This window comes from Jaculus jaculus, chromosome 1, assembly GCF_020740685.1.
Source record: "Jaculus jaculus isolate mJacJac1 chromosome 1, mJacJac1.mat.Y.cur, whole genome shotgun sequence".
NCBI lineage: Eukaryota > Metazoa > Chordata > Mammalia > Rodentia > Dipodidae > Jaculus > Jaculus jaculus.
The window spans coordinates 48221134-48365312 of NC_059102.1; the positions used below are offsets into that span (position 1 = coordinate 48221134).

A 144179-nucleotide genomic window follows, 5' to 3' on the forward strand; every position below is an offset into this window, starting at 1 on the left:
TTGAGTTTTAAACCTGGTGGCATATTGATCAGAAATAAGTGCTTTTTACCTCCCCATGTGTTTTAATCTTCTATTAAATTCAGATTATCCAGTTAAGAGTATTGAATCTTTCATGGATTTATTTATCACATGAAGTTCAGAGAAATGAACTAATGCCAGCACCGTGACTGGGCATATCAAGGCATGAAGTCAATGAAATGATTCCATGTTGTCCAGTTTTCATCCTGCCTTAAGCATGTGCTTCACCTCTGTAATTGGATCTTCTAACTTATTTCACTTTGGTGACACTTAAAGGTACTGGGTTGGGGGCTGGAGAGATGGCTTAGCTATTAAGCTTCTTGTCTGCAAAGCCTAAGGACCCAAGTTTAATTCCTCAGTACCTATGTAAGCCAGATGCATAAGGTGGGGCATGCACCTGGAGTTTGTTTACATTGGCTAGAGGCCCTGGTGTGCCCATTGTCTCTCACCTGCCCCCTCACAAATAAATAGATTTTTAAAAAGGTCCACAGGAGTAAAGGACCAAACTTAAAAAAGAAAAAAAAAAAGTAATGGGTCTGTGGGGCTAAGCCTGCCAGCTCGGGTTCAGTTCCCCAGCCACCCACATAAAGCCTGATGGAAAATGGAAAATGTGCACATATCTGGAGTTCAGTTTGCAGTGGCAAGAGATTTTGCTCCTATACATGTATGTATGTACGCATATACATACATACACATATACACACATGTGCAAGTTTTTTATTTTAAATACAGTACTGTGTCTAGAACCAGTCTTCCCACTAAGTAACTGCATGCCTTGAGACTGGCTGCCCTTTTTGGCTTGCTTGTTTATGGCTGGGTCTTGGTATGTTGCCCAGGCTGCCCTCAAACTCGTAGATAAGCAGTCCTCTTACCTCTTCTTCCTGAGTAACTGGGACTGTAGGTGTACACTACTGTGCTGGGCTAGTTGCCTTCTTTGAGCCATGGTTTCTCCTCTGTAAAGCTGCACCTTTCTTAGAGGGCAGGCCAGTGGTAATGCAAAGAGATCAGCACGGTGCCTCGTATATGCCCCAAGGTTAACTTTCATAGTATTAATGTCATTACTTGTCCATACTTAATACCTTGCTGACACAACTTGGCCTATCTTTTTAGGGTTTTTAAAAAATATTTAATTTACTTATTTAAGAGATAGAGAATGGGCACGCAAGAGAGCCACCAGCCACTGTAAACGAACTCTAGATGCATGCGCCTCCTTGTGCATCAGGCTTACGTGGGTCCTGGAGAATCAAACTGGGATTCTTTGGCTTTGCAGGCAAACGCCTTAACAGCTAAGCCATCTCTTCAGCCCCTTTTTAGGGTTTTAACCACCTTTTATTAACTGTAATACAAACATTACAAAAATATAAACACTTACTGGTCTCTCACATTTTAAGTTTTTAAATACAGCAAATTTATCAGATCATGAAGCAAGGTGGTCAAATTCCCATAGCCCAGTCACGGTGGGAAGCGGAATCCTTCCCCCCAAATGGCATTGTGACAGGAGAAATGGGCAAGCAGTAATACAGGCAAAGAAGCTCGGCAGCTTTAGGGGGAGAGGGCTGCCCCAGAGGCAGGCTCCACAGTACGGGAGTGGACAGCTAGCCAGACCTCTGACCTCTTCCCCGATTGAATATATTTACTGATTTAGAAAAATAATAAAGGGCACTGGGGTTGTGCCTCAGCTGGTAGACTGCTTGCCTCACTAGCATGCAGGAAGCCCACCCTGGGTTTGCTTCCCAGGGCCGCATAAACTGGTGGCACACGCCAATCATCCCAACACTCGAGGTGGAGGCAGGGCGATTGGAAGTTTAAGGCCATCTTCAGTTATATAGCAAGTTTGAGACCAGCCTGGGATACCTGAGACCCTGTCAAAGAAAAAAAAAAAAAAGACTAATCTCCCTCATTCCCCCCCCAAAAAAAAATGACTGAAAGACAGCATGGTTAAGTAGCCACATTATTAGCACCGAAGGACAAATAGTGTTACCAGTCTCAATTAGGGATGGGCCACTGGACGCAGATCCACCATGTGCTGGGGCTGCCCTGCTACTGAGGCCTAAGGAGCAGGGCATGGGACCCATTTCCCAGGGCTTAACTTCCTTGAGAGACTCCATGCTTCTCGCACACAGAAGCTTCTCTGGCCACTGTTACTATGTGGGATGTACATTTCCACAAAAATTTGGGACGTAGGAGGGAGCTAAACAGAAGGTCCCAGGTTAACTGAAGGCAAATTCACTCACCTTTCTAGTAAGGGACTGAGGGACCTACAGTGTCTCCTGTACAATGTGCAGAATAGAAAGCTTTACCTGGCCCTTTAACAAGCATGTCCTGTGTCCAAAGTTCCCCCTGTCAGTGACAAAAATTAGGCTTTTGACTTCGCCCAATCAGAGACACATATTGGGCCCTAAAGAGGCCAGGTGGGCAAATCCCTGGCAAGGTTTAAGTTGGTACTGACACTAAGTTTGATGGCCTACTGACTCCCAAAGACCAATGTGAAATGAGGAGAGCCAGTGGCAAGCTCTATTACAGACTGGGATGCATTGGCTCCCCACTTTCTTAACTTCAAAGATGGATCTGTCGGGTTCCTCCGAGCAGCGAGTTTTGCAGGCATCACTTGCTCCTAAGACAGTTAAAGCAGTAAATAGACCCCAAGTACTGATTTTTGGCTGAGTCTGGGCATGGAAAGATCCTGATCAACTTTGGAAAAGGGAGGAGGATGGCCCCTCTGTAGAAACAGGTGGCAAGCAGGGGTCGCTAACAGCAGGGCTCATAAAGCCAGGGGCTTCATGAGGAACCAGCAGGGACAATACCACCAAGCCACCCTAGACTTTGGTCACAGGTCATACTCCAAGCACTAGGACAAGTCTGACTAAACTGGGGGGGCACAGGCTTTTCGGGGGGGGGATGTGGCAATTCAAAGGAGAGCAGAAAAGGTTCTTCAAATTCCATCAGCTGTGAGCCTCATTGGTTAGTCTGAAAAGTATGGCTGGACTAAAGGCTCTTAGGAAAGGGGCGTCTCCTACAACACTGGGATGGGGGTGAACCCCAAGGTCTGGCCCTGCACCTGCAACTGAGCTCCCATGTACCTTCAGAAGCTGGTGTTCCCCACTAGCACCTGGTGTTCTCTTCCTGTTACCTGTGGCAGGAGCCCCCACAGTTACCAGAAAATGATGCCAGGAAGGAAATGTCAGCCCCAGGCTTTAAGCCGTCTCTATCATCCCTTGGCACATTAGAGACAGATTAAAAGGCTCATCTAGCAGTGCATGGTGAATTCCAGGTTGGTCTGGACTGGAGTGAGACTCTTGAAAAAAAAAAAAGGCTCAACTGTATGATGTTTCTCTGAAGTTGAATGACTTCCCCTCCCACCCACCCACCCACCCCAACTGTCTTGGTAGGTTATCCCAGGAAACCTTTCTCTTTGGGAGACACAAATACATGTTTTCAACCCAAATAGGGCTCAGATGGCAGGCTTGTGTGCATGTACCAATACCAGCTCAGTGAACGAATGAGTTTATTGGGGTTACTTACAGACTATGAAGAAGGGGTTGTTACTAGGAGCATGGGGCCCCCAAAACAGCCACTTCGATGGGGCTACCTGTGTGAAAATTGCTCCTCCCTCAGCCACAGAGTGAAGGCTTACAGAGGATGGGGACAAGACCGCAGAGCAGCCACACCACCAAGAAGTCTAGTCCATCCTGAATGATGACTTCCCCGTGGCCACTTCACGGAGCTGCTGTGGCTGTACAGGAGCATGGAGACCACAAAGGAGCCACCTCAGTGGAGCTCATTGTTCCTTCATCTTGTGCCCTCTACATATTCATCTCTCCCCGAGGTCACCTTGCGCATTGCAAACAGCTGGCCCAGGGGCCACCGGAGATCTCAGGTAGGGGTCTGATGACCCTCCCCAAACCCTTCTCTGGTGAGTTGTCCTAGTTGCTTTTGATAAAAGTTGACAATAGTCTCTGCTTTTAATGCAGGGGAATTTTGCCACACAACACAGGGTCTCACACAAGCCCAGGCTGACCGGGAACTTTGTAGCCCAAGCTGGCCTAGAATTCACAGGGATACTCCTGCCTCAGCCTCCTCAGTGCTGGGATTAAAGATGTGTACCACCTTGCTTGGCCTTAGGTGACTTTTGATATGTTTGTCATGCCATGCAATTCTGGTGCCTTCATAGAGATTACACACTCAATGTTTGAGTCAGTTCAATATCACCTTTTCTATTTCCATCCTAGCTCGTGTTATTTAGAGCCAGGGTGGGGGCTGGAGAGATGGCTTAGCGATTAAGGCACTTGCCTATGAAGCCTAAGGACCCATATTCTACTCTCCAGATCCCATGTTAGCCAGATGCACAAAGGTTGCACATGCACACTAGGTGGCACAAGCATCTGGAGTTTGATTGCAGTGGCTAAGGCTCTGACACACCAATTCTCTCTCTCCCTCTCTCTAAAATTACCAAAAAAAAAAAAAAAAGCTGGATCCAGGCATGGTGGTGCACGCCTTTAATCCCAGCACTGGGTGGCAGAGATAGGAGGATTGCCATGAGTTCAAGGCCACCCTGAGACTCCATAGTGAATTCCAGGTCAGCCTGGGCCAGAGTGAGACCCTACCTTGAAAAACCAAAATAATAAATAAATAAATAAATAAATAAAAAGCTGGGGTGTGATACTCATATTCTGTTGTGCATGAGGCAATGCCTCCTATGTTCCCTCCAGTCCCAACCACAGCAAGAATCTTGGTTGTGCTCTGGAAGGAGAATCCACATGGGGCACAGGTAGAGTGAGCCAAGCAGGCAAGATCCATGCTAGGTGAGAAAGCAAAAGTGGAAAGTAAGTACACCCTCCAGAGTGAGAGTGGACTGAGCCCTGGGTCACAGGAGGCTGTCTACCACCTGGATTTATAACCTTGGGTCTGCCATCTTTGCTCCTCTTGCCCACTGGGGCCATCAGGGGTGTTTCCTAGAACAGCTGTCCTTACCCCCATTTCAGTTTGCAGAAATGAGTATAAAGGTATCAGTGCCCATAAAGCTGAGTAGTTTCCTAGTAAAGGGCAATGGTACCTTGCAAGCAAGGGATCCACAGTAGCCCAGAGCCATTGTTCTCTGAGCCATGGCCTTCCTCCAACCTCCCTCTTATTGGTCAGCTTGGCTGCCCCAGCTGGAGCCCACTGATGTAACTTCCTGTGTTCTCAACCTCTCTGTTTTAACAACTGTATGGACCATAATCACCATTATTTAGCGTGTGTATTTATGAGTTAATGCAATGAGAATAACTTGAGATTTGACTGTAAAAATAACAGTAGCATATAATTGGCAGGGATTTTGTACCACAATTGTGTTATTTGTAGATACATGTTACAGCTTCCTTTAGGATAAGGAAAATAAGTAGGGTTTGGGGATATGGCACAGTAGTTAAAAACTTAATATTTTGATGTATTTGCAAGCAGAGAGAGATAGAGAGAAGACAAAGAGAATGGGTGCACCAGGGCCTCCAGCTACTGCCAACGAACTTCAGATGTATGCACCACTTTGTGCATCTTACTTTACAAACTGGGGCATTGAACTCAGGTCATTAGGCTTTGCAGGCAAGTGCCGTAACTGCTGATCCCATTCTTTCACTCTATCCCAGGTAATTTGGAACTCACTCTGTATCCCCAGACTGGCCTTAAACTCACTATCTCACTATGACCCACCTTAAGCCTCTTGAGTTCTGGGATTAAAGGCATGAAATCACCATGTCCAGCTTAGAACAGTTTTTTTTTTTTTTTTTTTAAAGAAAATTGGAGGACTGGAGAGATGGCTCAGCAGTTACAGCACTTGCCTGCAAAGTCTTAAGGGTTTGAGCACTCCAGTACCCATTTAACGCCAGATATACAAGGTGGCGCATGTGTCTGGGGTTCATTTACAGTGTCAAAAGGCCCTGGCTTGCACATTCTCCCTATCTGCCTCTTTCTCTATCTTACGTGAATAAATAAATGTTTTTTTAAAAAATAAAGAAAACTGGTAACTGGGCATGTGGCACATACCTTTAATTCCAGCACTCACACTCAGGAGCCCAAGGAAGGAGGATCACTGTGAGTTTGAGGCCAGCCTGAAAAGAAAATTGGGTAATGTGAAGTTATAATTTTCTTTCTTACCCTCTCTTAAAATCAGAATATTGAATGGAATTCCAATTATCTGAGAATATGACTTTCTTGGCTAAAACTCTACCACTAACTATGTGCCTCAAATAAAGCTGTCAGCTCCTCCATCTTGAGCTAACAAGTCTTCATAGGCGTTCCTGATTGTATTGGTTGTGGGTCTGGTTATTACAGACGAGGCTCCCTAATGTCAGATAAAGCTCCATGTGTGTTCAGGGAAAATTTCGAAGTGCTCATGAAATCATATTCAAAAGGACTTGAACTCTGAAATACCATTTCCTAACTGAGCAGACTGAAGGGTGACAAGCATATATACTAGACATGGAAATGAAGTCAAAGGAAAAAGAAATTATTTAACAGTGTGAATCTTTGTAACATTGATGTAAATGTTATACTTTATGTCCAATATTAGTGTTGTGACTCAAATGCTGATGGGAGAGTAGCCTGTGATTGTCAAATATTTAGAGTTGTAAACCTGCTTGGAAAATACTTGTTTTGAGACAGGTCTTACTTTAGCCCCAGGCTCACCTGGAGCTCACTGTTTTGCTCAGGCTGGCATTGAACCTAAGGAGGACCAACCTCAGCCTCCCGTGTGCTGGGATTAAAGGCATGTGGTACCACTCCTGGCTGAGAATTATTTTTATAGCCTGTGAACTTTGAAGTAAGTTCCAGGGAATGTTGGTGCTGTGTGTGGAATGTATCAAGAACACAGGTTTGTAAATCACAACAGCTTAATTTTTTTTTTTTTTTTTTGAGATAGTGTCACTGTGTAGCCTTCACTGTCTTGGAACTTCATATTTTCCTGCCTCAGTTTCCCCAGTACTTCAACCTCCAGCCTGACAACTCAGTTTCCAAACAAAAGCCAAAACAAAATAGTAACTGATGTACACATTTGGAATTGAGAAACTGAGAAGTAGTGTTCTGAAGATGCATAGGTCGCAGGAATTTCAATGATCAAGACACTCAAATAGGGCTTTACCTCCAGTAACACAGAGCCTGTTGGCAAGCATGTCTAGGCCATAGTCATACACTTAGACAGCTACCTAACTGGGATTCTTTTGGCAGCAACCAACTGTAAATAATCTAGAGAATAAATTTATTGGAAGGATATGGGAGTAAGGACCTAAGATCAAAGGGAAGCCAAAGAACCAGACTTTATAAACTTAATGACAGAAGGGTTTATTTTTAGCAGATTGCCTGAGGCTTGCTTTATTCCTTCACTGGATTACATAAACTCTTCAAATTGCCCATTCAAGAAAGAAGGAAGCTGGGAGAACTAACACTTTGGGTTAAATACTTTGAGATTAGGTATGGGGATTTACTGAAAGTTGAGACTCAATACAAAAGGAGAGTGGTAATTCATACCAGAGAAGTTGTATTATGAGGAAGAATCTCTCTCTCTCTCTCTTTCTCTCTCTCTCTCTGACATACACACACACACACACACACACACACACACACCCCACATACCACACACACGGGAAATGGCTAGCTGATCACATGAAACAGCCTTGGATTCTTGCTAAATGAAAGGCATTATGAAGAAAGGGCATGTAGGGTGTATGAGCAATATGGGGTTGATGGAGACACACTTGTAGGAACTGCCAGGTGGGATTCCATTAAGTTCTTATGCTTGGAGAGCTACCCACCATGTCCAACTTTGTCTAGGTGGAGGATTATTTATATGCAAGACAAGGAGAGAGAGTTGGGAGTATGGGCACACCAGGGTCTTTTACAGCTGCAAACAAACTCCAGATGCATACACCACTTTTTTTTTTTTTAGCTTTACTTGGGTGCTGGGGAATTGAACCTGGGATCAGCCGACATTGCAAGCAAGTGCCTTTAGCTTAGCCAATGAGTTATCTCCCCAGTCCAACTTTTAAAATTTTATTTATTTATTTATTTTCAATTCAGGGTCTCACTATAGCCCAGGCTGACCTGGAACTCATTCTGTAGCACCAGGCTGGCCTCAAACTCATAGCAATCCTTCTATCTGAGCGTCCTGAGTACTGGGACTAAAGGCGTGTGCACCATGCCCAACTTTAAAAAATATATATATTTATTTACGTGAGCAGGGAAAGAAAGACAGTATGAGCACACCAGGGTCCTTTCCCACTGCAAATGAACTCCAGTGGCATGACACTTTGTGCATCTGGCTTTATGTGGGTACTGGGAATTGATCCTGGGCCAGCAGGCTTTGCAAATAAGTGCCTTTAGCTGCTGACTCATATCTCCAGCCCCAGCCCAGCTTTTTAATTTGTAGTTAAAAATGTCTGTACCAGGTAATGGATATAAGAAAACCGTGGATAAGAGAATATAATGCTGCTTTTTATTTTGTTGAGATAAGCCCTTCCCTGTGGCAAGCAAGGTGCTGACTATGCCTGTTCCTCCAAGGTTTAGTTGTACTGGACCTGAGCTCAGTGTTGTCTGGTTTAGTCCAGCCTCTACCCAGGCACCTGCCTTTTGATCTTGTTTGTTTTGAGCTGAGAAAGGGCTTGGGTTGCAGCTTCGGTTGTTTGTGGTTCTCTTTTGTTTTCAGTTGGAAGAAAGTTGTGTAATCCTGTCACCTTGAGGACACACAAGACACTTAGTCCCTCTCCAGTGCTCTTGTCAAAATCCCAGGGAAGAGAATCATAGACCAGCAGTTTGCTTTCCTAGGTGGCATGTTTCCAGACCCCACCTGACCCAGTGGTGCACTGTTGTCTGAGTCTCGGCTGAATTCTCATCCCTCAAGGTCTGTCCATATAGGGCAGGCCCGTACCTCTTGTGCTGTGTCCACACCTAGAAGTCCACTCCCAATATTCTGTACTCTCAAGGCAAGGCCATGTTTATAGCTGAAAGGCTTATTTTTCTAAAAGGATTCATGAAGAATTTTCAAATCCACTGTTAATCCACTCCTAAAAAAAGTATTAGCTGGGCTGGAGAGATGGCTTAGTTGTTAAAAGACCCAGGTTTGATCCCCCAGTACCCACTTCAAATCGGATGCACAAGGTGGCACATGCATCTGTAGTTCCTTTGCAGGGGCTAGAGGCCTTGGCACACCCATTCTATCTCAAATGAATAAATAAAAATACTTTAAAAGAGAGATTGAGAATAAGATCTGTTCCCTTGAGAACAAAGGAGTATTAGATGTAGCTTCATCTCAGGTCCCATCCTGGAGAGGGACACTCTGGACAAAGGCCCCCAGGCTGCCCAGTCACCTCTGAAAAAGTAAGTACGGGGCCAAGACCACGAGTCATTACAACTAAAGTACAGGTCTGGAAATGACACAGGGAAGAACACTTGGGGTTTAATCAAGATCCTCAGCAGCACACAAGGTCAAAGGCCCCCAACAATCATGTGAGCACTGACACACAAGAGAATCACCTCTTTTTTTTTTTTTTTAAAGAAATTTATTAAAATAAGGACAAGCATTAGCTGGACACTGAAATAGTTTTTCACACTAAGTGTGGTACTAGAGCAAAAGAGCAGTTTAAACTGTTTTTAAAAATCATACACTATATTAGGTAAGGCACTACAAACCTGTCACGTTTTCAATAAATATGATTTTTTTTAAAGGCAGTAGTGAGTTCCACTGGTTAGATGAGGACAGGCACTGTACTGGTAAAAGACAAACCTTGCTGTGGCCCTTGTATAAGACTTACTCTCAAAGATCTTTTTTAAAAAACTGACAGGTAAAAAAACAAAATCACAGTTTTCTCTTTCCAGTTTGGGTCTCTTCCAGAGAGATCTGTTTAAAAAGTGCTTTTTCTTCATATATTCCTTAGTGACAATGAATCATGCATAAAGTATAAAAGATTACCTCTCAGGAAACAAGGCCATCAGATGTCTCAGAAGAGTCTGGAAATTTGTGTGTTTCGATTGTGGTGACATCATCAGAGCTTGGAAAACCCTGGACCTTCTAGTACCCAAGGAGGCTTTTTTAGCACCTCTGATCAAGGAGTGTTAAGCAGCCCAGAGGAATCACAGTGGCTCCTGTGTTGTCTGGTGTAGACAGGGAACCAGCTCGGGCATCTAGTAGTCTGGGCATTCATTCCACACCAGCGGCACTTACTAATACCAATCGTGTGTTTGTCACCATGCTAAGCACTCCTCAAAGCATGCGTTCTCCAGTAGGGCGAAATTTGGATTTCTGTAGTGATTACCGATATTAGTGCCTCATTAGTCTGATGTGCCAACCACTTTTGGCTACAGCTGCTACAGTCAAGTAAGGCCACCTCTTTAGGACACAGTGGCCACAGCAAAGAGGGAAGGGCAGTTTTCCATACACAGCCAGATGGTTTCATCCATTTCATCCCTCAGTAGACATCCTTTGAGTCAAAGTACTCCACATTATTAAAAGTCACCATCAAACTGGAGTTACTAGTCATAGAAGGCCACTAAACATTCTCTGGTTCTCTGCCTATGAGGCTAATTTCATGGCAGAAGTAAGTTGCATAGATCACTAAGATTTCACATTTTCACACATTTGGTTCCTTCAGGCACATCTTCAACACCTAGCATTGTGTGCGGTCAGGCTGTGGGTGGTCACAAGGTAAAAGATTAGCAAGAATCTTGTGAGCCACTTCAGTCAGGGTGGTGATTTTCTTTTGTTTTGGCAGCTGAATAGAAGGGACTGTTCATCTGATATATCACTACTGGTATGTGACATTAGGATTACAATTTGGCAAAATTAAGATGGGAAGTATACTTCCAGTTGTTTTTTAAACATTTTTAGGTGTTTTTTTTTTTTTTTTTTTTTTTGAGGTAGGGTCTGTAGCCCAGGCTGACTTGGACCTCACAGAGCCCCTCTTACCTCAGCTTCTAGAGTTCTGGGCTTAAAGGTGTGCACTGCTCCACCCAGCATGCTTCAATTTCTGACAAGTCAAGTAGACCTATAGTCAATATTTTAAGGAATCTGGGTTGCAAAAAGTCAATTAGATCTATATACTCAACGTTGTAAGGAATCTGGGTTGTAACTGCTCAGATGAATCAGAGCACACAGCTGGTTTCATTCTGGAATGTATGACATTGCTTTCACCTGCTAAGATTCAGTCTCCAGTTTGACATCAATATATATATATACATATATAATAAAGTTGTCTTTAAATTGTAAGCACAATTTGTACCTCATTACAAAAACATCACCTTCAAAATCAGTCACTGAGAAGCAATTGGACACAAAGCATCTAATCACAAAAACAGGAAAGGCCGTCAAAGAGCACTTCAGAAAGAAGCAAGCCAGGAGGCTTCAGTTGATCTTCTCCAGGGACCTGTAGTAATCTGTTAGCACCTTCCATGCTTTCGGGGCCATGAAGCCATCTGGGGGATTCTCTCCTTCCCGGGCAAGCTTCCTCATGCGAGTTCCTGAGATGAAGTCGAAATCGTTGTGCCTGTTACAGTGTACGCAACAGAGGATTCAGTGTAGGTCAGTAACATCCGCCTTAAAGATTCCTACACTTAGCTTATGGGTTTTAGACACATACATTTTCTTTCCGTAAAATGCTGCACATTTGAAAAGGTGTAGTTCTCTAAGTCTTCAGCAACTTGTAGAAGAAAAAGGAAGTAATGGCAGCTATCTCTCCAATATTTCCTGCACACTGACTTTGTCATGCACATGTGTATGCTGTGCATGTGCACATGTGTGAGCATGTGTGCCCACATGAGTAGGCCAGAGAAAAACTTTTGGGGTGTTGATCCTTGCCACAAGCTTCCAAGCTTTCAGAAATTCTCCTGTTTTTGTCTCCTGTCTCACCAGGTACTACGATGACAGAAGCCCACTGTGGCTTCTAGATTTTTATAGGGGGTTGGCAGATCAAACTCGAGAACCCGAACTTGTATGGCCATCCACTAAGCCATCTCCCGAACAGGAAGTGTCCTGAGACCAGAGACTGTGTATTATGTCTCTGCTTACTTCTGTGAGCTCTCCAGGTGGGAATAAGTGCACCATTAATATTCACTTAGTCTTTCTGCATTATGTCCTAAAGGTCCTAGGTGTTTAGTGTATGCTCAAAGGATATATATATATATATTAAAGGAACAATATTTTGATGTTGTTTCTGAGACATAGTCTCTGGTAGCTCAGGCTGCCTTCAAACTTACTATATAACCAAGGATGACCTTGAATTCCTGATATGCCTGCCTCCACCTCCCAAGTGCTAGGATTATAGGAATGTGCCGCTACGTCCAGATCAAGAGCAATTTGTGTGTGGTGCTAGAGATCTAATCCAGGTCTGTGCACACCCTAGGCAAGTATTCTACTAATAATGCCCAAACCAGAGAGAAATGCAAATAGAACATCTAGCCAGAAATGGTGGTGCACGCCTTTAATCCCAGCACTTGGGAGTAAGAGGTAGAATGGTTCAAGGCCACCGTGAGACTACATAGTGAATTACAGATCAGCCTGGGCTACAGTGAAGCCCTGCCATGAAAAACCAAAATAAGGGCTGGAGAGATGGCTTAGCGGTTAAGCGCTTGCCTGTGAAGCCTAAGGACCCCGGTTCGAGGCTCGGTTCCCCAGGTCCCACGTTAGCCAGATGCACAAGGGGGCGCACGCGTCTGGAGTTCGTTTGCAGTGGCTGGAAGCCCTGGCGCACCCATTCTCTCTCTCTCCCTCTATCTTTCTCTCTGTGCCTCTCGCTCTCAAATAAAATAAATAAAAAATTTAAAAATTTTTTAAAAAACAAAATAAATAAATAAATGCATCAACCACACCCAAAGGACTGTGCTACAACCTTGAGTTTATCAAGAGAGTCGATCCAACTTGGGATAATGTGGACTAGCGATTTCTCCAAGGGGTTTGCCTTGTCATGCCAATTCTCACAATGCCAACTAACTTTTCCTCCAGAAGCCTACCTTGCTGGATCATAGAAGTCCATGGCCTTTTTGGTTTTATTGTAAGCAGCCACTCGGAATGGAATGATTTCCACAGAGGTGAGGCCAGGGGCCATGCTCAAGACCTTGCCCCCATGGGTGGGTTCATACAGGTCCTTCTTGGTGTCAGGGTGGGGCATTCCTGCAGGATCCCTGCCCACAATGTAGAAATTGGCCCCGGCTATCATCCGGCACCTGCAATGCCACTGCACCTGGAAACAGTACAGAGGGAGCACGACAGTCCAGGGACAAGTCCAGGGTCCCAGTGGAGAATCCTTTCCCCTGCTCCGAAGTCACTCAGTGAGGCAGGTCTACTAAAAGGTGCAAGAAAGCCCATCAATCCTAAGACTCACTTCCTTTACAAGCTAGGCTACCCCGGTTAAGAGGGGAGCTTTAAAGACGTGAATAGTAGGCATTCTCCTCTTACAACCAGGGGTTGCATTTCTTTACCTCTTGAAATGAGGCTGCAGACCCAGAACATTCAGATCTTACTGTGGATTTTATCTTCCAGCCCCTCCCTCTTAGTGTAAATCGAAATGTAAAGGAAGTTATATATTCTACCATGTCATTTTCTGACCTAAATGAGCTAATTACCTTTCATATGTAAATGCCGATTCCAGTTTAGCACAACGCTTGTCTTCTTTAAAGTTCAGATGAACATAAGAGATGGAGAAGAGAGCTATAGAAAGGTGTGGAACTTGGATATGGTTGAAAAGAATTCATTCATTAACTTCACATTGGGCAACTGGGAAGATAGCTCAGCAGTTAAAGGTACTTGCTGAGTTTAGTTCCCAAGCTACCCACATAAAGCCAGTCACAGCACAGAGTGGCACAAGCATCTGGCATTCATTTGCAGTGGCAAGAGACTCTGAGTGGGGGGCGGGGTGCAAAGACAGCAGGGAGGGAGAGAGAGAAATAATTTTTTAAAAACTCAGTCTTTAATCCCAACACTCAGGAGGCTGAGTGTCATAAATTCAAGGACAGCCTGACCTGCAGAATGAATTCCAGGTCAGCCTGGATGAGAGTGAGAACCTGCTCCAAAAAAGAAAATAAATACACCGGGCATGGTGGTGCATGCCTTTAATCCCAGCACTTGGGAGGCAGAGGTAGGAGGATTGCCGAGAGTTCGAGGCCTCCCCGAGACTACATAGTTAATTCCAGGTCAGCCTGGACCAGAATGAGACTCTACCTCAAAAAAAAAAAAAAAAAAAAAAAAAAGAAATAAAAATAATAAATTAAAAACCCAGTTTGGGCATTGAGATGGGTTGAGACCCTTCCAATTCACTGCACTGCTGATACAGTGGGACAAAGAAAATATCTTATAGGTTCACTGTGCTATGATGAAAGGAAGATATCACCTTTTAAAGGTAACTTCTTCTGGGTTGGAGAGATGGCTTAACTGTTAAAGGAACTTGCCTGCAAAGCCAAAGGACCCAGGTTCAATCCCCCAGTACCCATGTAAAGCCAGATGCACAAGCTGGTGCATACGTCACACGTGTCTGGAGCTCATGCCTATTTTTTCTCCTCTCTCCCTCTCTGTTTCTCAAGTAAGTAAATAAAATAATTAAAAACAATTTTAAAAATTATTTAATAAAAGACAACTTCTCCCTTCTAAGACGCTTTGGGGGCATGATAAATCGTATGAAGTAATCGGGATAAATGCAATGGCACATTAGGTTAGATACATTTGCCCGGTAGCTCAGGTGAGCGTTGCAGCCATTGCACTCACAAGCTGTCTGTACACAAACAAGATGGAAACATCGTTACACTTGAAAAAGAGAAACCAGAAGATTTTAGAGTCTGCTGATGAAGAAGAAAGGGGGCTGGAGGGATGGCTTAGCGGTTAAGGTGCTTGTCTTCAAGGCCAGAGGACCCAGGTACAATTCCCCAGGACCCTTGTAGGCCAGATGCAGAGTGGTACATGCATCTGGAGTTCATTTGCAGTGGCTGAAAGCCTTGGAGCACCTATCTTTACCTTCTCTCTCTCTCTCTCAAGTAAATAAAATAGTTAGTTTTTAAAAAAGAAGAAAGGATCAATCCCAACAGCCATTTACTCTTCTGAGTAAAATCTGAGCCTCTACTCACGTACCTCTGTGGGGCCAGCATATAACATGGGAGATGGAAAGATGGCCACGATGGTTGACTTGGGATCTAAGACCCCTTCCTCCAGTACAGCTGCATGCTGTTTCATCCGCCAGTCCAGAGGCACGTCGTCATCCTTGGTCCAGCCGCCCAGAGGGTGTAGGAGGAGGACTGGGTGCTTGTAGCCCCTCTCCAGGAGCCTGCGGCGGGTGTCCTGCATCAGCAGAGCATGGCCATTGTGGACAGGATTGCGCAGCTGGAATGCAAACACTGCATCTGGGAGAGAAAAGCCAAGGTCAAAGAAAAGTGCAGTGTTGCTCGTCCACAAGCAGAGACTGAAGAGCTGGAGCTAAGGGTATCACTCAGTGACGTCCCTAAGTCCACTTGCTTTGAATTACTGCCTGGAGAATATGCCTGGGCCTTTGGGCAGGGGGTACTCGAACACCACCAACCCATGCCAGATTGCTCGGATAGGATGGGATGCAGAGGCAAGAGACCACAAAGGATGAAATCCGGGGCTTTGAACGCCATTCCTGTGACCCCAGGCAGGTCATCACTCAGAGGTTCTCTTGCACCTGCTGCACGTTTCCTTCCCCAAGAGGATGGACAGCCACGAGAAATGTTTCTTGGGGCTTGTGTGTGTTGGCAACAAACTATAAGTGAACAACTTCTCCTTCGCTTTAAACTACGAAATCTTCAAAATGGCTCTGCTTAGGAATGGACTGGTAAAGGCCTTAATTTTTTTCCATGTTTTTATTTTTTAAGCTTTTGCTTTTAATTTTTTTGCTTGTTTGTTTTTTGACGTAGGGTCTTGCTCTAGCCCAGGCTGACCTGGAATTCACTATGGAGTCTCCTGGTGGCCTTGAACCCACAGCAATCCTGCTACCTCTGCCTCCCAAGTGCTAGGATTAAAGGCATGTGCCACCACATCTGGCTGTTTCTAATTTTTATTTGTGTGAAAGTGACATAGAAAGACAGATTGGCATGGGCATGCCAGGGCCACTTGCTGCTATAAATGAAATCAGACACATGCTACTTTTGTGCATTTGGCTTTATGTGGATACTGGGGAATTGAACCCAGGTCAGCAGGCTTTGTAAGCAAGCATCTTTAGCCACTGTGTCATCTCCCCAATCCCTCCCATAGTGTTGAAATATAATTGATATATATCCTTTCTAAAATACCTAAAGCCTCAACTCTATGAAAATCAGTGATGATCCCATCATTAGCCCCCTCCTCTCTCTCTTGGTTTTTCAAAGTAGGGCCTTGCTTTAGCCCAGGCTGACCTAGAATTCACTATGTAGTCTCAGACTGGCCTCAAACTCACAGTGATCCTTCTACCTCTGCCTTTCAAGTGCTGGGATTAAAGACATGCACTGCCCTGTCCAGCCCTTTCCTCATTCTCAAAGTGTATATGGTGAAAAATGAAGGCTGGAGAGATGGCTCAGAGGTTAAGGCACTTGCCTGCCAAGTCTAAGGACCCAAGTTCAATTCCCCAGTATCCATGTAAAGCCGGATGCACAAAGTGGCCCATGTGTCGGGAGTTCATTTGCAGTGCCTAGAGATCCTAGTGTGCCTATTCTCTCTCCCTCCCTTCCTCTCTCTCTTTCAAATGATTAAATAAATAAAATATAAAAAGACATAGAGTGAAAAATGAAAATTACTTCCCTCTTGTTTCAATGTGATCCCCAAGAGGTCACAGGCATTTTGGTGTCATTTAAGGTCTTTAGTGCTTCTTTGGACACAATAGGTTAAGGATTTTAAAACTGTCTTGTTTTCCAGAATAGGATCATACTACATGTACTGTTCTGAAATTTTCTTCTGCACTTAATGGATATATTTTAGAAAGTTCTTTTGTGTCCATGCATATTTTAAACTGCTATACAATGTTTCAGTATGTGAAAGTAGTGCAGAGGTAGATATTTATTTGAGAGTCAGAGAGATGGGGAAAGGGGAAGAGAGAGAGAGAAAGAGAGAGAGAGAGAGAGAGAGAGAGAGAGAGAGAGAGAGAGGGAGAGAACGGGCATGACAGAGCCACTTGCCTCTGCAAACAAACTCCAGATGCATGCACCACTTTGTGTATCTGGCTGGATGTGGGTACTAGGGAATCAAACCTAGACTTTACAAGCAAGCATCTTTAGCTGCAGCCCCTACACAGACTTAGACTGTCTATACTACATTCACACTAACAGATGCTTTCATCTAAAACCCATGCTGACTCAGCTGGGCATGGTAATGCATGCTTATAACCCCAGCGCTTGGGAGGTGAAGGCAAAAGGACCAGCAGTTCAAAGACAGACCCTGACTCAAACAAAAGCAAAAGCAGCTGATTGCCGATATCCTTGATCCTGTGACCAGCGAGGGGGAAGGAGTGCTCACAGACACAATGGGGCCAGCTTCATACCAGCGTTCATTTCTTTACACTTCTGCTTGAGCTCCAGAGGCGTCAGGCGGTACTGGTCCAGCCCATCATCCCACCTTATTCTCTCCAGCACCTGAAGGTCTCCACCAACCAGCCAATCCCCACTTTCCATCACCATCTAGAAAATTATTAAAATTATTAAGAAATAATTATTAACATTATTAAAGTTACTAATGCATAACATTGATTTCTATTTTTTAAAATATTTATTTCTTTGAGAGAATGAGAGAGAGAATGGGCACATCAGGACTTCCTGCTGCTGCAAATGTACTCCAGGTGTATGTGCCACATTGTGTATCTGGCTTTAAACATGGGCACTGGAGAATTGAGCCTAGGCCAATCTACACTGGCAGGGTTTGTAAGCAAGTGCCTCTAACCACTGAACAATCTCCCCAGCCTACTCAGTTTTTATCCAGGAGAAACAAAAAGGTCTTGAAGAGAGATCTGCACACCCATGTTCACAGTGACTATTCACAACAGCTATGAAGTGGAAGTAACCCAAACGTTCACCAGAGACGGAATGGAAACACAAGATGCCCAACACGTGTTCATGCATGCACCCCTCTCATACAGACTAGAAAGCCCTTCAGCCTTTACCAGAAAAGAAATCTTGTCAAATGTTTCAACATCGACAAATCCTGAGGACATGAAAAGTGAGTTAAATCAGTCACAAAAGAGCAAATACTCTATGATTCCACTTCTATAAGGACAAAATGGACACCTGAAATGTTCCATGGAAGGCGGAGGCAATAGTGAATGCGAGGAAGCTGACTCATTTAGACATCAGCCATCACCCATGCTCACGTAGCAGCCCTAAGTGGAATCCACACACACACACCCCAGATGTCAAAGTGGAAGAGGGACTAGCTGGGAAGAAGAGTGGGGGGAGAAGGAGAAATGAGAAGGTAATAGGAGGTGATTCTAACCAAAATACATTACATATGTGTATAAAAATTGCCAATAAAGAGGAACACCTATGGGGAACCTAACACGTAATAGCAATTTGTTTAAAATTGATAGTAAGCATCAGTAGTACTGATTAGGAAGTTAGATGAAGCTTGGAGCGAGAAGTGAGGAGGGATTTGAGGAGAGGTGTGGTGGTTTGATTCAGGTGTCCCCATAAACTTAGGTGTTCTGAATGCTAGGACCCCAGCTGGTGGCAGTTTGGGAATTGGAGCCTCCTGGATACAGTGTATTGTTGGGGGTGGGTTTATGGGTGTTATAGCCAGCTTCCCCTTGCCAGTGTTTGGCACACTCTCCTGCTGCTATTGCCCACATGTCTGCTCATGCCATTGTTTTCCCCTGCCATCACGGAACTTCCCCTTGTGTCTGTAAGCCAAAATAAACCCTTTCCTCCCCTAAGCTGCTTTTGGTCAGGCTTTTTGGGCAACAAGGGGATAGTAGACAGGCAAGTATAAGGACAGAATATAGGATAAAAGGGTCGGTGGGGGAGGGGCTGGGGCAAGGGAGGGAGAGGACAAGGAGATACACAAAACTAAAAATGGCATGAATCAGTATCATAGAAACCTTCCTCTTGTTTAGCCAATTAAAAGATGCAAATGGGTCGGGCGTGGTGGCACACGCCTTTGATCCCAGCACTCGGGAGCAGAGGTAGGAGAACTGCCATGAGTTCAAGGCTAGCCTGACTACATAGTTAATTCTAGGTCAGCCTGGGCCAGAGCAAGACCCTACCTCAAAAAACAAACAAACAAACAAACAAACAAAGATACAAATGGCTAATACACACCTAAGGAAATGTTCAGCATCATTAACCATCAGGGAAATGCAAATTAAAACAACTATGAGATTCCATCTTATTCCAGTCAAGGTGGCAATCATTAAAAAATAAAACAACACCTGGAGGTGGTGGCACACGCCTTTAATCCCAGCACTCAGGAGGCAGAGGTAGGAGGATCACTGTGCATTTGAGGCCACCCTGAGACTACATAGTGAATTCCAGGTCAGCCTGGGCTAGAGTGAGACCCTACCTCAAAAAAACATAAAAAACAAACAAACAACAATAAATGTAGGTGAGGTTGTGGGGAAAGAGAAACCCTCATTTACTGTTGCTGGGCATGCAAACTTGTACTACCACTATGGAAATCAATATGGAGATTCCTGAAAAAGATAAAAATAGAACTACCAACAGACCCAGTTATCCCCCTACTGGGCATTTATCCTGAATGCTCCCTGCTTCACTGCAGAGATATTTGCTCAACCATGTTTATAGCTGCTCAATTCATAATAACTAAGAGCTGGAATCAACCCAGGAGCCCCTCACTGGACACATGGACGATGAAGACATGTTTCATTTATGCAGTGGAACTCTACTCAGCTCTAAGAGAACAAGGATACAGTGAAATTTGTAGGATAAGAGACGGACTTGGAACAGATCATACTCGGCGAACACCCAGAGCACAGAAAGCCCAGCGCCGCATGGCTTCACTCATCTGTGCTTCCTAACCTGGAACAGCTTGAGTAGTTGGCATAGCTGAGCGGCACCTTTAGGCCCAAACAATAGAGATGGAAAGGTTAGGGGAGGAGGGGAAGGTGAGGTTGGGGGTACTTAGTGAGGTAACCCAGGCCCAGAAAGACAAATGTCATGTGTTTTCTCTGATATGTGGGTCCTAGCTACAAATGATTGGACTTCTATGTGAGTAGGAGTAAAACTCAGTAGCAGAGGCCAGTAAGCTAGAAAGGGGATATAAAGGGAATAGAAAGGGAAGGAGGGGGGACTTAATAGGATGGTATTGTATATATGTAAGTAGAAGAACAGATTAATGGGGGTGGAAAGCTTAAATGAGGTCAGAGGAAGAGATTGAGTAAAGGAAAGGTGGAGGGAGGGCTAATCAAAATCTAAGAGGATATAAATAAGTCTCATGGAAACCTACCTTTTGGATGATGACACACCCAGAAGCCACAGATTGTTACTAGAAAATTTTCAGTGCCAGGGATGGGATAATTTCTAGTGAATTGTTGGACAGGGAGTTCCCTGATATCCCCCCAGTCATTGCCATTGCCGAGGCCCTTAGTTTCCCACCAGGAATAGATGGTAAAGCCCTATTACTGAAGACTGCACATACTTGGGCAGTGAGGTCACTGAGAAATCCTGCTGGTGCTGAGCTGAAAACCTCCTCCATGTAGACCAGCTCACAGAAAGCTGGAAAAAGCTATGCTGCATGCAATTCAATGGGAGAAAGAGAAATCACCAGTGGAGATACTCAATAGTGGACACTGCAAGCCTTAAATTTGGCCATCCAGTCCAAATGAGACAATGGGTGCAAGAGTGGCATTTCTGTTATGGGAGAAACCAACTGCTCTCAAATTGGACTGGAGGCCTACTCCATGGGAGGGACTACATCCCTGATACTGAAAACCTACAACAGGGGTAGTCATGAACCCTAGAAGTATAATGTCTGCTGGTGTCTGGCTAAATGTATATACTATGCTCACCAAAAACTGCCCATTGAGCCTTTCTCTTAGTGTTCATACCCATATATTAATGCTACTCTCACTTTTGGTTAGAGAAGCTTCCCTTTTCAGATGGCAATGACCTTGGGATGACTCACAATGCACCATGGTGCTGAGAAGAAGTGACAGAGGAGTGCTCAGCACTGCAATATCTCTATCACACCTTCCAAAGCTCAGGGTCCATTGCAGAAGAGGTGGTGGAAAGAATGTAAGAGCCAAAGGAAGGGTAGGACTCCTTACAACACGCTCCTCCAGACACAAAATGGCCTGGATGTCCATGACCTCACAGTGCCTGACACTACCTACACAAGGCCATCATAATAGGAGGAAAAGATCATGACATCAAAATAAAAGAGAGACTGATTGAGAGGGGGAGGGGATACGACGGAGAATGGAGTTTCAAAGGGGAAAGTGGGGGGAGGGAGGGAATTGCCATGGGATATTGTTCACAATCATGGAAGTTGTCAATAGAAAAAGTCAACAACAGTAAACAAGCAGTGGATCCTGCAAGCAAAAAGAGCGACCATGTGGGCAACACACTCACAGCAGAGCGACAAGGGCACATAGGTTAGGGGAGTGATCGGCTGCTCTCTGGTCGGCCTCACTGCCACTCAGCGGGAGGGAATTCGTCCCTCGTGCTGAGACAAGTCAGTAGCCTATGTTTTGGAAGGTCCTAAACCATAGAGAAAAATTTCCACTGCGCTCTGACCAAAGGCACCACTAGCTATGGACTAAGTAGGAGGTGTAATCACAGTTGAAACTATTCGGGGACATTTTATATTCAAACCATTCGAACAGGTCACTCTGGCTGAAGAACAGGGATGAGTAAAGCAAGGGGGCGGGCAGGGAGAAAATGTGAAATCTCCTGACCCAAAGGTAAATAAATCTGAGTAATGCCTGAAAGGAAGAATGATCAGAACTTGGCATTTGAACCAAACCAAAAAAAAAAAAAAAAAAAAAGGGAAGAATGAAGCAAGAATGGCATGTAGGTTTTGGTCACAGGCCACTGTGTGAATACTGGAGCTGCCAGGGAGGCAGGAAGCACAGGAGGAAGCTTCTGGGAGGGGCTGGCTTGAGTTTCAGGCACTTGCAAGATATATCCAAATGGAGCCCCAAATAATTATCTAACCAAGAGTTACAGTACATTCAAAACACGGGCAGCTTTAAAACTCCCAGGGACCAGCCTGAGCCCACACCAATGAAGCCAGAGTCTATGAGGGCTGGGTCTATTCTGGGTTATCTGAGCCAAGGACTTGCTGTGTAACTCATGCTGCCTTAAATGTGGGGTCTGTGTGCCTCAGCCTTCCCAGTGCTGGGATCTCGGGTGTGGGACACGGTGCCTGGCATAGTTGGTTATGTTTTGAAGTTTCCCAAGTGATTCTGTTCATCTGGTTGACCATCTGGTTCTCAAGTGCGGCCAAAGGTTATTATAAAATTTCTCATTCCTGTCCTTCCAGAGGAAGACATACTTTGTTCTCTCGATTTCTACATCTGTAAAATGGGAGTCATGACTTTTATCCACCTCACATGAGAAAAAATTACTGCTTGGTAAAACAGGGAAAGTCATGGATAAAAGGCAGTGAGGTCCCTTCAAGCATTATTTTCATAAGCTTTCCCTATTCCTCCTAGACTTCATCTGAGACCATGTGACATGTTCCATATTCAGTGACCCAGAGATTTCTGGAATGGAGGGTTAAGAGTGCCCATAGGAGCTATGGAACACAGAGAGAGACCATTTCCTTGACAACTGACCCTTTTCTGAAAGTATCATTTACAGGGCTGCATGGAAATGCAAGAAGTCCCATCTTACTTTGGGGAATAAGAACTTTTGGAAGATTTCATCTTCTAAAAACTACATTAGAGTATTAGTGTGTTTCCGGGTGTTAAAAATACAATGAAGAGCTCTTTTTTCCCAGTAAAACTCAGGTGCTGTGTGCTTGCTAAATGCACCTTTAGTAATCCAAGGTTAATATGTATGTAGTGACTGGCTTTCTTTCTAGTTATTCATGCCCCATTTCTGACCACTGGTTCCTCTAATGACTCCTCTCATAACATAGCAGTGCACAGTCACCAGTCCTGCTGTCAAGTCACAATTTCACAGGCACACCACCACTCTCCCTGGCTCCTGAGAAACGCTGCCAGTAAGTGCTGACATACACTGCAACGCAAGAGGTGCAGAAACAAGTCACAAAAGTTCCTTTAAAAGCTTCCTAAGGAGGGCTGGAGAGATTGCTTATCAGTTAAGGAGCTTCTCTATGAAGCCCAAGTTATGAGGACCCAAGTTTGATTCCCCAGGACCCACGTAAGCCAGATGCATATGGTGGCACATGCATCTGGAGTTTATTTGCAGTGGCTGGAGGCCCTGGAGTGCCCATTCTCTCTCTCTCTCTCTCTCTCTCTGCCTCTTTGCCTCTCTCTCACTCAAATTATACACACACACACACACACACACACACACACACACACATATATATATTTTAAAGCTTCCTAAGGAGCAGGGTATGGTGGCACATGCCTTTAATCCCAGCACTCAGGAGGCAGAGGTAGGAGGATCACCATGAGTTTGAGGCCACTCTGAGAATATACAGTGAATTCCAAGTTAGCCTGGGCTAGAGTGAGATCCTGTCTTGAAAGATAGAACCAAACCAAACAAAAACCTTCCTAAGGTAATTTTAGTTTCTATCTTCTTAGAGCAAGTCGTGTAGATGTGGGTGTAAATGTGGACAACAGGATGTCAAACCCAAAGCACAGAGATATGTATGGCAAGAGATAATGAGCCGTTATTCACTGGGTCACTAAACAAAGATAATATTAGAAGCCTGAATGATTACAATCAGAAAAGAAATGTTCAGAGATAAAACCGAAGGCCAGAACACAATATTCCTATAGCAGCTTTGAGTCAGATCCAGCAGTCTCAGGACTGTCAGCTTATGGGAGATGCTGGATGATTTTGACCTGTCTGTGTGCTAAGACTAGAGATGTTTCTCTATCTAGAGCAATGATAGCTGTGTCTGATAAATGGAAGAGCTTTCCTTCCCAATGACCTCATCTTCAGATTTAGAAGGCACCAAAGGGCACCACTACCACTGTGAAAAGGTCCTTCCTATCTTGGAACATTTCACAATTGAAAAAAAACCCACATATTTTCTGCATGTTTCTGGGGCTACAAGAGATGTTGGCCTCTTCATTTTGTCAAGGGAAATGGAGGCCCAGGAAGCCAGTGCGCCTGGCCCATGACAAGGTTCTTGAGAACCTCTGCTGGTTGCTCTCAGCGGTGCCTGTGAACTTGCTGAAAGTTACACCTGCAGGGGAATTTCAGAAATTCTTTTCTCTTCAATTCAATTCATCTCTCTTCATTTCTTCCCTCCTATCTTTATCTTGAATTAAAAATGGTTTTCGCAGGCTGGAGAGATGGCTTAGTGGTTAACGTGCTTGCCTATGAAGCCAAAGGACCCTCAGGTTCGATTCCCAAGTACCCATGTAAGCCAGAGATACACAAGGGGGCGCATGCATCTGGAATTTGTTTGCAGTGGTTAGAGGCCCTAGCATGCCCATTCTCCCTCTGTCTCTTCTCTCTCTCTGCTTGCAAATAAAATTTAAAAAAGAATGTTTTTGCATTCAATTTTACATAGTTTCTTTATGGAAAATGAACCACATCCACTGAATCCTTAACATTCACTTGATCTCTCTTTGTCACCAAGAGCACTAGAAGCTTCCAAGGAATCTGTTTTGCCTGAGGGAGGACAGCTCATAAGTCATAAGTCAGATGAAGCCACCTTGCAATCTTGAAAATATCCATCCATAAAAACACAGCATCTTCCTCTGATGGGGGAACACATCTACTAAGTGTGCTCAATTTTGTTCATGTTTTGAAAGATGCCACGGTCCCTCCCACTGGCCACAAAGCATGGACTCTGAGTTCTCTTTCCAGTGGCTGCTGAGTAATTCTGTGTGTACCATTGTTGTGCATGTTCAAGATGAACAGAGCTTCAAACTCCAGTTGTGGTCTGGTGCATAGCTGCAAGCTATGATTTTGGTCTTCTACTAGTGATGCCTGACTAAATTATCAGCCTGGTCCTGTTTAGCTGAGTGTACATCCATCACAGGATCAGAGGACTTAAGAGACCAAGACAGCTTTTTTAAACAGAAAGACATCTCTCTCTCCCACTCTTCCTTTCCCTCCTTCCCTCTTCTTCCTTTTGTACTTGAGACAAGATCTCATGTAGTCCACACTAGCCTTAAATTCACCATGCAGCTGAGGCTAGCTTCCAGTTCTCTTGTCCCCACTTCCTAAGTGTTGGGGTAATAGGCATGTCTCATTATCCTGGTTTCAAAAAGACACTTATTTACCCACCTCCCCTCTTATTTATTTTTTTGAGGTAGAGTCTCATTTTAGCCCAGGCTGACCTGGAACTTACTCTGTTGTCCCAGATTGGCCTGGAACTCACTGAGATCCTCCTACCTCTGCCTCTCCCATGCTGGGATTAATGGTGTGGGCTACCATACTTGGCTCTATCTACCTCTTTTTAAAAACACCTTCAGGGACAGGGGTGATGGATCAGTCAGCAAAGAGTTGAGTAGGGTCCCCAGAACCCATGTAAATGCCAGATGTGATGCCAAGAATCCCTCCCCCACACACACACCAGGACGTGAAAACAGGAAATCCTTAGGGTAGCTTCACTAAGAGACCTCATCTTAATAAAGAAGAGGGAGAGGGAATGGAGGTGCTACCTTTAGTTGACCTCTGGCTGCTACATGCACCCACACATGTACACACACACACCCCTCACACAGATTGAGCCTCACAAAGCAAAGCTTGTAAGACTTTCCCAAATTAAGTCTTCATCAAGAAAGCCCTTCTAAAAGAGTTGCAACTTACTTTGATATGAGGGTGTTTTGCATTTGCTGTGCCCCACACACGGGAACAACGCTCCTCCTTCCTATGCTCGTAGAATTCGGGGTCTCGTAGTATAGCCACCCTCCGGCCGCCGTACATCAGGGCAAACTCGCTGCACCCTTCCAACCGCATTTTATCATCCGCAGAGACCGGCAGTACGATGGGCACGCTCATGTTGATGACCCCATCTATGGAGAAAGCCACACGAAGCTGAGGACCAGAGCCCAGGGGCGGCGTCCTGCAAGGAGGACTCCAGGGCTTTCTTGCCCCTCCCACAGTCCTTTCGGGGGCTCCGAGCCCCGAATCCCAGCATGGTTGTCACTGCTGCCACAGTTTCTCTAAGACCCTGATGGGAAATCTTTGAGGCATCCACGTAGAGAGGAGGCGAGCCTCTGGAAGCAACCTAGCTCAGAGGCAGGGTGGAAGGGTCTCTTCCTTGCCATTCTTTAAAACTTGCCTCAATGCAGTATGAAGCTCAAAGCCTTTAAAGTATACTATTTAAGGAACTTTCTGGCAAAGCCTGCAGGCCAAGGTCTGACTCCACAGTACCCACATAAAGTGGCACATGGGCATGGAGCTAGCAGCAGCGGGAGGCCCTGGTGCACCCCCAACCCCCACCTCCTCCTGCCCTGTCCTTTTCTCTCCATCTCAGCCCCACCCCCATCTCAAATAAATAAAAACATATTTTAAAAAAATCTAAGCAAAATAAAGGTTGGCCAAACAAAAACCTCCACTTTTTCTTGGAAATGAATCTTATATCCACACTGGACATTAGCAATATGTAGTACTGAAAAAAAAAAGAAGAAGGGGGAATTAAACAATTCATATCAATCAATGTGACATCAGACAAGTAGCTCTCCTAATATTTACTCTGGTCCAGGCATAGTATTTATAGCCGTTACCTTCTCCTTGCTGGGACTAAACACCTGACCAGAAGCAGCTTATAGAGGGACAGGGTTTATTTCTGCTTACAGTTTCAAGGGGAAGTTTCATCACGGTTTGGGAAATGGCAAGAGCAGACAGCATCTCAGCAGGCAGGAGGCAGTAGGAGCCAGAGTTAGCTAGCACTGGCAAGTGGGGCTGGATGCCCAGTGACACAGCTCCTCCAGCAAGTCTCTACCCCCTCACGGGCTCCACTAGGTGGGGATCAAGTAAGGAGGCTTAATCACAAACACGTGAGGCTATGGGGGGCATTTTATATTCAAACCACCACAGCATGGCCTTTCAGTTGTTTTGAGGAGACTAGTAGACTGGTAATCTCACTCATCTGGGATTCAGTCTTACTAGTTCGGCCACAATTGTGAACCATCACTCACAAAACATGAAGAAGTTAAAAAAAAATTATACAAAGTCATATACTAAAGCTCATAGACTTTGCTTAGAGAAAAGCCAGCCCCTCTCACCCATGCTGAGTTGCTTACTTTAAAAGGAATTTAAATAGGGCTGGGGAGATGACTCAGAGGTTAAGGAGTTTGCTTGCAAAAGCTGATGGCCTGGGTTCAATTCCCCAGTATCCACGTAGTGCCAGATGCACAAAGTGGCACGTGCATGGATTTTGCAGAGACAGGAGGCCCTGGTGCACCCATTCTTTCCCTCACTCTCTTTCTCCTCTCTCTCTCCCTCCCTCCCTCCTACCCCCTCTCTTCTTGCAAATAAATGAATAAAAACATCTTTAAGAAAAATCTTAAATAAGCTGGGTGCTCTGATTCTTCTGTAACACAGCATATCAGATCATATGTGATGTTCTGTTCAGAAAAACTACATCTTCCGCCTCATAAAATGTCAACACCTTGACCACAAAATTAAAGACAAAAAAGTTATTAAAAATAGCAACAGAGGAGCTGAAGCGATGGCTTAGTGGTTAAGGCACTTGCCTGAGAAGCAAAGGACCCAGGTTCGCTTCCCCAGGACTCAGGTAAGCCAGATGCACAAAGTGGCTGTGGTGGTTTGATTCAGGTGTCCCCCATAAATTTAGGTGTTCTGAATGCTAGGTTCACCAGCTAATGGCAATTGGAAATTAATGCCTCCTGGAGGCAGTGTATTATTGGAAGCAGGCTTATGGGTATTATGTCAGTGTCCCCTTGGCAGTGTTTGGCACACTCTCCTGTTGCTATTGTCCACCTTATGTTGGTCAGGTAGTGGTGTCCAATCTCTTTGCTCATGCCATCATTTTCCCTGCCATCATGGAGTGTCCCCCTGAAACCTGTAAGCCAAAATAAACTCTTTATCCTCCCCACAAGCTGCTCTTGGTTGGGTGATTTCTACCAGCAACGTGAACCTGACTGCAACAGTAATGTTGGTGCTGAGAGTGCCATTGCTGTTGGACACCTGACTGTGTGGCTTTGGCCTTTTGGAGCTGATTTTCATGAGGAATGTGAAAGGATTTGAAACACTGGCCTAAGAGACACCTTGCAGGGCTAAAAGTGCAGCTTGATGGATTATTCTGGTCAGAGTTGCAAGACCTGAATGCTGTAAGAACTATGGACTGTGAGGTTTGACTTATGAGGGTGAAAAGCAGCTTTGTCTGGACTGGGCTAGAAGCAGTTTGTATGAGAGGCTTATTGTTATGGTTGTGTCTTGAGAAGTTGTGCAGGGTTGCATTGAGTAGAAATGAACTGGTGTGAGCAGAGGAATATGGCACAGAAATGAAATCTTTGGGCCAAAAGTACTGGTCATTCAGGGACAACTGAGAGATTACAATCTTTGAGACTGGGCCAGCTGACCTGCACTGGTGTAACAGTAAGAATGTAGACTCTTTTGAAGGTTCTGAGTGCTCAAGAAGTGTCCTGTTCTTCAAAATCTGCTTTGTTCCCCCCTGAACTAACAAATTGGCATCCTACCTAGTATTGTGGAGTATAAGAAATGCAGGAAAGAGAAGGTCATTGAGTTTGCAGTGTGGTCTTGTGTTTTGAAAATGGCCATGGGCAATGTGTAGCAGGTTCAGTGGATGCCTGCATGAAGAACCGATGGCCCCAAAAGGATGATCTGTGGGTTGCAATGGAGACCGAGTGGAGATGTTGGGACCATGAGATGGGTGCTAAGGAAAGCTGCTGGCCCTGGATGAAGTTTTCTAGGACTGTGAGTAGCCTAGCTGGAGGGGCAGAATTGGAACTCCAGAGACTTGTTGCTGGTTAGAATTATTGGACTTTAAGATTTGTCACTGGCTAGAGTTGTTGGACTTGGAGCTACAGAGTCTGATGTTTGCCCTGCTTTTTTTTGTTTCTTTTTTTTTTTTTTTTTTTTTTTTTTTGAGTTAGGGTTTCACTCTGGCTCAGGTTATCCTGGAATTAACTAGGTAGTCTCAGGGTGGCCTCGAATTCATGGCAATTCTCCTATCTCTGCCTCCTGAGTGCTGAGATTAAAGGCGTGCACCAGCCACCATGCCTGGCTACACTGGTTGTTTTAAGTCTTATATTGGTTGAATATTTCTTTGCTATGTCCAATGCCATCATTTGCAATGTGAGTGTTTATTCTGTGTCATTATGGGTTTGTTGGGGGGGATTTTTTTGGTATTGTGGCTCAGTTAAAAGACCTTGGATTATGGGGATGTTTGAACATCATTAGGATTGATTAAAACCTATGGGGACTTTTAAAGTTGGACTGATTGCATTGCATTTTATATCATGGATGGTTATCAGTTTATGGGGGTCAGGGGTGGAATGTGGTGGTTTGATTCAGGTGTCTCCCACAAACATAGGTGTTCTGGATGCTAGGTTCCCCAGCTGATGTATCTATGTGTAGAGCAGAGTGGGGCTGGGGAGATGGCTTAGTGGTTAAGGCACTTGCCTTCAAAGCCGAAGGACCCATGTTCGACTCTCCAGACCCCAGTAAGCCAGACATACAAAGGTCATTAAGTGGTACAAGTGTCTGGAGTTTGATTGCAGTGGCTGAGGCCCTGGCATGCCAATTCTCCCACCTCTCTCTCTCTCTCATGTGTGTGCATGCACTCTCACTAAAAAGTAAAATAGAAAGTAGAGTGGCTGCAGAAACAGCTCAGTAGGTAAAGTATGCTTCCTATTGTTTCTGTTTCTCTGGAGAATTCTGATAATATAGAAACTGAAAATACAGAACACAGAAGGGCCCCTCAAGGTGAGAACAAGCCATATCAAGTGTCCCAGTCTCCAGGGCTTTGTTATATTAAAGACCAGGTTAGTCCCTGGCAGAACCAATGGTGGAATTTTGAAAAGTGTCCTCATATAAGTTGGGCTATTTTGTGTGTGTGTGTGTGTGTGTGTGTGTGTGTGTGTGTGTGTGTGTACAACCACAGTGACACAGCAACACTGCCGGACAGGTGTCAGAATAAGCAACTCACCAGCCAGACCTTCCAAAGGAGTCCGCCCATGTAATGCCACTTGACCCCACGTGCCTGCAAGTGCTACTCCACGTGCAAACAACCAAGTCTACTGTGGTTTTGCTGGCATCTTTCTCCCTTTTTTAAAATTTCTTTTTTTTTTTTTTGCTTTGTTTGAGATAGGGTTTCACTGTAGCCCAGGCTGAATTCAATATGTAGTCTCAGGGCGGCCTCAAACCCAGTAATCCTCCTACCTCTGCCTCCCCAGTGCTAGGATTAAAGGCGTGGCCACCACGCCCGGCATCTGTGTGTCATGTTCATGCTGGTATGTATTCATGTTCATCTGTATGTGGGTGCAAGTGTGTGGAGAGACTAGAGGTCAACAATGGATGTCTTCCTCAGCAGCTCTCCACCATGTTTTTTTGTTTGTTGTTGTTTGTTTGTTTGCTCTTGTTGTTGCTGTTGTTTGTTGAGGTAGGGTCTTGCTCTAGCCCAAACTGACTTGGAATTGATTATGTAGTGTCAGTCTGGCCTCTGATTCACAGTGATGCCTCCTGAGTGCTGGGATTAAAGATGTGCACCAGTACATGGGTGCTGGAATCCAAACTCGGGTCCTCATGCTTGGGAAGCTAGCCCTTTACCTACCTAGCCTTTTCTGCAGTCACTCTACCTTTTATTTTACTTTTTAGTGAGAGTGCATGCACACACAAGAGAGAGAGAGAGAGAGAGAGAGAGAGAGAGAGAATTGGCATGCCAGGGCCTCAGCCACTGAAATCAAACTCCAGACACTTGCACCACTTAATGGGCATGTGAGACCTTGTGTTTGCCTCACTTTTGTATGTTTGGCTTACTGGGATCTGGAGAGTTGAACATGGGTCCTTTGGCTTTGTAGGCAAGTGCCTTAACCATTAAGCCATCTCCCCAGCCCCACTCTACTTTTTAAAAACATAAATGTATCCACCTACCATCCTCCATGACTTTAAAGGTTTCTGGGTCGGGCATTGTGGCACATGTTTTTGATCCTAATGCCTGCAGTCTGAGCAAGGAGGATCACCATGAGTTTGAGGCCAGCCTAGGCTAGAGTAAGACCCTGTTTCACAAAATCACAACAAAGCCAGGCATGGTGGCACACGCCTTTAATCCCAGCACTCAGGAGACAGGGGTAGGTTGATCACTGTGAGTTCAAGGTCAGCCTGAGACTACATAGTGAATTCCAGGTCAGCCTGGGCTAGAGTAAGACCCTACCTCAAATCAAAACTAAAAAAAAAAAAATTTAAAACACCCCAAAATAAAAAATAAAAGTTTTTGGCTTTTCCCATCCTGTGCTTCAACTGTGTTAGGGATTTCCATATTTTTATTATAGATAATCTCATTTTGGGAGAGGATTTGATTTTTTAAAAATATTTTTATTTATTTATTTGCAAGCAGAGAAAGAATATGAATGAATGATTGAATAAGAATGGATACATCAGGGCTTCTTGCCACTGCAGAGAACTCCAGGTACATGTACCACTTTGTGCATCTGGCTTTATGTGTAGACTTGGGAAATTGAACCCAGGCCATCAGGCTTCACAAACAACTGCCTTTAACTGCTGAGACATCTTTCCAGCCCAGTATTTTGACTGTATTTTTTTTTCTCAAGGTAGGGTCTCACTCTAGTCCAGGCTGGCCTGGAATTCACTATGTGGTCTCAGGCTGGCCTCAAACTCACAACAATCTTGTGACTTCTACCTCCCAAGTACTGGGATTAAAGGCGTGCTCCATGATGCCTAGCATCAGTATTTTGATTTTTAACCATGGAAAGTTCAAGATAATTTCTTGTCTAATTGAATACTTTTTCTTCTGCTTTAAGTAATTTTCAAGCTTTTTGTTTTAGCCTTGTATATCTGCTTATTGTGTGCACAGACTGTGCCTATGCAAAAACTAAACAAACCTTGATTATTTTACTAAGTTTTTTAAAAATAACTTTTAATCTCTTTATATATATATTCGGTTTTTCAAGGTAGGGTCTCACTCCAGCCCAGGCTGACCTGGAATTCACTATGTCGTTTCAGGGTTGCCTCAAACTCATGGTGATCCCCCTACCTCTGCCTCCCCAGTGCTGGGATTAAAGACGTGTGCCACCATGTCCAGCTTATTTTATTTATTTTTATTTAATTATTTGAGAGAGGAAAAGAGCAAAAGGGAGCAAGAGAGAGAGAGAGAATGAAAATGGGCATGCCAGGGCTTCCAGCCACTGCAAGTGAACTCCAGATACGTGTGCTATCTTGTGCATCTGGCTTATATGGGTTCTGGTGAATCAAACTAAGGTTCTTTGGCTTTGTAGGTAAGCACCTTAACCACTAAGCCATCTCCCCAGCCCTTTTATTTATTTGAGAGAGAGACAGAGGCAGGGAGGGAGGGAGGGAGGGAAGGAGGGAGGGAGGGGGGAAGAATAGGTGCACCAGAGCCTTCAGCCACTGTAAACGAACTTCAGACGCATGCACCACCTGTGCATCTGGTGTACATGGGTCCTAGGGAATCGAACTTGGGTTCTTTGGCTTCACAGGCAAATGCCTTAACCACTAGGCAATCTCTCCAGCCTGATACTAAGCTTTTTAAAGAAAAAACAATACCAGACATAAATAGTATCTTTGGGATTTTACCTGCTCCTGCTGGTACAACGAAGAAGGTCACAGTCACGGCAAATATATATTTATTTCCATTTTTATAACTACCATTATGACAGCTTGAAATCAAATCCATGCATAATCACACATTGCAAACAAGTAACATAGGATCACACACAATCCAACCAGGTGCATATACTTTCAATTGCATCTATTTTTCTTCTTCATTGATTAAAAATGCTTTTCAAATGTAATAGACAAATAAATTTCCAAATTTTGTGAAACTGAAAGGTGACACACAGTCACTAGAAGAGAATGGTAAGTCTACAAGAACTCAGGAACAAAATGTGCAGCAATAATTTAGAAACAAGTTTACTCATATCAGCCAAACATAACGTGACAAACAATAGCTGAATATGTTCCAGAAATTTCCTGTTATTTGTACTCTAATCAACTGAAAAACATAACTGGTTGGATCATGAATTGATAACAATTCCAACTGTTTTCATTTGGATTTTTTTAAGTTATGTCTTTAACAATTTTGAATTAATGTAACATATCTAATTATAATAATTTAACTACTTGGAAAGTCAAAATACATACCAGGATGGACCATGCCTAGAGAAATACAAATACAAGAAACACATTTTCAGCTCTCCACCAAGAGAATCTTACTGCAGTAATGTCGGGAAACAAATGCTTATCATGACACTTGACATATACAAATATATACTACATATGCAAATATTCTGGCCTCCTGTTTGTGCTGTTTTTAAAATCAGAGAGAGGTACATGACACCAAAAATCAGGTAGAACTTAGAATTGATACGAACACTGTTCTAAAAGCATTGTTCAAATGATTACCTGCTTGAAAACAATGATAACATGTCCATAGCTTATTTCATTTCAGCAGGACGTTATCTCTTGCAAGCCTGTGATATTATAAAATGGGCTCTGGGGGAAAGCTTACAAGCCTATGGCGCAGACTATCAGATCCCAGATGTTTAGAGGACCTGATAGTATACCCAGGAAAGTAAGCTCAAGTGTATTCAACACAACCTGGATTTGAAGGCAAGCTTCAAGGAAATTACCTGCCCTTTTCAATACTTAAATCCTCATTAGGGCAGAATGTCTTCTCATGGTGTTATCCAAGTTAAAGGGATACCCTAGTCATGGATGTGGTACTGGAGTGTTTGTAGAGCTCCTTCATGCCTTGTGCTGGGAAGTCAGAGTTGTAGAACGCTTGCTGTCAAGGCTCAATGTCTTTGCCATACTTGGAAGCTACTTTTCAACATAACCTTAATTCTCCGTGTTGTGTGTGCGCACGTTTGTGTGGGTGGGTACACATGCAGACAGGAGTCCACGTGTGGGGGCCAGAAGACAATTTCAGGTGATATTCCTCAGGAAAAACCAGTCTCTCACTGGCCTGAAGCTTCTCAGTTTGGCTAGAATGGCTGGCCAGTGTGTCCCAGGGGTCCTGCCCCCCTCCCCCCCTTCCCTGGCACTCTGGTGATAGGCACTTGTCATCAGGCAGGCATTTTTATTATGTGCATTTTGGGAGCCAAATTAAGTCCCCAGATATCCCATTTTTAAATCTACATGTGACAATTATGATAGGAGGGTCTGTGACAACCTTGAAATTATATTTCGAGTGAGAGATAAAGTGATAGAGTATACTGACATGGAAGTAGGGTACTGAGTATTACAGATACCATAAGCACTAACAAATGGTTTGGTTTATTTTTGTTCATTTGAGTCAGGGTCTCACTCTAGCCCAAGGTTGATTTGGAACTCACTCCTTAGTTCCAGGCTGGCCTTGAACTCACAGCAATCCTCTTGCCTCTGCCTCCCAAGTATTAGGATTAAAGGCATGTACCAACACACCTGGCTTTTTAAAAAACAAATTTTTTTTGTTTTGCTTTTGTACTGACTTGACAAAACTATTTTTATTTTTAGATTCAGGGGGAAATATTCACTTTTGAAAAAACTAAAAGTAACAAAATACCTTATAGGAGACATGGTAGAGATTAAAAAATGCTGCTTACAGCCGGGCATGGTGGCGCACGCCTTTAATCCCAGCACTGGGAGGCAGAGGTAGGAGGATCGCTGCGAGTTTGAGGCCACCCTGAGACTCCATAGTGAATTCCAGGTCAGCCTGGGCTAGAGTGAGACCCTACCTCAAAAAACCAAAAAAAAAAAAAAAAAAAAAAATGCTGCTTACAGATGAAAGGTGATTGAAAGATTTGCAGTTGTTGGATGGTAAGCAAAAGTGGCCATGTGCCTGTGGCTATACAGAATATTTCAATTTCAGTGGTGGTGACTCAAACCTTCATGAAGTAATTAAAATGAATGATACATTGCCCTACCTTCTGAGATAAAAAAAAAAAAAATCACTTTCTAAAAATTTAATTGTTTCCCAAGTCCAAAAGCCATCATATCTGGCACTTAATGAGACTGCAATGGCATGTTATGTGTGAAGGACTCCAAGACGCTTCCTCTAGACACTCCAGTCCACTTCTAGAGAATCAGCTCCAATTTTTCTGGGGAATATGTCATCTCAGAGTTCACTGAAATCCAGTAAACTAGCTTTGAAAGAAGTGTCATGAAGCTGGGTGTGGTGGCACATGCCTGTAATCCCATCTTTTGGGAGGCAGAGGTAGGAGGATTGCTGTGAGTTCAAGGCCAACCTGGAACAACAGAGAGAGTGAGTTCCAGGCCAGCCTTGGCTAGAGTGAGACCCTACCTTAAAGAAAAAAAAAAGGAGATGTGTCATAGACACTGATGGGGTGGGAAGTCATGGCTGATGGGCTCAGAAGCTATACTGTCTGTCCAGCAAGCTCACAAATCTGTCATTATAAGTACTCCATCCCTGGAAGCTAGAGCAGCCCTGACACATGGGGTGCTCAGTGAGGATTTGGTGCTGGCAAAGAGCCTGCCTTTCTAGGCTGACTCTAGCTGATGTGACTAGGGTTACACCACGTACTCTCTTCAAGGCTGGCCCCATTGGTCCTGAACTGTGTACAGCGGGAGGTTGTTCTTAATCATAGTTAACACGCACAGAAAGTTACTCTTGGGCCAGGTACTTCAATGAACATCTCTATTATACAGGTGAGGGAACAAAGGCCAGAAACCTTAAGTAATTTTGCCCAGGCTCATGACAAATCACTGACATGTGTTTCTCTTCACAGCTCATACTCTTACCCATGGTGATATTTTGAACTCTAGTTAGGTCAAAACTGAATTGAGGCACAGGGAGTCTGATGGTCTTGTGTGTGTGTGTGTGTGTGTATGTATGCATGTATGTATATGTGTGTGTGTGTGTGTGTGTGTATATATATATATATATATATATATATATATATATATATATATATATATTCAGCACTACGAATGTAGGAATTAAATCAGGGCCTTACCTATGCTAAGCAAGTGTTCTGTCACTGAGCTATGTCCCAGCCCTCTTTTTCCTTTGTATTTTATAACAGGGTCTCATTAACTTGCTGAGGCTGGCCTTGAACTCATTCTGCCATCTTGGCAGCCCTTGAACTTGTGGTCCTCCAGATCCTACTCAAACATAGCTAGAATTACAGACCTGTGCCATCTATTTTTATTAATTGATTTACATAAGAACTAAGGAGGCTTCAGAAGTGGCTACAGAACTTTGAATCCAGACTATACCTGGGTTAAATAAGTGTGTCCACTGGACTGTGGTTGTAGAGGCAGATGGTACCCCAAACAGAGAATTCCCATAAGGGCCAAAGGAGTCCTATAGATAGTACCAGAAACAGGGCCTGCAGGGGAATATGGAAATGGTATGGCCTCTAATCTCAAACCCTTCTTAATGTAGCCACATGGGCACCACAGGCTAGTGAGATAGAAATGGATTACAAGAATAATTCATGGAGTCAAGTAATCTCTTAGGGAGTCCTCAACTGAGGCTTACACACAGAGAGGAAATTCTCCTTCCCCTTAAGAAGTGTTTCATAAATTTCCCCAGCTACTTGCTCTAAGAACTTCGGGGGTCAAGTCTCGGGACAGGACCTACACTGCTGGGGGTGCAGAGAGCCACACAGAGCCACACAGATGCGGCCTTCAGTTGCGGGCTTGACACAAGGGCACAGGAAACATGCTCCCTGGGTATTCCCATCAATACTTGGGCTTCGATTTTGGGAAGAACCTGGATAGCATGAGCAGGTGAGGGCTTGGAGCTAAAGGACTCTAGTGATGTTGGAAAAGTGAGTGGGTGGATGGGTTTGGCAGACAGACATCTAGATTATATGAGGAGTGGGAACAATGAGGCTCATCTACCTCACAGTAATGAGGAGCAAGTAAGAAATAGAAATCAGTGTGTTTTGTGCATGAAATGAAATGGAAATGGTATCAGAGGGAAGAAGAGAGATCATGCCTAACTAATCCACAAGCATCATCTATATTAGATGTTCTTCATCTTCATCTTTTTGGTCATAAATTCTGTTTTTAAAATTTTTATTATTTTATTTTTTGTTTTTATTTTTTTATTTTCACAATTTTTATTAACATTTTCCATGATTATAAAAAATATTCCATGGTAATACCCTCCCGTCCCCCCGCCCTGCACTTTCCCCTTTGAAATTCCGTTCTCCATCATATTACCTCCCCATCTCAATCATTGTAGTTACATATATACAATACCAACCTATTAAGTACCCTCCTCCCTTCCTTTCTCTTCCCTTTATGTCTCCTTTTTAACTTACTGGCCTCTGCTACTAAGTATTTTCCTTCTTACACAGAAGCCCAATCATCTGCAGCTAGGATCCACATATAACAGAGAACATGTGGCGCTTGGCTTTCTGGGCCTGGGTTACCTCACTTAGTATAACCCTTTCCAGATCCATCCATTTTTATGCAAATTTCGTAACTTCATTTTTCTTTACCACTGAGTAGAACTCCATTGTATAAATGTGCCACATCTTCATTATCCACTCATCAGTTGAGGGATCATCTAGGCTGGTTCCATTTCCCAGCTATTATGAATTGAGCAGCAATAAACATGGTTGAGCACGAACTTCTAAGGAAATGAGATGAGTCCTTAGGATATATGCCTAGGAGTGTTATGGCTGGGTCACATGGAAGATCAATCTTTAGCTGTTTTAGGAACCTCCACACTGTTTTCCACAATGGCTGGACCAGATTGGATTCCCACCAGCAGTGTAGAAGGGTTCCTCTTTTTCCACATCCCCACCAACATTTATGATCATTTGTTTTCATGATGGTGGCCATTCTGACAGGAGTGAGATGGAATCTCAATGTAGTTTTAATCTGCATTTCCCTGATGACTAGTGACGTAGAACATTTTTTTAGATGCTTATATGCCATTCGTATTTCTTCCTTTGAGAATGCTCTATTTAGCTTCATAGCCCATTTTTTGATTGGCTTGTTTGATTCCTTACTATTTAACTTTTTGAGTTCTTTGTATATCCTAGATATTAATCCTCTATCAGATATATAGCTGGCAAAGATATTTTTCCCATTCTGTAGGTTGCCTCTTTGCTTTTTTCACTGTGTCCTTTGCAGTGCAAAATCTTTGTAATTTCATGAGGTCCCAGTGATTAATCTGTGGTTTTATTGCCTAAGCAATTGGGGTTGTATTCAGAAAGTCTTTGCCAAGACCAATATGTTGAAGGGTTTCTCCTACTTTTTCCTCTAGCAGTTTCAGAGTTTCGGGTCTGATGTTAAGGTCTTTAATCCATTTGGACTTAATCCTTGTGCATGGAGAGAGAGAAGAATCTATTTTCATCCTTTGGTCATAAATTCTTAAAAATCTATCAAAAGCCATAAACTCTCTATTTATTTATTTATGGCTTTATTTGAGGTAGGGTTTCACTCTAACCTAGGATGACCTGGCACTCATTCTGTAGTCCCAGGCTGGCCAGCTACCTTGGCCTCTCAAGTGCTGGGGTTAAAGGTGTATAACACTACACCAAGCAAAAGTCATCAACTCTTTTTATTTATTTATTTATTTATTTATTTATTGGTTTTATTTGAGGTAGGGTCTCACTCTAACCCAGGCTGACCTAGCCCTCACTCTGTATCCCAGGCTGGCTTTAAACTCATAGTGATCCTGCTACCTTGGCCTCCCAAGTACTGGGATTAAAGGTGTAACCACTACACCAAGCAAAAGCCATAAACTCTTAACTCTTAACCCAGCAACATGCCCTTCTATTCCTTTCTCAAGACACAAGACTTCAGGCTGGAGGCATGGCTCAGAGGTTAAAGGCCCTTGCCTGTGAAGCCTGATGGCTGGGGTTCAATTCCCAAGTACCCACATAAAGCCAGATACACAGAGAGGTCTATGTGTCTAGAGTTCATTTACAGTGGCAGGAGGCTCTGGTGCACCTGTATCCATTCTTTCTATCTGCCTCTTTCTCTCTGTTTCTCTCACAATTAAATAAGTCTCTCTCTCTCTCTCTCTCTCTCTCTCTCTCTCTATATATATATATATATATATATATATATATATATATATATATGTATATATACACACACACACACACACACAAGATTTGGCTGGAGAGATGGCTCACTGGTTAAAGGTGCTTGCTTGAAAGCTCGACAGCCTAGATTTGATTACCCAATACCCATGTAAAGTGTGCATATATTTGGGGTTCATTTTCAGGGGCAAGAGGCCCTGGCGCACCCATTTTCATTCTCTCTTTCTCTGCAAATGAATAAATAAAATACTTTAAAAAACCCACAAGGTGCATTTTGTCTTCTAGGATGATTTTTGTTCTGCTCTGAAGTCCTAGGTCTAGACTCCATTCAAGGCACACCAGGAGAGCAGTCTGAGGTAGGACAGGAGTCAAAGTGTGGACTCTGGGCTTGGGCAAGTGTGAAATCTGAGCAAGTCACTCAACCTGAGCTGAGTTTCCTCATGTGTAGATAATATCCAGGGCTTCTGTAGGTACTAAATAGAGAAATGCCATAGAGGTACACATTACGATGGTTATTAAAGCAAACTATATGTAAAGTGTCCCTTTGGAATGTTATTTAATCTGATAAAAGGACCTCAGGTTACCAGGCATGCCCAGCTATTAGGAATGAAGAGGGTCCAGTCTGATCCTTCCTCGAGTTCAGTTTCTGGACCATTCCTTAGCAGCATAAGCTTAGCACAAGGGGAAAGAATATATGATTTGCTCCTTCTTCCTACAAGGTCTGAAGCTCTGCTCAGGATTATAAATCCATTGTGACTTCACCAGCACACCTTCCCCACTTGGCAGCCATACCCCCAAATTCTTGAAACAAGAGAAGTTACATTCAATAGCAGCTCTGGGAAGGAAATGATCAAAGAAAGGTCCGGAATTATACTGAATAGCACATGCTTCCAACCTTGACCAGATCTGTGTTCAAAACGCCACTAGCCTATGACCAGAATACTGCCTCACACCCTCCCTGTTGGGGTTAGAGGATGAAACCATCCTAACGTAGTTCATAGATGGGTGAACACTGACAAGTCAGAATCCACCAAGGGAAGCAGCTGGTGTGACCCTGTATGACGAAAGCAACGTGGAGGATGGGAGGTGGCCTGCTAGTTCACCCCTGTGACAGGCTTGTCCTGGCTCCCTGGAGTCATCTGAGCAGCCAGCAAGGTGTTCCTGCATCAGAGACCCAGTCAAGAACAAGTCTGACTGAAAGATGCAACTCTCTTAGTTTTGTGTGCAAGAAAACCCTTGACTTCCCAACTTCCTTATTTTAAATAATTGATCCTGTGAGAATGACCAAAAGTACTGAAAATGTCGTCTGACATTTTTTTAGAATGGGCCCACTGAAGATAACCTAAAGCCTTTTGCAATAATATTGGTAAACCAAAGATTAATCATTCTGTTCTTATGCAAACTTCTAGAGAGATTTGTTTCCTTTAATAAGAAACAGTAAAGAAACAACAATAAAAATAACATACCATCCAGCAGAGTGTCAAAGTGGAGGACTTGCAAGTACTCCTTCTCACGCATAAAGCCTTTGAGGGGCGTGGCCCAGCCTTCACTCAGAACCTGGACCCACTGCAGATCCAGCTGTAAAACAAGGAGCAGATACTGCTTCCATCCACTCTCTCCCGCTCTCTTTCTCTCTCTTAGGGATCTTCCCCTTCCCCGTCAATGGTCAATTGTTTAGTCAGTCGGCAGGAGGGTGAGGGCAGAACCTTTTATGAATTAAGTGTTCCCATATGTCCTGCTGGCTTGTGATCCAAGGTCTAGCTAGGTGTAAGTTTAGAACTTTCCTATAGAAGAGTGGTAAAATGATTTCAAATTTTAATAATTTGGGGGGCTAGAGAGCTGGCTCAGCACAGCCTGATGACCCAGGTTCAATTCTCCAGTGCCCATGTAAAGCCAGATGCACAGGGTGGCTCATACATCTGAAGTTGTTTTGTAGTGGCCAGACACCCTGGTGTGCCCATTTTCTCTCTCTCTCTCTCTGCTTGCAAATAAATAAATAAATAAATAACATGTTAAAAAATCAAATTGCAATGATGTGAATATTTTCGGCTGTAACCATTCCCGTAATGTGCTACTGCGTTGAATATTTGTTCAAATCCCTTTTTGTTTATACACACGCATACAGAAAATCTGGTTTGGTATATGTTCTCACCAGATGTACTTACTGGTCACTTGACTGAATGGAACAAGCTATTTATTGACTCTAAGATGAAGGCCAACATGATTACCATGGCATGAAAATCTTTTAAGTTCTGGTCCCTGTGACTCAGGAAGGGACTTCTACTTCCCTCCTCTTCCAAATGGGGACCTTCTTACCAATCCCGCCAGTCAAGGCAGAGTCTAAACATACGTTCTTTCAGACCTGTGTCACACTTATCCTTTCCCCCACCTGCAAGCTCCTATTGATCATTTGAAACTCAGCACACAGGTCATTGCTCTGAAACCTTTCCTGTCACCATCCCTATGACCCCAAGAATGAGTCATTAGATTTGAAGTTCTCTGCCCTTCAGAACATCCTGTGATTAGAACTACTATGCCACACTGTAATTTATGTGTTTACTAATCTGCCTGGCGCGGTGGTGCCTGAGGCTTGTTTCACAGAGCCAAGGGATTCTGTTTATAAGTTGTTCAGGACTTACTGGTGTATGAAGCTTTAGTTAGCAGAAGCAAGTTCCCTCTTACAAAATCTCCAAGGTTTTAATGAATAATAAAAAGGTACCAAGAAAGACTTGATCGTCTTGTGTGCACTAAGTTAAACTGACCTATAAAAATGCCACATGCAGGACAGTTTGCTGGGGTTGCATCTTACATGCTCCAGGCAGCAAAGTCAACGCAACATAAGCTGTCTGGCTCTTCCCTCAGACTACACTCTCCCTGAGGTAGGAAGAGTGCACTCTCTAGGGTATAAAGGATGGAGACATTCATATTATTTTAGTTCAGGGTTGCTCTTTGGTTTAAACACATTCCCTCTAGATTGCTCAAGAAGTATTCATCTTTTGGACAAACTGTTTCTCAGAAATCATGATTGGCCCTCTGCCTCCATTTCAGCACAACTGTAAGTATAACGGCAGCTGGAGTGCTCTATGTGCTCAAAGCTGGCCTAAAACTCACAGCGAGCCTCCTACCTCAGCCTCCTGAGCGCTGACTTACTGGCAAGAGTTACAGGGTGTCTGGCTTGTCACTTAGACCTTTCTTACTACCACGAGGATTACAATGGGATGTCGTGACTCAGCTCTCCTCTGGCCAGTCTGCACTCTCGTACCTTGGTGATTGACAGCGATGGGAAAGCCTCAGCCTCTGCTCGGACTTGATCAAGTTTGTTTTCTGGCACAAAGAGTTCGTGGATGCCCTTGATCATAGCGTGGGGCACGATGTTCTGCAATTAAATGAAATTGGCAACAACTGCAAATGAGGATTGCACAAGGAATGCCTTAAAGTAAAGAAACGGAGATCACCACGGAGGACCCAAGGGGGGCGGGGAGAGAGGCAGGCTGCCCAGGCCTCCCACCTGCTCCTGCAGAAGCTCCACCACCTGCTGGACACAGTCGCTCACGGAAGACAAGTTGGTCTTCAGCACGCACTCCGGAGTTTCAGGCTTTTCATAATCAGAATCGATGCCCGTAAATCCTGCAGGGCACAAGCGCAAGTCGTATTCTTGTTCAGATACATATATATATATCTGAACAAGATATATGTATATGTGCATGTGTGTGTGTGTGTATTTACTTACTTACTTAATTAATTAATTAATTTTTTTTGAGATAGGGTTTCACTCTTGCCCAGGCTGTCCTAGAACTCTCTCTGTAGTCCCAGGCCGACCTCAAACTCACAGCGATCCTCCTACCTCAGCCTCCGAGTGCCGAGATTAAAGGCATGTACCACCAATACCTGGCTGTTTTTTGAGGCAGGATCTCACTCTACCCCAGGCTTGCCTCAAACTCAGCAATCCTCCTACCTCAGCCTCCTGAGCACTGGGACTAAAGGCATGTGCCACCACACCTGGCTCAGGATAGTATTTTTAATCAATAACATAGAGAATAATGTGCCAACCTGAAAACTCAGACTACGACAGAGAAGTTCAAATGACATCCTTGACTTCTTCCCATAGGTAAGACAATGCATAGCTGAGGGCTGGGGTGTGGCTCATGCATGCATGCGTGAGTCCCTGAGCCCCATCCCCAGCGTCACATAAAACGAGGTGTAGCGGCCCTATAATTCTAGCACTTGGGAGGTAGAGACAGGAGCACCACAAATTCAAGGTCACCCTCAGTTACATAGGGAGTTGCCGGTCAGTCTGGGGGCGGGGTGTGGACACTGTCTCAACAACAACAAACATTTGCTTTTAAAAATTATAACTTTTCAAAAAAAGGGAAGATAGAAAGAAAAGAAAATGCACATTAGCATTTTCACTATGGAAAGTCTCAGATTATCAAGTGTCTGGCAAAGGTTACACCTGGATAGCTGATAAGAATCAAAACAGGAAGGCCAGGGGGAAAAGTCTGATAGATGCCCTTAAACACAGTCACAAGATGGGATCCACTCTAGTCTCTGAATTTTACTGCTCATACTTGAGGCAACAGTTCTTGAAAGAGAAAGTCGGGCCCAAGGCCACACTGAACACACTACGCTTTGATAAAAAGTTGCATACATCACCTGCAATTTTGGAAAACAGGATGTATAGCTTAGACAGATTTCTGAGAACATATATACCCAAAGACTGGCAGGCTATCCATGGTGCGGCTTGCCAGTTCTCATACCTTTAATCTCTCCAGCTCGGGCTCGTTTGTAAAGGCCCTTTACATCCCGGCTTTCACAAATATTTAGAGGTGCATCTACAAATATTTCAAAAAACGGCAGTCCTGCTAATTCGTGGATTTTGCGGGCATTCTCGCGATCCTGAAAAACATTATGTTTAAGTATGTAAAAAGAGAACCGGGCATGGAGGTGCATGCCTGTAGTTCTATTACCAGGAGGTCGAGGCAGAAGGGTCGGGCATACACTTGGCTACAAAGTGAGTTTGAGGCCAGCCATAAAATCATTTAATAAAAAATAAAATAGGGGGCTGGAGAGATGGCTTAGCAGCTAAGGTACTTGCCTGTGAAGCCTAAGGACCCAGGTTTGATTCCCCAATACCCACATAAGCCAAATGTACATAGCACATGTCTCTTGAGTTTGTTTGCAGTGGCTTAGAAGCCCTGGCATGCCCATTCTCTCTCTCTAAAATAAATACATAAAATATTTTAAAAAGTAAATAAATAAATAAAGTAGGGAGGCTAGATAGATGGCTCAGCACTTAAGGAGCTTGCCTGCAAAGTCTGATGACCAGGGTTCAAATTCTCCAGTAGCCATGTAAACCAGACGCACTAAATATCACATGTGTCTGGAGTTTGTTTGCAGTGGCTGGAGGACCTGGCACACCCATTCCCTCTCTTTCTCAAAGTAAATAAATTTTTTTTTTCTATTTTTCAAAGTGAGGTTTCTCTCTAACTCAGGCTGACCTGGAAGCCCCTCAGGGTGGCCTCCAACTCACAGTGATCCTCCTACCTCTCCCTCCCAAGTGCTGGGATCAAAGGCATGCAACACCATACTTGGCTCAAAAGTAAATACATTTTTGAAAAGTAAAAAAGATTGTCAAAAGAGGTTTACTGTGGACTATGGTTTGAATGTGTTCCCCAACCGTCTTCAAGTTGGTATGTTGATGGTTTTTGAAGGTGGCGTTAGTAAGACTCGATGAGGTCATTAGGATGAAGCTCCCATGACTGAACGGGTGGCTTTAAAAGAAGCACGGGGTGTGGTTGTGTAGGTAGGACACTGAGGCAAGAAGGCCCGAGTTTGAGGCCAGTCTGAGCTGCACAGCATGGTCTTCGTGGGGCGTGCACGCTAGCGGAGCACCTGCCTATGCCGCTGCACAACGCCCTCATCAAAGGTTAGCAGAAGTGGAGACGGCACGCTCTGGGGCTGCCTGGCCGCTAACACCGTGGGCAAAGAAAACCTCTAGTCTTTAGAATTTATCTGTTCCCATGTTCTGTTAAAACAAGAAAATGGATAGGACAGAAAGTTCACAGCTGGAAGTCTTCGTGGCAAAACACTATGCGCTCTTGCCCTTGCTATTCCAGAGATAAGGGGCTTCACGCTCAGCAAAGACTTTCCAGAAAGTTCGGCCAGGCCTCTCTGATAAACACAACTGGGGCGACTGCGCGCCGACGCGTGGCCCTGTCCCCGCACCAGCGGCCGAGCATGGGCGCACGGTATGGGCATGGGCGCGCGCGCCTCGGTCGAGCCCCGAGCCTGGCCAGGCTGCTGCTGCTCGGGCTGCTGGCGCCGGGAGCGCAGGGGGCGCGGGGAGAACGGCGTCCTCGCCACTCAGAAGCGCTTGACCAGGCTGACCGAGAGGTTTGTGCTGCGAGTGGATATGTTGGTGGAGACTCTGTGGAAAGTTTGGATTGACGTCTTGGATGTCCTTGGACTTGATGTTGCCCACTTGCCCCAGTGCTTCAGCCCAGCCTCGGTGTCCCGCAGCCCGGCCCGCGCCCGCCCTGCTCTTGGTGGGAGTTGTCCTTCTGGCCCTACTGGTCTTTGTCCCTGACCTTGGGCTTCACCTTCCGCGTCCTACACCTGGTGTTGGGCCGCTTCTTCTGGCTCGTGCGGGTCATCCTGTTTTCCGTGTCCTGTGTGTACATCCTGCACAGGTATGAGGGGGAGCTGCCACGGCGCCTTGTGGTGGCCGTCTACTGCATGACGGGGCCCGTGGGCGTCTATTGGCGCAGCAGCCTCGGCAGCCCCAGTGTGGAGGAGGAGCTGGAGCACCTGGAGAACCAAGTCAGACTCCTCAGCATGCGTCTCAATAGGGTGCTCGAGAGCCTGGACCACTCCAAGGACAAGTGAAGGTCAGCCGCCCGGCCGGGTCCCCGGGCGACAGCACGTGATCTCAGAAAACAGAAAAGGAACAAGACAGCAGCTCCCCTGAACCCCAAACCATCTTAATAAAGAGCTCTGAGCAGGCACGGCACTTGGTGATGGTCTTTACCACCACATGGCGACCTTAGGACCCTTTGGAGAAGAAGGAAGAGATCACTTTATGTAGAAGTCCATGGAAGTGTTGCTAGTGACAAGAATATTTTTTAAACAAAGGATAGAACCATATTAGCTGTACAGTCAGAGAAATTTATCTGTGCATAGAACATAAAGTTCATGTTTTCAAGCATAAAATACATCGTTTATAAAGTTTTTAAGTAGAGATTGAGTAGAGTTTAACAGGATGTTGAGGGGGACATGCAGAAGTGATCTTTTTTTAGGGTAGTTTAAATGTCAGTGCTATCATAGTGGAACAGCTATCAGTGAGTGAGGTGTGTGTGTGTGTGATCTTCCTATTCCAAATCTTAGTTTTGTTATTTCGGGTTGATGTTGGCTTTGCTAATGAGTGTTGTCACTTCTTGCACACAGTTGGGCTTCAGTATGGAACTCATGCCTTGGATCCTGGGGACTCATAAACCCTTACACCCCATCAAAAAAAAAAAAAAAAAAAACTGTCTCGGGAACGTCTAAAGGAAACTACAGGAAAAAATAGCAGGATTGTGCTGGTGATATGGGGAGACTTCATCCCAAGGATGTGCTCAAGACACACTGTGGTTATCTGCAGCTACCAGAAACTTCCTGCTTCAAAGCTCCACGATAAACACACACGACCAGAGCTTTCCAGTGACAGCTCCTTGGCCCACTAAGCATTCCCCTTGCACAACTGACATTGAAGTGTGTTGGAGTTCTTGCTTATCCTCACGTGTCCCCCATGTGACCATTAAAGGCTTTAGGTCAGCGGGGACACTGGCTTCCGATGAAGCAACTCTCTTTACATCACCAGTAGTCAACAGAGGGCACGGGAGGGCACGCGAGGGAGCAGGCTGCAGGGCAACTGGGTCTGGCTGCACCGGGGCCTCGCGTGGGTGGGTTTGCGTGTGGTGCCAAATCTATTACCTTTGTGAATGGAGAAATGAAACTAGTAATGCAGACCAGACCGGCATCGGCAAAGAGCTTCGCCACCTCAGCAATCCGACGGATATTTTCTTCTCGATCACCGGGAGAGAAGCCAAGGTTTTTGTTAAGGCCATGGCGCACGTTGTCCCCATCCAGGGAGTAACAAGGGATGGCGTGGGAGACGAGGTATTCTTCCAGAGCAAAACTGATCGTCGTTTTCCCAGCACCAGAGAGACCTGTACAGAACAGGCAAAACACACTGTCATTGGCCCAGGTGGTTTAAGATGGAAAAAAAAAAAAAGAGTTTGAGCTGGGGGCTACGAGGATGGCTCAGCGGTTAAGGTGCTTGTCTGCAAAGCTGAAGGGCTGGCGTTTGATTCCCCAGTACCCACATAGTACCACATATACAAGGTGGTGCGTGCTTCTGGACATCCTTTGCAGTGCCTGAGGTCTTGGCACACCCATTCTCTTTCTTTCTTTCTACCTTTCTCTCTCAAATTAATAAATGCATCAAATATTTCAAAAAAAATGTTTGAGCTGGGCATCGTGCTGCAAAACTGTAATCCAACAATTTGGGAGGCTACATGGTGAGTTCAAGGCCAGCCTGGGCTACCCCATCTCAAAAAAAAATAAGCCATCCCCTCCAAAACAGATGAAAATTTGTGCAGTAATCCGACACTTTTAGATGTAACTTAACACTGGTGACAACCCTCTCATCTTAAATGAAAACCATTGAAATCTAGGAAAAGGTATAGTTTATTATATACCATGACTTGTGGTTATTTTAACTTTTGGAATAGCTGTTGACAAAAACAATTTCTGGGAAAGGAAGAACACACAGAGCATGGGGAAGACACACATGCTGACAAAATCACTCAAGTGGTCAAATTCTGACTGGCACGCAGAAAGCTAGCACCCCCAAAATCCACTTTTCCTTTGAACCTGAAGGATATTCCATGGTGTCAAGCCACTACCATACCATACCTAGCACAGAATCAGGCAAATAGGGAAGGAAGAAAAAGAAGGCAAGAGATCCTAACATAGAGAAGACAGCAGGAGAGGAGAAAGGTAGAAAAAGGAATAGAAAGGCAGGGGCTGCAGAGATGGCTTAACAGTTAAGGTGTTTGCTTACAAAGCCAAAGGACCCAGGTTCAATTCCCCAAGACCCATGTAAACCAGAAGCACAAGGGGCACATGTGTCTGGAGTTCATTTGCAATGGCTGGAGGCCCTGGCATGCTCATTCTCTCTCTATCTGTTTCTTTCTCTGCTTGCAAATAAATAAATAAAAATTATATATATAAAAGAGAGGCAGAGACAAAGTTCAGAGGAATGAAAATTTGAGGTAGGAGGAGGTATTCTATAAAAAGGAAATAAATAGTTTCTACACTTTTATTGTTGCTGTTTGTTTTTTCAAGGTAGGGCCTTGAATTTATAGCAATCCTCCTACCTCTGCTTCCTGAGTGCTGGGATTAAAGGTGTGTGCCACTACAACCAGTTTTTTTTTCCCCCTTGACCCCCACATTTTAAATTCTATTTATATTTATTTATTTGAGAGAGAGAGAAAAAAAAGATACAGAAATAGGCAGGTAGAGAGAGAGAGGAAGGCGGGGTGGGGAGAGAGAGAATGGGTATACCAGGGCCTCTAGTCACTGCAAACAAACTTCAGATGCATGCATCCCCTTGTGCATCTGGCATATGTGTGTCCTGGGGAATCGAACCTGGGTCCTTTTGCTTTGCAGGCAAGCACCTTAACTGCTAAGCCATCTCTCCATCCCTTTAATTGTATTTTAAACTCACAACCTTGGCCTTGACAGAGGAACATTAGAAGAATGTTTTGAGACTCAGCTACATCATTGTTGGTATTGTCTAGGTTATCCAGTTTCTTTTTTTTTAAAAATTTATCTATTTATTTGAGACAGACAGAGAGAGCGGTGGGGGGGGGGGGAGGGAGGGAGAGAGAGAGAGAGAAAGAATGGGTACTCCAGTGTCTCCAGCCATGGCAATTGAACTCCAGAGTCATATACCACCTTGTGCAACTGACTTTACATGGGTACTGGGGAATCAAACCTGGGACCTTTGGCTTTGCTGGCAAGCACCTTAACTGCTAAGCCATCTCTCCAGCCCATCCAGTTTCTTTTCAAAAAAAGACAAGTGATAAATTCCTCTTAGAATTATGTCAGATCATAGGGTATGGAAAATGGGACTCTTTTTTTAAAAAAAAATTTTATTAGCATTTTCCATGATTATAAAAAAATATCCCATGGAAATTCCCCCCCCACACACTTTCCCCTTTGAAATTCCATTCTCCAAAAATGGGACTCTTGAATCTCTGGTATGTTCTTTGGTATCAGAATACTAAGAAATGTAATCACAATTCCCTTCCATTTTGCTTTATCTGTTGGGTACAAAGATCAAACTGTAGTAACTGTTTAACTAAATTGTTGGCGTATAAATTATAATCCATTGTGGTAACACTAACTAAATTTGTTATAAATTTGCCATGGCCAGGTACATGCCTTTATGCTTTATAATGTGCTACCTGCATTTATGCTTCATTTCATTTAGTTCTGGCTACATATTCATGAGACAAGTACTAATCTGCATTTTCACTCTACAATAAGGACATATAGGCCTAAAGAAGCTGAGTGGTTTGTTCAAAGTCACCCACTTAGGTGAAGTCAGGGCTTAAATCTGAGTCTCTGAGGTATTTGGTTTCCTTTGGTTTGCATGGTCAATATTCTACCTTGGAAACATAAGAATAAAGAATAAAGTAGGGAAAGGTGATTTTTTTTTTTTTAATGTGAGAGAGGAAAGGAGGGGGAGAATTGGTACACCAGGACCTCCAGCCATTGAACTCCAGATGCGTGTGCCCACTTGGTGTGCATGGGCAACCTTGTGTGCTTATGTCACCTTGTGTATATGGCTTATGTGGGACCTGAAGAGTCAAATATGAGTCCTTAGGCTTTGCAGGCAAGTGCCTTAACTGCTAGGCTGTCTGTCCAGTCCAAAAAGGTAATTTTTTTAAAAGAAAAATATTTTTATTTTATTTATTTACTTGAGAGAGAAAGAGAGAGAGAGAGAGAGAGAATGAGAATGGGCACACCAGGGCCTCAAGCCACTGCAAACAAATTCCAGATGCATGCGCCACCCTGTGCATCTGGTTTACATGGGTCTTGGGGAATCAAACTGAGGTCCTTTGGCTTTGCAGGCAGGTGTCTTATCCACCAAGCCATCTCTCCAGCCCCCAAAAGGTAATTTTTGAAGAGTAGAAAAGACAGAGGAAATATATGCTTTATATTTTCCCTTTTCCTACTGGTTCTTTCTTTCTTTCTTTCTTTCTTTTTCAAAGAAGTGCCACATTCGAGAAAATGGATTTCCTGTGCCTGTCCTAACATAAATGAGGTCTTCACTCATACATATCCCATAAAGGCAAACATATAAAGAGAGGGAAAACTTTGGGAAGACAGCTGCACCTACTGCTCCTAACTATGCCTCTTGGATGGAGTAATGACTTGGGAATAATGTTGGAAACTGAGGCCTCATGCAGTGCTCACCTGCCTTTGCACTAGAGGAAGAGGATGGAGAAAGTTGTTTGGATGCAAATGCTGGCTGTGAAACCACAGGCATGAGGAAATAACTCACAGAAGACAGAATAAAGCTAGATTAGACCGGAGCAGGAAAAGACTCCAAAGAGCAAGAAGAAAAATGCCAGGGCTGAAGAGATGGCTCAGCAGTTAAGGCACTTGCCTGCAAAGCCTAAGGACCCAGGTTTGATTCCTCAGTGCCCACGTAGAGCCAGATGCATGAAGTGGCATATGCCTCTGAAGTTCATTTGCAGCAGCAGGAAGCCCTGGGCACCCATTCTCTCTATCTGTCTCTTTCTGCTTGCAAATAAATAATAAAAATGAAAATATTTAAAGAAGAAAAATGAGGATCATGAGTTCTAGCTCAGCCTGGACTTCATAGTGAGACTCTGTCTCAGAAAACCAAAAACAGGGTGCTGGACAGATGGATTCGCAGTAAAATTGCTTGCCTGCGAAGCCTAAGAATTCATGTTCAAATCTCCAGGTCCCACATAGCCAAACACACAGTGACACAAGCAGGCAATGGCATACCCATTCTCATTCTCTCTCAAAATAAATAATGATTAAAAAAAAAAAGGAAATCCCAAAACAGAACAAACAAGCAACAAATAACCAAGAAGTGTCAAGTTATCAATATCAAAATGTCAAGAAAGGCAGCCCTTCCCTGCTATGTTCTGTAGTTATCCTTGGGTTTAAAAGCATCTGCCTTGGTGAGCAGAGGGTAGAACATATGCTGATGTCATCGTCTGAGTAGACATTTTACTGCATCTGTGAACTTGACTTTTCCTTTGGAGTCCAGACTGTATTAGACTCAGTCCCAGAAACAGTTTTCTGCTCTTGCTCAGAATATAAGGACTGGGGTGTTGGGGATCTTAGGGCCCAATTCCATTTCTGTCATAACTCTGAGCTTCAGTGTCTGCAGCTAGAAAAGGACAAGAAAGGGAAGCTCACTGGGTCATCTCAGGGCGAGTTAGTTGTTTCTGAAGGCAAAGGAGCAATCGTTGGCTAAAAACAGTGGCTAGTTTTCCTCCTCCCAGATTCTTTTTTTTTTTAATTTAAAAATTTTTATTAACATTTTTCCTCCCAGATTCTTATGCTGGTTTGTTTAGAGTAAGTACACAAGTGCTCTAGAACATCAAAACATTAGAAAAAGAGTATTTCTAAACATCTAAAATGTAATAGGCTGCAAAATTCTCTGTCAGATTAAGAAAGGCCCATTCATCATACCAGGAAATGCGTTTAAGGACAAACATGAGAATTGTTAAGTTCCTAGACTGAAAGAGGGTGTCATACACTCCTGTCCCATCTTGTCCTGCCCAAGACGAGATAGGTACCTGATAATTAGAGATTTCCCATGATGTATCAGACTCTATTTCTTTATTATTATTATTATTATTATTATTATTATTATTATTTAATTTTTTAACATAGGCTGTCATATGTCCCCTTCCCCCACCCCCCATTCCTGGGGGCCTTTCCAATAGGGTTATTGGTGTTCACTGTGGGGTCATTTGGGTCTCTGTCAGACTCCATTTCTTATAGACAGAAGAATTAGAACTGACATCCAAGCTTCTACTATAATTCTCAGCCTCCTTCAAAGTCAAAATGATAATGCACATGGTATAATGTTATACTCATCTCCTTAAAATTGTCAAACATGTTCATTTTAAAATTAAAGATATGCTGAAAAATATGTGTACATGCACATGCATATGTTTATATATGTAAGTGTATTTTGATACCTGTTAGCCACACGGTACATCCTCGGAATCCGCCCCTGGTTCCAACCACCTGTCCTCTCTTATTCCTGCTCACATGGTGGGCTTGATAGACTACATTTGTGGATTTTTGCTGATTATCCTACAAAACAAGATCAAGCATAATATTTGATTGATAAAATACGTATTCTTCACATGAAATAATGCATATCCATTTAAGCTTTTTATTTCTTTCCTCCTCCTTCTTTTTTTTTTTTTTTTTTTTTTTGAGACAGAGTTTTGCTGTAGCCCAAGCTTAGCTAGAATTCACTATGTAGTCTTAGACTGGCCTCAAACTCACAGCAGTCCTTCTACCTCTGCCACTTAAGTGCTGGGATTAAAGGCATGCACCACCATGTGTTTGATTGCAAAACTAACACATTTAACTTCTATGAAACATATTTGAAAAAGATTCACCTAATATTCATCCTAATATAATTTTTTTTTCATTTCTACAGAAAGTATATAAACCTTCTTTCTCCATTTCACTCATTTTTCTTAATATGATTCATAGAAGTTTTATGGGGCTGGAGAGATGGCTCAACAGTTAAGGTGCTTGCCTGCAAAGCCTAAGGACCCAGGTTCCATTCCCCAGTGTCCACGTAAAGCCAGATGCACAAGGTGGTGCATGCGTCTGGAGTTCATTTGCAGTGATTGGAGGCCCTGGTGCTCCCATTCTCTCTATCTGCCACCCCCTCTCTCAAATAAATAAATAAATAAATAACATACTTAGAAAAAATTATCTCCACAAAATAATGATTTTTAAATTATTATGAAAAGACTAGAGAGATGGCTTAGTTGGCAAAGCACTTGCCATATAAGCATGAGGACCCAAGTTTGGACCCTCAGCACCCACATAAATAGCCAGGTGTGTTGGCACACACCTATAGCCACAAGACTTGTAGGATGGAGACAAGAGAACGCCTAGAGCTTGCTGCACTGGTGAGCTTTCGGTTCAGTGAGAAACCTACCCCCAGAAACTAAGGGAAGAGGAGCTGGAGAGATGGATTAGTGGTTAAAGGTGCTTGCTTGTTTGGCAGCCCAGGTTCAGTTATCCAGTACCGACATAAAGCCAGATGCACAAAGTGGCATGTGCATCTGGAATTTGTTTGCAGGGGCAAGAAGCCCTGGTGTACCCATTTTCTCTTCCTCCCTCCCTCCCTTTCTCCTTCCTTCCCTTTCCCTCTCTCCAAATAAAAAATCTAGCTACAAGCTGGGCATGGTTGGTGGTGCACACCTTTAATCCCAGCATTTAGAAGGTAGAGGTAGGAGGATTGCCATGAGCTCAAAACCACTCTGGGACTATATAGTGAATTCCAGGTCAGCCTGGGCTAGAATGAGACCCTACATTGAAAAAACGAAAAAATGTCTATCTAGAGAGTAACAGAAGAAGACATCAGACATTGACCTCTAACCTCCACTTGCACACATGTCTATGTGCACACCCAAACACACATATGTATTTACACATGAACACATACACTATATACCGCACATATCCCAACAAAAATTATTGTATGTCACTAGGCATGGTGGCGCATGCCTTTAATCCCAGCACTTGGGAGGCAGAGATAGGAGGATTGCCATGAGTTTGAGACTACCCTGAGACTCCATAGTTAATTCCAGGTCAGCCTGGGCTAGAGTGAGATCCCACTTCAACCCAAACAACAACAACAACAAATTATTGTATGCCATTGCTGGCAAACTATTAGTTCTTACAATTTCAAAACAAACACTGGGCTGGGGAGATGGCTCAGTGGATAAAGGTACTTGCTTGCAAAGCCTGCTGACTTACGTTTGATTCCCCAGTGCCTATGTAAAGCCCAATACACAAAGTGGAGTATGTGCCTGGAGTTTGTTTGCAGTGGCACTATGCCCTGATGCATCCCTCATTCTCTCTCTTTCTCTTTCTCTCCTTGCAAATAAATAAAGAAATATTTCATAAAATTAAAAACAAATACTGCCTTTAGAGTAACTACCATCATCCTTTGAGACTATCATTCAAATTAGACTATTTTGATGCTATGTCACAGTTCTGATTCCATGAAAATTTTATTTTATTTATTTTTGGGGGCATAGAGGGGGTTCTGAGGTAGGATCTTGCTCTATCCCAGGGTGACTGACCTGGAATTCACTATACAGTCTCAGACAGGCCTTGAACTCACAGTGATCCTCCTACCTCAGCCTCCTGAATGCTGGGATTAGAAGCGTGTGCCATCACACCCAGGTTCTATGACATTTTTAACTTGTCTACCTTAGGTAGTGGCCATAAGGGAATGCTTTTGCTCCTACAAATGCATGTTCTCCCATATCCTGTTGGCTTGAACATAGAACAAACTACTCCAAAAACAGAGGACATACTAGGGTGGCTGGTTGACCAGTCTCTGTGGAGCCAGATAAGAGAGCCTAGGGACAGTGTAAGGGTTAAAATTAGCTCACACCTGCACTTCTAGAACTTGGGAGGCAGAGGTAAGAGAACTGCCTGGAATCTGAGACCTGCTTGCACTACATAGTGACTTCCAGGGCAGTCTGGCCTATTGTGTGAGACCTTGTCTCAAAATGCACCAACCAACCAACCAACCAAGTAACCAGTCAATGAAGGGATTCCCCTTGCCCACACAGCAGAGACCAGGTAAGAGTAAAGTCTGAGTACACAGGGCTATTTCCTCACAAGAACTACAGTTTTGCTTCCACTTCCCCAAGTCAATGTACGAACTCCTTAAACCTTTCAAACACCCTGGCAGAAATGAACATGTACCAGCTATGAGGCATGGAGTTTAATTTCAATATCAAATGTCTGTATTTGTTGTACTAACATCAGCCTAGTGAGGTAAGAGACTATCTATCTGATTCTGACTCTAACCTGACTGGAAGGTGAATGTTTGGTGACTTTTTTTTTTTTTTTAACCAGGTAGGGTCTCACTCTAGCCCAAGCTGACCTAGAATTCACTATGTAGTCTCAGGACAGCCTTGAACTCATGATGGTGGTCCTCCTACCTCTGCCTTCCAAGTCCTAGGATTAAAGGCACGCACTACCATGTCTAGCTGATGAATTTTTAAAAAGGCAGGAGCTAGAGAGAAGGCTCAGTGAATAAAGCACTTGCTGTGCACGTGTGAATCCTTGAGAATGAATCCCCCAAATCCATGACTTTTTAAAACAAACAAACAAACAAACAAACAAAAGAGCAGATGCTGTGGTGGGCACTGTAATCCTAGCATGCCTATGACAAGAACGAAGGTAACGACAGGAGAGTCTTCCTGGAGCCTGTGGGCCAGCCAGTCCCTTGAACATGGTGGTGAACAAGACGCACTGCCTCAAACAAGGTGGAAGGCGAGGACTGAGCCCTGAAGTTTCCCTATGTGCACTGTGGCATGTGAGAGCCTGACCCCCCATGTGAACACACGCAAACATATACTCACAGCATACACACACACAGAAAGGTAAAAATGGTCCAATAAATACAGTTTGGGGTAGACTTCTAGAAAATAAAATCTGTAATACAAGGAAGGAAGAAGTTATGCTGACAGCTGCGGGTGGTGGCACAGGTATTTAATCCCAGCACTGGGCGGGCAAAGCTGGGAAGATGGCTGTGAGTTTGAGGCCAGCCTGGGACTACAGAGTGAGTTCCAGGTCAGCCTGGGCTACAGTGAGACCCTGCCTCAAAAAAAAACAATCAACCCCCCCAAAAAAAATCAAAGAAGAAGGAGAAGAAGAAGGATGAGGAGGAGGAGAAGAAGAAATCATGACAGGTAAATCAACAGGTATAGAATTGCCCATATGTCTGACACAGGGTAAACAGAACTTCAGAATTGTAAAAATCTATGAGCCTCTTAACATATGTGTATACCCAGAAGAGCCAAGAAAGCACCAATATATTTTGAATAAGACCTGGAGGAGACTAGACAACTGTTCGTTCTCTCAGTAAATGCTATGTTCCACAACAATCCTAGGCACTGGGAATATAGTCCTAAGGGCACAGAGTCCCTGACATCATTTTGGACAGAAAGATTAGAAGATGAAGTAGCTGGGCCCACTCCCTGGAAATATCTATATGTATATATACATTTGTACATTGATATGTGTGTGATTGACATGCGTATTCTATACAAAGGTGTATAAAGAAAATCTGCAACTCGATGACAATCCATTTTTCCTTTCTGTGTATATATATGTTTGTGTAGTGGGCACGCATTTATGTGTATTCGTGTGTGTGTGTGGGGGTGCCCGTGTGTATAGATGCACGTGTGGACACGTGCATGTGCATGTGGAAGCCAGGTGTTGATGTTGGGTGTGTTCCTTAGTTGCTCTTAACCTTATTATCTGAGGCATGCCTCTCATTAAACCCACAGCTCACTGATTTGGCTGTCTAGCAAGCCTCAAGAACCCATCTATCTTTGGTCTCCCCAGTGCTGGGATTACAGGTTTGCACCACCACGCCCAGCCTTTTACAAAGGTCTGAACAATCACTTCACAGAAAAAGATAGACACTTACCTAGTAGAGTGCCACAAAGTACTCAAAGTCAGCAAGAAAACGGAGGCAAAATGAGATGTCACTGATTTCCTCTAGCAGCAGTGAGAAGGGAGTGGGGTTTTCGGGGACATACGACCCAGAAACAAGAGCAGGTTCTTGCAAATTAACATAGATCCCCCAGGGCCAACTATTCAAGAGAAATGCAAACATGTGCCAGCAGAAAGACTTGTGCAAGAATGTCCTTAGAAACTTTATTTGGCTTAAAATTAGAAATGGCAGCTGGGCTCAGGAGATGGCTCAGCAGTTAAAGGCACTTTCTTGCAAATGCTCACAGCCCAAGTTCGATTCCCTCATACCTGCATAAAGCCAGATGCACAAAGTGGTATATGTGTCTGAAGGTCATTTGCCGCAGCAACAGGCCCTAGTGTACTCATTTTTTTTTCTCTCTCTCAAAAACAACAACAGCAACAACAACAACAACAAAGTTCACAGGAAAAAACAATAGCAACAAAATAATTTACACACATGGAAAGGGGTGCACATTCCTATAGTCCCAGCACTCTGGAGGCAGAGTGAGTTTAAACCAGCCTGGGACTACAGAGTGAGTTCCAGGTAAACCTGGGCTAGAATGAGACCCTGCCTAACACTACTGAACCCAGGTTGTTAGGCATCGCAGACAAGCACCTTCACTGCTGAGCTCTCTCTCCAGCCCTAATACTCGTATCTTAACCAGCAAGTTTTATTAACAAAAAATTTTACATGGTGTACTTTTCACCAGTCTCCTCTGTCATGCTTCTAATTATGTCAGAATCACCTTGATCAATGATAGTCAGAGTGCACGCTCTGTCGTATTTACCGCATGCTGTACCCAGTTCAATATTATTGCCACTGTAGTGATGGCGACTAGTTTTGGCCAATGCAGCATAGTATTCTGGGTTTGTAATACAAACTTTCTTCACCCTGGCAAAGTTTAAGCAAACAATATTTTCAGAAAGTCAGGTACTTGGGCTCTTTTGCTTCAGTAAGCTATTTTGCATACCTATTTCAAAATCAACCTTTGCAATGTTTTGCAAAAGGCAAACAAATAGAATGGAAGCAGATGTTTTGAAGAATATTTGAACTGCAAAGGGGTGAGGCAGCCAAAAAGATCTTTTCCTGGTTGAAAGGCTTACATGCCTCTACACAGCACATGGTGTTCTGAGCTTTGGAAAGAAAGCAGCTGTCAGGAAAAAAAAAAAAAGAAAAGAAAAGAAAAGAAAAGAAAAAACAAGAATTCTATCTACATAAAAGAAAACACGTGCTAAGGGAGCAATCGCCTGCCTCACTGCCTCTGCAAGGAACCAGACCTTACTGCTGCCCCCACACTGTCGCTTAGCAGGAAGTGCCCCAGAAACTTTGCAGTTAGGGGCATACTTCTCTGCTACTTCCCAAAGAAAAATCTTGCAAAAATACTTGCTTCTTTTTTTACTTTTATTTTTGAATTTTTTGAGGTAGGGTCTCGCTCTAGCCCAGACTGACCTGGAATTCACTGTCTCAGGCTGACCTCGAACTCACACTGCTTCTCCTATCCCTGCCTCCTGAGTGCTGGGATTAAGGGTGTGTGCCACCACATCTGGCCTCGCTTCTTTGGTTTTATTTGTTTTAAGAGAGAGAGAGAGAGAGAGAGGGGCTGGAGAGATGGATTAGCAGTTAAGCACTTTCCTGTGAAGCCTAAGGACCCTGGTTCGAGGCTCGATTCCCCAGGACCCATGTTAGCCAGATGCACAAGGGGGCACATGCATCTGGAGTTCGTCTGCAGTGGCTGGAAGCCCTGGCGTACCCATTCTCTCTCTCTCTCTCTCTCTCTCTCTGCCTCTTTGTCTGTCACTCTCAAGTAAAGAAATAAAAATAAACCAAAAAAAATTTTAAAAAAGAGAGAGAGAATTGGCATGTCAGGGCCTCAGCCACTAAAATTGACCTCCGGGCTCCTGTACCACCTGGGCATGTATGACCTTGCGCTTGCCTCACCTTTTGTGCACGTGGCTCATGTGGGATCTGGAGGGTCGAATATAGCTCCCTCGGCTTCACAGGCAAGCACCTTAACTGCTAAGCTACATCTCCAGCCCCCTTTTTTTCCATTTTTTCGAGGTAGGGTTTTCCTTTAGCTCAGGCTGACCTGGAATTCACTATATAGTCTCAGGCTGGTCTTGAACCCCCAGTGCTCCTCCCACCTTTGCCTCTTAAGTGCTGGGCTTAAAGTGTGAGCCACCACCCGACTCTAGCCTTGCTTCTTTTAGATTCCTCCAGAAAATCCAAGAACAACAAACATGGATTTTGGAGTCAAGCAAACTTGGATTTGAAGCTGGCTTCACAAGGTAGCACAAGTTACTGGCATCTCTAAACCTCCTCTTCTTTCTCTGGAAGACGAGGATACTCTCCACCCAGGGTTGTTGAAAGGGTTAAATATGGGAATTGTTTACATAACATAGCAAAGAAAATACCAGACACATGGTGAGCTGTTAAATCTAGTCAGCACTGAGATATTTAATCTGCAGAAATGACGGGAGTTTAAGGAGTAAATCATCCGGGATTAGACTGGTTCAGGGATGTGGGTTCTCTCTAGGGTAGGCCTGGGAAGTTGGGTCACATGATCACATCAGACAGTGGATCGGACAGCATTTTTATTTATTTATTATTTATTTATTTTTGAAAGAAAGAAAGAGGCAGATAGAGAGAGAATGACACACCAGGACCTCCAGACACTACAAATGAACTCCAGATGCAGGTGCCACCTTGTGCATCTGGCTTTCATGAGTATTGTGGAATTAAACCTAGGTCCTTAGGCTCCACAGGCAAATGCCTTAACCACTAAGCCACCTCTCTAGTCCTGGAGGGCATCTCATCAGTGATAAGCCTCATACAGTTCTACATGAGATGTGCCTGAGGTGCACCAGTTTGAAGGCTCCTCATTCTACCCAGTTTCCTGCCCTGATTTTTTCTGTCTTAGAGGGACAAACACTGTTACCAGGAGAGGGCAACAAAGTCCTCAGCCCCAGGTCCAATTCATGAGCTGTTTCAGAATCCTAGCCATGTCACACAGCCTGGGGTCGCAGGGTCTCTTTGCTGGATCTCCCACTCCCATGGGCAGCACTGAAAAGGGAGTGTCGGGGCAGCTTCTGAAACTCAGGGTGAGACACCCTGGGACGTGGCAGAGAGCCTCAGCCTTGATTTTATGTGCCTAGGCAGAAAACAACCCAGAGAAAAGATTACAGATAGTTACAGTGGGGTGGGGCGGCCCCTGAGCCAAATCCAAGCCCGGTGAGTCACGGGGAGGATTGCCATGAAAGGGAGGACCGTGGACGAGTGAGGGCTCTGGAAAACACATGTCGGTGTGAGCTTCCTTCCCAGTGCACACGAGATGCTGGTGAGGCACGCACACTATAGCCAATAAACTCGGGCAGGCTTCGCTACAGCAGCCCTCTGCCTTCACCGGCCTCTCTTGGCGGATTAAGCATCCCAATCTTCCCCACGCCCCTGTGGAGTTCCATAATCCATTTCAAGGTTCATTTTCAAGGTAATTGGAGATTATATCCAAAATGAATTATATATATATATATACAAAAATTATCAACAAGCAGGGCTTGGTGACTCATGCCTTTAATCCCAGCACTTAGGAGACTGATAAAAGAGTTCGGCTGTGAGTTCCAGGTCAGCCTGGGTTGTAGAAATACCCTCCCTCAGAAACAAAACAGAAACCAAAAATTGTCAAAAAGGGCTGGACAAATGGCGTAGCAGTTAAGGCACTTTTGCCTGCAAAGCCAAAGGACCCAGGTTCAATTTCCTAGGACCCAAGTAAGCCAGGTGCACAGGGTGGCACATGGGCCTGGAGTTCATTTGCAGTAGCTGGAGACCCTGGTGCACCCATTCTCTCTCTCTCTCTCTCTCTCTATGCCTCTTTCTCTCTTTCTCAAATAAGTAAATAAAAATAAAAAGAGGTTTTTGTTTTTTTTTTTTTAATTGTCAACACATGGATTCCAGTGTGGCAATAAGGCTTCCTGTGTGCTAGGCATGGGTCACACCCCAGAACCCGAAGACAGGTGTTATCCCTCAGGAACATGCTCCCGCTCCATACCCCAGATCTATGAGAAGTCCGTAAGTGACATGCTTCATGCATGGTTACCACCCCAGGCTGCCCGAATCTCTGCAAGCCAGATCTAGTTCTAGTTGGATTTCCTAAGCCATGACTTCCTAGTTGTGAAAAGAGACTAAAAAGATCCCACCAGCCTTCAGTGCCCCAGGTCCCAGCAGCCCTTGCAGCTGCAGTGGATCGCATAGCCTCGATGCTGACCACCCTTTGCCAGCGCTGTCCTCAGGTAACAGCTGAGTGGAGATGCCACTCTTCTGCTCTTGCTGTGCCAGAGTCATTGCACCCTTCCTCGCGGGTAACCTTGCACCCACTGCCAGCACTGTGAAAAGAGTGGAAGACATAACTTCTTCAAGTATGTAGACGCTGGTGTGGAGCAGCAATATGGAAAACCAAGAACAGTGCTTTTTCAGTAACTGGCCCCAGAGGATAAAAGTTCATGAATTAATTGCCTGACAAGAAAATTCAAAATAATTGTTGTAGGGAAGCTCAGCAAACCACAAGAGAACAGATATGGCAAAACCGAGAAAACTACACAAGCAGGCAGGCAATACAGTGGAGGGACTGAAACAACCCAACAGTTCTGGAGTTGAGGGATACAGCAAACGAATGAAAAATGCACCCGAGAGTATCAAGGGTAGGTTTGATCGAGTAGAGGGAGGAATCTTTGAACTTAAAGACAGGCTATTTGGAAATAACCTGTAGAGGAGAAACAGAATGAAAACCATACAGATGGTCTTCAGCAGGGCTAACATTCATTGTTTACATTGAGGGATTAGAGCAGAATAGAAAGAAAGGGGCAAAAAATAAAAAATAAAAACTATATCTGGGAATATGTGTGTATGTATGTATGGGAGGGTAGATGTGAAGGTACAGAGAGGTCAAAGGTCTCCAATCATTTGCAAAAGAACACTGCCAACTTCACAAATCACTGACAGACTATTAAATTTGGCAAGAGAAGGTGTTCACATAGAAGAGAACTCCCAGGAGACTATCATCAGATTTCCCAGCAATTACAGGCTAGCAGAGTATGAAATGATATATTCAAGGTGCTGAAAGAAAATAAGCCTCTAGCCAGAAATACTTTACCCTGTAAAGCTGTCCTCAGAAAGAAGGAGAGACAAACAAGCCAGAGAGTTCATCCTTACCAGACCTGCTTCATAAGTATTTATAAAAGTTCTTCAAGCTGATTTTTAATTAAAAAAAGCCAATTAGTAACAACAAAACCTGAAAATATAAATGTTGTGGTGAAGATGAATAGTCAGAATATTCAAATACTATAGCAGTGATTTGCAAATCATATCTTTAATATGAAGGGAAAAAAATCTAGTGGCAGTATCAGCTTGCTGTAAGCTAAATAATATTAAAAATATAAATTGTGGGGCTGGAGAGATGGCTCAGCTGTTAAAGCGCTTGCCTGAGAAGCCTAAGGACACATGTTCTACTCTCCAGTTTCCATGTTAGCCAGATGCAGAAAAGTGAGGCAAGCATGAGGTCACACATGCCCACTAGGTGGCACAAGCATCTGGAGTTTGATTGCAGTGGCTGAGGTCCTGGTGTGCCAATTCTCTGCCTCTAAAATTTAAATATATATATGTATAATGACCTCAAAACATGAAATATAAGAGGACTAAAAAGATAGAATATTTATGCAATTGAAAAAAATTCTCAACAAAAATAAAGGTTCATTTTTCAGAAAACAATGACTTCAGTTAATATCCTATCAAGCTCTCATAGAAACTCCACTTTTGCATGTCATTTTGTAGGTGTCATGAATTGCAGGCTCGTTTTCCAGAAAGATCAAACTGAGGTACCATGCTACTATGTGACTCTATTTCTAAACATTGCAAACTTCAAAATCTTTTTTTTTTTTTTTTTTTTTTGGTTTTGAGGTAGGGTCTCACTGTAGCCCAGGCTGACCTGCAATCGGCTATGTAGTCTTAGGCTGGCCTTGAGCTCACAGTGATCCGCCTACCTTAGCCTCCTGAGCACTGGGATTAAAGGAGTGTGCCACCACATCAAGCGTAGGCAGAGAGAGAGGGAGAGAGAATAGGTACACCAGGGCCTCTAGCCACTGCAAATGAATTCCAGATACATGTGCTACTTTGTGCATCTGGCTTTATGTGGGTACTGGGAAATCAAACAGGTAGTCAGGCTTTACAGGCAAGCACCTTAACTGCTGAGTCATTTCTCCAGCTTGCCTTCATTTTTTCAGATGGGGTCTTATGTAGCCCAGAATGACCCCAAACCCACTATGTAGCCAAGCATGGCCTTGATCTCCTGACCTTCCTGCTTTCATCTTGGAGCACTTAGAGTGACAGAAGTGAGCTACCACGGCAAACCTAAAGTCTTAAAGAGTAAAATGCTCATTCTTAAAACAACTTTCAATTTTTTAACTCTAAAACATATTTTCTGTGGGAACAAATCATGCAATTTTATTGAGAACAAGGAAAATCTGATTTTCTCTGTTAGTCTCTGATTCTAAAATAATCCTAACATCACAGCACCCCAAAAAAACCAATTGTTATCCAAAGTAATTCATACAAATATTACCTAAAGTAGAAGAAATAGTGCTGAAGAGATGGCATAGTGATTAAGGTACTTTCTTGCAAAGAATGGTGGCCTGGGTTCAATTGCCCAGTACTCATGGAACGCCAGATTCATTTAGTGGCACATGTATTTGAAGTTGTTTGCAGTGGCAAGAGGCCCTGGTACATTCATTCTCTCTGTGTCTACTTGCAAATAAATACAGCAGAAACAATAAACATGTACATGAAGTAACTAGATTACATCCACTCAGTAACTATACATCTATACCTGAAAACACAAATATGATATAAGTTCACATGAAAAAGCAGTTTGTAGAGCAATTGATGTTGCTCTCATTTTTTATTTTTATTTATCTTTTTATTGACAATTTCCCTAATTATAGACAATAACCCATGTTAATTTCCTCCCTCACCCCCACCTTCCCCTTTGCAACTCCACTCTCCAACATTCCCCTTCCCCCTCTCAATCAGTCTCTTTTTTATTTTGATGTCATGATCTTTTTCCTCCTATTATGATGGTCTTGTGTAGGTAGTGTCAGGCACTGTGAGGTCATGGATGGCTGGCCATTTTGTATCTGGAGGAGCATGTTGTAAGGAGCCCTACCCTTCCATTGACTTTTACATTCTTTCCGCCACCTCTTCTGCAATGGACCCTGAATCTTGGAAGGTGTGATAGAGATATTTCAGTGCTGAGCACTCCTCTGTCATTTCTCAGCACCATGATGCCTTCTGAGTCATCCCAAGGTCACTACCATCTGAAAAGAAAAGCTTCTCTAACCCAAAGTGAGAGTAACATTAATATATGGGTATGAACACTAAGAGAGGTGCTTACCAGGAAGTTTGGTGAGCATACTGTATACATCTAGCCAGACACCACCATATGTTACACCTCTAGGGCTCATGACTACCCCTGTCGTAGATTTTCAGTATCAGGTATGTATTCCCTCCCATGGAGTGGGCCTCCTGTCCAATTAGAGAGCAGTTGGTTTTCCCCATTATAGACACACCACTATTGTACCCATTGGCTCATTTGGCCTGGCTGGCCAAATTTAAGGTTTGCAGTGTCTACTGTTGAGTATTGCCACTGGTGATTTCTCTCTCTCCCATTGAACTGCATGCAGTGTTGCTTTATTGAACTCTCTGTCAGCTGGTCTACATGGAGGAGGTTTTCAGCTCAGCTCCAGCAGGATTTCTCAGTGACACTGGAGCCCAAGTATGCAGTCTTTAGCAATAGGGCCTCCCCACCTATTCCTGGTGGGAAACCAAGAGAATTGGCAATGGCCTGTAATGTTTTGGGGGCATTAAGGACCTCCCTGGCCAGCAATTCACTGGAAGGTATCCTATCACTGGCACTGAACTTTTTCTAGTACCAATTTATGATTTCTGGGTGTTCCTTTGTCCAAAAAAGTAGGTTTCCATAAGACTTATGCATACTCTCTTAGATTTTGATAACCCTTCCTCCACCTTTCCTTTTCTCAGTCTCTTCTCTGACCTCTCTTAGGCCTTTCCACTCCCATTATTCTGTTGTTCTACGCACATATATACAATACCATCCTATTAAGTGCCCCCTCCTTCCTTTTCTATTTCCTTTACATCATGTTTCTAGTTTACTGGCTTCTGCTATTGGGTTTTATTCCAATTTACTTAGAACTCCAATCATTTGTAGCTAGGATGCACATATGAGAAAGAACATGTGGCATTTAGCTTTCTGGGCCTGGCTTACCTCACTAAGTATAATCCTTTCCAGACCCATCCATTTTCCTGCAAGTTTCATAATTTCATTTTTCTTCTTCATCACTGAGTAGAACTCCATTGTATAAATGTGCCACATCTTTATTATCCACTCATTAGTTGAGGGACATCTAGGCTGGTTCCATTTCCCAGCTATTGTGAATAGAGGGGCAATAAACATGGTTGAGGAAGTATGTCTAAGGTAGTAAGGTGAGTTCTTAGACTATATACTTTGGAGTGGTATAGCTGGGACATATGATAAATCTATTTTTAGCAGTCTCAGGAACCTGCACACTGATTTCCGCAATGGCTAGACCAGATTGCATTCACACCAAAAGTGTAGAAGAGTTTCTCTTTCTCCTCATCCTCTCCAGCATTTATGGTCATTTGTTTTCATGATGGTAGCTGTTCTGACAGGAGTGAGATGGAATCTCAATATAGTTTTAATCTGCATTTCCCTGATGACTAGGGATGTAGAACATTTTTTAGATGTTTATATGTCATCTGTATTTCTTCTTTTGAGAACTTTCTATTTAGTTCCATTGCCCATTTTTTAACTGGGTTGTTTGATTTCTTATTAGTTTTTTGAGTTCTTTGTATATCCTAGATATTATTCCTCAGTCAGGTGTGCAGCTGGCAAAGATTTTCTCCATTCTGTAGGTTGCCTCTGTGCTCTATTCACAGTATCCTTTGCTGTACAAAAACTTTGTAATTTCATGAGGTCCTAGTAGTTGATCTGTGGTTTTATTTTCTGAGCAACTGGAGTTATATTCAGAAAATCTTCACCAATACCAATATGTTGAAGGGTTTCCCTTATTTTTTCTCTAGCAGTTTCAGAGTTTTGGGTCTGATATTAAGGTCTTTGATCCATTTGGACTTAGTTCTTGTACATGGGGAGAGATAAACATCTATTTTCATCCATCTACAGATACATATCCAAACTTCCCTGGACCATTTGCTGAAGAGGCTGTCTTTACTCCAATGAGTATTTTTGGCATTTTTGTTGAAGTTCAGGTGACTATAGGTACCCAGACTTACACCTGGGTCCTCCATTCTGCTCCATTGATCTACATGTCTGTTTTTGTGCCAGTACCATGCTGTTTTTATTACTATGGGTCTGTAATATAGGTTAAAATCAGATATGGTGATACCACCAGCCTTACTTCTGTTGTTCAAAATTGTTTTAGATATTTGAGGTTTTTGTGTTCCCAAGTGAATTTTTGGATTTTTTTTTTCTACTTTTGTGAAAAATGGTATCAGAGAGCTGGGTTGGTGGCGCATACCTTTAATCCCAGCATTCAGGAAGCAGAGGTAGGAGGATCGCCAAGAGTTTGAGGCCACCCTGAGACTACAGAGTGAATTCCAGGTCAGCCTAAACTAGAGTGAAACCTTACCTTGAAAAAAAAAAAAAAATTCCATTGGAATTTTGGTGGGGATTGCATTAAATATGTAGTTTGCTTTTGGTAAGATTGCCAATTTCACAATATTGATTCTTCCAATACGAGAATAAGAGATGTCTTTTCATTTCCTAGTGTCTTCTGCAATTTCTGTCTCAAGTGTTTTAAAGTTTTCATTGTAGAGATCCTTCACTTCCTTGGGTAGGTTTATTACAAGGTACTTTATTATTATTATTATTTTGAGGCAATTGTGAATGGGAGTGATTCTCTGATTTCATCCTCTGCTCATTTGTTGTTAGCATAAAGGAAGGCTACTGATTTCTGGGTGTTTATTTTGTATTCTGCTACATGGCTATAGGTGCCTATCAGCTCTAACAGTTTGCTGGTACAGTCTTTAGGGGCCTTTATGTATAGAATCATATCATCTGCAAATAATAACTTGACCTCTTCCTTTCCAATTTGTATCCCTTTTATGTGTATCTCTTGCTTTATTGATATGGCTAAAACTTCCAGTACTATAGTAAATAAAAGTACAGACAGTAGACACCCTTGTCTTATTCCTGATTTTAGTGGAAAAGCTTCCAGTTTTTCCCCATTTAGTATTATGTTGGTTGTAGGTTTGTCATAAATGGTCTTTATTATGTTGAGATATGTTCCCTCTATTCCCAGTCTCTGTAGTACCTTTATCATGAAGGGATGTTGGATTTTTGTCAGATGCTTTTTCTGCATCTACTGAGATGATCATGTGATTTTTGTCCTTCAGTCCATTTATATGACATATTACATTTATTGATTTGCATGTGTTGAACCATCTCTGAATCTGTGGGGTAAAGCCTATTTGGTCAGGGTGAATGATCTTTCTAATATAGTCTTGTATTATGTTTGCCAATATTTTATCCAGAACTTTTGTATCTATGTTCATGAGGGAGATTGGTCTGTAATTTTCTTTTTTTGTTCTGTCTTTGTCTGGTCTTAATATCAGGGTGATGCTGGATTTGTAGAAGCAGTTTGGTAGGGTTTCCTCCTTTCATATTTTATGGAAAAGTTTGAGAACATTGGTGTTAGTTCTTCCATGATGGTCTTGGGAAAATTCACCAGTGAAGCCATCTGGGCCTGGACTTTTTTAGTTGCGAGTATTTTTAGTATTTCTAGTTTTTTTAGTTGTGAGTATATTTAGTATTTCTAGTTTTTTTAGTTGTATTTTTTTTTTATAACTGCTTGGATTTCCATACTTGTTATAGGTCTATTTTAGTGGCTAATTTCACCTTCATTTAATTTTGGTAGGTCACATAAATCAAGAAAATCATCCATTTCTTTTAGATTTTCATACTTAGTCCAGTATATATTTTTATAGTATGTCCCTATGATTTTTTTATTTTCTCTGGTATCTGTTGTGATAGTCCTTTCTCATCTCTAATTTTAATCATTTGTGTCTCTTCTCTCTTTCTTTTGGTCATATTTGCTAAGGGTTTATCAATCTTGTTTATCCTTTCAAAGAACCAACTCTGTTTCATTGATTCTTTGGATTGATTTTTTTTCAGTTTCTATTTCATTAATTGCTGCCCTAATCGTTATTATTTCTTCTCATATACTGATTTTTGGCTTGCCTTGTTCTTCCCTTTCTAAGGCCTTAAGGTGAAGTATTAAATTGTTTATTTGTAGCCTTTCTAACTTCTTAATATAGGCACTTAAAGCTATAAATTTACCTCTTAGGACTGCCTTCATTGTATTCCAAAGGTTTTGGTATGTTGTGTCCTCATTATCATTTGATACTACTAGCTTTTTTATTTCCTTCTTGATTTTTTCATTGACCCATTCATCATTGAGTTTCCATGATTTTGTGTATGCTCTACAGCTTTTCTTGCAGTTGATTTGTAGTTAAATTCCATTGTGATCACATAGAGTGCAAGGAATTATTTCAGTTTTCTTGTATTTGTTAAGATTTGCTTTGTGTCCTAATATACATTTTAGAGACTGTTCTATGTGCTTCTGAGAAGAATGTGTATTCTGCAGCATTTGGATGAAATGTCCTGTACATATTGGTTAGGTCCTTTTATTCTATAACCTCATTTAATCCAGACACATTGCTGTTTATTTTTTGCTGGGATGATATGTCAATTGATGAAAGTGGGGTGTTGAAGTCACCCACTACAACTGTATTTGGTGTTATCTGTGACCTTAGTTCTAATAGTGTTTGTTTGATGAAGTTGGGAGCCCCCATGTTAGGCACATATATATTTAGGGTTGTAATGTCCTCCTGTTGGAGTGTTTCATTAATCAATATAAAGTGACTTTCTATATCTTTCCTAACTAATGTTGGTCTGAAGTCTACCCTGTCAGATATTAGGATAGCAACCCCTGCTTGTTTTCTAGGCCCATTTGCTTGAAACACCATTTTCCAACCTTTCACCCTAAGATAGTGTGCATCTTTTGTGGAAAGGTGAGTTTCTTGGAGGCAACAAATTGAAGGATCCTGGTTTTTAACCCAGCCTGCAAACCTGTGTCTTTTGGTTGGGGCACTTAGGCTGTTGATATTAAGAGTTATTATTGAAAAAAAAAAGAGTTATTATTGAAAGATGTGTATTTATTTTTACCATTTTTCTTGTTTTGTAGTTTTTCTTGTTTTCTAGTTTTTCCTTTGCTCTGTTATATTAACTAGTATTTGAGTATGGTTTGTTTTTCCCGGGTTCCTTATATATGTGCTTTTCTTTCTCTTCAGCATGGAGGATCCTTTCAAGTATTTTCTATAGATCTGGTTTGGTCTTTTCACCAATGCTGAGTGCCCACCTTGGTCTCTCTCGGTGACAGGGCTGAAGGGTTCTCTGGATGTTCACGGCCCAGGCAGTTGGGGATGGAAGACTTTGCAGGGTTCGTGGAGTTGTACCGGAGCTGCTCGGCTGGTCCCATTTGTATTTTCCTTCAGCAGCTGCTCGGCTGGTCTCTGCTGGCTTCCCTTTCAGGTGCTTTGACTTTGTGAGGAGGCTGATGTGAATGGAAAATCCCCTCACTTTGTTTCTGCTCCTGCTGCTCTGTGCCACCAGGCAGGTTGGCTCACCAGCCAGGGTTGCTGATGCCTTGGCAGGATTCTGGCAGGTTTTCTCCTTGTGGAAGATCTTGGTCTCTCCTGCTTCCATGTTGTGGTTGATAATAACTTATACATCTTCTCCTTTCATTAGAACAGTGCATTTTGCTGTGTTTCTGCTTATATCCCTCCCTGGGCTGCTTTGGTGTGGCTAGTATGCTGCCATCTTACCTGGAAGTCACTCTTATTGTTTAAATATGCACATTTATATGCATAAGGCTACAACAAATATGTCTGGACAATCAAGGACAAATATGCTAGCAAGTAATTACCTTGAAAATTAAGCAATTTTAAGTAATTATTTTCCATACTTTCCCTACATTTCAGTTTTTCATAATTAAATTTGGAAGTGGTCTATTTTTAAAATATAAAGATTTCACAATCAGAAACTGGAAAGCCACCTTTCTCTCCCTCCCTGCTGATATGATGATGTGGCACGCTTCCTGCTCCTGCCATGTCCCTCCATGTAGACTCTACCCTCTGGAACTACAAACCAACAGAAACTCTTTCCTTCCCTGAAAGAAAGAACAGAAGAAATAAAGAAAGAAAGAGAGAGAGAGAGAGAAAGAGAGAGAGAGAAGGGAGGGAGGGAGGGATGAAGGGAAGAAGGGAGAAAGGGTAGAAGCTCAGCATGGTGGGGCAGACCAGTTTAATCCTAGCATTTGGGAGGCTGAGGTAGGAGGATTGGCATGAGGTTGAGGCCAGCCTGGGCTACAGAGTGAGCTCCAGGTCAGTTTGGGCTTCAGTGAGCCCATATCTTGTGAAGAAAATGAAAGAGAGAGAAAAAAAGAGATAGAGAAAGGGGCTGGAGAGATGGCTTAGTGGTTAAGTGCTCACCTGTGAAGCCTAAGGACCCCAGTTGAAGGCTCAATTCACCAGGACCCACATTAGCCAGATGCACAAGGGGCACACGCATCTGGAGTTCATTTGCAGTGGCTGGAGGCTCTAGCTCACCCATTCTCTCTCTCTTTCTGCCTCTTTCTCTCTCTATCTGTTGCTCTCAAATAAATAAATAAAAATAAACCAAAGAGAGATTGAGAGAGAGAGAGAAAAACTCAGAATCCAAAATGATGCTCACAGGAATTACAGATACATGGAAACAACACATGTCCTGAGGTAAGTTCCAAGCAACAGATCAATAACCAAACCAAGCAATAAATAACACAAACTTAAACTAAAAGCTAAGCATATTGACATATTGAGAACAAATCTCTAAGATAGACTCTAAGTCCCTCTGAAATGCATAATAAAATGCAGTGAGCCGGACACAGACTGTACCCACAGTGGTTACTGTTTGTAAGCTTCATTCAGAGTTTTAAAAAGGTGGGGGGAGAGAGATCTAGCAGCTTTTGAAAATGTATTGCACAAATGAGAACCTCAGCAGAGTGTGGTGGCACATACCTTTAACCCAAGCACTTGGGAGGCAGAGATAAGAGGATCTTTGTGAATTCAAGGCCAGCCTGAGACTACAGAGTGAATTCCAGGTTATTCTGGGCTACAGTGAGACCCTACCTTGCAAATAAACAAAAAACCCAACAAAAACAAATGGGACCTCTCGTCTACTGTCCTTAGCAAGCCATCACTTTTTATCTGCAGTGTCCGAGTCTGCTGTAGTTGCCCCTGGGAATATCTCAGAGAAAAGTGTCCTACCTTTTTCTTTTTTTATTTTTATTTTTTTTGTTCATTTTTATTTCTTTATTTGAGAGTGACAGAGAGAGAGAAAGGGAGAGAGTAAGAGGCAGAGAAAGAGAGAGAAGGGCGCGCCAGGGCTTCCAGCCACTGCAAACGAACTCCAGATGCGTGCGCCCCCTTGTGTATCTGGCTAACGTGGGTCCTGGGGAATCCAGCCTCCAACCGGGGTTCTTAGGCTTCACAGGCAAGCGCTTAACTGCTAAGCCATCTCTCCAGCTCAGTCCTACCTTTTGAAGAAACTAGCACCCCCTGAACATTCAGCCTTCGAGTCCAATCTTGTAGTCATTTGTAGACAGGCAAGTGCTAAACATTGATGGCATATATTTAAGAAGATTCCGGGGCTGGGGAGATGGCTTAGTGGTTAAGCACTTGCCTATGAAGCCTAAGGACCCCGGTTTGAGGCTCGATTCCCCAGGACCCACGTTAGCCAGATGTACAAAGGGGCACACAAGGGTTAAGACTGAGAGAAAACAACCAAGACCCAGCCGCACCCTCTTGTTTGTCCAAAGTGGAAATTAATTTTCATTTGGTTCTCTCCACTTTCCCAAACCACCCATTATGACATATATATATGTATATATATCCCTTAATGTTTGGATAGAGTAAATAAAGAGAAGGACAACTGGATGTGGTGATGCATGCGTGCAATCCAAAGGCTGAGGCAGGAATATTGTGAGTTTGAGGTAAGCGTAGGCTACATAAAGTGACCCTGAGATAGGGGAAGAAGTTAGAGGGGGTGGGAGACAGGGAAGGAGGGAAGAAAGGAGAGAGAAGCTGGGGGCACGGCTCACGGAAGAGTGCTTGTCTAAGCATGTGTAAGGCCCCCAGTTTAATCCCCTGTACCCCAAAATAAATAAATATGAGTAAATGAGAACAAAAAAAAATAAAGGGAGAAGAGGAAGAGACTGACATCCAGCCAGGCATGGTGACAAATGTCTTTAATCCCAGCACTTGGGATTAGCAGAGGTAGAAGGGTTGCTGTGAGTTTCAGGCCAACCTAAGACTACAGAGTGAGTTCCATCCAGATCAGCCTGGGCTAGAGTGAGATCCTTCCTCAAAAGAGAGAGAGAGAGAGAAATAAATCCTGTGGAGGGGAGACTCAAGAAGGCTAAGTAGTTTCAGACCTGAAATTGCATTCCCATCCTAGATTAAACCCCAAATGGAGACATCTATCCACAACTGGAAGCTTGGAGTGCACATGTGGGTGGAGACGCTTCCCTGGAACCTCAGGAGAAAGGTTCCACGCTCACCGATGTTCACAGTCTTTAACCTGGACCTCAGAGCGGCCCGTCATCAGTGCTCAGGCTCAGATGAAGAAACAGGAAGCAGATGGAGAGGACAGGCCAGGGGAAGTTTGGATTTCACAGTTATACTTGGCAGGAGATGGATGCAATATTCTCAACATGTTAAACTACTTCTTAAAAAATATTTTACTTATTTGCAAGAAACAAAAAGACGCAGACACAAAAAGAGAAAGAGAGTGAGAGTGGTATAGGCATGCCAGGGTCTCCTGCCACTGCAAACAAACTCCAGACACATGTACTATTTTGTGCATCTGGCATTATGTGGGTACTGGTCAATGGAACCTGGGCCGTCAGGCTTTGCAAGCAAGCACCTTTAACCATTGAGCAATCTCTCCAGCCTCAAACTACTTTTTGAAAATTTATTTTTATTTGGTCTTAAGGTAGGGTCTCACTCTAGCCAAGGCTGACCAGGAACTCTGTAGTGCCAGGTTGGTCTTGAACTCATGATGATACCCCTATTTCTGCCTCCCAGCTGTTGGGATTAAAGGTATGGGCTACCACACCTCACCCTAAACTAGTATTTTTTTAAAAGTTTTTATTTATTTATTGAAGTAGGATCTTACTCTAGCCCAGGCTGACTTGAAATTTACTATGTACTCTCAGGCTGGCCTTGAACTCACAGTGATCTTCCTACCTCTGCTTCCTGAGTGCTGGGATTAAAGGCATGTGCCACCATGCCTGGCTCTAAACTACCTTTTGTTAAAAATATTTTATTCTTGGTTTTTGTTCTTTTTTTTTTTTTTTTTTTTTTAGGTAGGGTCTCTATCTAGCCCAGGATGACCAGGAATTCACTCAGTAGTCTCAGGGTGGCCTTGAACTCATGGCGATCCTCCTATCTCTGCCTATCTAGTTCTGGGATTAAAGGCATGCACCACCACACCCAGCTATTCTTTTATTTATTTATTGGAGACTGAGAGGGAGAGGAAGAGGCAGATAGAAAATATGCCAGGACCTCCAGCCAATGCAAATGAACTCCAAACACATATGCCACCTTGTGCATTTGGCTTTCATGGGTACAGGGGAATCAAACCTGGGTCCTTAGATTTCACAGTCAAGTACCTTAAGTGCTAAGCCATCTCTCCAGCCCTAAACTACTTTTGTTTTTATAAAACAATTTTTTTTTTTTTTTTGGTTTTTCGAGGTAGGGTCTCACTCTAGCCCAGGCTGACCTGGAATTCACTGTGGAGTCTCAGGGTGGCCTCGAACTCACAGCAGTCCTCCTACCTCTGCCTCCTGAGTGCTGGGATTAAAGGTGTGCGCCACCACGCCCGGCTTTAAAACAATATTTTTATTTAGTTATTTGACAGAGAGAAAGGAGGGGAAAGAGAGAGCATGCCAGGACTTCCAGCCACTACAAATGAACTCCAGATGCATGTGCCACCTTTTGCATCTGGCTAATGTGGTTCCTGGGGAATCAAACCTGGGTCCTTTGGCTTTGCAGGCAGATGCCTTAACTGCTAAACCATCCCTCCAGCCCTAACTACTTTAAAAAATTTAGAGAGAGAGAGAGACAGAGGGAGAGAAAGAGAATTGGCACCCCGGGGCCTCAGCCACTACCATAGAACTCCAGACACTTGCGCCACCTGGTGTGCACATTTGTGTATATGGCTTATGTGGAATCTGGAGAGTTGAAGATGGGTTCTTGGGCTTTGCAGGCAAGTGCCTTAACCCCTAAGCCATCTCTTCAGCCCCCTAACCTACTTTTCAAAAGATTGATCTATGAGGGTCTGGAGAGATTTCTCAGTGGTTACAATCTGAGTTCAATTCTCCAGAATCCATGCACATGCATATGGAGTTCACTGATGGCTAATGGCACACCTATTCTCTGTATGTCTCTTCTCTCTCCCTCTCACTTTCATCTCAGAGCCTGTCTCTCACTGCATGCAAATAATTTTTTTTGAAAGATTGATTTATGGAAACAAATTTGTGTTTGTATCTGTTGTTGAGACAAGATTTCACTAAGTATTCCAGGATGGCCTCAAACTTGTGATTATCTTGCCTGAGCCTCCCAAGTGGTGAGACTACAGGCCTGTGCCTTTGTACTGGGCTGTTCTATTGCTGGAGAGGTTGCTCAGTGGTTAAAGGTGCTTGCCTGAAAGCTTGACAGCCTGGGAGTGATTCCCCAGTACCCACATCACATAAAGCCAGATACATAAAGCAGCGCATGCGTTTGGTACATTGCAGGGCAGGAGGCCCTGGCGCCTCCCTCTCTTTCTTTCTTTTGATCTTTTTTCTTCCCTCCCTTTCTCTTTCTTCCTCACTCCCTCCTTTCCTCCCTCTTTCTTTCTTTCTTTCTTTTGATCTTTTTTCTTCCCCCCTTTTTCTTTCTTCCTCTCTCCTTTCCTCCTTCTTTCTTTCTTTCTTTCTTTCTTTCTTTCTCTCTCCCCTTGAAAATGGATAAATAAAATTTCAAAAAGAAAAAGAAAATACAAATTCTTGAGCTGGAGAGATTGCTTAATGGTTAAGGCACTTGCCTGTGAAGTCTAAGGATCTAGGTTTGATTTTCCAGTACCCACATAAGTCAAATGCACATGGTGGCACATGCACATGGAATTTGTTTGCAGCGGCTATAGGCCCTGGTGCACCCATTCTCTCTCTCTCAAATAAATAAAGATAAAATATTTGAAAAAAAAAGGAAAAGAAAATGAAGATTCTTAGGGCCCTCCCCAAGAAGCTTAGGTCACTTATAGAGCATGACTATCTGCTTAACAGAGGGGAGCTTTGAGGGCTGGAGCGATGGCTTAGCTTGATTAATGACCCAGGCTTGATTCCCCAGTACCCACGTAAAGCCAGATGCACAAGTGGCACATGCATCTGGAGTTCATTTGCAGTGACTAGAGATCCTTGCATGCCCATGCTCATTCTCTGTTTTGCAAATAAATAAATAAAATATTTTAAAAAATTCCATCTGGATAACAGATTTAGAAGAAGTCAACTTGTTAATACTGTGATATATATATATATATATATATATATATATATATATATATATATATATATATTTGTTTTTATTTATTTACTTGACAGTGACAGACAGAGACAGAAAGAGGCAGATAGAGAAAGAGAGAGAATGGGCGTGCCAGGGCCTCCAGCCACTGCAAACAAACTCCAGATGTATGCACCACCTTGTGCGTCTGGCTTATGTGTGTCCTGGGGAATAGACCCTCAAACCAGAGTCCTTAGGCTTCACAGGCAAGCGCTTAATGGCTAAGCCATCTCTCCAGCCCACTGTGAGATATTTTTAACAACATTAAAAAAAAAATCACTGTGTACTAAGGCAGAGGTTACTGCCCCTAACCCTATCCAACTTCCCTCAATTGGATATACGTTCCCTTGAAGAGGCAAAATTGTACAAATGTAAGGACATGAGGACTATGACAAAATACTCAACAAAAGCCACTCATAGAAGGAAGGGCTTGTTTTGACTCCGTCTGAGGCTACAGTCTCTCATGGCTGGGAAGGAATGGCATTAGGGGCTTCAGGCAGCTGCTCACGTTGCATCCACGGTCAGGTACCAATGAATGCTGCTGTGCAGCTGGCCTTCTGATTTTTCTGCAGCCTTGGACCACAGCACATGGGAAGGTACCAGCCACAGTCTTTCCACCTCAGTTAACCTAACCTATAAACTCCTTCACAGACATGCCCTGAGATCTGTCTCTGCGTTGATTCTAGGGCCCAGGAAGTTGAAAATCCAGGTTGGCCATCACAAGCATCCGGGTCAGAGTGATTGATGGGCATCCTGCTTCCACTAGGATGTGTGCCTTGGAGCAATTACTTTCGGTTCCTTTGTTCAGTGGATTTCCAAGTTGCTGCCTGCTGGGCTCCTCTGAGGATTAAATGAGAAGATGTCCACAGGACCCAGTTACTAGTTAAGCCCTCACCCAATGCCAGCTAGGATAAAAAAAGTAAGTACAATTTGTGATTGTTGAAAGTACTTGTTACTAAAGTGTATACAATAAAGTTAATGTTAACAATTACAATATTTGCTCTGGCTTTCCTTCCATGAAACATGCAGTGTACACACGAATGAATAACTTCCATTGAAAGTTGAACCATTCTTTTGGAATTTCAAATGGGAAAGTGTGGGGGTGGGGAGGGAGGGAATTACCATGGGATATATTTTATAATCATGGAAAATGTTAATAAAAATTAAAAAAAAAAGAAAGTTGAACCATTCTTTTATTTTTTGACTTTGACACCTCCTTATATCTTGCTATTCCTAAAATATTTTTATTTTATTTTATTCATTTGAGAGAGAGAAAGAGAGAGAATGGACATGCCAATCACTGCAAACAAACTCCAGATATATGTGCCACCTTCTGCATTTGGCTTTACATGGGTGCTAGGGAATCGAACCTGGGTACTTCGACTTTGAAGTCAAGTGCCTTAACCACTAAGCCATCTCTCCAGCCTTCTTGCTATTTTTAATTTAGCACATAGCAATGATACATGACCCTCTGAAGTTTGGGGAGCTGGTGGCTCAAATCCTTAAATACACACACACACACACACACACACACACACACACACACACAGGCATACAGAGCCAGGTGTGGTGGCACTCTCCTGCAATTACAGCCATGGAGAGGTGGAGGCAGGACGATCATGAGTTCAAGGCCAGCCTGATGACCAAGTGAGTGCCAACCCAGCCAGGGCTATATAGCAAGATTCTGTCTCAAAAAAAAAAAAAAAATCCAAGATTAATTTATTTAATTTATACCTGTAACATGTTTTTGGGATTAATTCCCAGAATTAATCAGAAGTGGGATTATGAAGTCCGTCAGGCATTTCTCATACTAACAGATTTAAAGTAGCTGCCCTGCATGTAAGATTGTAACAATTTGGGTTTAGAATTGTTTTTGTGTGTATATGTGTGCACATGTGCAGGAGTGTAGACCAGAGATCAAGATCAAGGCGAGTTTGTCCTTAGTGGCTCTTCCTTGTTTTTGCTTTTGTGAGATAGGGTCTCGCTCTAGCCCAGGCTGACCTGGTATTCACTATGTAGTCTCAGGCTGGCTTTGAACTCACACCTTATTTTTGAGACAGGGTCTGCACGTATCTGGAGTTTGTTTGTAGTGGCTAGAGGCCTTGACACACCTGTTCTCTCTATCTCTATCTACCTTTCTTTCTCTCTTTCTCAAATAAATAAACTAAATAAAAGGGCTGGAGAGATGGCTTAATGGTTAAGGCATTTGCCTGCAAAGCCACAGGATCCTGGTTTGATTCTCCAGGACCTATGTAAGTCAGATGCACAAGGGGCCACATATGTCTGGAGTTCAATTGCAGTGACTGGAGCCTCTGGTGCACCCACTTTGTCCCTCCCTCTCTCCGCCTCTTTCTGTCTCTCAAATAAATAAATAAATAAAATATTTTTTAAAAAGAATAAACAAATGCATTAAAAAGTAAATAAAAGTATTGAAGATCTAGTTCAAGTTGCTAGATCAAAAAATATGCGTTTCATGCAATATTTGAGACATGCTTAACACTAACAAATTAGTCATCAATCTGAACAGAAATAGTACTAGACTTCGTAAATTTTACCTGACATTCTAGTCAGGGTTAACGTCTCAGAAGATTCGCCATTGCTTTGCATTTTATTACACACAGAGGTACTTGGACCACTGCAGGGTTCTCTCTATACCCTGTTTTCACTGCCCTGATAAAATTCTCTCTAGAAATTCTTTTCTAGAATACCCCATCTGGGCTTGGTTCTATCTTTTCACTGCTAAGACCACTTGCATTGTAGAAGATGTGCTGTCTCAAGACTCTACACTTGTGCAGTTCTGGAACTGCACACCTACTAATTTCTCAGTTTAGATAATTTCCTCAAAGACCTAATATCCGCAGGGTGTGGTGTGCATGCCTTTAATCCCAGCACTTGGGGGGGGGGGAGGTAGGAGGACCGCCATGAGTTCGAGGCCACCCTGAGACTCCATAACGAATTCCAGGTCAGCCTGAGCTAGAGTGAGACCTTACCTTGAAAACCAAACAAAAGACCTACTATCCTATATTAAGATCACCAGCATCCACACATGACTTTGAAACTCGCCATGGGCTGGCTCATTGGCTGGGAGGCAGATGAATACGACAGAGTCCGCAAAGGTGTGTTAAGTGGGATGTGAGTCAACATGTGCGGACTTTGAGGGGCGAGAAGAAGCTCAGCTCTAGAACCGCTGAATTCAGACGTTCTGAGCAGCAGCACCCTCCCCCTTTCGCAACCAATGAGTGAAAGGTCCTTTCTCCCCCTTTTCTTCTGGAAATCTGCCATTCTTCTCCTGGCAGGCATAGCTCACAGATTCTACCATGGAAAGGAGTGTGTGGATGGAAAGGACAACATTCAATAGAGGATGTTCCATATTTCTTATAAACTGCCCTCAGGAAAACAAAATGTGTAACCTGCCTATGTATGTATATACCAACTACCTACATCATCAAAAAAAAAATATATATATCTGGGCTGGAGAGATGGCTTAGTGGTTAGGGCACTTGCCTGCAAAGCCTACGGACCCAGGTTCAATCCCCCATGACTCATGTAAGCCAGACACACAAGGTGGCACATGCATCTGGAGTTCCTTTGTGGTTTCTGGAGGCCCTGGCATGCTCATTCTCTCCCTAGATATCTGCCTTTCTCTTTCTATCTCTCAAATAAATTAATAAATAATATTAAAAAAAATCTTTGCCGGGCATGGTGGCACATGCCTTTAATCCCAGCACTCGGGAGGCAGAGGTAGGAGGATTGCTGTGAGTTCGAGGCCACCCTGAGACTACATAGTGAATTCCAGGTCAGTCTGGGCCAGAGTGAGACCCTACCTCGAAAAACCAAAATTAATAAATAAAACAAGTATTTGTGGACTCCTGTGGGTGCGGGTCTAGATGGTGTGGAGCTGTTGCGTGACTCGGAACCCTCTGCACCACCCCCAGAAGTCAAGGGAAAATCATGTCTGGGAACCTTGAGTTTCAAGCCTTCTTTGCCCTCAGTCTAGATGGAGACTAGAGGCTGCCTGGGCCAGGCTTGGTGGAGCATGCTTTTAATCCCCAGCACTAGAGGCAGAGGCGAGTTCAAAACCAGCCTGGGGCTAGAGTGAGTTCCATGTCAGTCTGGGCTAGAGTGAGAGAGACCCAGCTTGGAGTGGGAGGGAAACCAAACAAGCAGGAGAAAGATAAGAGACTCCGAATGCTTCTCACTCACTGGCTCAGCTCTGCATCAGAGCATTTCAAAGGTAGGCGTTTTCTTTACCACTTATGCTTCTTTCCCGTGACTAGCTCTCTTGAAACATTTTTTAAAGTGCCACGCTTCTTAACTTTTGTCTAATCAAAATGCTGCTCCAGCCAGGCGTGGTGGCACACACTTTTAATCCTAGCACTGGGGAGACAGAGGTAGAAGGATCACTGTGAGTACAAGGTCAGCCTGAGACTACATAGTGAATTCCAGGGCAGCCTGAGCTAGAGTGAAGCCCTATCTCAAAAAAAAAAAAAAAAAAAAAAAAAAAAAGATAGGTAGAAAGAAAGAAAGAAAGACAGAGAAAGAAGACAAAAGCATTGCTCCAGAGCTGGAGAGATGGCTTAGTTGTTAAAGGCCTAACAGTCTGGGTTCGATTCCCCAGTACCCATGTAAAGCCAGATGCACAAAGCAGCACACGCATCTGGAGTTCACTTGCAGTGGCAGGAGGCCCTACAACACAATACTCCCTCTTTTCTGCCTGACCCCTCTCTGAATATATAAATAAATAAAAATATTTGGAAAAAAAAGCTCCTACAACCCAAGCCTGGAGAGCAACTCCCACAGACTTGAGGTGGGAAATCCTCTCAGAATGGGCTTTCTACTGTTTAACTTCAAATTTTGTTTTTGCTATATAACAGTCCAAGCTGGCCCCGAACTCCTTTTGTAGTCTAGGTTAACCTTGAACTTGTGATCCTGAAGCTGGAATTATTAACATGTGATACCATGCCTGGCTTTCCTTTTTTTTTAAATTAATATAAAGAATTCACTATTTATTTCTCAGTTTTATAGAGGTATGATCAACAAAAAAAAAATGCATATTAGAGTAAACATTCTTAAAATTGTCTTGTTTGGGGCTAGAGGGATGGCTTAGCGGTTAAGGCATTTGCCTGCAAAGCCAAAGGAACCAGGATCCACGTAAACCATCAGATGCACAAGGGGGCGCACATGTTTGGAGTACATTTGCAGTGGCTGGGGGAGGCCCTGGCACACTCATTCCCTCTCTCACACACACATTCTTTCCTTCTGTCAAATAAAAAAATAAATAAAAATAAAATATTAAACCAAAATCGTCTTGTTGGAATGCTATTCAGTCTGTCTAAAATGGGCCTTTTGGGTTGGTTCTGTGTACCTACTTCCAAGCTGTCTCAAAGACTTTCACTTTTTTGGTGTTTGTTTCGAGCAGCGTCTTATTCCTGCCTAAGCTGACTTGGGACTCACTCTGTAGATCCAGGCTGTCCTCGAGCCCACAGCGACCCCCTGCTTCAGCCTCCCAAGGATTAATGGCGTGCCCACTTTTACTGCTGTTGTAGTTACCTTCTTAGCACTGTCAGAAAGTACCAACCAACAGCAGCTAATGGGAGGCACTTGTGCATTTTGACTTACAGACTGGAGAGGAAGCTGCAGGATGGCGGGGAAAACATGGCATGAGCAGAGGATGGACGTGACCTCTGCCACAGAACGTGGAAAACTGCAGCATGAAAGTCTGCCGAACACTGGCAAGAAGGAACTGGCTATAACACCCATAAGCCTGCTCCCAACCACACACCTCCCCCAGGAAGCTCCAATTCCCAAATTGCTATCATCTGGGGACCTAGTATTCCAAACACATGAGTTCATGGGGGACACCTAGTTCAAACCTCCACACAGCCACTCTGCCTGGCCACGTTTTGAATTGACTCACCAGACTATGAGGAGAGGGATGGTACTCTTTGTTTTTCTGTAGACTAGAGGCAAAAGCTATAACCTAACCTTAAGCAGAGAGCTTTTTATAGAAATGACTATCAAAATAGAAACTCATCTGATAAGCAAAATTTTCATATTTTCTCCATCCCTAGTCATATATTCATTCTCTCTCTCCCTTTATTTTCCCCCTCCTTTATTTTTTTTCCTTGTAGTATTTGTTTATAGAAATATAAACCCGAGCTGGGGAGATGGTTTAGCAGTTAAGGCACTTGCCTGCAAAGCCTAAGGATGCATGTTCTGCTCTCCAGATCCCACCAGTAAGCCCAATGCACAAAGTGCAAGGTCGTGAGCTCCTGGAGTTCAGTTGCAGTGGCTGAAGCCCTGGCATGCCAGTTCTCTCTCTGTCTCTCTCTCTCTCTCACTCTCTCTAAAATAAAGAAAAGAGGGCTGGCAAAATAGCTTGGCAGTTAAGGCTCTTGCCTACAAAGCAAAGGACACAGGTTTGAGCCCCCAGTACCCATGTAAAGCCAGATGCACAGAGTGCAGCATGCATCTGGAATTTGTTTGCAGTGGCTGGAGGTCCTGGTGTGCCCATTCTCTCTCTCTCTCTCTCTCCATGTCTCTAATAAAATAATTTTTAAAAAATTTAAGAAAAGAAAAGAAATATAAACCTGAACTTTATTGAATGAACAAAATAAAAATATCATTTAAAGACAAGAACGGGGCTGGGGCGACGGCTCGTCAGGTGACAGTGCTTGACTGTGAAGCCGGCAGGCTCAGGTGACGCGTGCACTTGGGATTTGTCTTGTAGTGGCGAGAGGAGCTGGAGAGAGCCCTGCACTGTTCCTCCCTCTCTCCCGTCAACTAAAAAAACAAAAACAAAAACAAAAAAACCTAGAAAAACAAAAGAGCTATCAATGAACCCAGCATGGTGGAGGCCACCTTTAGTCCTGGCACCAGCAAGGATCACCAGTGGGTTTGAGGCTAGCCTGAACTACATCATAGCAAGTTCCAGGTCAGCATGGATTAGAGTGGGACTCTGCTTCCAAAAGCCAAAATAGGGCTGGAATGATGGCTCAGCACTTATGGCACTGGCCTACAAAGCCTAATGACCCAGGTTCAATTCCCCAGTACCCCTGTGAAGCCAGATGCACAAAGTGGTGTATGTATCTGGAGTTCATTAGTAGTGGATGGAGGCCCTGGAGTGCCTATTCTCTCTGTCTCTTTTCTCTTTCTCTCTCTCTTTCTGTCTGCTTGCAAACAAACATATAAAAAAATATATTTTTTTGCTGGGCGTAGTGGCACACATGTTTAATCCCAGCACTCGGGAGGCAGAGGTAGGAGGATCACCATGAGTTTGAGGCCATCACGAGACTACATAGTGAATTCCAGGTCAGCCTGAGCTAGAGTAAGACCCTACCTCGAAAAAAAAAAAAAAAAAAGAAAAACCAAAAAAAAGTTGAAAAAACAAAATAAATAAATAAATAGATGGGTAACTCAATGACATTTACACTAAATATTTTTCTATTTCTAATATTTTACATATATTTCAAGCTTTTCTGCTTGACAGATTGACTGTATGTACAACAAATATTCAACTAAATTGGAAAACTAAAATGTTGAGGATGGAATTTCATGACAAATAACTCCTCTGGGTGGAGCATGCAGTTGGCTGCTGGTTGTAAAAGATGATACACATTGCTTATGACCACAGAACCAACCCACCTTGTCATAGCTACCACAGAAAATAGGAACATTTATTGACTGGAAATGAAGTGTGCCTTTATTTTTTCATTTAAAATATGATGGATTTGATTTATGAGAGTTCAACCCACAAAGTAAATAAGGAATGAATTATAAATGAAGATTGACTATATTCATTTTCTTCAGATTATCCCCTGAGATGTTGCTATGTTTTCATGGTGAATTGGCACAGGTGAGGGCATTAGGCAAACAAGCTGAGAAAGCACTGGAAATGACACAGATCATCTTTACAGAATCGTGCCCATTCTTCAAAAGTCTGCCAATGTTAGAAGTTTATCCAGCTGTGCTCCAAAAATCCTTTATGTATTTTCTTCACAATTCCCTAAAATAAAAACCACCCAAGGGGCTAGAGAGATGGCTCAATGGTTACGAAGCTTGCCTGCAAAGCCTAATGACCTGGCTTTGATTCCCTAGCACCCTTATAAAGCCAGATGCAAAACATGGTGCATGCATCTGTTTGCAGCAGCTAGAGGTCCTGGGAGGCCCATTATCTTTGTCTCTCTCTCTGCTTGGAAACAAATAAATAGGATTCTTTCCCATTGATTCCTTAGCATGCGGCAAGCCTGGGTCTTCAAGAGAAGACTATGACTGTGAGCCAACTTTCCCTGTTGATCCTCTCTGAAATAAAACAACTTTGCGCTTTCTCCTTAGACCAGCAGGTTTTGACACATTTCAGTTTATTTTTAAACTGGCAAGTGATGAAGGTCAAGTGTTTGGAGTCTGAAGGGTCAACCCTGAGCATCAGGGATGCCCACATTTACTGCTCTCCTTCTTTTTACAAAATACCCTGTTGCAGTCAGGTTCGCATTCGCACTGCTGGCAGAAGTCACCCAACCAAGAGCAGCTTGTGGGAAAAAGGTTTATTTTGGCTTACAGGCTCGAGAGGAAGCTCCACAATGGTAGGGGAAACAACCTCACGAGGAGAGGGTGAACATCACCCTCTGGCCCACATCAGGTGGACAATAGCAACAGGAGAGTGTTCCAAATACTGGCAAGGGGAAACTGGCTATAATATGTACAAGCCCACTCCCAACAATACCCTGCCTCCAGGAGGTGTTAATTTCCAATTTCCATCAGCTGGGGAGAGTAGCATTCAGAATACCTAAGTTTATAGGAGACACCTGAATCAAACCACCACACCACCCAAGAGCTGGAGAGAGGACAGCAATTAAGGCACTTGGCTGTGAAGCCTAAGCACCCAGGTTTGATTCCCTAGGACCCACATAAACCAGATGCACATGGTAGCACATGTGTCTGTAGTTTATTTGCAGTGGCTAGAGGCCTTAGCATGAGCATTCTATCTCTCTTCCCTCTCTATCTAATACATTAAAAAAATAAAATAAAATAAAAAATTAAAAATGCCCAAATGTCCATCAACCTGTAAATGGACTAAAAACATTGTGTGTCCTCACAATGAAATCCTGGTGCACCACATAAGGGAGCAAAGTTCCCATACCTGCTGCAACATGGTGAACCTTGCAATCATGCTAAGTAAAAGAAGCCAAGTACGGCAGGCAGCTTATTGTACTGTTCCTCTGCAAACACCCAGGAAACACGTGGAAACAGAAAACAGACTAAGGGTTTCTTGGGTCTTGGGGCAGGAACGGCAATGACTGCAAGTAGGCACTGGCGTGTTCTAGCGTGACAGATACCTTTGGAAATCGTAGCAATGGTCGTGCAGCTCTGTAAATTTACTAGGAACCTTTGATTGCCAAGTTAAATTAGTGAATTTAAAGTATAAAATTTATCCCTCAATAAAGTTGTCATTAAGAAATATCTTGCTGCCTTTAATCCCAGCAATTTGGAAGGCAGAGGTAGGAGGATCAACGTGAGTTCAAAACCCAGAGATTGCATTGTGAATTATAGATCAGCCTGGGCTGGAGTGAGACCCTATCTTGAAAAGACAAAAATAAATAAATAAATAAAAATAAAATAAAACAACCCTCAAGCTGGAGAGATGTCTTAGCAGTTTAGCAATTTAGCAGTTAAGGCATTTGCTTGAGAAGCCTAAAGACCCAAGTTTGATTTCCTAGTACCCGTGTAAATCAGATACACAAGGTGGTACAAGCAATGCATCTGGACTTTCATTTGCAGTGGCTAGAGGCCCTGGCATGCCCATTCTCTCTTTCTCTCTCTCTCTCTCTTCCCTCTGTCTCTCAGAAAGAAAGAAAGAGAGAGCGAGAAAGAAAGGAAGAAAGAGAGAAGAAGAAAGAAAGAAAGAAAGGAAGAGAAAGAGTTTTTTTTTTTTTTAAAGAAAAATCTCACCAGGAGGGGTGGCACATGTCTTTTATCCTAGCACTTGGGAGGTAGAGGCAGAAAGATGTCTAGGGGACTAGAGAGATTGCTTAGTGATTAAGGTGCTTTCCTGAAAAGCCTAAAACCTAGGTTCAATTCCCCAGATCCCATATAAGCCAGATGCACAAGGTGACACATGTGTCTGGAGCTCATTTGCAGTGGCTAGAGGCCCTGATGTGCCCACACATGCTCTCTCTCTAATAAATAATCCCGAATAATTTTTTAAAAAGATTCTGTGTGTTTGAGGCAAGCCTAGGACTACTGAGTAGGTTCCAGGTCAGCCTGGGCTACAGTGAGATCCTACCTTAAAAAAAAAAACAAAAAAAACTACACACACACACACACACACACACACACACAATCTCACTGAGCCAGGGGTGTTGGCTCATATCTATAATCCTAGCACTTAGCAGTCTGACGTAGGAGAATTAGAGTGAGTTTGAGGTCAGTCTGTGTTACAGAGTTCCAAGTTGAAGAAGAAAGGAGGAAGAGGAAGAGAAGAAGAAAGAAGAGGAGGAAAAGGAGGAGGAAGAGAAGAAGAAAGACAGGAAGAGGAGAAGGACGAGAAGATAAAGAAAAAGGAGGAGGAGAAGAAGAAGAAGGTCCTTTCATTCTTTTTTTGAATCTTTTTTATTTTCCAGGTAGGAACTCACTGTGTAGTTTCCAGGCTGGCCTTGAACTCATAGTGGTCCTCCTACCTCTGCCTTCCTGAGTGCTAGGATTGGCGTTGGGAACCGCCATGACCCCAGATCTTTCATTCTTTAATGAACATTTGGAATTAGCCTATTTCACCACCAAATTTTTACAATTGTCCAAGATGTACAATTTTGACTATGACCAAGGCCATACACAATTTTTACTTTCACTTTAACACTTATTCAAACCACAGGGATAAAATCTTCCTATATAACTTAACCTGGCCTTGAACTGGCAATCCTCCTTCCTCTACCTTCCAAGCACTGAGATTACAGGGGTGTTCGGGAGTCACTTTAACCTGTGAGCTGTGCTGGCTACACAGTTATGCCTGCTTCATGAAAATTTATTGAGCAGGACATTTAAGGTCCACGTATTTTTATATGTATAGCGTATTTTAAAATATGGGTCACTGGTGCTGTGAAGAAAGAGCATTCAAGGTGACTCAGGAGGGGCCTCACACCTTTCTAACAAGATGCTAATTCATCCCTTGGTAGAACCACCATGCGGCCCACCCTGAACTTTGAAACAGAAATCACTATGTTCCTTGATGAATGAAAGCTTGTTTCTGCAGGACTATGTTACCCAGGTGCCAAAGCTGAGACTGAACCTCCCATCCCAACTTTCAGTTCATCCTTGCAAAGCACACGCTTCCAATTGATGTCAGCGTGACTCTGAGCGAGAGTGAGGCCGGGCAAGGGAAGATACCCCAAATCTGAGAACCGTAAGTACATGGTAGGGAGCACCCCAGGCAACTGCAGTTGATTATCACAGTAATGTACTGATTCATTCGGGGTCACACAGTTGACCAATAACTTGCCTTTGCCAATAGTGGGCCAAAGAGAATGGAGGTGGTGATCACAGTGTCCTTTGGTCTAGGCTGGGTTAAGTGATGCCGAGTCTAACCTAAAGAGCCTAACCAGTAACCAATGCACGCACACTGCATACAACTTAGATAAAAGCCTCTACGCACCCGGGGTGACTTTTAGCCTTTAATTTTGACTTATATATGCCTGTATGAATGCACGTATTAACAAATTGATAAGAGAAAGATGACAGTTATCCACACGCATCTTGTCTCTCAACAGCTTGTGAATGGGCTAACTATCACTTATCCCAGCTATCTTCACAAGAATGTTTTGTGTAGAAAAGTGTTGAAGCAGACACTGTCTTCCTCCAGAGCCAAGGGCAGCCTACCTACTGCCCTTTCAGGCTCAGGTTCAGGTTCCCTGAATTTAGGGCCTTTCTCTGAAACGTAAAGCACAGTTTATGCAGGCATGTGATGCACTACTATATCATAAAGTTCTTTGTCTCTGACCAGGATGTCTCATGTTTCCTGTTAGCAAACAGGTTTTATCATTCTGAGATATAAAAACTCTATTCCTTCTTTTTTTTAAATTTTATTTACTTATTCGCAGGCAGAGAGAGAGAGAGAGAGAGAGAGAGAGAGAGAGAGAGAGAAGAGAAACAGACAGAGAGAGAATAGGCACACCAAGGCCTGTAGCCACTGCAAACAAACGCCAGATGCATGTGCCCCTTGTGCATCTGGCTGACGTGGGTCCTGGGGAATCCAACCTGGGTCCTTTGGCTTTGCAGGCAAATGCCTTAACCTCTAAGCCATCTCTCCAACCCTGTTTTCTTTTTTTTCAATGTTTAAATTTTTGCTCTAGAAAATGCCATTTAAAAGATAATTCTGGGCTGGAGACATGGCTTAGTGGTTAAGGTGTTTGCCTGCAAAGCCAAAGGACTCCAGTTCAATTCTGCAGGACCCACATAAGCCAGATGCAGAAGGTGGTGCATGTGTCTGGAGTTCATTTGCAGTGGCTAGAGGCCCTGGTATGTCCATTCTCTCTTTGTCTCATTCTCTCAAACAAATAAATAAAAATAAATTTACTTAAAACACAAAATTCTCAGCTGGAGAGATGGCTTAGCGGTTAAGGCACTTGCCTGCAAAACTTAAGGACCCAGGTTTGATTTCCCAATACCCACGTAAAACAGATGTACAAAGTGGCGCTTGGAGTTCATTTGCAGTGGCTGGAGGCACTGGCACACCCATTCTCTCTATATATCTGCCTCTTCCTCTCTCTTAAATAAATATTTTAAAAATTGTAAACTGTACATTAAAATGCTTGTTTTTATTAACAAGACTAAACATATCTTCAAAACAATATTATTTTCTCAACTCTATAATCAGAAATTTTTTGTTTGTTTGTTTGTTTGTTTAGTTTTTTTTGGTTTTGGTTTTTTTGAGGTAGGGTCTCACTCTGGCTCAGGCTGACCTGGAGTTCACTATGTAGTCTCAGGGTGGTCTCGAACTCACGTGATCCTCCCACCTCTGTACCACTGTCTCCCAAGTAATGGGATTAAAGGTGTGTACCACCACACATGACTAATCAGTTTTTTTAACTTTCATTTTGGCAGTACTGACCTATGCTCTTAGATATATCATGGTTCAAAGTACAATCCACACATACAATATTAACCTTATATAGTGAATATCATTACCTTCTATAACAATGGATAATTCTCCAGGAGTAACTTTTTTTTTTTTTCTCCAGTAATGAGGATTGAACCTAGAGTAAATGCTAGGCAAGCAGTCTACCATACCAGTGAGTTACATCCTCAACCTTCCAAGGAGTAACTTGGTAAGGGATTTTTAAAAAAATTTCATTTTATTTATTTGCAAGCAGAGAGAAGAAAGACACACAGAGAGAATAGGCACACCAGGGCCTCCAGCCACTGCAAACAAATGCCAGGTACATGCGTTTCTGTGTGCATATCTGGCTTTATGAGGGTCCTGGGGAATTGCATTAACCACTGAGCAATCTCTCCAGCCCAAGGAAATTTTATGTTACAAAATTTTGAAATAATATTGCTTGTGGAAAGGAAGGGGATCCAGAAGAGACACTTGGGGCTTCCCTAGTGCACAGGCCTTTGAAGAGGGCTTGGTGTGAAATTTCCTTTTCCTTCATATGGACCCCAGTTATCATGCACCAAGTCATTTGGTCTCTCATTTCTTGTCCTAATATATTCTGGAATCGATTTTCCATTCCAATAATTACATAAGAAAGTTAAAAAAAAGAGAAAATATTAATTTTATACACAGTTTTTCAAATGATTGTACCAAAATCACTTCAAAATAATATAAGCAGGAAAAGAAACTGAGAGAAAGATGCTGCTTTCTCTAATCCTATATTCTCAAATGAACCTTTGCTTCTTCACACATGAAGTATTTACTAATCTGCTTGACTTACAACGAAACCATCTGAGGCAGAGAGCACTATGAATAGTATGTCACTGGCCTGTGGTAGCATTTAATATTATTCATCCAATTCCAAACTTAAGAAATATATGCACATTATGCTTTGAAAATCCAAACACTGAAATATTTATATTTTTGAAATTTATTTATAAGGGAGGGAGGGAGAGGGGGGGGGTGAGAGAGAGACTAAGAGAGAAAGGAAGTAAGTGTGTGTGGATGCGCCAGGACTTCTTGCCACAGCAAACGAACTCCAGATGTATGTGCTGCAGGCCACTTTGTGCATCTGGCTCTACGTGGGTATTGGGGAATTGAACCTAGGCCATCAGGCTTTGCAAGCAAGCACTTTTAACCACACTGAGCCACAGCCCTAACCCTGAAGTATTTTTTATAAATTTTAATTCAGTGGGAAGTAGTAAGTTTTTGATTTCTCATTGGGAAATATACAGAGTATAACATGATACAAGCTAACAGAATCTTTTTTAATTTGTTTATATTTATTTGAGGTGGGGGAGGGAGAGAATGAGTGCACCAGGGCCTCCAGCTGCTGCAGACAAACTCCAGATGCATGTGCCACCTTTTGCATCTGGCTTACATTGGTCCTGAGTAATTGAACCTGGGTCCTTTGGCTTTGCAGGCAAACACCTTATCTGCTAAGCCATCTCCCCAGCATATAAAAGAATTATTTTATAGGGAAATATCCACTGTTTTATGATGAGTAGTAATATAACAGATTATAGTCAACAACAGCAATACTATGCAATCCTAGCTTCTGGCCTAGTAAGAGGATTCTATGAACCCCTGAAACTGGATGTACAAAGTGTATGTGGGGGTGTACTTTTGTACAAAGAATCCTTATCTTTTCTTTGAGTCAAGAATACCTTTGGAAGCCAGGTGTGGTGGTGCATGCTTTTGATCCCAGCACTCAGGAAGCAGAGGTAGGAGGATCACTATGAGTTTAAGGCCAGCCTGAGACTACAGAGGGAATTCCAGGTTGGCCTGGGCTACAGTTGAGACTCTACTTTGAAAAATAAAAAAGGAATCCCTTTGGGGAATTCTTGGGGGCTCATTGGCCATCTAGTCTAGATTAAGCAAGAGGCCCTCTCTTAAAGACTAAAGTGAAGAGGGTCTGAGAAACTCACTAATGTGATTGACTGCAGTCCTCCACACACATGCACATGCATTTATATCCACACACACAGGCACCCACACACATATAAACATACACACCAATATTCACATATACATACCATAGTACAGGCTAAATGAATAAAGAAAAAAAGCAGGCATGAAACCTCTTTCAGGAGATGAGCATGGTGGCACATTGGGAAGCTGAGGCAAGAAGATCATGATTTTGAGGCCAGCCTAGGACACAAAGCAAGACTTTGTCTCAAGAAAACAATTTTATGGTAGATTATGAAGCCTTTTTAAAAAATAAAAATAAAGGGTGTTTTTTAGCTGAGTGAGGTGGCACATGCTTTTGATCCCAGCACTTGAGTGGCTGAGGTAGGACTATTGCTGTAAATTCAAGGCTAACCTGGGCTATCAAGTGAGTTCCAGTTTAGCATGCACTAAACCATACCTCAAAATAAGCAAACAAACAAACAAAACAGAATAAAAATTCATTAAACACAAATATTGCATAGAGCAAGAGAAGAATATAATTGCAAAAGCCTTTTTAAGCCTTTTTATAGCATCACAATAAATATGTTCCTTTATCAACATGAGTAACAAGGTCTAGTTGTCTCCATAGTTATAGCAAAAATCTTAACTGTCTAGAAATAAAATGCTCAGATATCATGTAGTATCTGTAAGAACATTCAGTGATGTCTATCAGTGACAGTTAAAAGTACTACTCCTGTTACCAAAGTGTGTTGCCTCTGCTCATAATTCAGTGTTGACTTTCTTCTAGAGCTAAAAAATATTTTCTCCATTGTATCAGTTACCTTCTCACTGCTGGGACAAAATAGTTGACCAGAAGCAGCTTAGGGGGGAAAGGGGGACTTTTACTTGAACCTATAGTTTCAAAGCAGAGTTTCATCATGGTGGGAAGAGCATGGCAGGAGACAGGAGCAGGAAGCCTAGTGTCACATTTTCACATCAGCAGAGAGGAAGCAGTGAGAGAGAGCAGCAATCAGAGCTGGGATATCATACTTTTAAGACCCACCTCCATTGACACACTTCCTCCAGAAAGTCTCTGCCTCCTAAAGGTTCCATAACTTCCCAAGTAGCATTACCAACTGAGGCTTAAGGTTTCCAACACATGAGAGAATGGGGGACATCTTACATACAAACAGCCACACTCATCCAGGTTGGCAACACCCATTGTGATCTACATCATGAGCCTCTTGGATGGGGTTTAAAAGCCTCTAGGAAAGGTAGAAGACATTACCAGGAAGCCCTCAGTGAGCTCCTCATTCATGTACTGGCCTTAGACTGGCCTTGTGCAGATATAGAACCCTGGGCAGTCCCATGAAAAGGCAGAAGGCAAAGGACTCTCTGATGTAAGACAGCAAAGCAGAGCCCTGTGTAGCTCTGGAACTAAAATTCAAATGCATTTATTATTAATTTTGCACTTTTAATGTTCCACATAGTTCCTTAAACATGCATGATGAATGAAGAATATTTTATTTAAACATTCATTTTAATTTTGTCTTTGTGGAAACAGATTCATACAGTGGGGAAACTCAAACAATTGCATTGAAAATGACTTTTGTCAGGGACTTTTTGGGACATTGTATAAACGTTAGGAGATGTGGATTTTAGCAAATGCTGTTAAAAGGCAATAAATGTTAGTCTGGATGAGGCCCTGTGGCTAGTTTTAGGAACAGTAGTCTTTGGAATCAAACCCAACATTTCACCTTAATAAAAGGCGTTAGTGTTCCAGTGAGTGAATGCATGTACTCAAGAATAAGTGTCCTTAGAAATAACTGCCGCGACTTACATGTAACTCTAGACCATGCCTTGTTCATTATGTGGGGGCTTCACAGTTGAGCATTCATGAGTTACAAGCTCCCAAAGGCCAACAAGCTACCAGCCTGTTCTTGGATGGGCTAGAAGTTTCACTGGCATTTCCACAGCTCAGCAAAGAATTTTAATCTTCCATGGTTCAAGGAGTGCTGTGTCATATACATAGCCTCATTATCAGAACCAAGTACCAAAGAACATTAAGAAAATAAGTAGACATAACCAGCAAGGCTGTGGGTGGGGGGGCACAATGATCTGTGCTCAGCACTACCTGTGTGAACATATCTGACGTAGTTACACATTTCGAATTGATGTATGTTGCATTGCCATCAGGCTAATTGCCACCTCGTGTTTCAGCGGGTTCCTCTGGGCATACATAATTCTTTATTTCATCATTCTTATCACACATAAGGACAAGTAGCCAATTACTCTTCAGATTGCAGTGAGGATGAGATGGGAAGTTTCCAGGTAAAAGTTTGTTTCTTTTTCCCATTTGGAAAACCAAGTCAGATACCCAAGGTGCCCTTTTGAATCCTAAGAGAGTTTACTCTGTGGATAGAAATCAACAGCATGAAGGGTTGTTCACACAGCTTTTACGAACACAGCCTCTACACTGAATATGGAAGACACAGGGCATTTACAATGACCCATATGTTCTAGTCACTAAATGTGTATTTCTGAGACAACATACCCTTTTGACAAACCATTGTGAAGACATGGATGGTAAGAGTTAATGTGTATGCACTGACCACTGTCCTTTTTGTTTAAATAGTATAATTCTGTCTTTCTCATAAAAATAAATAATATTTAAAATTAATAAACAGCATAACTCCTCTCCAGTAAAATACTCAATGTTAGCCCTGCATGTCCCTAGCCACTGTCCTCCTCTACAATAAGAACATTGGCTCACTCTTTTCCACAACAGCTTCCCAGAAACGGGAACTAAACCTTCTTAGTACTTACCACCAGTGCTTAAAAACAAACGAACAAACAAACATACAGCAAAACAAAACTAGGACTTCCCTGCCCTATGCTATAAGAAAATAATTTCCTAACTTTTTTCCCAAGCCTTATGCAAGATGCCTTTTTTTACAATCTTATGATTTCTAGGTATTTTACTGACGGGAGTAGGATCTGAGGATATGGATGCCAAGATCCTTAAGCCTTGTATTCCAGTTAAGTCAATTTTTTATTGTGTAAAGAATTCACTGGTGGCCTAGTTTCCTTTTCTCGTCTACAAATCCTGGTCACAAACTGGCTGGAGTATTACCAGCCTTAATGGAAACACATCATTCTGGCCACAACACCAAATACCAGTGGAGCAGTAAGGCAATAAAAATGACTCCCCGTACAAAGAAAATTTATGTTCCAATTTATTTGCTTTCTGTCACCCAAAGAAAAGAAATGTATGTGGTAGCAGGAATAATATGCATTCACTTACTCACACCATTTACTCTTTTAAAACAAAGTGGTGAGGAGTGTCTCTAAATTGAATTCATCATTATTATCTTGAGATATTAATGGTAGATCGCTGCCAAAAATATTATACAAATGAGGCAGCAATACATTAGGAGTTACCTAAACCAGCTGGATTCAGGCTCATTCCCTCTGAAATAAACAACTGCTTAAGCACAAAGAAGCTCATAAGATTTAGCTTCTTCTCTGGGTAATTCTCTAAAGACTCACTTCAGGTGAATGAGTTCCCTTCTGACTACGAGTTCACACATTTGCCTTGTGAGATGGTAAGCACCGAGTGAGCTGGCGCACACGATGCCCCAAGCCTGGCGTCTGCTGCACAAGCGCTCTGCAAATATTGGTGATAAACACATTATGCAAGAGGAAGATCTGGTAACAAAACACACTCTAAAAGATGACATTCAAGATAAACATGCCAAGTCTACAACAGAGATTTTAATATCTAGGTTTTGTTTGATTTTTTTTATTTGTATGGCTAAATTTAAAGCCAAGGATAATATGATTTTTTAAAAAAAATTTTAGTAGCTACTCATAACATTATAGTAACAGTGACCCAATAGCTCAAGAACTGTCATTACACATTTAAACGAGGACAAGGTCCTCATCGTGAATCAGCGAGTTAGGCAGACTTACCTGGCGGTACTGTGTGCTTACTGCGAACTTAAGAAACACTGACAGTGGACGGATTTAGAGATGAAACTGAAAGGAAGCTTTAGAGTGTAACTGATTTTGGTCCAGCTTTTGCCTGATATGGCTTTATCTGCATTGCACATGATATAATCAATGATTCTCTCTCTCTAAGATAAGATCTCATGTATCCCAGGTTGTCTTCAAACTCACTATGTGGCTGAAGGTGACCTTGAACTTCTGACCCTCCTGCCTTCACCTCCTTAAGCGCTAGGACGCTGGGCTTAAGCCGGGCGTGCTGGGGTTCATGCCACCGCACCCTGGTTATGCAGTGCTAGGGACCTAACCCAGGAGTCCGCATGTGCCAGTCAAGCGCTCTATCAACTGGGCTAATTCCCAGCCCTGATACCTAATTTTTTATAAAAAGCGACTAAATCATTTGGAAAGTTTAAGAAGAATGAGGGAGGAGGGAGGGAGTTAAATTTCTAAAGAGAAACAAGCTGATTTTGAAAGTGCCAAGATACACTTGCAAATCCTGCTCTTTGGTCTGTGCTGGGGTTAAGGGTGTGTGCCACCACGTCTGGCTTCTATTTCTATTTCTACACTACCAGAAGAAAACATTGAACTTCAGTTAGATACGGTGTGACTCACTCATTGATAAACCTACCAGGAGGGAATATTTACCTTATTTAGAGAAAATATTTCCTAGTGAGTAGAAGAGAGAAATGGTAGGAAATGGGCAGAGCCAGTCTTGAAGGGCCCATGCATGATACAGGGGCAGGGCAGGGTCTACGGCTGGGGAGTCGGGGTTCTAGTTTAGTGGTACTGCCACCAAATGGTCAGCTGGGAACATGGCCATGGAGTCCAACAGAACTTTCAAGTGCTGTGTGTCAGCTGTGATGCAAGGCCTTAAAGAGGCAGGCTCTTAACTTTCCTTCCAGAAGTAAATTGCTCTGCTATACTTTATAGTAAAACAAATTTTTTTAAGAAAAAAAAAGGTGCTTTAAAAAATTAAAAAACATGACAAATAAATGTAAAAGAAAAGTTCAGGCTACAGAGATGCCTCAGATGTTAAATGCAATTGCTTACAAAGCCTGATGACCCCAGCTTAATTCCCCAATACCCACATAAAAGCCAGATGCACAAAGTGGCACATTTGTCTGGAGTTCATCTGCAGTGGCAGGAGGGCCAGGCGTGCCCATACTCACTCTCTCTGTCTGCCTTCTCTTTGTCACTCTCTCTCTTTCTCCAATAAGTAAATATTTTAAAATTACTTTTTTAAAGGCATGGGATATAGCTCAGCAGTTAAAAGCACTTACTTGCCAAGAATGTCAGCCCAAGTTCAATCCCCCAGTTTCCATGTAAAGCCAGACATACGGGGTAGCACATGTGTTTGGAGTTCACTTGCAGTGGCCAGAGGCACTGATGTTCTCATTCTCTCCCTCCACCCCCTCTCAAATAACTAAATAAAAATTATTTTTTTCCCCAGGGAGGGTCTCAATCTTACCCAGGCTGACCTGTAACTCACTTTGTAGTTCCAGACACGCAGCCACTGCAAATGAACTCCAGACACAAGCTCCACCTTGTGTACCTGGCTTATGTGGGTCCTGGGGAGTCAAACTTGGGTCCTTTGGCTTTGCAGGTAAGCACCTTAACCACTAAGCCATCTCTCTAGCCCAAGTTTGGTTATTTTTGACTAAGGATTTTTGTTACTGCTGAAGAAATTTTACTTGCAGCGATTCTTGAGCTTAAGATAAATGGTTTTTTGTTGTTGTTGTTTTCAGCGAGGACGTGCTTGTGTCCATGCCAGAAGCCAGGCTGTGCTCTCTTAGTCTAGAATCACTATCTATTCACATGTTCTGTTATTAAAATCATGAGGGGCTGGAGAGATGGCTGACTGGTTAAAGACTCTTGCTTGTAAAGTAATGAACTTTCTCCAAGCATCCATATCCAATCTAGAAGCACTGTAATTTCTTTCTTTCTTTCTTTCTTTTTTTTTTTTTTTTTTTTTTGAGGTAGGGTTTCACTCTAGTCCAGGCCAACCTGGATCTACCAAGTGCTGAGATTAAAGGCATGCTCCATCACACCGATCCTTTTTGAATTAAAAAAATTTTTTTCCAGGTAGGGTTTTGCTGTAGCCCAGGCTGACCTGGAATTCACTATGTAGTCACCTCAAGATGGCCTCAAACTCACAGCAATCCTCCTACCTCTGCCTCCTGAGTGCTGGGATTAAAGGTGTGCACCACCACATTCAGCTTTCCTTCCTTCCTTCCTTCCTTCCTTCCTTCCTTCCTTCCTTCCTTCCTTCCTTCCTTCCTTCCTTCCTCCCTCCCTCCCTTCTTTCCTTCCTTCCTTCCTTTCTTCCTTCCTTCCTCTTTCTTTCCTTTTTTATCAAGGTAGGCTCACACTGTAGCCCAGGCCAACCTAGAACTCCCTCTGTAGCCTCAGGCTGGTCTTGAATTCAAGAAGATTTTCCTACCTCTGCCTCCCCAGTGCTGGGATTAAAGGTGTGTGCCACCATGCCCAGCAACTAATTACTTTTATTTATTTATTTATTTATTTATTTTTTGGTTTCTTTTCAAGGTAGGGTCTCACTCTGGCTCAGGCTGACCTGGAATTAACTATGTAGTCTCAGGGTGGCCTTGAACTCACAGCAATCCTTCTACCTCTGCCTCCTGAGTGCTGGGATTAAAGGCGTGTGCCATCATGCCTGGCCAGACTAGCCTTTCTATGCAAGAGAGAGACAAAAAGAATTGGTGCTCCAGAGCCGGGCATGGTGGCTCAGAGACATAAAACTCAAAGTTTGCTATACTAATCCTTAGCTATGCTAAAGTCGAAACAGATGATCTATTCTGGGCATAATAACATGAATTGGAAAATATTGATTTTAAGGTACATCTGGCAATAGGCAAAGGCACAGGAAGGGTGGAGACAAGTTAGAACAATATTTACTTATACATAGACTGCCTTTTCTCACTAAAGTTGCTGGCAAAAATATTGCTAATATAATATTTGGCTTACTGAGGTACGTTTATTCTGATTATTAAGATGTGCCTTCTGCCCAGGCTTTCACAATAAGTATTCAAACTGTCACCTCTTTATTTCTACATTTGTTTTCTCTTACTAAATATTCTGGCAGTTGTCATTTACCGAGTCTTCTGAATAGTACAATCCATGCTTTCTTCTTAGGTAGGCCAAACTACAAGTGTACAATGTAGAATAACAGAAGTCAGTCAGGCCTGGAGCCACATGTCTGTTATCCCTGCATTTGGGAGGCTGAGGCAAGAGGATCATGAGCTGGAGGCCAGCCTGGGCTACACAGTAGGACAGAGTCTCAAATTCAGTGGTAATAGAAGTCACTGCTAGCCATTTGACATTTGAGGAGATCATAGGCTAGAGAGGTTACATCCTGAAGCAGGCCCAGAGGAGCAGGAGCAGGAGCCGGATTCTGTGGCTGGACAGACCTGCAGCTAAATGAAACCCCGTCCCAGCCCTTCTCTTTCCCTAGAGGCGGGGCGCAGCAATTCTCCCGGATTAGGGCTGCTGTGGGGATGAGCGGAGACCCGGTGTCTGAGTGCGTGGCTCTAGCATGTGTGCGTTTCTCCCTCCATCCAGAGATGCCTCATCTTGAAATTTATGACTTGAAAACAACTTCCTAGAAAATGATGCAGCATGGGACAGAATTTTTTAAATCATGAAAATGTAGATAGTCCCTTCTAGCTACAGAGGGCCGCTTTATTCCTTCCCAACACCAACTTGTTTCACCTTTTAGAAAAGACTGTAATATTTCAGTCCACTTTTTTTTTTTTTTTTTTTGCTTGGTTGTTTCTAGAACATCATTATCATTACCTATGGACCTTGAGAAATGCTAATGCAGAAAAGGATGCCAGAAGGCCCTGATCCCACCTTCACTTGGTGGCCAGCCTCTGGAGACAGTCTGCCTCTTTCCCTGCCCAGGAATCGGTCTATATGTCGGAGTCGGGGCTGAAGGCTGGCCAGGGCAGGAGGTAAGTCCAGGGTGAAAGGGAGGGGTGTGACTGGGAGCTGTTTCTTTGGTTTCTGTGGTAAAAAATGGCAAACACAGAAGGAATGTCTACAGTTTTTAAAAAGAACATTCAGGTTTTTTTCTGGCACCTATGAGAAAATTGTCATACATTATCAAACTCTTTCATTTAGCCCTGAACCACATACTCATGAGCCATGTACTCATCCTAGAATGGTGTAAAGTGGAAAGTTATATATTCATCCAGCAAAATCCTGGAAAAAGAGGTCAGGTGTGGTGGTTCACACCTTTAATCCCAGCACTTGGAAGGCAGAGGTAGGAAGATCTCTGTGAGTTCAAGGCCAGCCTTGGAAGGCTCAGAAAAAAATAAAAAATCCTGGAAAAGATTTTCTGTTGTTGAAGAAATTTTTGAATACAGCATTTGGGTCACCTGGGTGAGTCTGTGCTGACCACACACAACCTGTGTCTTCTACCCACACGCACAGGCTGTCAGTGCCTGGCCCGCACAGGGGTCTCCACAGACGTTTGCAGCCACCATCGTCACTGCTCTGTGCCTTGACTATCCTAGGTGTACCCGGAGGAAAATGAGGGAACAGTTGCTGCAAGCCCCGAAAAGGCCAGACTAGCCTCATTGAGGAGCCTTCTGAGATGAGCAAGACGTGCTTCTCAAACCATGGGCTAGCGTCACACCCGCGGTAGGTTTTGTTTTGATCTGCAAGGTTTCAGAAAACACATTTTGAGTTCACAGTGAAAGCTTGGGAGGTTCATTCACAGGGCCAACAGAGCCTCTCTGGCCTTCTGGGAACTTGGGTTGGTAACTGGGTGATAACTGTGTTAGGCTAAGGAAGAGCTCACTGGTTCTATTTCCAATTTCGTCATTTGGGGTTATTTATTTAATCCTACGTTGATCACACATAGCACAGCAAAACCCAGAAGATTCAAACTGTGTAAATACAAAAACCAAACTCGAGTCCTCCAATCCTTCCCCATGACTGTGCAGTTGCACCTACAAGGCGGGGCGCTCAACCCTGCACCTCACAGACTCCTGCTCACCCGGGGCATGAAGAGGAGAGACCACCTTCTGACTGAGCAGGAGCCTTATGAAAACTGAGACGAGTCACAAGAGTAAGTCCCCACTGACATGGAGAACGACTGCTCTGGCAGCTTGTCATCTACAAGACACCGAAAGTGACCCAGTGAAATAGGGACTCGCGGGGTTGTCCCTTAACATTTTTAAACATGTCCCGTGCCGAGAGTCCCTCTCCTTTGAAACTGCCTCTACAGTCAAACGTGCTGTGCCTGAGCTATAGCCCAACCTCTGTGGGAAGCAGCTGGACCCAACTCCCACCCGCTGACCCCTCCCAAACTGACGCCACCTCCTCCAGGACCCTCCTGTTCTCTGAGGTCACAGCATCCCTGGCCTTTCTCTTTGCCCCACTCCCAGTTCCTTGAACGTCGTCTTCCCCCCAACTCCTTCCTCTCTTGTTTTGGTCACCTCTTCCCCAGCCCCCACTAATATTGCGTACCGCAAAGTCGAGTGTACTAGTGAGGATTGTAAGAGGGGCAACAATCACTTATTGAGCGCCTACTAGGTGCCAGGCACATGTCTGTCAATCTGAATGGACTACCCACTTCGCAGCCACTACGGTCATGTGAGGCTTGCAGTTGGCGGTTGAACTTGAAAGTTCAGCAGGCATGATGGTAGGATTTTAATCGAGGCAGGTAGACCACATCTGAGGCGACCCAAATGCTGTCTGGAAGGCTCCTTCTAACTCCTGAGCCTGTGATTACCGCTGCTATTACTCCCCACCTTTATTGGAGTACAAACAGACTTGCTGCCATTTTCCAAGGATGCAAAGTTACTAAGAGCCAGTGCGGTCAGCGGGAAAGGAAGTTCTCAACATGCCCTCATCTTTTCCAGTAAAAAGGGACAGCCCGGACTAAAGCTGGAGAGAAACTGCAGCCGCTGGCACCGGTGTCCTTATCCGCAGATAGAAGGACCCCCCCTCCCGTGGTGGCTACGGCACCCGCGCGCCCTCCTGTGCCCACCCCCGTGCGTGCCCACCGGGAGCTCAGTCCTGCCACACAGCTCAACCCTGCCGTGTAAAAAAAAAAAAAATGCCATTTCCCCCACTTAGCGTGGGTAATTGCAGTTTCTTCTACGTAAGTCTGTGATTAAAGTTCGCTCCAAGAAGGGTCCCATGGTTAAAACCCCGGTGGCTGTCGCTGACGCGTGCCCAGCGCAGGGACCTGGCGGAGCCCGTGGGCTCAGCCCACCGCCCACTCGGCTCGTGGAGTCGAGGTCCCGCGGAAGACAAGGCGGGTCTGGACAGGAAGAAGGGACTTCTCTGTGCCTGGTCCTGGCTCCTGATCGGAGGACTCGGGGTAGCGGGGGTGGGGGACGCGGGTCTCCGCGAGTCCCCGCACCCAGCCCCGCGCCCCAGCCTCCGCGCGCCCGCCCGCCCCCGGGAGGGTGGGACCCTCTGCTCGGGGATGGGGGTGGGGGTCGACTGGCCACGCGAAGCCTACCGTCTTCTGCTTCTTGACCCCCGACATGCTGGCTGGCTGGCTGGCGGTGGCGGAGCCCGGGTCCCGGGAGCAGAAAGCGAAGGTCGCACGGCTGGCGGCGGCGGCGGCAGGCTGCCGGACTCCCGGGAAGGAGGTATAAAAAGGCTCCGCAGACACGTCGCACTTCCCTTGACCGGCCCCCTTCTCCTCCTCCTCCTCCTCCTCCCGCCCGCCCGCCGCGCTCCTCTCCGCCCCGTCGGCCCCGCCAGCAGCGCCCAGCCCCGGGGACCCGGCAGCCGCCTGGGCGGGGTTCCCCGTCCCGCCTCCCGCCAGACCAAGTCCAGGGCAAAACCTTGCTATGCCCGCAGACAGGCAGAGCTTGCCCACCCCCCACCCCGCCCGCATCCCATCCTAGAGGGGCGCGGTGCATCCTGCATCTCCCACCCCCCTCCCGCACCTCTCCAGGGCAGTGAAGAGCAAGGATGCTGGAAGTCTCCAGGCCCGCTGGCAAGGCCCTCTGAGGGTACCCCGCGAGGCTGTGCAGTCCTTAAACACTCAGGGACCCCAGCTTTGCCTCAATCCCACCCCCTCTGGGGCCTCGAGCGCGGGTGTCCCGCCTCCGCAGTGCAGATGACAGAGGCTCGTGAAGTCACTGCTCATTATATGGCCCAGGGATTGGGGTTGGCGCGCACCCGCTCCTTTCCAGCTCACAGCATCTTCATGGCACAGACTGGCCATCGAAGACCCTGCCCCTCCACCCGGTTACACACAAGTCGTGCCAGCAGGGTCAGAGCTGATGTCCACACAATCCTATGGTAGCTCTTGCTTCTCTCCACGGGAGCAGAGCCCTGGGCTGGAGAACAAGGAGACACACGTCCAGGAGGCTTGTGGCCCTAATGTTTTGTTGGGATGCCACTTTGGAAGAAGTCAAGGTCAAGGGCAAGCAAAGGTTAGAAAGACAAGCACCTTGGGGCGGGCACTGGGTTCCATGCCCTTTGCTCCATAACTCCCTGCATGATGCCACAAACAGATCAATAGGACAGTAATCTCAGAACCAAGATCACATTTACTCCTCTTCTTTCCTAGAAGGCTGCAGAAGTTAAGTCCTCAGGAAGTAAGGGATGGAACTTTTCTTTCCTATAGAATTTATTTCTAGAAGACTGCCAGTTTTCCTGACAGACATCTGTAGATCTTAATATTCACTCACATCCCTTTTCCGTGGGAAGGTGAGAAAGAGAAATAAATCTGGAGTCAAAACCATGAAAGTCTGCAGAGGCCGGCCTACTTCCTTACTCACTTTGAGTAATGGGCAGCAGGCGCCTTCGCATGTCACAGCTTGGGGACAAATAGCGAATCTGAGTTCCCTACACACTAGCACATTTGTTCATTTATGTGAAGTTTAGACAGCAACGTCCCGCTTGGATTTCACTGGATCTTGTCAGCCTTGCCCAAAGAGAAAGTAAACTAAATGTGGATTGAGAAATCATGTTATTTATGTGTTTTGTCATTTTGCATTTTACAAAAATAAAATCTATGTTCTTGAAATAGGAGCACATTCAGGGTAAATCTTCCTGGAAAGGAAATATGTGATTGTAAGATGATTTGCCCAATTTTCCTATTGGTGTGTCTTACATACTAGTATGTGCACTTGGTGCCTGGGAGGAGATAATCCAACTGTAATCACGATTTAAAGACATGTTGACACTCAAATCCAAGACTTTGTAGCTGGTACATGCCTCGAATCCCAGCACTTGGGTGAGGCTGAGTTCAAGGCCAGCCTCAGCTACAAAGTGAGTTCCAGGTCAGCTTGGGCTAGAATCCAAACCTGCTCCAAAAGACAAACACACACAAAAAATTATCCAAAAAAAAAAAAAAAACAACCAAAAACAAAACAAAACAGGACTTCTCAAATGATATGGCCACTGGATCACTCATGCCCTAGGTCAACTATTGCCTGACCTCATGAGAATTAACTGATTTTCAAGTAGTACTTTGGAACAGGTTTTTTTCTTTTTTCCTTTTACTGGAACAGATTTTTAAAAATATATTATTCATATTTATTTATTAAAAGAGGGAGAAAGCGAATGGGCACACCACGGCATCCAGCCACTGCAAACAAATTCCAGATGTTTGCACTACCATGTGCATCTGGCTTATGTGGGTTCTGGGGAATCAAATTCGGGTACTTAGGCTTCGTAGGCAAGCACCTTAATCACTAAGCCATCTTTCCAGCCCTGGAACAGATTTTTTTTTTTTAAACCAACTCTAAAGGTGTGATATTGAAAAGCTCAGCTGTCTTGGATTCAAGCAGGGTTCCTATGACCTTGAGCATTACAGATAAGTTTAGTCTTTTTTCTTTTTAATTTTTAAAAATTGTATTTATTATTTTTTGAGAAAGAGAGAAAGGCAGATAGAGATAGAATAGGCATGTCAGGGTCTCTAGCCACTGCAAATGAACTCTAGATGAAAGCACCCCCTTGTGCATCTGCCTTTATGAAGGTACTGGGGAAGTGATCCCAGGTCCTTAGGCTTTCAGGCAAACACTTTAATTGCTGAGCCATCTCTCCAGCACTCCCCCACCCCCCATCTTCCAGGGCCTTCATCTAGAATTCTTTTTCATCTTATTATTCGCTTGTTGAAAACCCTACAGAAAGTAGAACTTATGCAGTTGTGTATCTGAGGCTCACTGGGAGAGGGTTGAGTTTTGTCCATTCAAATGCACACATCCTTCAGAACTTCCGCGTGAACGTTCTCTCCAAGATTGCTGCGAGTCACCGGACTACATGCTACTGATTTATAATCCTTGATACTACTCACAACATTCATACCAGCATTAAGTCGCCCCCTACTTTCTTTTCTTTATTTCCAGAAACTGGTTGGACTTGAATTACTTAAAGAGGAGGTGCTTACGAGTTGATCCTTTTATTGTCTAGAGAAATTGGAATCAGTCAACTCATAATCAGGAAAACGCAAAGAAGGTCAGTTTGGGCGGGTATGTCACAGGTTCCCCAACACCTGTGAGGGGAGCTCATCATTTAGGGATCTAACAAGGAAGCACCTCCCACAGAACGTCATGGCAAAGGAATGCAACTGTGCTGCCCCTAGTGTCTGCAATGCGAAAATGTTTTTTAAAGACCTAACTATTGAAGCCCCCTATACAAGTAAGCATTCCTCTGGGTAAAGGAGTACTTAATTTAAGTCCTCTAGGTGCTTAACAGGCTTCCCAGGCACAGGCAATACCAACACAAGCAAGACATAATCCCAGTCTTCAAGACAAGCTCTAGAAGGAAGCAAATTCCGACAAACCTCATCATTTCAACTAATGAATATTTGGGACAGGTAAAAATTTAATCCCAGCATTTGGAAGGCAAAACTAAGAGAATTTTGGAAGTTTGAGGTCACCCTCAGACTACATAGTGAATTCCAGGTCATCCTGGGCTAGAGCGAGACCCTATCTCAGAGGAAAAATAAAAGGTTAATGCATGTCACCTTGATCATTTCATTTATTTATTTACTTATTTTAAAATATTTAAATTTATTTATTGGAGAGAGAGAATTAGTGCACTAGGGTATATAGCCACTGCAACCAAACACCAGATGCATGTGCCACCTTGTGCATCTGGCTTCCAAGGGTACTGGGGAATCAAACCTGTGTCCTTAGGCTTCACAGGCAAATGCCTTAACCACCAAGCCATGTCTCCATCCCTGATCATGTTATTTTGATTTAAAGCATGCACATGCCACTTATATTTTGGCATGAGGCTAAGGGCTTCTACCAGGACATGAATCTACTTGGTGGATCTCCACAAACTATTTTCACTAGATAGCTGCAAGTTTCCAAGCTGGAGTTTTCTACAGTGGAGTGAGAAATCACGAACATTTAACAAGTCTCCATTCCTCCAAGACTGCCACATCTCCTTACACCATCTTCTCTGTTGTCTTGCCTCCAGCTGGTGTTGTGGGAGCGCAGGAGGGACATCCCGTTCCGCTGAGGAGGGAAGGAGAATGGAGATAGACTGATGTCAAGATTTTCCTGCTTTATGGGCTATGGAGCTAAATAGAGCATTCTCAAAGGAAGAAATACGAATGGCATATAAGCATCTAAAAAAAATGTTCTATGTCACTAGTCATCAGGGAAATGCAGATTAAAACTACATTGAGATTCCATCTCACTCCTGTCAGATTGGCCACCATCATGAAAACAAATGATCATAAATGTTGGTGGGTATGTGGAAAAAGAGGAACCCTTCTACACTGCTGGTAGGAATGCAATCTGGTCCAGCCATTGTGGAAATCAGTGTGGAGGTTCCTAAAACAGCTAAAGATTGATCTACCATATGACCCAGCTATAGCACTCCTAGGCATATATCCTAAGGACTCATCTCATTTCCTTAGAAGTACGTGCTCAACCATGTTTATTGCTGCTCAATTTATAATAGCTGGGAAATGGAACCAGCCTAGATGTCCCTCAACTGATGAGTGGATAATGAAGATGTGGCACATTTATACAATGGAGTTCTACTCAGCGGTAAAGAAAAATGAAGTTATGAAATTTGCAGAAAAATGGATCTGGAAAGGATTATACTAAGTGAGGTAACCCAGGCCCAGAAAGCCCAGCGCCACATGTTCTCTCTCATATGTGGATCTTAGCTACAGTTGGGCTTCTGTGTGAGAAGGAAAATACTTAGAATCAGAGGCCAGTAAGTTAAAAAGGAGACATAAAGGGAAGAGAAAGGAAGGGAGGAGGGTACTTAATAGGTTGATATTTTATATATGTAAGTACAATGATTGTGATGGGGAGGTAATATGATGGAGAATGGAATTTCAAAGGGGAAAGTGTGGGAGGGGGAGGGAATTACCATGGGATATTTTTTTATAATCATGGAAAATGCTAATAAAAATTTTAAAAATAAAATAAAATAATATAGAATAAAAAATTTAAAAATTTTAAAAAAGAAATATAAAATATCAATGCTCCAATGAATTTCTCTTGAGGATTTAAAAAAAAAAAATCTAAAAATGTAGGGTGGGAAGCCAAGAGAGAGCACAAGTGAATTCTGCTATGCAGTATTCTTTTTTTATCTAAGAAGAAGAAGAAGAAAGCTTTGCTTTATTTTATTTGTTTGAGAGAGATAGAGATAGATAGATAGATAGATAGATAGATAGATAGATAGATAGATAGATAGAGAGGGAAAGAGGGAGAGAGAGGGAGGGAGGGAGAGAATGGGCGCACCAGGGCATTTAGCCATTGCAAACTCCAAATGCATGCGCCACCTTGTGCATCTGGCTTACTTGTATTCTGGGGAATTGAACCTGGGTCCTTGGCTTTGCAGGCAGGTGCCTTGACTGCTAAATCATCTTCTAGCACTTAAGGAGTATTCTTTATCTTATAGCAGTCTTTTTTTTTTTTTCAAATGCTTTTGAAAATTTTTCTTCCATTTATATTTTAAGTGATTATGTGAATAAAAAAGCAAATGAAACCAGGAATGAAAAACTTGACCTCTCAAAAAATGTATTTGAAGTGTTTGGTAATTTTGTTTGTGGTTTTTAAAGCATCTAAGATCACATAAGATATTTAAAAGCTTTTCTGAGAACAAATGGCTTAAGCAGATTTCTCTTCAGATTTGTAGAATTCCAAAGTATGGCTCACTGAACTTGAAGTGACAAATGAAGTTTTCCTAATTTTAAAGTGAAAAAAAAAAAAAAGATTGTCCTGCTTTGTTCCTCTTCCTACTGCTCCTGTTTTCCTCCTCCTCCTCTTCTTTCTTCCTTCCTCCCTCCCTCCCTCCCTCCCTCCCTCTCTCTCTCTCTCTCTCTTTCTTTCTTTTTCACTCTAGCCCAAGATGACGTGGAATTCACTCTGTAGCTCTAGACTGGCCTCAAAACTCACAGCAATCCTCCGACCTCAGCCTCCCAAATGCTGAGTTTAAAGGCATGCGCCACCACACCTGGCCCAAGATTTTCTTAAGGAAGAAGATAAATAAATGACCCGAAACTGAAAGAGTTTAAATGCTTTGCCAGATTTCTGTCAACTCCAAAGTGGATGGTGTGCAAATTTGAAAAATTAAAGGCAGAGAGATGCATGAAATAATATTGTGTATTCAGAAAATTGTAAGTTATGTGTATTGCTGATTTTAGAAGACATAGTAGAAGAATGGAGAAGGTTTTAGTGGAGATGGCTGGGTGGAGTGTTGCAGCAGAATGCGTTACACCCTTGGATGATTCTGCTGTGCGCCACGAAGCTGTCCTATCTCACTGGTTCTCCAGCTTCAACACGCACAGAAATCCCGTAGCGCGGAAAAGCACACATTCCTGCCTCTCACCCTGGAATTCCTCCACAAGGTCACTGAGCTCTCATTACCCGAGGACTTTTCACTGGCCCAGGGCTTTCTCTCCAGAGACTTTGTTTAGTCTGTTCTCTAAGGGCTTTCATCTTGGGGACACCAACACAAGGAGACTCTAGTAATACTTTGTTTTCCACAGAGCCCAGAAGGCTCTTGCTTGAATGGTGGTGAGTACGGGACAAGGGAATATTAGGTGCCAAAATCCACTAATGTACCATTTTTCAAAACTTTTTTGTGTTTGTTTCTCGAGGTAGGGTCTTGCTTTGGGCCTGTTTGACATGGAATTCACTACTTTTTTTTGCTTTTGTTTTTGTTTTTCAAAGAGGGTCTGGCTCTAGTCCAGGCTGACCTGGAATTCACTATGTAGTCTCAGGGTGGCCTTGAACTCATGGCGATCCTCCTACCTCTGCCTCCCAAGTGCTGTGATTAAAAGTGTGCCCCACCATGCCTGGCTTTAAATTTTTTTAAGTTAATTTTTTAGTTGGCATACAAAATGATGGGTGTCATTATAATCTTTTCATACATGTATATTATTGTATTTCTAGGAATAAATCTAATCAAGGAAGTGAAAGACCTCTATAATGAAAACTTTAAAACACAAAGAAGAAATTGAAAATGACACCAGAAGATGGAGAGACCACCTTGGACCATGGATGTACAGAGTTTTTGTTGTGAAAATGGCTATACTGCTTATGTATAGCGTGCTCACATTCACCCCGCATCTCCCCCCCCATCTCCCAAGCCAGGCTCCTTCCTCCCCACAAGCAGTCCCCTTTCCTGCCCTTCTGTCTCACACACACACACACACACACACACACACACACACACACACACACACAGAGTTAGATCTAAATTTCATATATGAGAAAAGACTCAAGGTATTTTGCCTTTCTTTTATTCCATTCCACTGGTCTATGTGTTGATTTTTGTGCCAGTACCATGCTGTTTTTGTTACTATAGCTATGAAACATAATTTGAGTGTGGATATTGTGATGGTTATACCTCCAGCATTACTCTTTCTGCTTAGGATCGTTTTTTTTTTTTTTTTTTTTTTGAGAGCGACAGACACAGAGAGAAAGACAGATAGAGGGAGAGAGAGAGAATGGGCGCACCAGGGCTTCCAGCCTCTGCAAACGAACTCCAGACGCGTGCGCACCCTTGTGCATCTGGCTAACGTGGGACCTGGGGAACCGAGCCTCGAACTGGGGTCCTTAGGCTTCACAGGCAAGCGCTTAACCGCTAAGCCATCTCTCCAGCCCTTAGGATCGTTTTTGCTGGTTAGATTTTTCTCTAGTTCTGTAAAGAATGTCACCGGACCCTCAATGGGGATTGCATTGGACTGGAAGCTCATTTGCAGCAATATGGCCATTTCACAGTAAGAAACTCAGCCAGTCCATGAGCATAATAGGTCATTCTGCCTTCTAGTGTCTTCTTCAGTTTCTCTTTAAAGTTTCCATTGAGGATGTCATTCACCTCTTTGTTTGGGTTCATTGTGAGTGGAGTTTTCTCACTAGTTGATCTCCTGACAAGGTCATTATTGATATCTAGGAAAGTTCCTTCCTCCCCCTACCCCCCACCCCCACCCCAGGCAGGGTCTCTCTAGCCCAGGCTGACCTGGAAGTCACTCTGTAGTCTCAGACTGGCCTTGAACTCACAGTGATCCTCCTACCTTTGCCTCCTGAATGCAAGGATTAAAGGCATGCATCACCAAGCCCAGCATGAAAAAGCTACTTACTTTTTTGTGTTGATTTTGTATTATGTAGGAAATGTTTATTGTATCAGAGAGTTTTCTAGCAGAGTCTTTGAGGTATTTTGAATATTTAAATATTTATTTATTCTGTTAGTGACTTGGCAGGGAGAGAGAATGGCCGCAGCAGGGCCTTTTGCCACAACAAATGAACTCCAGATGCACCCACCACTTTGTCTTTCTGGCTTTACATGGGTACTGGGAAATAAAGCTCAGGCCTTCAGGTTTGCAAGCAAGCCATCTCTCCAGCTCCTTAAAAACAATTTCATTTCTTCTTGCCAGGCACGGTGGTGCGTGCCCTTAATCTGAACACCTGAGAAGCAAAGGTAAGAGGATCAATTGCTGTGAGTAGAGGCCACTCTGAGACTACAGAGTGAATTCCATGTCAGTCTGGGATAGAGAGAGAGAGAGACTTACTTCAAAAAAAATTTTTTTTTAAGTTTAGAGAAATTTTATTAGGTAAAGAGAAGGAAAGATGGGAGAGTATAAAGATCTCCTGTCTAAGAGAAGACAGAAATGGGATAAAGCCCTGAGAAAACTTCTTAGATAATGTATTGTGATAACCCCCTTCCCTGGAACCCCATCCCTTTCCCTTTCCCTTGAATCCCTTCTTCTTTCTTGCTAGACCCTCTTCTTCTTCTTTTCTTTTTCATTTAAGCAATATTTCTTTTCTTTTCTTTTCTTTTCTTTTTAATTTCAGTTTTTTGAGGTAGGGTCTCGCTCTAGCCCAAGCTGACCTGGAACTATGTAGTTTCAGGGTGGCCTTGAACTCATGGAGATCTTCCTCCTACCTCTGCCTCCCAAGTGCTGGGATTAAAGGCATGTACCACCACACCTGGCTTTTAAGCAACATTTAAAAATTAGATATGGACATATTTTGTTTGTAGCCCTCTTCTAATTTTTGAAATAAATTTTTGAGGTAGGGTTCCACCCTAGCTCAGGCTGGCCTGGCCATCACTCTATAGTCTCAAGCTGGCCTTGAACTCATGGTGATCTTCCTACGTCTGTCTCCCCAGTGCTGGGATTAAAGACTCTCTTCTAGTTTGATGTCTTTTTCTTTGTTTTCATTTTCTCCATCCTCTATCATCATGACAGAGTGTCAATGGGCCCAATATTGTGCAGGTCTCCTCAGGTGACAGCAGTCACTGTGAGGTCATGGATGCAATGATCACTTCATGGCCAGAAGACAGTGTCCCATAGCTCGCCCTCCACCCTCTGGTCCCTCCCCTCTGCCACAGTGTCCCTGGACTTCAGAGGGTGATATGCATGTCTCTTTCCATGCTGAGTACTTCACAGTCACTTGTTCTAAGCACTTGTACCAGTTTTGAGTCTTCCCGGGATATGGAGAACTGGGGCTCATAGAACTGGCACCAGAGACAGACACTGAGTGGAAAATTGGTTTATTTTCACACCAGTGTTGGCCCAAGGGACTCTCTTCCAGAGCCTAGACCCTGTTTCTTGGTGGTTCAGAGCTTATATACCTTATCTTGGACTACTGTCATTATTGTTAAGTCCCAAAGCACCAGCCTAGTGCCAGACACCTTGAGTAGGAGATAGGCAGGCTTTACAGAAACAAGAAAATGCTCAGTCAGCAGACAGATGCTGCAGCTGCGCTGTGGAGATAAAAAGAAGCCTGCGGTGATTTACAGGGCAGGTAGGCGCGGCGATGCAGACCAACTCAAAGCAGGACGCCAGAAAGCTTTTCTGACGAAAGGGGTGTGCCTTTCACTTCTTTACTTGATTGTCTGAGAGCTCTAGCACCATATATATATATATAAAATTACATATATATAATATATATTGTATATGTGTATATATATATATTGTTCATTTTTATTTATTTGAGAGTGACAGAGAGAGAAAGAGGCAGATAGAGAGAGAATGGGCGCGCCAGGGCTTCCAGCCACTGAAACGAACTCCAGACGCGTGCGCCCCCTTGTGCATCTGGCTAACATGGGTCCTGGGGAATTGAGCCTCGAACCAGGGTCCTTAGGCTTCACAGGCAAGCGCTTAACCGCTAAGCCATCTCTCCATCCCCATCTAGCAGTATATTAAATAAGAGTTTAACACGGTGTCCCAGCCCTGGTTTGTAGAGGACATGCTTTTCATTTTTGCTTGCATTTACAATCTGCAACTTTTTTGACCACTCGCCTTTCTACACTATTCAGTTGTACCAAGGCTTCCTTGCTCTACCCTCTGTACAGCACTTATGATTGAAAATGTCAGTAATTCTAAGAGTGAACAAATTATACAAGAGTTTAGGAATAATTAAAATCAAATTTCCTCTCTCACACATGTTTTCTATTCAGGCTTCTTTTTTAAAATTTCTTTTCTTTATTTATTTGAGAGAGAGAGAAAGAGAGAAAATGGGCACACCAGGGCCTCCAGACACTGCAAACGAACTTCAGATTCATGCACCACCTTGTGCAACTGGCTTACATGGGTCTTGGGGAATTGAACCTGAGTCCTTTGGCTTTGCAGACAAGCGCCTTAACTACTAAGCCACCTCTCCAGCCCCTATTCAGTCTTCTTAGGTCTTGCACTCAATTTACTGTAATCTTTATGATATCATAAGTAGATTTCTGACACTACTCCTGTCGTTCTTGTTGTAGAAGGATGTCATGGATTGTATGTGGCTGTTTTGTTAAACTTTGTTAGCAAGACAATGAAAGCATTTTCTATTTCTCCTTACAAGCACAATTGATAAGACGCCTGGAGAACCAGTGACCTGGAGAGTAAGGTCGGACGCATATGGGGTGATGGGAATGGGTTTCTTCCCAGTCACAGAGTCTCACTACTTCTCCAAGGGATGACCTAGAGGCAGGCCAGCTCTGTTAAAGAGATGTGTAGGACGTACCAAAGAACCCTAGGCTTAGAGGAAAAAGGTCTGCATTCCATCATTTTTATTCCCAAAATTTATTTATTTATTTGCAAGCAGATAAAGATTGAAAGAAGAGAGAGACAGACTGAGAGAGAATGGGCATGCCACGGCCTCTAGCCACTACAAATGAACACCAGATTCATTTACCACTTTGTGCATTTAGCTTTATGTGGGGACTTGGGAACTGAACCCAGGTTTACAGACAAGTGCCTTAACCAGTCCTATAGCACTCTTTTTTTTTTCTTCTTCTGGCACTGAGGATCAAACCCAGGGCCTTGCACTTGCTAGACAAGTGCTTATCCATTGAGCTAAATCCCCAACCCTTGCATTCCTAAATTTTGTCCCTCTTTTTGCTTTCTAATAGTTAATAGTGGACAGGGACTTAGGCTAATCATAGCCCAGAGAAGCCCCCTGGCCAGTTAAGTCTTTACTATTGTTGTTGTTATTATTGTTGTTGTTGTTATTGCTAGGAATTGAACCTAGAGCCTCACATGTTGCTACATACTAGGTAAGTGCTCTATGTCTAAGCTACGTTCTCAACCCTGTCAAAAGTCTTACTCTAGGATTTTTCTGTGAGAGCTATAAAAGAAGCCCCTTCCTTTCTCAAAAAGTGTCAGTGTGTATAAGCTAGAGATGAGGAGACGGCTTGCTGGTTGAAGAGAGTTGCTTGTAAAGCCTCCTAGCTCAGGTTAAGCTCCCTAGTGACCCACATGACCCAGAGGAAAACGTGGTGCAAGCATCTGGCATTCAATTTGAAGAGGCAAGATCTTCTCGCACACATATACACATCAAAAAAAAGAAAGAAAGTAAAGTAAGAAGAACAAGAAAAAGGAAAAGAAAACACTAGAGATTGTTGGAGTCACTTTTCCACTTAGAAAAGTCTTTAGAGAATGGTAAAATGTTTTGTGGGGTGGGGGAGTAGAATTTACTGGTGTCAGTCTGATTCCTGAGGCTCTTCTAATGATCCTGTGAGTTATTTCAATATCCATGGGATAAATTCAATTCCCTATTTTGAATAAGATTATTTGACTATGATGGCAAGGGAAGATGATGGCATGAACAGAGTGTGGACATCACCCCTGGCCAATGTCAGGCGGCCAACAGCAGCACGGCAGTGTGCCAAACATTGGCAAGGAGAATCAGGCTCTAACACCCATATGTGCACCATATACACCACTTCCAGGGATCTCCAATTCCCAAATTGCCACAGTTAGGGACCTAGCATCCAGAAAACACAAGTTTATGGGGGACACCTCAATCAAACTGCCACATTCTGCCTCTGGCCCCCATAAGCTGATAACCATCCATGGTGTAAAATGCAATGCATTCAGCCCAACATTAAAAGTCCCCATAGTTTTTATCAATCCCAAACATCCCCATAGTCCAAGGTCTTTTAACTGAGCCATAGTACCAAAAAACAAAAAAAAAACATAATAACACAGAATAAACATTCACACTCACAATGCAAAAGATGGCATTGGGCATAGCAAAGAAATATTGAACCAATACAAGATCGAAACAAACAGGGAAAACATCAAATTCTGTAGATCCAAATCTGACAACTCTAACTAGTGACAAGTCTCCAAGTCCAAAAAGTAGCCAGTGACAAGTCTCTGGAGTTCCAATGCCACCCCTCCAGCTAGGCTACTCACAGTGTCAGAAAACTCCAACTGGTGCCATCAGCTGTCTTTGGCAGTCATCCCATAGTTCTGGCACTTCTATTGGTCTCCACTGCAGTCCACAATTCTTCCACATGGCTCCTTGAACCTCCATGCAGGTAATTCAACAAGCTTGCTTCACACTTACCTTGGCTATTTCAAAAAGAAAAAAAAAAACACATTACAAATTCAATGACCCCCTCTTTCTTGCATTTTTTATACTCTATAGTACCAGGTGGCTATCAACTTGTTAATCCAGTGGGGAATAAAGCAGACTTTGATGAATAGGACACTCCTTCAGCATTCAGGCCACTTACTTCCAAAGAGTCCACATTCTTCCTGTTATTCCAGTGCAGATCAGCTGGCCCAATCTCAAGGGCAGTCATTTATCAAACAATTGCAGCTGAATGGGCAGCAGTTTGGGCCCAAAGATTTCATTTCTCTCTGTGCCATATCCCTCTGCTCACATCAGTCCATTTATATGCAATGCAACCCTGCACAAGTTCTCAGGACACAGGCCAAACAGCAAGCCTCTCACACAAACTGCTTCTAGCCCAGTCCAGGCAAAGCTCTTTCTCACCCTCACAAGCCAAACCTCACAGTCCATAGTTATTAGTGAATTTAGGTCTTTCAACTATGACCAGAATGGTCCATCAAGCTGTACTTACAGTAGCCTCTTAGGCCAAGACTTCAAATCTATTCACATTTTTCCTACAAATCAGTCCCCAAAGGCCAAAAGCCACATGGTCAGGTTTCTAGCAGCAATGACCCCACTCTCAGTACCAATTTTACTGTTGCAGTTAGTTTCACGTTGCTGGCAGACAACACCCAACAAAGACCAGCTTGTGGGAGGAAAGGGTTTATTTTGGCTTACAAATGAGGGGAAACTCCATGATGGCATGAGCAGAGGATAGACATCACCTCTTGGCTAACATCAGGTGAACAACAGCAACAGGAGAATATGCCAAACACTGGTAAGGGGAAGCTAGCCACAATATCCATAAGCCCACCACCAACAATATACTGCCTCTAGGAATCTCTTATTCCCAAATTGCCACTAGCTGGGGACCTAGCATTCAGAACACATAAGTTTATGGGGGACACCTGAATCAAACCACCACATCATCATTAACTTTTCTGGACCACTGTGGAATTGTATTTAGTACTGTTGTTACTGGGACAACATACCCAATCAGAAGCAGCTGATGAGAGAAAAGACATACAACTTTGAGGGGAGATTCATCATGATGGAGAAAGCATGGTAGAGTAGAGGCTGAGCATCACATCATTTGGGTGGCAGTAGTCCAAGGGCTGAGCTTGGAGCTAGGCTAATAAATCTCAAGTCCCCCAGTGACACACCTCCTTCAGCAAGTCTCCACCTCCCAAAGGCTCACCAGCTGGGGGCTAACTATGAGGCTTAATCACAAACATGTGAGGCTATGGGAATCATTTCTCATTCAAACCACCACATTTACATGGAGCTCTCTACTTCTACTTTTGTATTTAAACAGCAAGTGTATTACGTTTTGGGCAAGTAACACGTTTATGCTTGTGAAGGTATCTCCTTACCTTGGGCAGGGGGAGGAGCAGGTAGGGGCCGGGAATCCTCCTCCAGGTGACAGAGTTGGCACCAAGATGAGTCTGCACAAACACACCTTACTAAAGTGACCCTTTTCTTCAGTTTGTCCCCATATATTTACATTCCCCAATTTCACCTAGACATGCATACCATTGCTCCTGTCTTGTTTTTATTTATCACCCTTTGTTAAGATGTCATACAAGCTCTCCAACATGACTGCTCTTGGGATTTTTTCCTTTGTTGTCAAGAAAGACCTCCTGCCTGTGTGCCAAAAATAAATAAATAAATAAATAAATAAACCTTTAATCTCATTAATATATCTTTTGTTATATAACTCCCAGGTCCTATGGATTAAAGCTAAAAAGGTAGAGGAAAAGTATTATATATTTTTTTTCTTCTCCCTAATACCAGGAAGCTCTCTGCCCACACTTCTAGCCTCATACTTCAGGACTTTCTTTGTTATGCTCGTATGTTTTCACCAATTATTGCCATCTTTTTCTCCCTGCCATATCAGACAGTAAGCTGATACCTCTGTCTTCAAATCAGGGACACAACTTACAAATCATGTCAAATATTCACACTATTTCAAATTCCACATGAAAAATTGATTTCCACAAAATGTTTCTCTTGATTTTTTCCAAATTCTTTAATTCATTACTTACACATTAAAACCTACAGAAAAAATTCAAGGACGATTTGATGAGTAGGTTTGAACCCTTACTCCTTTCCCAACAAATTTATTATCAATAAACCTGATATGCCTGATATGTAGTTTGCTGTTAAAATATTTGTTACATTTTTACAAGTTACATTCATTAACTTGAATTTTACTCTGTCTGAACACCATCTGCCAGGACTTCTGTTTTTTTTCAAGATTTTTATTTTCATTTATTTATTTGTTAGAGACAGAGAGAGGGGGAGAGAGAGTGTGTATGTGTGAGCATGGGCACATCAGGACCTCTAGCAACTGCAAACGAACTCCAGATACATGTGCCACCATGTGCATCTGGCTTATGTGGGACCTGGAGAATTGAACCTGGGTCCTTAGGCTTCTGTTCTTTTAAAAAAATTTTTAATTTATTTAATTTACTTATTTTCAAGGGGGGAGAGAGAGAGAGACTGAGAGAGAGAGAGAGAATGGGTGTGCCAGGGCCTCTAGCCACTGCAAACAAACTATAGATGTATGTACCATTTTGTGCATCTGTCTTTACATGGGTGCTGGGGAATTGAACTCAGGTCCGTAAGCTTTGCAGGCAAGCACCTTGACCACTGAACCATCTATCTAGCCCACATTTCTATTCATCAGTGCTGTGAATAACTTTTTGCATGCGTATTATCCTTGAGGACTGGGGATGTAGGTTAGTTGAAGAGTCCTTACCCAACATGTAAACTGGGTTCAATCTACAACACAATAATAGTAACAGTAATAACTTTTGAATAGTGGAAGAGTCTCTATAGCCTTCTGAATTATTTACAGGGTAACATTTACAAACATGACCTGTCTTTATGTTAATCTTTATCTTTATACAAAGTTTATCTTTATATACAAAATCTCTAGTAATTAGTCAATTAGCTGACTGAATACACCAAATACAGAAAAGTTCAAAATAGTGCATTATAGGTCATATTCAGTTATCATTAAATCTTTTGTTTTAAATGTTTTGTTTATTATTTATTTACTAAAGAGAGAAAGAGGGAAAGAGAGAGAGAGAGAGAGAGAGAGAGGGAGAGAGAATGGGTGTTCCAGGGCCTCCAGCCACTGCAAGCGAACACCAGATGCATATGCTACTTTGTGCATCTAGCATTATGTGGGTCCTGGGGAATTGAACTACATTCTTTAAGTTTTGCAGGCAAGCAACTTAACTGCTTTGCCATCTCTCCAGCTGTTATCTGGCTTTGTATGGGTACTGGGGAATTGAACCTGGGTGCTTAGACTTTGTAGGCAAGTGCCTTAACCACTAAGCCATCTCTCCAGCCCATCCTTAATTTCTGAGCAGATGCTTGCTGGCTAGGAGCTATTTACTCCTGAGAATTTCTCTCTGTGATTGGTGCAGGAAGAGGACATACTTGTACATGTGGGGACAGCCTCTCGGGCAGCTCACATTGTTCTCATCTCCTGTTGTGTCACTTTGAGGATGGGCTGGACTCATGACTGGCTTCCAAGACTGTGATATGGTAAGATCAGTTGACAACAACACTGATTCCATCATCCTCATGCTCCCAGATGCCTCTCCACCTCCCTCAGAGGACTGTTGGCTGCCATGCGCTAAGCTGCCCTAGGATCATTCTACGTGGGAGGGAGCTGATGTCAGCAGCCAGGGACAACCTGAGGCCTGTCAAGAGTCAGTCACCTGAGTGAGCTTGGAAGCAGATCTGTCGGCCAGTCCTTGAGGTGGGAAGTCACACACCATCGAGTCACCAAAATGAACAAGGCACCTGCTCTCTGAGACAGAGGCCTTGATTATAGCCTTGTGAGCGACCTTTAGGCAGAAATGCCCAGCTAAGCTATGCCTGGCATCCTGGCCTACAGAAACTGTAGATTATAAGTGCTTGTTGTTTTAAACCACTCTTTCTAGTACAGCTGGGGAACTGACCGACGTTATCACAATAAACAGAAGGTCACCGTCTACTTCTCAGAGCAGGTCTCACTTCCGCAGGTTTGGCTTGTCCCCCTATAGAGGGCACAGCTGGGGTCTGCACTCAGCTTCACTCCACCTGCCTCTTCTGAGCATCGGGAAGCACCAGTGTACGGCCATAAGCCTTCTACTTACCTCAGGAATTCTGCTAATGGTTCGCAGCCCATCAGATCAAGAAGTTCCTCAAACCCATTGAAGGGCTCAAAGAATCAGTAACTCTCTTTGTCCCTTTGATTAGCTGTTATTTCAGTTCTGGCATGCCTGCATTTTTTGCATATTTTTATTTGTTTTTGCTTTTGAGGCAGGCTCTCACTCTAGCCCAGACTGACTTAGAATTCAGTCTGTAGTCCAGGCTGGCCTTGAACTCAAGGCAATCCTTTTACCTCAGTTCCCCCAGTGATGGGATTAAAGATGAGCTTCTAGGCCTGGCTTTTCCTTGCAATTTTGGCCACATGGTTCTTTAAGGACAGCCAGTTTTTGGTTTTGGTTTTGTTTTTAGCATTGAGGATGAGAATATAGACCTTTTTTTCTTTTTGTTTTCTCTAGAAGAAATTCACTATGATCACTCCCCCCCCCCCCCCCCCCCCGTATTAAGAACAAAAAATAGTTCCAGTTGTTTTTTTCCCACAGTAAGATCTTACCCTAGCTCAGGCTGTCCTTGAACTCACTGTGTAGCCCCAGGCTATCCTTGAACTCACAGAACTCCTCCTATCTCTGCTGGCATTAAAGGCATGAGCCACCACACAGGGCTTTTCACTCTGTTTTTCAATTGTATTTGGCAGGGGGGGAGGGGGGAGTCTGTAAGATTATGTAAATTGTTCCCTGCCCCCCCCCAGCGCTAAAAAAACTAAACAAAGCCTCAAACTTGCTCATTATTCATTTCATTCTTTAATCCATTTGACACAGGCACCTTTCATAGAATTCTGGTGGCAAAGCACCAATTTATGTCATCTGCGGTCTAACGGTAGTGTTCACCTGACAAACACGAATTCCCAAGGTGGCGCAAGCAAGTGACGGCGAGCGGAGCTTCATTTGTTGTTTTAGGCCCAATGCACGGTTGGCTAAATCCAGACAATAAAGTGAACGCACCCAGCAGTTTTGCTAATTTAATGTCTACAAAGCAGGTACTATGGCTATTTCATCCTACGAAGGGGAAATCAAGCACAAAGAGGGTGAGTGAGTACAAAGAGCCAAGATTCCAATGCAGAAGCCACTCAACGACACACGGTGGTAACTGCTAAGCAAGCTTCCCATCTCATACCTGTGCATATGGTATTTTTATTTCACTTTTTAAGAATACTTTTGAGAGGGGAATTATCACACACATGTGGCCTGCTGTCTGTAGCGACTGCTGCAGCCCCTTGTGGACGCCGCACTTATGCATTCAGCCCCAGGCCCACAATCAGCCTGGCTGCTCACCGGGCTTTGGGTGGGCTCGCATGGCTCTTTCCCGGCTCCTCAGCATCTGAGGTTTTCACACTGGCAAGCTAAGCTTAGCTGTTTCCAGAGTGGGAAAGGATGTACTTGGGCCCTTAGACCACGTGGATGTTTCCACTCCTCAGCCTTGGGTTCTCAGACTCCCCTGCCATTCCCCCTCCTCTGGTCTGCAGACTCTCCCCCACCTCTCCTGACTTCTGAATAAATATAACAATTCACAAAATAACCGTTCTCAGTCTTGTTTTATTTCAATTCTTTAAGTAAATCAGACACAAGTTTGGGTTTGGGGTTTGCAATTGAACCCCCAAAGTCTTGTCTCATTTTTACTTGTTTGAAAGAGGGGGGGAATGGGTACACCAGAGCCTCTTGTCGCTGCAAATTCCAGATATGTGGGCTACTTTGTGCATCTGCCTTTACGTGGATACTGGGAAATTGAACCTGGGCTATTAGACTTTGCAAGCAAGTGCCTTTAACCGCTGAGCAATCTCTAATTTATGATTTTTCAAAACAACTTAAATTTTTTTTTAAATTTATTTGCAGGTGGAGAGAGAGAGAGGATGCACTAATGCCTCCTGCCACCAGAAATGAATTCCAGATTCATGTGCCACTCTGTGCATGTGGCTTTCCATGGGTACTGAGGCATTGAACCTGGGCCTCTAGGTTTTGTAAGCAAGTGCCTAAACCACTGAGTCATATCTCCAGCCCTGTGATTTTTTTTCATATATCTCCAAGAACAGGAGCTAAAAACTCAGTTCCTAAACTGTGTTTCCAGATAGCCTGCTGGAGGGAGTGCAACTAAACTGTGTTTAGCCATTTAAAGAATGCTACATTCTCTCCTATGGTGTTTGAACAAGTCCACAATCCTATCAGCAATGAAGGAGGGCTTAAATTTCTCCACAGCCTCTCTTGTATGTCTTTAAAAAAACAAACAAAAAAAAAAAAAAACTGTACTCATCCTGGTGATTGTGAGGTGCCCACGGCTGTTCTTAGTATCTCCTGTTGATAGTTCAATATCTTTCCCTATGTTTAGTGGTCATTCGTGTCACTTCTTCGGAAGAGTTCAGGGCTTCCAGAAAGACTATGGGAGTTCAAAGTCCATTGCAAATGGAGTTGTCTTGGGTCTGCTGGATTTTATTTATCCAAAGGCACCATTGAAACTTCATGCATTATTTTTTCTAGGCCTATGGATAATTTGGAATAAGAGTCAGTCACAGAACATCAGATGAAGGAGTCAGAGTTTAAAAATTAAGGAAGAGTGTATAGCTCAGAGCCTTTCAAAACCCCCCAAATTTAACAAACCATCATGGGTTGCTTGACCTGTCTCAGTTTTATTCTAAAAATTCTTAAAAATACCAGAGTATGGGCTGGAGAGATGGCTTAGCGGTTAAGCGCTTGCCTGTCAAGCCTAAGGACCCTGGTTCGAGGCTTGATTCTCCAGGACCCACGTTAGCCAGATGCACAAGAGGGTGTATGCGTCTGGAGTTCGTTTGCAGTGGCTAGAAGCCCTGATGCATCCATTCTCTCTCTCTCTCTGCCTCTTTCTGTCTCCGAAACTCTCAAATAAATAAATAAAAATGTGCAAAAAAAATAAATTAAGAAAAAAAAATACCAGAGTAATGTAATGGCAAGGCCGACTAAGTGTCACTTAAGCCATCTCTTTCTAGTTATGCAGGAGACAGAACTCTCGATAACGATGCAGTTAGTGTCCTGGATTCTGGCTTTGCAGTTGTCATAATCAGCTTCACATTGCTGCGATGAACTTCTAAGCCAGGCACAGTTTATGGGGGGAAGGGATTTATTGAAGCTTACAGATCCAGGGGAAGTTCCATAATGAGAAAGAAGCTGGTCCCCTTTCTCAGGTCCACACCAACAGCACCACCAAGCAAACAAGGAGTAATAAGAGACCAATGGCTAGACAGCAGGGACCCAGGCAGAACCCACTCTGCACACCTTACGCTGGAATTCAGATCCACCCCAGTAACACCTCAGGGCTTGACCCCAGGACCTGCCCACAGTGACACCTCTTCAAGCCAGGTGGCTGGAAATCCAAGTTACAGCTTTAATAAAACACTTGAGTCTATTGGGAGACATAAATTCAACCTACCACAGCAGTTTATTCATTGGCACAGGAATTTTGGCAGTTTTGCATTTTGGCAATTTTGGCATCCATCACCTCTATGAGGCTCAGGCAAGATCAGGTGAGATACAGTGGGGTTTGTATCAAATGTGGATTACAGTAGAAAGTCAGATTGCCTTCTGTGTGCATATGTGTGTAGTGTGCATGCATGTGTTTATGTGTACCTATGTGTGGGTGATTGTGCATTGTTGTAGTCAGGACCGCATTGCTGGTACAAATCAACCAAGAGCATTTTGTGGGAAAAAAGATTTATTTTGGCTTACGGGATTGAGAAGGAAGCTCCATGATGGCAGGGAAAAAACAATGGCATGATCAGAGGGTGGACATCACCCCCTGGCCAACATAGAGTGGAAAATAGCAACAGGAGAGTGTGCCAAACACTGGCAAGGGGACACTGGCTATAACATCCATAAGCCCTCCCCCAACAATACACTGCCTCCAGGAAGCATTAATTCCCAAATATCCATCAGCTGGGAACCTAGCATTCAGAGCACCTAAGTTTATGGGGGACACTTGAATCAAACCACCACACCCCCATAAACTAATAATTATAAATGGTGTAAAATGCAATACATTCACCCAACTTTAAAAGTTCCCATAGTTTTTATCAATTCCAATGATGTTCATACATCCCCATAATCCAAGATCTTTTAACTGAGCCATAATACCAAAAACAACCTCAAAAAAACCCATAATGGCATAGAATAAACATTCACACTGCAAAAGATAGCATTAGGCATAACAAAGAAACGTGTAACCAATACAAGATTTAAAACAACCAGGGCAAATATCAAACTCTGTAGCTCCAAGTCCAGCAACTCTAGCCAATGACAAATCTCCAAGTCCAATAATTCTAACTAGCAACAAGTCTCTGGTATTCCAATTCCACCCCTCCAGCTAGGTTATGCACAGTCCTGGCAAACTTCATCGGGGCTGGCGGCTTTCCTTGGCAGCCATCTCATGGTCCTGGCATCTCCACTGGGTCTCCACTGCAATCCACAGTTCAACCTCATGGCCCCATGGGATCTCAAACCTGTTTCACACTGCCCATGGCCATTTCCAAAACACAATACTGTATTGCAAACTCAATGACCCTCTCTTTCCTGCATTTTATACCCCACAATACCAGGCAGAGTGTCAATTTGTTAATCGAGTGGGGAATAAAGCAAACTTTGAAGAACAAGATGCTCCTTGAGCACTCAGGTCCCTTCAAAAGAGCCTACATTCTTCCTGTTGCCCCAGTGCAGGTCAGCTGACCCAATCTCAAAGCATATAATCTCTCAATTGTAGCTGAACAGGCAGCAGTTCACCCAAAGATTTCATTTTTTCTGTGCTATACCCCTCTGCTCACATCAGTTCATTTCTACACAAAGCAACCCTGCACAACTTCTCAGGACACGGACATAACATCAAGCTCCTCACACAAACTGCTAGTGCAATCCAAGCAAAGCTCTTTCTCGCCCTCATAAGCCAAACCTCACGGTCCATAGTTCTAACTGCATTCAGGTCTTCCTTCTCTGACCAGAATAGTCCACCAAACTGTACTTATAGCACTGCAAGGCATGTCTTGAGCCAAGGTTTCAAACCCTTCCACATTCCTCTTGAAAACCAGTTCCAGAAGGCAAAGCCACATAGTCTAGCAGAAACCTCACTCCGGGTACCACTTTACTGTTACAGTCAGGTCCACACTGCTGGTAGAAATCAACCAAGAGCACCTGGTGGGAAAAAAAGAGATTTATTTTGGTTTACAGGCTTCAGGGGGAAGCTCCATTATGGCAGGGAAAAACAATGACATGAGCAGAGGGTGGACATGACCCCCCATCCAACATAAGGTGGACAATAGCAACAGGGGAGTATGCCAAACACTGCAAGGAGACACTGGCTATAATACCGTTAAGCCCACCCCCAACAATACACCACCTCCAGGAGGCTTTAATTTCCAATCGCCATCAGCTGGGGAGACTAGCATTTAGAATGCTTAAGTTTATGGGGGTACTTAACCACCACATGCAAACCACCACATGCATATATGTGCACACATGTGTATGGAGGCTAAAAGTTGGCATCACATGTATGCACATGTATGTGGAAGCCAAAGGGTATCTTCTTTGACATTGGGATCTCTTTTTCAATCACCCACCACCTTAGTTTTTGATACATATTGTCTCACTATGCCCAGATGCTACTGATTGAGAACCTTGCCAAGGACCACAATGTGGCACCTCACCATTGTCATGGCTTTAGATTTTCTTTCTTTCTTTTTTTTTTTCTTTTCAAGGTAGAGTTTTGCTCTAGCCCAGGCTGGCCTAGAATTGACTATGTAGTCTCAGGGTGGCCTCAAACTCACAGAGATCCTCCTACCTCTGCCTCCCAAGTGCTGGGATTAAAGGCATGTACCACCATGCACAGATTTTTTTTTTTTTTAAGTAGGGTCTCACTCTAGACTAGCCTAGGCTGGCCTAGAATTCACTATGTAGACTCAGGGTGGCCTCAAACTCACAGTGATCCTCTTAACTCTGCCTTCTGAGTACTGGAATTAAAGGTGTGTGCCACCACAGCCAGGCTTTAATGATATCTTTTGTTGTTGTTGTTTTTTAATCATTAAATTTTTTTAATTTAATTTTTATTAACATTTTCCATGATTATAAAAAAAATCCCATGGTAATACCCTCCCTCCCCCCCCTCCACTTTCCCCTTTGACATTCCATTCTCCATCATATTACCTCCCAATCACAATCTTTTGTTTTTGTTTTTTGATGCCCAGGCTAACCTGGAATTCACTATGTTAGTTTCAGGGTGGCCTTGAACTCACTGTGATCCTCTTATCTCAGCCTCCTGAGTACTGGGATTAAAGAAATGCACCACCATGCCTGGCTAGTGATGTCTTAATGAAAGCCAAACACTTTGTGTTAGCTAAGGAAGAAAGATCCTGTCATGATAGGAAAAGACTATACCAAGTATCTATCCATTAGTAGAAGAATGGTTAATGTAATTATGGCATGTCCTCATAGTAAATGTGATGCAGTAATTTAAAAGAACAAAGTTGAACTATGTTCTAATATGGAACAGTCTCTGGGACAGTCTGTTAAGTGGGGGGAAAAAAAGAGTCCAAGATGTACAAAAGGGAAAAGGAAGTAAGCTGTAGAGATAAGTACATCTATTTGCTTTGCATATCTCTAGAAAGATAACATAAATACGATTAGCAACTTTTGCTTCCGTGAAAGAAGGCACACTCTTTTGCAGTGTTAAGTATTTTGTGTGGTTGACATAAAGTTTTGAAAAAAATTATAGTATGAATGTCCAACTGCAAGGATACTAAGAAACCTGCATCTCACCTGTGTCTCATTTTCAGAGTGTAAGCAAGAGAACTCCCACTGCTCTCTTCTTTTCTGGCAAAAAATTTTTTAAAAACAATTTATTAATTTGCAAGCAGAGAGAGACAGAAGAGAGAAAGACAGAGAGAATGGGTGTGTCAGGGTCTCTAGCTACTGCAAAAGGACTCCAGATGCATGTACCACTTTGTGCATCTGGCTTTACATGGGAACTGGGGAATCAAACTCAGGCAAGTGCTTTAACCACTGAGCAAGCTCTCCAGACTTAAAATATTTTTTTTTCTTTTTGGTTTTTCGAGGTAGGGTCTCACTCTAGCCCAGGCTGATCTGGAATTCACTATGGAGTCTCAGGGTGGCCTCGAACTCACAGCAATCCTCCTACCTCTGCCTCCTGAGTGCTGGGATTAAAGGCGTGAGCCACCACACCCAGCTTAAAATAAATTTTTTTAAAATTTTTTTGTTCATTATTTATTTATTTATTTATTTGAGAGTGACAGACACAGAGAGAAAGACAGATAGAGGGAGAGAGAGAAAATGGGTGTGCCAGGGCTTCCAGCCACTGCAAACGAACTTCAGACGCCCCCTTGTGCATCTGGCTAATGTGGGTCCTGGGGAACCAAGCCTCAAACCCAGGTCCTTAGGCTTCACAGGGAAGCGCTCAACCGCTAAGCCATCTCTCCAGCCCTTAAAATTTTTTTTTTATTCATTAAGTAATCCAGACTTGAGTTGGACCACTTCTCACATATGATACACAGAAATGTTTCCGTACTCTTTCAAAGACAAAGTGTAAAACAGATAATGATGGCGCATGGGTTGGAGTAGAGAGGCACCATGGTTGTGATCAATTGTTCATCCGGAAGACATTCTTACTTGACTCAGAGATGAATGTGTGTAGTGAAGGGGGGAGGAGGGAAATGACTGCATAAAAACAAACTCAAGGAGGTGGGTGTGGTGGCCCATGCCTTTAATGCACTCCGGAGGCAGAGGTAGGAGGATCTCCCTGAGTTCGAGGTCACCCTGCGACTACATAGTTAATTTCAAGTCAGCCTGGACTAGAGAGAGACCGTACCTCAAAAGACCAAAAATGAAAATAAAAAATAATCTCAAGGGCCAGAGGGATTGCCCAGTGGTTAAGGCACTTGCCTGAAGAGCCTAACTACCGAGTTCAATTCTCCAGTACCCGTGTTAAGCCAGCTGCACAAAGTGGCACACGTATCTGGAGTCTGTTTGCAGTGGCTGAAGGCCCTAACAGGCCCCTTCTGTCTGTCTGTCTCTTTCTCCTAGTCCTAATATGGGGCAAGTTGAGGCAGGGGGTCTGTGAGTTTGAGGCCAGCCTGGACTACATGGTGAGACCCTGTCAGAAATGGCGAGAGAGGGATCATAACTTAGGGTCATCAGAACTGGGTGGGTTTAGGTTTCTTTACAGGGGACAACGTGACCGTTTGAATTCGGTCCTTCCACGAGTCCTTAAGCAAGTGATGGCAAGCACAGTGCAAGGTGCTGGCGGTAGGCATGTCTAGAAGTGTGGTAGCCATTTTCCTCCTGGAGAATTCATTTCCCCCCTTCCTGGGGATAGCATTCTCATTTTCCTTTGGGAGCCACCAGTTTCCTACTCTTGGTTCAGGTGGTTTCTTCAAAACGAGGCTAGCCTTGCACCCCAAACCCCCGCTCCCATGACCACCACTATCCTCAGGTACCGGAGAGGCACCTGGGCCCAGCGCTGTACAAAGGGCCCAGAGAAAAGGAACCCTGCGTGTTATTAGAACTATTGGAAGTGAAAGATCTCCCCCACTGGAGGCGGAAGCTTCAGGCTCCAGTGATTGAAGAGGCCGAGTGAAGCGAGCGGAGAGGGGAGGGAGACCCGTTGTGGGTAGCTCACACGGATCCTAGATTCTGCTACACCCGAAACACGTCTACCACTCACACCTTACAGTTCCACAAACCAGTACCAACTTCCTTTTCTGATTAATCAGTCTAGTAATATTTATTCTTTCCAAGATTCATTTATTCAGTATTCATTTTTACGTTTACATTTGCCAGTCAAAACTAGAATGACCTCAATAAATAGAAAATATGTAAACCCAATCATGCACCCAAGGTCTATTCTGAGTAGGTCGGCACATGATTGAGAATCATTATGCTTCATATCTGGTACTATAAGATCACCAAAAAGTATAGGGAGGTCTGGAGATGTGGCTTAGTGGTTAAGGCACTTGTCTGTGAAACCTAAGAACCCAGGTTCAATTCCCTAGAACCCACGTAAGCTAGATACACATAGTGGCACAGGTGTCTGGAATTTGTTTGCAGTGGCTAGAGCCCATAGAATACCCATTCTCTCTCTCTACTACATAAATAAATAAATAAAATATTTCTTGGAGCTGGAGAGATTGCTTAGTGGTTAAGATGCTAGCTTGCAAAGCGTAAGGACCCAGGTTTGATTTCCCAGTACCCACGTAAAGCCAGACACACTAGCTGGCACATGTTTCTGGAGTTCGTTTGCAGTGACTAAAGACCCTGGTGTGGCCATTCTTTCTCCTCCCCCTCATAAATAAATAAAAAATAAAATAAAATAAAATATTTCATTATAAAAAAAGGGTATAGATAATGTGGTATGACACCTTCGAGCTGTGAAGGAGCTTAAAGCTCACCTGCACTGGTCCCCTCATTCAGACCTAGACTCTGAAGCTGAATCCCCCCAAGAGACACAAAGTCTCTAGGAATCGTTCAGATCTACACTTTTTGCTTCCTGCATACAAGCAACTTTTTTGTTTTTGGTTGGCACTCACTCTTATAGCCCTAGAATGGCCTCAAATTCACAGTGAACCTTCTACCTCTGCCTCCTGAGAGCTGGGATTAAAGGCATGCACCACAACACCTGGCCTCAAAATACTTTTTTTAATATTTTATTTTTATTTATTTGAGAGAGAGATAGAAAGAAAGGCAGAGCGAGAGCAAGAGAGAGAGAGAATGGGTGTGCCAGGGCCTCTAGCCACTGCAAACGAACTCCAGATGCACACCTTCTGTATCTGGCTTTCATGGGTCCTGGAGACTCGAACCTGGGCTCATTGGCTTTGTAGGCAAGCACCTTACCTGGTATCTCTCCAGCCCTAAAAGTAATTTAAAAATATTATTTTCCTGCCATCCAAAATATTCATTTTGTTCAAAATTCATTCATTTCATATTTATTTTTATGTCTTCACTATAGAAAATTTATCAAATTTAGGAAGTGACAAAGAAATAGAAATCATTCATATGGGTTGAAGAGACAGCTCAGCAGTTAAGTACACTTCCCATGCAAGGGGCTGAGGGGGCGTGAAACAGCCCAAGTGCGAATATCCAGAACCGACATAAACATCTGGCTGTGGCCATGCGTAGGGAATCACTCAGGCTCATGGGAAGCAGCAAGCTCCTGTACCAGGAAGGACTCTGACTCAATTAGAACAGGCAGAAGATCAATGGAGAAGGTCACCTGCTAATCTGCTTGGGCCCCTGCAGGCAAGTGCCCTAGCCACAGTGAGCACACCAGAACATATACTTGTGCATACGCATCCCCTCCACCCACATCTCACACCCACACCCCCCCCACACGCAGTCCACAAGCAAAAAAAAAAAAACAAAAAAAAAACAGCATAATACAAATCAACCAAACACACCCTTGGGATCTCTCTCTCTCTATGAATTCTTTCACTTTATGATTTTTCTATTTTTGGCTTTTCAAGGTAGGGTCTCTCTCTAGCCAAAGCTGACCTGGAATTCACTATGTAGTCTCAGACTGGCTTCAAACTCACCACCATCCTTCTATCTCTATCTCTCAATTGCTGGGATTAAAGGTGTGCATCACCATACACAGCAACTATAATATTTTTATTTATTTATATTTACAAGCAGAGAGAGAGACATAAAAAGAGAGGAGGAGGAGGATGTTAGGAGCCGCGCAGACGCTATTACAAGCTGGCGCCGGTTTCTGGCCTCTTATTGGTCACAGCTGGTGTAAATTTAGCACAGTGCGCATGCTCCAACCCGTTGCGGGCCGATGCTAATAAGGCATCCAGAAAGTAACCAATCACTGGTGGCCACATATCCTCAGTTGACCAATCATTTGTGGGTAAGCAGCCTAAAACCCTATATAAACAGTTGCCTTTCGTGGTTCTGGGTCTTCGCGTCTTCGCATCTAGCAGTTTGGCAGTCCCCAATAAAGTGTGTTCAGAAGAATCCTGATTGTGGCGTCCTCCTTGCTGGTGAGGCGGGCGTGACAAGTGGTGCCGAAACCCCGGGAATTGAAGAACATCTTGCACCAGCGAAGACCCCTGTTTTAAGGAGGATTCAGAACTGACACACGGGACGGACGGATCCGGACTTTTTTCTGAGAGGTATGCTGCCCTGGGAGGTTGATGCTATTGTTGTGATTTTCTTCTTGCCCTGTGTGCTCATTAAAGTGAAAGAGGGCCAGAGGACTTTAGCGGAACATCAGGACAGTATGTCAGAAACAGAAAAAAGGGAACAAAAAGGAAAACAGAATAAAAGGAAGGAACAAAATGTAATGAAGGTTAATGATAAAAAGGAAACTAAGGTTAAAGATTTAGAAGGTAATAAAAGGAAGGAACAAAATGTAATGAAGGTTAATGGTAAAAAGGAAACTAAGGTTAATGGTAAAAAGGAAACTAAGGTTAAAGATTTAGAAGGTAATAAAAGGAAGGAACAAAATGTAATGAAGGGTAATGATAAAAAGAAAGAAAGAAAGAAAGAAAGAAAGAAAGAAAGAAAGAAAGAAAGAAAGAAAGAAAGAAAGAAGGAAAGAAAGAAGGAAGGAAAGAAAGAAAGAAAGAAGGAAGGAAAGAAAGAAGGAAGGAAAGAAAGAAAGAAAGAAGGAAGGAAAGAAAGAAGGAAGGAAAGAAAGAAAGAAAGAAGGAAGGAAAGAAAGAAGGAAGGAAAGAAAGAAAGAAAGAAGGAAAGAAAGAAAGAAAGAAGGAAAGAAAGAAAGAAAGAAGGAAAGAAAGAAGGAAAGAAGGAAAGAAAGAAGGAAAGAAGGAAAGAAAGAAGGAAAGAAGGAAAGAAGGAAAGAAAGAAAGAAGGAAGGAAAGAAGGAAGGAAAGAAGGAAGGAAAGAAGGAAGGAAAGAAGGAAGGAAAGAAGGAAGGAAAGAAGGAAGGAAAGAAAGAAGGAAAGAAAGAAAGAAGGAGAGAAAGAAAGAAGGAGAGAAAGAAAGAAAGAAAGAAAGAAAGAAAGAAAGAAAGAAAGAAGTACTGAGATACATGGAGGGAACTTCTTTCTGCAAGCCAAAAGAAATAAGAAAAATTCAACAAATATTTCCAGTGTTTGACGATCCAGCTCAGGGCCGATATCATGAGCCCATAGGACATAAACAGTTAAAAGATCTTGCAGAGTCAGTTAGGACATATGGGACTAATGCCTCCTTTACTCAGGCTCAGGTAGAGAGGCTCACTGCTTATGCAATGACTCCTGCAGATTGGTATAATACAGTGAAAGCCTGCTTAACAATGGGACAATATCTTGATTGGAAATCTATCGATCAAGATGCCTGTGCCGCTCAGGCTAGACAAAATGCTGCTAATGGTCAGCCATTTTGGACTTATGAAATGTTGACTGGCCAGGGACAATGGACGGTTAATCAGACGGCCTACCCTGTGGAGGTATATGGACAGATTAACCAGATAGCTGTACGAGCATGGAAAAGCCTGCCCAATAAAGGAGAAGTTACTGGCAACTTAACAAAAATAGTTCAAGGCATAAATGAACCTTTTTTGGATTTTGTGGCAAGAATAATGGAGGCTGCAGGTAGAATTTTTGGAGACCCTGATACTGCTATGCCCCTTATAGAACAGCTTGTTTATGAGCAATGTACAAAGGAGTGTAGAAATGCTATTACACCATGGAAAGGAAAAGGGCTTAATGCCTGGATGAAAGCATGCAGAGAGATAGGAGGTCCTTTGTCTAATGCGGGGATAGCAGCAGCTGTCCTTGCTGCAAAGAGGATTAGAGACATTACTTGCTATAATTGTGGGAAAAGAGGACACATAAAAAGGCAGTGTAAGAGTCAGATTCCAGGAAGTCAAGACAGAGTTAACAGAAGAAAGTTCCTGGGATGTGTCCACGTTGTGGGAAGGGTAAACATTGGGCCAATGAGTGTAGGTTAGTTAAAGATATTAAGGGGAGAGTGCTCACAAATGATTCTAATAGCCAGCCAAAAAACGGACAGAGGGGCCCTCGACCCCAGGGCCCTCAAATGTATGGGGCCATGAATGTCGAGCCACCCAAGGTATCCATGAGGCCACCGGGGAGCCACGGAGAGCCACTCTGGGTTCCGCAGGGTTGGACCTCTGTGCCACCACCCCAGCAGTATTAACACCACAAATGGGTTGTCAACCAATCCCCTCTGATTTTAAAGGACCCCTGCCCTCTGATACAGTAGGCTTGGTGCTAGGACGCTCATCTTCTGCTCTGAAAGGCTTAATTGTTCACCCTGGAGTTATAGATGAGGATTATGAAGGACAAGTAAAAATTCTGTGCTCTTCCCCTAGAGGGATATCTTCTATTTCCTGTGGGGATCGTATTGCTCAGCTTTTAGTATTGCCTAGCCTACATGGCTTGTTCCCTTATAAAAAGGATATTAGAGGAACAAAAGGTCTTGGATCCTCCAGAGGAGGATGTGCCTATGTCTCACTGGATCTGGACATTTCAAGTTCAAACTCTCTGTGCCACTATTGATATGTGGGCCATTTTAAGATGCACCTTTTCTGGAGAAATAGATAACCATTATCCTAAACATCCGCTGTTACAGTTTGCTCTCACTCAAGAAATAATTTTCCCTAAAATTACTAGTTCTCAACCTCTTTTAGGAGCTATAGACATTTATACTGATGGATCAAAGACAGGTCTGGGGAGCTATGTTATTGACCAAGTGCCAGTACAATTACAATTTAATTTAACTTCCCCACAATTGGTGGAATGTGCAGTAGTTGCTTTGGTGGTGCGACAATTTTCAAAACCTATTAATATTATCTCAGACTCCCATTATGTTGTAAATGCTGTTAAACAATTAGAAGTTGCTGGACCTATTAATGCTAAAAGTAAAGTAGCACATATCTTTTATGATATTCAAAATTCTATTAGAAATAGGTGTCATCCCTTTTTTATACAACATATTCGAGCTCACACTCTGTTGTCTGGCCCTATGGCTAGAGCTAATGAATTGGCTGATGTCGCCACAAAACACCTTTTTTGGGTTGCAAACAGGTACGAAGCTGCTGTAGATTTTCATAAACTGTATCATGTTCCTGCTCAAACCTTAAGATATAAATTTCAGCTAACTAGAGCTGAAGCTAGAAATATTGTACTCCAATGTCCTAATTGCACAGAGTTCAGACATACTCCTTGTCTGGGCATTAATCCTCGAGGCTTGCGCCCCTTACATTTGTGGCAAATGGATGTAACTCATATTCCTGCTTTTGGAAAAATGAAATATCTTCATGTCTCTGTGGATACTTACTCTGGTATTATACATGCCACAGCCCTTGCTGGGGAAAAGGTGTCCCATGTCATTACTCATTGCTTGGAGGCCTGGGCTGCTTGGGGAAAACCCTACAGTCTTAAAACAGACAATGGTCCGGCCTATACTTCAAAGACTTTTCAGCAATTTTGTCAACGCTTAGGTGTAGAACACAAGACAGGATTACCTTATAACCCACAAGCACAAGGGATTGTGGAACGTGCTCATGGTACACTCAAGACATATTTATCTAAACAAAAAGGGGAAATAGGCCCCACGACGTTGGGACCTAAAGGAACTATTTCCCTAGCTCTTTTTACACTTAATTTTTTAAATTTGGACGTGATGGGTAGGTCAGCAGCAGACAGGCATTGTCTGCCACCATCACCAGTTTCAGAAAAAATAAAATGGAAAGATGTTATATCTAATCAATGGAAGGGCCCGGATCTTGTTTTAATAAGATCCAGGGGAGCTGTTTGTGTTTTTCCACAGGATCAAGACAATCCCATTTGGGTTCCTGCCAGACTGACGCGAGTGGTCAAAGAGAGTCCAGAAAAGGATGAAGATCGTGATTGCTGTGCTGATGATATTACCCCTGTTCAACCTGCTGGGGATATGGACAGAACCCCTTTGGGGAATACTCTCAGTATTCCCAAAACCTCTACCTGTAATACATGATGCTGTTCTCCTAGTTCTATGACTTTGTTTAGAACCAAAAAGAGATTTTGGGATTACTACAGCCATTGTGGCTGCTATTACTATATGCTGTTCTCCTAGTTCTATGACATTGTTTAGAATCAAAAGAGATTTTGGGATTACTACAGCCATTGTGGCTGCTATTACTATACAAATTGCGGCGACTTTGAATAATTTATCAGTTAATGTAGCTAATACTTTGGATGTTCAAACTTCTATTAATGCACAATTAAGAGGAGGGTTAATGATTGTTAATCAAAGAATTAATTTAGTGTAAGAACAAGTTGATACTTTATGGTAATTGGCACAATTGGAATGTGAATGGAAAATGGATTGTGTATAATCTGTCACGCCAGTTATCACATTATTTGCTTACTAACTGGACTGCTGACCCATGTGAATTCAACATGAGTGGACTTGTTTTTGGTTACGGGATTATTGGACTGGATATAGAAAGCTACCCTTTATTTGAAGGAATGGGCTGGAATGGGTTCCATGATACTGTTTATGATTGCTGCTGCAATCGGATGTTTTTGGTGTTTTTGTAAAATGCGAAGTCAAAGACTCAGAGACAATGCTATGCTAGTGCAAGCATTTGCTGCACTGGAAACAGGACATTCACCTAATGCTTGATTGATAACTCTGAAACAATAGGGAGCTGAAACCAGTGATTGGTGCTTACTCTGGGCCTCGTTGGTACTTGCATGATGTGCCTGTGTGTAATTTTGCTATTGCTTGACCTGGACGTTTTCTCCCTTCGTTTGAGCTGTCTTGTGGCCTTTGCACCCTGAGAGCTTATTCTCATTGCACCAGGTTAGGCACAAGACTTTTAGTTTTATTTCACACTCAGCCTTTGCACATCCCTGAGGAATAACTCATTGCACAGGATAAGGTGAGTTGTGAGTTTTCCAAGGCCTTATAACCTTGATCGCCTGTTGCCAGAAGTGGGAAAGGCTAGATCGGTGATTTGGTCCTTTGGTGTCTAAATAATAAAAAAAAAAGGGGGATATGTTAGGAGCCGCGCAGACGCTATTACAAGCTGGCGCCGGTTTCTGGCCTCTTATTGGTCACAGCTGGTGTAAATTTAGCACAGTGCGCATGCTCCAACCCGTTGCGGGCCGATGCTAATAAGGCATCCAGAAAGTAACCAATCACTGGTGGCCACATATCCTCAGTTGACCAATCATTTGTGGGTAAGCAGCCTAAAACCCTATATAAACAGTTGCCTTTCGTGGTTCTGGGTCTTCGCGTCTTCGCATCTAGCAGTTTGGCAGTCCCCAATAAAGTGTGTTCAGAAGAATCCTGATTGTGGCGTCCTCCTTGCTGGTGAGGCGGGCGTGACAGGAGGAGAGGAAGAAAAAAAATGGGCATTCCAGGGCATCCTGCCACTGCTAGCAAACTCCAGATGCATGCATCACTTTGTGCATCTGGCTTTACATGGGTACTGGGGATTTGAACCTGGGCCATAAGGCTTTGCAAGTAAACACCTTTAATGGATGGCCATCTCTCCAGTCCAAATTCTCTCTCTCTCTCTCCCTCAATCTCTCTTTAAAAAAAAAAAAATTTGTTTTTCAAAGCAGGGTCTTCCTGTAGTCCAGGCTAACCTAGAATTCACTCTGTAGTCTCAGGGTGGCCTCAAATTTAGGGCAATCTTCCTGACTCAGTCTCCCAAGTGCAGGGATTAAAGGCATGTGCCATCAAGGCCAACTCTGAATTCTTTAATGGATTTATTTTCTTTCTTTTTTAAATTAATTAATTTATTTTTTGTTTTCACAATTTTTATTAACATGTTCCATAATTATAAAAAATATCCCATGGTAATACCTCCCCCCACCACACTTTCTCCTTTGAAATTCCATTTTTCATCATATTACCTCCCCATCTCAATCATTTGATCATCTGTTTTTTTAAAATTTTTATTTATTTGAGAGCGACAGGCAGAGAGAGAGAGAGAGAGAGAGAGAGAATGGGCGTGCCAGGGCCTCCAGTCACTGCAAACGAACTCTAGATGCATGTGCCCCCTTGTGCATCTGGCTAATGTGAGTCCTGGGGAATAGAGCCTCGAACCGGGGTCCTTAGGCTTCACAGGAAAGTGCTTAACCGCTAAGCCATCTCTCCAGCCCAATCATCTGTTTCTTAAACTTAACATGCTATTGGTATTTTAATATCTATCTATGTGATTAGATATTCTCCTACAAAGTTTAATTGCATAATTTATTTGCTCCTCATGGGCAACTCAGCTGCTTCCAGTTGTTTAATGTGCAGTCCAAAGATGGAAATTTTAAAACATATTTACTTATTTATTCATTTAAGAGAAAGATAAGAGAGAGAGAGGGAGAGAATGGGCTCACCATGACCTTCTGCCACTGAAAACTAACTCCAGATGCTTGTGCCACTTTGTGCATCTGACTTTATGTGGGTACTGGGGTACTGAACCCAGGCCATTAGTCTTTTAACCACTGAGTCATCTCTCCAGCTTGCGATGGATTTTTTTTTTTTATAGGTAAATCTTTGTTGCCACCCCATTCCTTTGAGACAACTCTCCGTCCATGAAACTGTTAAAGAGTCCACATCATTTAGGATAAAAGCTCACGTGGCAGCTGTCGGCAGCACAGGTGGTACCTTGAAGTATATGTGCAACCTTCACCAGAAGAGCAGCGATTTCAAGTCAGCTGCATACAAGAAGCAACACGCACTCTAATTGTACAGTGTATCCGCCTAATGCAGACAGGAAAGAGACTCATTTCACCGAGCCAGAAAGTCTATCTTCTGAGAGAAGGAGGGCGGGGACACACAGCATGTACTTGTTAATATGCAACATGTCATACAGTCGAAGCAGCATGCTTTGAAGAAGAAAAGTTAGTACAGAGCTCTCCACCTTCAAACTCTGTCCATTCTGCTGCCTTTCCCCAGAATCACTGACCCAAACACAGTCAGGGCTCAAACATCTTTGCCCAGACTCTGACTCGGCTCCCTGTGCCTCCTGACTTACGGTATGGAATCATTTAAGTCTCTCGGGATGCAACTCACGCAGCAGATTGCAAGCCACACATTCCAGTCACTTGTCTCTATGGTGTAATCCCATAGGCATGGTCTCTGTTCGCTGAGAGGACCCCACACATGACTGTTTTACGTGATTCTAGAATACACATTCTCTTCTATCTCTGCCCGTGGAAATCCTACCATTCTTCACACTTCCACAAAGTGTCCAAACTTGTCCCAGCAAATCTCTCATGTGGTTGGTTTATGTTACATTGACCACAAGGCACTGGATGCCCCTGGCCTGGTGAGCTCCTTGAAGCAGGAGATGTCTTACCAACCAGCACTGTGACCGTCCTGTCCGGCACATCCCAAGTAAATGTTTGTGATTAAATTTAGGGCGCAAAGCTGAACAATCTGGCAGGGAGTGACTGCACTGAGGCGGCTTCATTTTTGTATATCATGTTGGCCATTCTTTTCTGGTCTCAGCTTTCCTAAGCAGTTCACGAGAGATCCATTCTTGGTGGGTGGTAAGTTTTCAGCTTGAAATGCAATCCCTCAGCACTAATTGCAATATAAATTTTATATAGTTCCTTTTTGTTGTTTTAAGGGTCTAGCTCCAGCCCAGGCTGACCTGGAAATCACTATGTAGTCTCAAGGGTGGCCTCAAATTTGCAGCAGTCTGCCTACCTCTGCCTCCCAAGTGCTGGGATTAAAGGTGTGCACCACCACACCCAGCCTATATTATTATTGTTTAAATATTTTTATTTATTAATTTGTAAGGAGAGGGAGAGCATGGGCATGCCAGGGAGACTAGACTTTGCAAACAAACTCCAGACACATGCACCACTTATTGCATCCAGACACGTGTGGGTCCTGGGGAATCAAACCCAGGTTGTGAGGTTTTGCAGGCAAGTGCCTTAACTGCTGAACAATTTCTCCAGCCCCCAAATTTCATTTATTCATTTTGTTGTTTGGATTTGGTTTTCTGAGGAAGGGTCTCACTTTAGCCCAGGCTGACCTGGAATTCACTATGTAGTCTCAGGCTGGTTTCAAACTCACAGAGATCCTCCTACCTCTGCCTCCCAAGTGCTGAGATTAAAGGCATGTGCCACCATGCCAGGCATTTTTTATGCCTTTTTTTTTTTTTTGGAACTTGTATTATTCTTAAGGAGATTCAGGAAACTGATTTAAAAACTTGGACCTCGTAGTTTATTTCAGAGGAAACATGAGTAAGATGTAGCACACATTGAACTAAATAAATGCTTCCCTCCAGCTCACCCAGCACACGTGCAATCCTTCCCTTAGCAGACATCCATGCAATGAATCTCTGTGGTATGACTATCGAAGCAGTTCTGGAAAGGGTTTCAGAGCAGCTTGATTTGTGCTGAGACCCAGACAAGAGCCCCTTGTGCCCCTGCTGAATTGCTTTTTATGCTCTGTGCTCTTGCTGAGCAGTGAGAGAACGTTGTTCAGGGCGTTTCTGGACATGCTGTGGGCAGTGGGTGAGTGAGGCTGACATCAGGTACTGGCCAACAAATAAACCTCTAGCACATTTCCTAGGCTGTCTCAAAATGTATGCTGTGTGGGGGCTGGGAGGTAGCTCAGTAGGCAAAGTGCTTGCCTTGCAAGCATGAGGCCTTGAGTTCAGTTCTCAGAATGCATGTAAAAGGCTGAGCATTGCGGCCTATGCTGGTTATCCCAGAATTGGGGCAGTGGAAACTGGAGGCTGTCTAGGGCTCACTGACCAGCCAGTCGATCCCAATTGGTGATGAGTTCCAGACTAATGAGGGTGTTCCTGAGGAACAATACTCAAAGGTTGTGCTCTGGCCCCCACATACACGTATGCACATGTGTACTTGCACCCCCCCCACACACACATGCATTTGTACATACACAAACATGCACATACATTTTCCAAAGTTTTATTTTATATAAATTATAACAGGTTACACTCTTTTGCCCCCTTGCCCCTGTTCCCATTGCCCTGGGGACCCTCTTCAGTGGGGTTATGGCATTCACTGTGCAGCATGAGGGCCTCAGGCAGACCCTATGAGGTAGTGGAAAACTGTGACTCGGGGTGCTCCTACCCACTCTACTGCTCTTACAATCTTTCAGCCCCTCTTCTGCAATGTTCCCTAAGCCATAGCAGGCCGGTTGTCAGTCTAATTTCATGTTGAGCACTATGTAGCCTTTGTATTTCTACTTTGATAGTTTTTGATTTATCACCATGTCTGTCATCATTACCTTGGAACTGGTTGTCAGGCTAGCAGTAAGAGCAGTATTCATGTTACCACTTCCTCTGCAATTTCTTCTGGGCCCTGAGAGATGTGGTGGAGGTGGCACGTCTCTTGGTGGGCAGTCAGCTATTTTCTCGTCTTATTGACGGATCTTGGTTCTCTTCCACTTTCTGTCATCTGTAAAATAAAACATTCTCCAACAAAGAGAAAGAATAGCTTGAGTTAAAGGTGTTATGGTGTATGCAAAGTTATTTGAGAATTTTTTTTTTTTTTTTTGGTATTCAAGTCCACTCTTCTTCTCCAGAGGGAAATGCGGGCATCTCTCTGAAGTCTGACTGTCCTAACTATGGGATTCTGACTTGATTTCCAGTACCAAATATGATATCTCTCCCACTGAGTGGGCCTCATGTCCAATCAAAGAGCAGTTGGCTACTCGCAGAGGCTACTATTGTACAAGTGTGTACTTCTTAGCAGGTTCGATGACTTTGTAGTCCAAAGGGTCCTTTGTTTATTCATGTTGTTGGTGACTGTTGTCTTTCAGTCTCTCCCATAGGACTTTCCAGCACTATGAGGGCTATCCAAGAGAGAGCTGGTTTCCTTTTTGGTTCCAGCATGGTATTCTGATGTCCTGTGACCATAGTACATGCACACACATTTTTGTTTTCATTTATTTATTTATTTGACAGAGAGAGAGAGAGAAAGAGGGAGAGATTGTACATGCCAGGGCCTCTAGCCACTGCAAACTAGTGTGTACCCCCTTATGCATCTGGCTAATGTGGGTCCTGGGGAATCAAACCAAGGTCCTTTGGCTTTGCAGGTAAATGCCTTAACCACTAAGCCATCCCTCCAGCCCTGTTTTTTTTTTTTTTTTTTTTTTTGTGTGTGTGTGTGTGTGTGTCTCTGGTAGGTCTCACCCTAGCCCAGGCTGACCTGGAATTCACTAAGTAGTCTCAAAGTGACCTCAAACTCATGGTGATCCTCCTACATCTCCACCCCAAATGCTGGGATTGCAAGTATGCACCACCATGACCAGCCACATACATTGTTTTAATGTATTCTATGAGGGCTGGGGATGCAGCTCTGTTGGTACTTACTTAGCATGCAAGAGACCAGCATGTGGTAGTACACACCTATAATTCCAGTACTGGGGAGGCAGAGATGGGAGGATCAGAAATTCAAGTTGGCAACACAGTGAATTTGAGGCCAGCTGGGCTACATGAGACCCTGTGTAGATCAAAACAAACGTGGGGGCTGGCGTGATGACACAGCACATCCAGCGCTTGCCACACAACTCTCAGTGCCTAAGTTTGGGTCCCCAGACACCACATGTAGACCCAAAAGCTGTGGTGGGATTCTGCAAGCCCAGCGCACCCAAGGAAAGAAGGAAGGCAGAGACAGGACAATTTCTCAGAAGCTCACAAACACAGCTGTGAGCAATGATAAAACCCTGCCTCAAAACAGGGTATGAAGCAAGGAATGACCTTATAGCTGTCCTCTGACCTCCACATGCACACCATGGCATGAACACGCACGCACACACACTTATATCCTAAATAAATAGTCTCTTAAACAAAATAGCTGGAGAGATGGCTTAGCAGTTAAGCGCTTGCCTATGAAGCCCAAGAACCCCGGTTTGAGGCTTGATTCCCCAGGACACACATAAGTCAGATGCACAAGGTGGCGCATGCATCTGGAGTTCATTTGCAGTGGCTGGAGGCCCTGGTGTGCCCATTCTCTCTCTCTCTCTCTCAAAAATATGTGCCAAAACCAGGCATGGTAGCACATGCCTTTAATCCCTGCACTCAGGAGGCAGAAGTAGAAGGATCCCTTGAGTTTGAGGCCACCCTGAGACCACATCATGAATTCCAGGTCAGCCTGGACTAGAACAAGACCCTACTTCATAAAACCAAAAAAAAGAAGAAAAAAAAAAAAGCATACCAAATCCAGGCACAATGACACACACCTTTGAGCCCAGCTCTACAGAGGATTGCTGTGAGTTTGACGTCAGCATGGGCTACAGAATGAGTTCCAAGTCAGCCGGCCTCAAAAAGAGAAAAGTGCGTCCTGCAGAAGGGCAGCTCTATTCAGAACACGAGGACTGAATGCTTAGCTCGTCTTCTCTCGCTGTCCCGCGAGGAGCGGCACGTGTGCGACCCAACGTCCCCTGGGCTCAGACCCGCGCGCAGGACGGGGGAGAAGGAGAGGGGTCGCCGTGCAGTGGGAAGGCAGGCCTCTCCACGAACCATGGGGTCAGTGTGTCCAGCACAGTAACGGAGCCTTCACCGCGGTAACAGAAGTGCCGGGAACCTTTGTGTCACACAGCAAATTTCACAGACTTCCATGCGCCTGGAAGGACCGAGCAGGCATTGCACATGGACGGGGCAGAGGACCAAGCAGCAGATGGACTGATGTGTACCGAGGCAGACACCGTGAAAACCCCTGTTCTGTCTGTGGGGAATTTCCAGTGCCTCGGGGAATCACCATGGAAACGTGCAACACGAGGTAAGGGAGAGGCCTCAGGGAGGCTGGTGTGAAAGGTGGAGGGAAGGTGACGAAGGATGTGGGTGTGGGGCCCACTCCATCCTCTCCATCTAAGATAGAAAAAAGTCTAGCCGCTGGGTCATCTCTCCAACAAAAAGAGTCTTGAAGCCGGAGTACCATGTCCAGGTTTGGGCTGGGGAAATGCCTCTCTGCGAAGGTGCCTCTCTGTGGGTGCCGGGCGCTTCTGAGGTGATGGGCCAGGCCAGCTGGGCAAGCTCCAGGCTGGGCACCTCTCTCCCGCTGTCTGCCTGCAGCGTCAGCACCCATGACCAGCCTCCCACAGCTGGCTGCATGCAGAAGGCTTTGGCAGGAAACTAAACCACCAAAGAGAGAAGTCAAGGAAGGTCTTGGTAGGAGTTCATGAGAGTAGGGATGGCGAGAGAGAGGAGAGGAGAACAGGAGAGGAGAAGGGGAGGAAGAAAGGAAAGAAGGAGAGGGAAGAAAGACAGGCTTTTGAAATGCCTATGTGTTTTGGTATATACGAGTGTGTGCATGTGGAGTCTAGAGTCCAACGTTGGCTGTCTTCTTCAGTCATTCATTTTTATTTATTTTTATTTTTACTTTTTTGGTTTTTTGAGAGAGGGAGGGTCTTGCTCTAGCCCAGGCTGATGGGGAATTCACTACGTAGTCTCAGGCTGGCCTGGAACTCACAGGGAAGTGATCCTCCTACCTCTGCCTCCTAAGTGCTGGGATTAAAGGCGTGTGCCACCACACCCAGCTAGAGATTTTGTCTTTTTTGAGGGAATCACCTTATGTAACTGTGGAGCCTGAAGGTCTAAATTCTGAGGAGTAAGCTATTGAAGACCCTCCAAAACAGTCAGTGATGCCATCTTTAGTCTGTGACAGAAGGCAGACTGGAGGCTGAGCTCCTTCCTTCGTGGAGGAGCTTCTTTTGTGCTATTGAGACCTCCCCGTTGAGTGTCCAGTCACCCACATGACCACAGCCATCTGCTCAGGTCAAGTGAACTGGCGTTAATAATCACATCTAAAACTGCCTTCTCAGCAACATCAAGTCCGAGTCTGGTGATGATCAAAATCTAGACTGTGCACCCAGGCAAACTGACCATGTTGAGTGCTCATTAACGCCCAGCCCCCGCTTCCTTCTGGCCAGGCTGCCGGCGGGTACTGGCCCCTGTGCCTAGGGCCCTGCCATCTCCTCCAGGGCCCTTCTTGCTCTTCAGGCCTAGGCCTGGGAACAGCGCCCTGTTGCTGCTGTGCTCCCCCAACCTTAACATCCTCAGCCCTGCCCACAGCTTTATAACTAGTCCCTCTGACACGGCGCTGTGGCCCATGCCTTTAATCCCAGCACTTGGGAGGCTGAGGTAGGAGGATCTCTGTGAGTTTGAGACCAGCCTGAGACTCCATGGTGAATTGCAGGTCAGTCTGGGCTAGAGCAAGATCCTATTTTGGGAAACCAAAATAAAGTAAAATAAAATCTAGTCCCTGTGTTGAACTATCCTACTATCAGTGAATCCGTATCCTCTTAATCGTCTTAGAAGAAATAAATAAATAAAGACTATGGCCTTAATCATAAGACATGACTATTACCTTCAGTGTAAGTTAACACAGATCACCCTGATTTGTGTGCCATATATGTGTGTCTGTGTGTGTGTGTGTGTGTGTGTGTGTGTGTATTTGTGTGCATATATATATTCAAACACATTAAATAAAGCCAGGTGTGGTGGCATATGACTTTAATCGCAATACTTTGGAGGTTGAGGTAGGAGGATTTCTGTGAGTTGGAGGCCAGCCTGAGACTACAGAGGGAATATCAGGTCAGCCTGAGCTAGAGTACAACCCTACCTTGAAAAATTAAAAAAAAATTAAATGCACAAATTTTTACCTAACGTTAAGAAAACAATATTTCCATTCAGCTGAATGACACTAGGAACTTCCCCACTAGGCCTTCTGACCTGACCACAGGCTTTTCACTAGGCTGTCAGTTCGAGGCATGAATTTCCTCCCATGGAGCATGCCTCAAATCCACAAAGAGCAGTTGGTTGCCCCATAATAGGAATACCACCATTGTTCCAGCCGGCAGATTTTGCCGGATGAGCTAGCCGTGCAACTTGCAGGGTCCATTGCTGTTCAACACCACTGACGGTTCTCCCTCAGCAGTCGGCAGAGCTCATCCCAGCACCATGACAGCTAGTCCACAGGGAGGAGGCTTCCAGCTCAGCTCCAGCTTGATTTCTCAGGGACCTGCAGCCAAAGTATGTGGTGTCTTCAGCAACAGGGTCTTACCTTCTAGCTCTGGGGGGCAACCAAGAGCCTTGACAATAACTTGCACTGTTTGGGAGTATCCGAGACCCCGCTGACCACCTGACCAACAACTCAGTGGGAGGTACTGCTGTAGTTACCTTCTCATTGCTGGGTTGTAGCACCCAACCAAAAGCAGCTAATGAAAGGAAAGTCTTTATTACTGCTTACAGTCTTGAGGGGAAGCTTCAAGATGATGGGGGCAGACAGGGCATGAACAGAGGCTGGACATCACCTCAGCCACAGCAGGTTGAAAACAACAGAAAGAGAGCCAGCCAAGCTCTAGCAACAGGCTATAACACCCCCAAAGCCCTCCCCTAGGAACATACCCCCTCCGGATTTATTTAAACTTGTTTTCAATTCTACAAGAGGGAAAAATAAGTTTTGTTATGTTTACTAAAATACACTTTTTTACTATTAAAATCATTTCTTTATATTAAGGTTTTTTTTCTAGAATTTGTTTAGGAATTTAGAAGATAAAGATCAAACAGTGAATGCCCATGCACACATTCAGTTAGCATCTATATTACTAATACATCTGTTGGTATAAAACACATAGCTCTCACTTCCAAGAGAATAAGACTGAGTCTATTCTGGAGCCAAATCTGAGTGACCATGGCCCAGGAGCACAGATTTAGGTTACCTCTAATTTCATGCTCCAATGTACTGACAATTTCATGAAGAGCAAAAGAAATTAATGAAGACATTTTTCAAACACATTGCTGGAAACATCAGGTGGGCAAGTTACAGGAAAGGGGAAGGAATCTCTGCTCTGCTGTAGGTTTCTGATGCTATCTGATGACAT

At 43.5% G+C, this 144179-nt stretch overlaps 1 protein-coding gene and 1 pseudogene across 1 annotated transcript; one reads left to right on the forward strand and one right to left on the reverse strand.

Moving 5' to 3' along the window:
- Window positions 1-9528: 9528 nt before the first annotated feature.
- On the reverse strand, window positions 9529-101584 carry Papss2 (3'-phosphoadenosine 5'-phosphosulfate synthase 2). Its single transcript, XM_004653196.3, has 12 exons — window positions 101424-101584; window positions 52541-52658; window positions 47214-47449; window positions 44000-44138; window positions 42751-42869; window positions 42505-42618; window positions 40709-40820; window positions 25855-26060; window positions 17487-17622; window positions 15092-15360; window positions 12985-13214; window positions 9529-11522 (listed from the first exon to the last, which is right to left on the reverse strand). Exons 1-12 carry the CDS (start codon window positions 101448-101450, stop codon window positions 11381-11383), a joined length of 1848 nt encoding a protein of 615 aa, XP_004653253.1. The 5' UTR covers window positions 101451-101584; the 3' UTR covers window positions 9529-11380.
- On the forward strand, window positions 45499-46244 carry LOC105943714 (annotated as a pseudogene).
- Window positions 101585-144179: the final 42595 nt, after the last annotated feature.

What these genes read in the sequence shown, in the direction of transcription:
- Papss2 (XM_004653196.3), bottom strand. Translation starts at nt 101,450, where the DNA reads ATGTCGGGGGTCAAGAAGCAGAAGACG. An exon ending in CCGAGCTGGAGAGATTAAAG is followed by an intron (nt 42,870 to 43,999) that starts GTATGAGAACTG and finishes TGTGCCCTGCAG; the next exon opens with GATTTACGGGCATCGATTCT. An exon ending in GTGTAAAGAAATGAACGCTG is followed by an intron (nt 15,361 to 17,486) that starts GTATGAAGCTGG and finishes TTTCTCTCCCAG; the next exon opens with ATGCAGTGTTTGCATTCCAG.